Source organism: Lissotriton vulgaris, chromosome 6 (genome assembly GCF_964263255.1).
Source record: "Lissotriton vulgaris chromosome 6, aLisVul1.2, whole genome shotgun sequence".
NCBI lineage: Eukaryota > Metazoa > Chordata > Amphibia > Caudata > Salamandridae > Lissotriton > Lissotriton vulgaris.
Genome location: NC_141694.1, coordinates 386,005,257 through 386,149,435, shown reverse-complemented (window position 1 = coordinate 386,149,435; position 144,179 = coordinate 386,005,257).

The following is a 144,179-nucleotide window of genomic DNA, read 5'->3' as shown; positions in this document are numbered from 1 at the left end:
AGCCGAGTGGTCCAGTTTAGTGTGTATGGAATTGTAATAATAAGTGCTGAGCAATGGTGTGTGCAGATTTATTATGACTATTTGGGACAAACCACTTTTAAAAGTTGGCATTTCTGTGTGCTTTGTGTCTGCCTGCTTGATGTGAATTGCATGTCTGGCTTGTGAGTGACAGGGGCTGGGAGGTGTGTGTGGCTCCAGGAGGGGCAGGGTGAGTCAGCACTGGGCTGAATAGGACATCTACATTTGGAGAGATGGGAGGAGTGGCCCCCTGTCCCTAAATAGGAGTGTGCCTGCCCTGTACAATGCTGTCTCCGCCCTCTGTGGAGTGTCTGATCACCTAGCCTCCACCTGACAAAGGGGGAGAGGAGCCTAGAAAATATAGTGTTCCAACTCCCCCCAAACCAGTTGCATCTGGTTCCCCCAAAACCATATACTCCAGAACAAAGGAGAAATGAGTATAAGTATAGGTGCTGTGACCCCATGTTCGGTGGTGGGCTGGTGCTTTTCCTGAACTTGCTGGGGCATTCTGCTGCTGGGGCCCAGGAGGAATCGCCATGAGGGCTTGCCTCCCTGGGCCCAGTCTTGCCCACTTGATCTTTCAGGACTTTTTGCTGTTGGAGCTGTGCTCCTAAGCGCCTCGTGAGCGCTATATTCTAATTTCCAGGAGAGAGGATATTGTGGGCTTTGCAGTGCTTCGCTACATGAGGAGAGGGAAGGAATCCCCAGCATAGGGATTCCCCCAAATTGTGGAAGGAAATCACCACTCCGGCCCGGGGAAGAGGAGAGCTGAAGGAGGAAGCCAGGCAGCTGCCTGTTTGGGGGCAGGCCGAGCAACATGGAAGTGCCGGCCGGGAGAAGCGTGACGCGAGGCCTGGGTCAATGGAGATCCCGCTCATGTTGCAGGATCCCTATTCCTGCCACTAGGCCAGAGAGAGTCCAGAGGTCGGTGTCTTCTTGAGCGGGGCCCCCGTGAGTTGTGGGAGCCCGGCAGGCCACCAGAAGAGAAGAGCGGAGCCAGGAGAGAGGAGACTTCCCCCATGCTTGCAGAGAGTCCCTGAGTGGTGGGGGCTGCCCTTGGCCATCGGCACCAGGAGGACCAGCGTAGGAGAGAAGTAGATGCCCAGAGAGTCCCGGTGAGTGGGGGCTCCATGCGCGCCTTTGGGGTTCATTCTGAGGCACATTTTTAGTCCCTGAGCGGTCCGGCCATTGCAGGCCGCTCCAACGTTGGGGTCGATTTTGTTCAAAGAGCCCCAGGGCGGGGTCTGAGGCACAGTGCCAGTTCTAGGGTCTGGGCGGTCCAGCAAGAGAGCGGGCTTCCCCAACAATGGGCATATTTTTTTTAAGTGCCCCTGGGGGTCCAGAGGGCACCTTGCTGCCGGGGCCTCCTTTATGGAAATTATCACAGCTACTCCACCATAGCGGGCAGCTGCAACGTGGGCTTAATTGTTCTAGGGCCCCAGTGAGGGTCCAGAGGGCACTGAGGTGTCCGTGCCTGCCCTTTGGTTCCTCCCATCTGCCCGCCTGATAGAGGGCAGCTGCAACGTTTTGCGCAGATTTGTATAGAAGTCCCTAAGTGGGACAAGAGAGGGCACCATGATGCCAGGACTTCTTTGCTTCACAGCTGCACAACAGTTAGCGGCAGCTGCAGCGTTTAGGCCAACAGTTCTTTGGGGGCATTTTGAATGAGATAGGAGTGAGAAGCACTGCTCTGCCCCAGCGGAATTGCGCACTTGCGAGTCCTGCTGCATTGGCAGCCGCCCTGACATTATGGACGTAGGGCATTTGAGCCCTCTGAGGCCAGTTGGCCAGGGGGACAGTGTGAGGTTGATAGGGTGCCAGGCCCTACTGTGGTTTATGTGGTGCTAGGAAATATGATTTCTGCACTGTGATTTATGCCTCTAGTATTTATGTTTAGGAGGTTATTTCCTAATCTCAGATTTCTACTTAGGAGGTTAATGTATTTAGGCTTGTGAAGTTATTGTCTAATGCGTTAAGACTTATGAGGTTATTGCATAATGTGTTTATGCTCATGAGGTTGGTGCAGAATGTATTTAATGCCTTATGTGATGTTGCTTGCATAATATGATTAATGTTGCAGGAGATTATGCCGAGTACAGTATTTTGCCAGTAGTTACTGGTTGTGTTCTACTTTTTTTGTTGGTTCTACATCTACTACTTTCCCTTTGTGATGGTTCTGACAGTGGACCAATTGTCCCTGTTGTGTGTATATAATCCCCTCGTAAATATTACCTAGTGCCAGTTGGTACAGTGTAGATTGTGTGATTACAATTCTAATGTGTTTATGATTATACAAAGGCTATTTTTATATGAAACATTGTGTGGAGTTCCTTTTGTGGTGTGCCTGAGTGTGTATGTTGTGCAAATGCTTTACACATTGCCTCTAGGATAAGCCTGTCTGCTTGTGCCAACCTACCAAGGGGATGAGCATGGGGTATCTTCAGCATGGAACTCCCATGCCCTGACTAGAGTGGTGGTTTCTGCCTGGCTTTGGCGCAATCCTTAGCCAACCAGAAATCCCATTTCTAACAGGAGCTGATAGGATAGTAATGTTTGGTGTCTGAGGAATTGTAATGTATTCAATCTATATTGGTAAAGTTGGTTTTTTAAGTCATAATTCTGAAAATGGCACTTTTAGAAAGCTAGCATTTTCTTTTCCTAACCAAATGATGCCTGCATCCTGTTTCTGAGTCACATGTCTGCATCCTGTTCCTGAGTCACTTGTCTGTATCCTGTTCCTGAGTCACATGTCTAGGTGTAGTTGGCCCTTGTGTATTCCTCCCAGACAATATCACAATAGAGGATCTGGGTGTGGGCAGGACGGGCCATCCTGTCGTAATGAATGGGCGAGGCTGTCACCTACTACACTTGCACTTCGAAGGCACTGGGCCAGCTCACTCATAAAGGAATTCAGACAAGCCTATTGTGCCCCAGGTAGGCTGGAACGAAGGTAGGGAGGCAGCAAATTTCAGACACCTCTGTAGGGGAAAAACTTAAAACACTTCTTCCACTCCAAACTGGAGCGGGAGATCATTCCACCACTTCAGACCTAGGTGAGGTAGAGAAACAGCTCGGCCTCCTGAGTCTCCTGTGTCAAAAGTTTAACTTGACTGCAATGAGCTGGCTTGTCCGTAGAGGTGAAAGACTTCACACTGGCAGGAACAGTGTGCTGTTTCATTATATTTATGCCTCCTCATTTTTGGAAATGTGTCCTTTGAAAAGAGAACATACTATCAATCCTCTTCAAATGAAGAACAACATGCTTTTTCTTCAGTCTTAACAAATTGAATTCACCATTCTGCTACAAAAAATACGCATTTTCAGAACAAAATACTTCAGTTCACATTTTCCATTCTAATCTGCATCAATAAGTGCAGGTAATATATTATTATTCACTATGCAACAATCACTCGTACGTAATTCGAGGAAATGCTGGGAAGCACAGTAAACCTGCATTACTAATTGTGCCCAGTTTGCAAACTCTTTTAATGACACAATCTACAAACCCTTTTTGTACTCTTAGCTTGAACTTAGATGTTGAGAAATTGCAGAAACATCATTAAATTCTGCATCTTGATTAACTTAATGAGGATTTGTGGAAATTTACGATTGTAATTTGCACCTATGTTTTCGGAAAACCTGCCAGTCTGGTATAGGTTTCACTGGCATACATTTTGAACTAAGCTCAGTAAAACATTTGCCACTGATCCTGAAAAAGACATTAGTAATTGCATTACGAGGGTTCAAATGGGGAACAAAACATCTGTATAGTTTATAGGGCTGTTGGGGCAACTGATTTTTCCTCAAGAAAGATTTTTTTAAACAAATTATGTAAATCCCCTTTTCTACATGATTTACACATGCAGATCTTCCATCAGTGCAACATCTGCCTGAGCAGTATTTCCTTAATAATAGCATTTCTGGAAATGTTACTGCACATTATTATGTCCTAAAAGAACAGATTACGAAAGAAAAAAATCCCCAAGCATTAACATACATTAATAGAACTATTGCAAACAAAAGAAATCACATAATCAATGTTTGTACTGAAAATGAACACAACGCTGATGGAATAGATTGTGGGAATAGAGAGTGAGATCCAGGAAATGCTGAGGAATTAGACATGTCTTTTCACTGATGGACCGTTTTCACCTTCACTTGAACCTCAACATTATCAATAAATAGAAGATCAAAAGCAGCCAATTACAAGCAATTGAATGACGAATTTGTTTAATTTGGGCAAAGTGCCGCCCGATACTAACGCTGAAAGGCTAGATCCTTGAGCCAACCATCATAGAAAGGAAGACCCAGCCATTTGATTACTCTTCAGTCTCATTTTGATGCCCAAATAAATTTACATTCTATACAACAATTGTTCGGTGGGACTCTTTTGAAGGAGTAACTGTTGTTTGTAATTCAACAATAACCATTGCAATTTAAGTTGTACACCTTATTCAAAGAGAGAATCTATTTTAGTTATAATCAATACAACTAGGCCTCTTTTGTGAGAAGTTAATCACATGCATTCTCTTATTATACAATTTAATTTCAGGATTACAACACAATACACTCATCTGTGACAATAGTACAGACTTTGCAGTGTGTGACAAAGGTGAACAAGTGGCTTATATACATATATACTCACATCTCTGTAGATAATTCATGGTTCATCTAATAATAATTGTGGGTGCCCGTTAATATTATACAGGTATTTATTTTAAGACAAATGTCCTTATTAACAAAGGAATATGCTGTTGACCTTTCAAAACTGTTGTTACTTGTAGGGTCTCATTAGGACAAGTCATTTGACTATAGTTAACAACTACAAGATAGAATAGTAAGAGGCCTCAGGTAAAATTCAATCAACCTTTTCAATAATCCCAGCATGTGCCTTCAGTGCACACTCACCACAAGATATACTGAGTACACAGCTGAACCCACTCAAAATAAGACAATTCATATGCTAACAAACTTGCGGATAATTCATTCTTCATTAACGCTCATGCTCCCGTGCACACCCATTGTGTAGCACCAAAACTATAGGTATCCGAAAAAGAGACATTCTTTTGGTGGCAATTTATCAAACCGAGCATCACTCTGTGGTACGTGCAATAAGACCATGTGTGAACACACTACTGCAAATGTTTGCTAGAATTGTTGAGTACTTCGCTTAATTGTATTTGTTTTCTAATGGTAGCAAACTGCTTCATAATTGACTACGATAGTTTCAATAAATATTGTAAAGTCTCTTTGTGTCTTTCTTTTGTTTAATATAGACATGCATGAGTTAGAAAAGATAATCTGTTTCCACGGTTCCCTTGGGGACTAGAGTGTCGTTTTCTAGTTTGCCACATTTGCCTGTTATTCTGGGAAGGTTAAAAGTTCAGGTGAGGAAATGTTAGCTAGTTGGATTTGAGCCTGCAGGGACTGATATGGTAGAGAGACTCAGTCCCTACATTGTTACCTTCTGTTATCCCAAGACGCAGTTCCATTTCCACCTCACAGAGATTCTGCTTTAACCACGAAAATTAAGCCATCTCTTGCATTGCCAGGGCCATGTAAAGTTAAATGTGCATGTACTGCAGATCTGCAATTGTCAGCTATTGGTATAGACTGTGGCGCCGCCATTAATATAACAGCAGTGGAAACAAAGTGCAAACAGTGAAATGGTAACCTTTTTAAGGGTTCAGGCTTGAACAACCAATAGAAAAAATTAGGGGCTTCCTACAATAGAGGGAGGATTTATCCCCAACACCATGGGTGTCTCTAGAGTAGGTGTAAGGGTACTAAGGACACGCAGTAGCACTACTCAGGGGACCAGTTAAATAAGACCAGACTAATGTGGCCACATGCAGGTATGGTGGCCAAAATGTAATTAATACAGCAATGTTACTGGTGGCATGGCTTATATAGACAGGAAATGTTTATTTTGTTGTGATATTTGTCAACAAATTAAAAGTTCCACAGTGGATTGCCCACTGCAGGCACACTTGTTTATATCCCAAAAACCTTTTTGGTGCATTTATTTGAACCATTGCAGTCCTCTTAATTCAGATGGAGTGTATAAGTGTTTACTACTTCCAGTGGATCCTTGTTCAGGGTTTCTCTGCGTGTGGCCATACGTTTCGACTGAAGCTCGCGTTGCTAATAAATTTGCATGTCTTTAAAAGAACATATGCATGCACTACATTCCACTGGTATCTGGTATCTGGTTTCTGCTGTAAGACTTGCAGGGATTATATGGATTCCCTGGCTGTAGGGATCCATTATTCTTCTCCAAATAGACCTGAGGGCAATTATTTCGTGGAGAGGATGAACCATGACCTAAAGTAATCCTTAACATCTAGAGTATTCGGTCCAGGGTGTATGGGGTACAAAGAGACATTATTAATCTCTCTAAATGATCTTTGGGTGGCCAGACCCTTACAAAGTCCTTTTTGGCATCAAAATGTATGTTCCAGGCTCCGATCATAATGGTGGTGTAATGCAGAGATGTGATCTTGAAGTGTTGACTGTGCTTAACTGTACTGAAAAGCTGTATGACGTTAAAATTAATTGTACAAGTTTTTTATATTGCACTATGATGCTGAGAAAAATAAAAATCTTTTTTAAAATAAAAAGAAAAAATTATTGTTCCCGCTCTTGAGGGTCCAGACATTGTGGCGCAGCCACTTTCTTTGACGTAAATGATCTTTCTGCTGTTTTACAAGATTTACAAAACTTCCATGATGGACAAACCTACGAGCAGTTGACGACATCTGTCTCTACCGGAATGTGGCCGATTCCAAACATCAGGCCACGAGGAGTCTTTGGTAGTTCCCTAACTCCTTTAACTACCAAATTAAAAAAACAGATAGAAATAGAAGCGCTGTTATTGGAAATATATCAATCTTGAAGTATGGATATTGTTAAAGAATCAGATCAATTCTGTACATAAAACATCAAAAAGTACTACAGCAATAGAGTCATGTGTACATTTGGTATATTCTTGTTTTATTTCTCTTTCCAGCTTTACACCAATCAGCCCAGCCAATGCTTCATCAGGGTTGTGGCAATATCTGTGTATAATTCAGCTAATTCCATCCGTTTATTTTCACAGTGTTAAAACAATGCTTGTACAATTGTATTTATTCTATATGTAAGGCATCACCATTGTATAGAGATAGTCAGTTCAAGTAGATATACATGTTGGGTTCAAGTGAATATCGTGTCCGTTCGAAGCAAATTTCCTATAATATGAGGATGTAATTTTTGGATTTCTGTACATTTACTAAATTATTTTTGACAATCACTTTGCAACCTCTTGGCAGGGTGGGAATGATAATGAAAAATGTGTGAAGATACCTCCAAACTTATGGAAGGGTGTGGCATGCATTTTTCGACTCCCTTTTTTCCTCCCTAAATCTTGCCCCTACAACAATACAAAATCCACCAAAATGATATAACTTCACTTTATGATCGCTAAATGTCACTTATCCTGACTGGGTAAATAAAGGATGTGCAAATTAGAATCATAAATGCCCATATGCAAATTAAGCAGGTCAGATGGAAGTAAAAAAAATGCGGTAAATCACTACAAAGGACTTGGTGCTGGAATTTCCCGTTGTGAATATTATTCCATATAAATGTCATGACCGAAATATCGTTTTAAATATTATGATCCGATTTATGTTAATAACAGAAATCCGCACCCAATGGGGGGGGGGACACATTTTTTTCCAAAAAATATTAAAGCTATGATATTTATATCAGACGACACTTGTGCACGATATTCTGACAAGCAACTCAAAAATACAGTAATAAACCCATTGTATGGTGAAGAAAAAACTGAAAGTTCTATATTCATACTACCTCAGCTGGAAGCAACAATTGTTACGGATGTCTGAGTCAAAACATGTAAGGACATTTAATTACAGCGGCATACATTGGGCTGTTTGTTTAGTCTCCGCTGTTCATTTATGGACCTAACTGCTAAAATCGCCATTGAAAGATAACTATTCTCACAGATCTCTTTATCTATTTCCCACACTAACAACATCCTTTTTTTTTTACATTTCTTTCGAACATTTTTTTAATGGGGACAAACGCCTAGGGCAGGGAATTACAAGTGGAAACAAGGGAGACAGATATATGAATGCACAGTTTAATGAGCAACGGGGACACCGTACATAATCATAGACGAAGGCCATGGGGCAGTGGCCAATCACGTAGGCATTGCGTGACGTACATAGTTAAGCATTCATTCTTATATCAAAGCAGATCAGGCAGAAGAGAGGCATGAATGGAGGCGAGGCATACGGTATCCGGATAAAAGCAGGCTTGCTCCGTGTAGTGGGGTGATTGAGAATAAATCGTATTTCCTTGTTGTATCTTTCTTTGCTTTAGGAATCTTTAGATTTCTGCTATGGTAGATGTATTATAATGTGAAAGAAGGGTAGAATCCCGCATCTCTCCCTGCTACTACTGTTCCCATTATGGACGTCTCTCTGTTGCAACATATTTGATTACTTTGTTTTCTCTTGTGATTGTATTCAGTCACCATGTTGAATGTGTTCTACTTGGGCTATAAAAGGAATCTAAGTACCTGAGTCATGCATACATGAGGCTTTATTACAGACGAGAGCATATGCTCCCAAACTTGGTGTGGCACACTACCTTTCACATGAGTAATATGTACTTCCTCGCCTATGTACTTAGAAACAATGTGCATACCTTCATAAGGGAGAGTGTAGGAGGAATTCGTGGGGTAGGGGCTTAATGATTGGTGAGCAGGGTCTTGGTGATTCTTGAGGGGTCTTGGAGCCAAAGTTGAGGGATGGTGCATTACCATATTGCATGTGACTTCCTGGGTCTACTTAGTGGACACGTGCAAGGTGTGCATGAGCTACCAGTGACAATGTGCTTCCATTTATAAAGGGAACAGGGTCTCCCATGTGGGGGCAACTGTCAGTGGATTCCTAGGACCCTCAACGTCCCATCCCCTATGGACACCGAGATAGGCCCTCATAATGTGCATTACTACTTATCTGTGCCCTTTGCAGGACAAATGGCTCACAGGACCTTTTGAACAAATGACATAGATTTTGTAATACAGACATTGATGTCAATATCAGTTGAACACTAGAGAATATTTGGTAGATGTTTGATTTGCCAGATTAGTATGCAGAATGCTCTTTTGCTGTGAATGCCTACTTTGTCGACTGTTCATTTCAGGAGTAGTGCCTTCGCTCCATCTGAAAGACGAGAGCACTGCATGCAAGTTTTCACTCCAGCCATTTTGTAACTTTGCACATTTTTCTGGAAGTGGTATCGAATATTTTCTTTCCTTCTCATCACTTGATTATTACGTCTATTAACATTTTTATTCTCGTATTTTACTCCAGTTGTTCACTTTCTCCTCCCATTCATGTTTTCTTTCTTGACATACTCGGCAAGGGATGCTTTAACTGTGCCATGGCTTTACAGGCATTTGTGTAGTTCTCAGTTCTCTGAATGGTATGCCTACTTGGGTGTATGGGGGTGTGAGTAAGAATATAGCTGCTGCCTACATGTAAGCATTTTAAAATAGAACATTTTGCCACGCAGGAAATTATTTGATAACATGAAAGAAATGTTCTTCATGATTACCGCATTCGACAGAATGTGTGGGAGTGTTTTCTGGAAAGGAGCAGTCAAAAGCGAGGAAAATTAGAATGTAAATGCTGGTCTACCATTGTGCCAGAGTCTTTCGGCTTGCTTCAGTAGTGTGCTAAGAAGACTCCTATACAAAGAAAGGCAGACACTGACAAGGACTGCCAAGCCCATTATGTTGACCCATTTCCCAGTATGCTGCAAAAACTCATAAGTTGCAAACTGCAGTTTTTCTCATGTCACTTTCACGCCTTTTAAAATCCTATTACAGATTGTATCCCCCATGACCCCTGCAGAGAGGCGCTGCCATGCTCTTACTACGCATTCTGTGATGAATTGCCTTATTATTTTGCTCCTGAGCCAGCCTTTTTCTCGTCTGTTATGAAAGCTCCTTGCCTTGCTCATGAATGACACTTTCTCTGTAAAGGCATTTCTTTTACCTCGTCCTTTTTCCTCCCCTGAATTGCTCATGTGCGTTTTACTGCACTACAAATTTTAAAGCAAAAATCATTAATAGTTTTACTTTGTTCGTTTTAATCAGAGTCGCTGGGATTCAATACACAGCTCAGCTTGGACCTAGTGACGTAACAAAACGTGACCACCCCTGCAAACTACATGGAGGGGCCCCCTCTCTCCCCCTCTCCCCCCGACTAGGTCAGGAGCTCAAGTCCGTGCACAATGGCAAGGGGGGGGCCTTGAGCTCGGGCCCTTATGCTGAAGGGGCTTATGTTGCCACTGCTTCGACCGCTGGTCTAACTTTTGTTTTGTCCTTCTGGTTTGATGTGGTTTTGCTCTTATTTTCTCCGCTATTCCCTCCTAGCTGTTGATGAAAAGCTTCTTATTCTAGTTCCCGGCACAGCCAGTGGGACCAGTGGTGGGTAATGTCACTTACCACAGAGTCTGAGGTACTATTCTACTGTAATGACACTGAAAACCAATCTGGTGTCCACGCACACTTAATCACCTGGACCAGCAATCAGTAAACTTCTGAAAGTGGCAGTAGGTCTCCAACACTAATGCAGTTTGACTTTCTAACCACGCTCAAAAAACCCTACCTTCGATCAGAGCTACAACTTCTAAAAATGATAAGTCTTATTTTACATTTTAAAACGGTAGAATTGTTAAATTAGTTTACAATACCCACAAAATAAGGTTCTAGAACTATCTTTGGCCAACATCAAACTATAGCACTTACATTGTGCATCTCTAAAGGAACCCAGCTAACTTAAGTGCCAATAACCTAAATCCTCTGCTTCTCCAGAAATCTTGATGTTTCAGTTGTTTAATAAGGAACATGTTTCCTAATATGTATAGTGTAAGATAATGTATTAAGTGTACTTGGCACCATATTAAGGCTAGAATGCATTGCTTCACTTTGAGCCAGGGGGTACCCTTAACTGGGTGCACCCGGCGCATAGTGGGATAGTGTACCTTATTAGACTTAACATGCTTTTAACAGTCGAGACGTGAACAGGTGTGTGCATTATTGAAATACTGACCAACTGTTTCAAACCGTTGGTCAGTCTATCACTACAGGAGGCAACCCAGCATTTCAAAAAAGGTCAAACATTATCCTGCAAGAGGGCGTAGCTAGTGACTATACCCGCCTGCAATGGGATGCCTGGGGGCGTCACCAGGACCCCTGCTTCCTCTCCCAAAGGGCGCACTGGCTTTTCACCTCCTGGCGGCCACTTTGCACATGTGCCTGCATATGTATTACAGTGCTGGCGCAAAGGCAAAGTCTGTCCTTATTTGCATGGGACCACAACCCCATGTATATAAGGGAATGGCTCTCATGGTTACTCTGATGCAAAAAGCGAGCATGCAAGATCAGTATTATAGAAGGGGCTGCACAAGTATTTGCAAACTCTTTGATAACACCAAAGTGTACCGAGAGCACAAGAGGCTTATGTACACCCATGTTGCACACCATGGGTACTTTCTGTAATACAACCACTGGTGTGCTCCGATGTCCTACTGTTTCACTGACTCTGGGTGCAAGAGGGGAGAGTTAAGCGGGCATCTGTAGTAACTGTACATCAAGTGATTTTTGTTGATGCTTGCCAATGCTGCCAGTGTTCATGATACATCCACTGACACTTTCACCTAAACATTCATTGCAGATGCAGCTCACCTTGGAGTTTGCATTTTATTTTCTATCATTCATGACATGGTCAGTGACATCACTGATGACATCACTGATGACATCTCAAATGACATCACTGATGACATCACTGATGGTGTGCATACCCCTCGATTGTTTCGAATTTTTTTGCCCTTGGGGGTCCTTCTGGGACCCCCTGAGAAGGGCTAGAGGGTTGGGGGGGTCTCTACCCTGCCCCCTTTTCATGTTTTCCACTCTTGTTTTGGGCTCTCTTGTGCCTCAGTTCTCCTAAAAAACAAGATGGTGGCCAACACTTCCTGGTTTGGACAGTTTGGAATGTTGACAGTCGACTGCCAGCCAATCAGAAACTCGCTCGCGCACGTAAGGGTACGCGCACGTACGGTGAGCGCCTAAATTCTGGAAAATTACACGCAGATTCCTCATTCGGCGCCAAAGTTATTCCCAATAGAATGTTGAGCGCACATAGATATATAATTTGCTCAAATTCAATTTTCTCAACAACTACTGGAGGGATTTTCACCAAATAAAGAAAAGGCACTACTGCATACCTGTCCCTACTATTTTGCCAAGTTTGGTGTAATTCCGTTCAGCCGTTCGGGCTGTAGCCGTGTCTAAAGGTCTCATAGAAAATGCCATTTGAAAAATTTCAAATTCAATTTTCTCAAGAACTACTGGAGGGATTTTCACCAAACATAGCAAAGGCACATTTGCATACCAGGCCCTACCATTTTGCCAAGTTTGGTGTAATTCTTTTCAGCCGTTCGGGCTGTAGCCGTGTCTAAAGGTCCCTATGGAAATGAACATGGGGAAAACACGTTTTGGGACCCCCCTTTTTTCTCGTCCCCCGATTGACGAATCCCCCCGAAACTTTCAGGGAAGGAGCGTAGCGTAGATGAGCAAATTTAAGGAAAATTACATGCAGATTCCTCAATCGGCGCCAAAGTTATTTCCAATAGAATGTTGGGGATTTCCTATGGTAACTAGGTCCTAACTATAGATACCTACTGGCGACCGCCAGTAGGTAATTTGCTGACTGTAGTTTATTGTTAGTCTTACTTCTCATAGTTACCATTTAAGTCAGGCAGTTACAGGGGAATGGCAGAACTACAATGATACCCCAAGGCCCCTCTTTTTAACGGCCCGTGCTCCTACTGCAATAACTATTTATGTGTTTGAAGCAGCCGTGCTTCATTGGTAATACAATGGCTGCTACATATGGCCATACCACTAGATGGTGACAGATACTGGAGCTGCTGTCTTTTCTTTTTCCTTGGAAGATACATAGGGCCAGATGTAGGTCGCCAATTACCGGCCGCTAACGGCCGATTTCGGCCGTTACCGACCGGTATTTGGGATTTGGCATGTAGAGGGCATTTTATTTACAGAATCGGTATATTTACCGATTCGGTAAATTTACAGAATCGGTAAAATACCGAATCGGTAAATTTACCGATTCTGTAAATCAAGATGTAGGTGGCACTGTAATCAGTGCCACAGGCCCTTACCGAATCGTTATTTACCATGGAATACTATTCCATGGTAAATAACGAATTCCAGTGTACATGTACATCTGTGCATGTACACCTGTGCCATGTGGCACACAGACATGCCCTAAGGGCATGACTGTGTGTCAAATGGCACACAAGCCAGAAACAGGGGTGCAACAGGGTGTCAAAGCGACACCCTGTCACCCTTGCAAATTCGGTAATTTTACCGATTCTGTAATTACAGAATCAGTATTTGCCATTGATTCCTATGGGCTTCAAGGCTTACAGATTCGGTATTTTTACCGAATATTTTACCTACATAGCAATTACGGAATAGTGAATACCTAATCGCAGTAATTTGCTGTTACCTACATCTAGGCCTTTATACTTAAAAGCAAGGTAGCTAACACCTTCAACAGGCCTGCTCGAAGCTCGAAATATGGGCTTGATAAACATTCCGACTGAGGTGATTTTGAAAATGGACTAATCCAATATGTGAGAACAGTTGAACACAGAAGGAAAAGAAAATGATAAAAAGTAAAGAAAGAAGACGGACTCAACATGGATAATTTAAATAACGATATTGTTCTAATAGGGAGGGTGTGCTGCAGTTGAGCTCATAACGAGATGGAGCACATGAGGCTCACAAATTGTCAAGTCAACGGAGGAAAATACTATGGCAGTTCAGAAACAGTCGAACTCAGGCAGGCTGGCAAAGCTTTTCTCTCTGTGGAATGAATTTAAGCACGACTAACTCTTGGTACAAATTCCCCAATGCATCAGCCCCTTAAACTAGTTTTTCAAGTTAAAGTTCATTTTGTAGTTTCAATGTTGAACATTGGTGTGGTATGGACCGAAAATCATCTGACTATATCCCTGGGCAATTCTCTGATTTGTTCTGTGATTTACTTGACATAAGGTCACTGCAATTGCTCTACATCAAATGTATATAGTAATTCGCATTTTCCCTTTCCATGGTAGCTCAATAACACAGTCCTTTCCTCAGTGCCATAGCCCGCAAAGAAACTTTCTGTTAATTTTTATCTTTCTGAACATATTATTGCAGGATTGTGAAGCCAAGCTGACATTCAGCCACATGTCTTATTAGATTTAATGATGGTGTGTTTAAAGAATTTAGTATACATATGGTTCTCTCTATTTCCCTGTCACTCTGCCTGCTTTCAATTAATCAACTGTTATGACACCGACGGCCAGATTCATCAAGCTTAATTGCGCTCGCAAAGGGCCAGATTCTGAGAATCTGGCCCTTTGCGAGTGCAATTTTTGCATTTGGGATTCATCATCCCAAATGCAATATTCGCTATTAAAGAATTCGCACATTTGCGAGGAATTGCATTTAAGGAATCTCTATTTGAGATTCCTTAAATGCAATTCATGAATCAATTTAAAATTGCGAAATCGCAATTTTTGGCCGCTATTTACCGCGAGGTCAAACCTCGTGGTACATAGCGAGAACTTAGAAAAATGCATTTAAATGCATTTTTCTAAGTTGCATGTTAAACACACACATGTCCTTTGGACATGTGTGTGCGCAACACCAATGTAGATTATATTTCAGGGGTGCTGCAGGGTGTCCTTTGGACACCCCTGGCACCCTTGAAATCGCTTCCTTATTTGTGATTAGCTAATTGCTAATCGCAAATAAGGAATGACTCCCCATTCATTCCTATGGGCCTTTGAATCCCGTTTTGCGAGTCCTTAATAGCGAATCCTTAAAATTCGCTATTAAGGACTCGCAATTCCTTACCTTGATGAATCTGGCCGCTAGTTTCCACGTCTGTTTGGCGGGATACAAAAACTTAACCCACATTTTTGAACTCTCCCTTTCATATAAACTTACGCGACAGCACTGAAAATAAGTGGTCCCTCAGACCACTTTCAACGCCCTTGAAAGTAACTAATAAATTTACCCGTACTCATTTAGGGCGTACCCTCATATGCAGATATGTGTGTCCTCTGGGCATTGACCAAGCTTGCTTTAAGTTTAGGCTGCAGTGATGACAATGAACACACTATAAAGAAGGATTTGAAGATCGATCACTGTGACGCCCGGATGAACACCTATACCTTCATAGATGATATGTAATCAGCTTTAGAACAATAAGTCTCAACTCTTAAGTAACTTCCTCAAAAGTATTGTATGTGGTAATGTGTAAAATGTTCCTTAAAAACGAAATCAACTAAGATGTGCTTGCCAGTATTAACAGTCTCTAATCTCCGAGCAGTAAGAAATCTGGCCCACTCTCTTCCACTCCAACCTTGGAATTTTTTGTTTTCTGTCTTTTGAACCATACTACAAAATACACACCAACAAAGCACATTTATGACCCATAAAAACGTTATAATAAACTAAAAAGGTACATTTAGAATTGATGAGCTTGATCATTATATTACATTTCTTAGCATGATTTGCATTATGCTTAAATAATTTATGTTCTTATTAGTTATATATACTATCTTCCAACTATAGGAATTTACTACGGTTTTTAATGATATTATTGTTGTATGAATATAACTTATGCTTACATCCTTTGCCTTCCAGGTTAAGACATCCCGCTTTAACGAATGCTCCTTATTTCTATATAAATGTCTGAAGGTCTATTGCACAATTTTCTTTTCGCATAGTTATAATTTAGCATTGAGCAGCTTTACCTGCTATCTTTTTAGAAAGAGAACTTTCTTCCCAAAAATATTCCTTTGCTTTGAAAACAAATCACATAATTTTCACTATTCAAAAATGCATATGAATAAAACATAATTATTGTATTTTGTTAACATTTTCTTAACCTTTATTACATTCGTTAAAAATAATTACCTTCAATTTAATTAATTGTATACTTAACTTTCAATAATTTTAAACACATAATTAAAAAAAAAAGATTTGTTTAGTTGGGATTTTTTTAATTTTTTCTTCAAGAAAAGAACTGTATTTAAATTTAAAACATCCAAATAATGAAATGCTTCATTTAAAATTACATTATTGATGCTGTAGCTTTTATATACTGTTTTTCATTAAAATAAATATGTATAATTAATTACCATTCATATTTAACATTAACATTTTTAAAAAGTTTAAACAAATTGATTTATATTTATATTATTTGCTTTGGGGTTCTATTTTAAGTCTCTGTCTCCTTCTACGGGAGGGTGTTGTAGTACCAGTGACTAGCAATATGTGGTGCTGGACCTATTCTTTGGTTCTGTTCGTGTGTAGTAACTTTACACCTTCAAATTTAGCTCCAACTCCTGTTCAGGGAGTCGAGACATGCAAGTCTACAGTTTGTAGCAAAATTATACTTGGAAATGGTGACTAGCCAAAAGTAGTATATTTACTACAACATGTAACAGTTATTGTGCATGTGTAGATTTACTCACATGTAAATTTACCTTTGTGAATAGCCACCTTTTTGCCCCAGTATAGGCCTACACTGGAAAATTCATTCTTGAATAGGATAAGAGTCAAAATAAAGTTAACAGTTCTTGTATGACTTGAGCACCACTTCGATAAGAATAGAAACAATTAGAAATGCAGTTAAAGGATGTACAAGGACCTTCATACACCCTTTTTTCGAACTGATTTCGTTTTCTCTCAAATATGGTAGGGCCAAAGGGAAAAATATAATTAAGGGTACTCTCTTCAGAAGCAGAGGGAAAGGTGAAACATTAGCCTCCACATTGACACTGAAAGGTGATTGATGGAAGGAAAAATATTAAGCCAAGAAGTTGTGCTTAAATATAAAGTTTCATAGTTGCTGAACCCTCTTCAAAGCATGCTGATGAGATAGGTGATTGCATGTCTTGAAGTAATTCTTCTGAACTGTGGAGAGAATTGAAATGTTTTGCCTGGTAAACCCTTGCAGGTAGCGAAGATGGCTGTTTTAGAGACTGTGAACATTACTGTCAATGTTGTTGAAAGCTTATGTTGGGATATTTTAGGTTAGTTTCACCACAAATTACTGTAATGCTATAGCCTCACATTACTGATCTCTCTTTGCAGTTGAGATTCGTACTGCTGTTTCCCACAAAAACTCAGAACTACAGTAATTTAACAATTCTTCAAAATCGCTGAATTATGTTGAAAGGATCTCAAAAGCATAAGCAAATTTCACCTAATTCAGAGGGCAAACATGTTTCTCCAAATTTCTGAGGAATATACTCTACACAGAGCATGAAATTGTGTAGCTGGTCACTAAACAAAAGAGATAAGCCAGATGGAACTCAATCTACTTATGTATCATACCAGATTTCAGTGGTCAATCTGCCTTCGAATTATCTACTTCTGTGTTAGTCATAACACACAAAATGCCAGCCATAGCTCCAAGATCATCAAAGTCATAGAAGATTGCTAGATTGAGACTCAAACTTCAAAAAAATAAAGGAAGAGGCATCAGTGCCCAAGGTATGATGTCTGTAGTGCTTGAGATTCAGCCATAAACACATTTCACTTCAGCAAACTTTTTAAAACATAAATACTCAAAAAGTCATTCAACTTTCCTTAATGCCTGCCTTTTTGATCAAAAGAACAATTTAAATATGAACGCCTAACTTTGCCATCAACTCAACCAACTATTTAGCATTTTCAGAAAAACATTTTTTCACCTCCAAAGATTTATATTGAGAGTAACCTCACAACCCAGAACAAAGAAAATGAAGAAAGGTGAAGGAAGACATGTATAACCTTCATCCTGGACAAGTTGTACTAGGAGAAATGCAAAAACTCTGGCAAACAAGGATGTCTCAAAGGGCAGCATTGATCTTGGACTGTTTCATGCCAGTGCAAAGGTACATAACGCATGAATGACCATTTGCAATAGCCCAGTTCTCACATAGGGGCACTGCATTGTGTTGGTGTCCCAACATTAGATGGTGCATTGCACACATGCTAATGGAATTAAAGAATATTGTGAAAATGTACAGTGAAAAGTCTTTACAGCTATTTCTCACGGCCTGTTGAGCCAATAAACAGCTGTATCATAAAAATCATCTGGAATGCTTTGCTACCATCTGCTTTAATCAGTCAGTCAAATTCACTTTATTCGATTATTTAAAACCTTAAAAGCATGCTACAATAGTAATCACAATAAAATTTTCCCTTGAAAAATGACAGAAAACATGATTATCACAAAATTCAAAGTAATCAAACTCTGGATCATCAAGATACATAAGCATAATTATTTAAATTTAAACTATGCTAAATAATAGCGGTCCTTCTTTTTTTCCGTATTGCTGCAGTCAAAAAACTTGCTATATTAAAAATTTCCCACGCATTGTTCAACATTTGCAAATATATTAAAGCAGGTCTCACCTGTATAAAATCTTTATATTTTAAAATTGGAAAATAAACCGATTTCGGAGGTGCAAACAGTGCTCACAGAAGAAAACAAAGTGCATTGAATCCTGAGGAGAGAAGTTATCACACATACACACATTCAAATCCTAAGGCTTGTGCCATCCCAATGGTTTCGCAAGAAGTAGATGTAATTGATTCAATCTGAATCTCACCAAAAGGAAGCGATGATGGGGGTTAGTAACTATATTTGAATCTCGTTCAATTGTTTGTGTGGTGGATAGCAACTGATGCGCCCGCACAAGGGGCTTTGTTAATTCTACAACCTCTCTATCCATTTCTGATAATTGCAGGTACATACTTTTAGCCCAGCGCCTATCCACCTTTTGCAATTTCTCTGGCGAGCTAAATAACTCTGGCCTCCCCAAATTAAATGCAGTCCTTTTATCATAACTTAGCCAAGGAATACTATTTGATCGATCAAGGGCTAGACAATCGCGGATAATATTGCGGTTCATCCCAAGCTCCGGGTTAGTCCAAACACTCATCAATTTAAGTAGCGGAGCCATGCACATAGTGTCTGATATGAAACCTAAACCTGTTTCTTGGTGGATTATATAGGTGGGTGTGGATTGTGGCACAGATAAAAGACTCCTTAAAAATGCATTTTCCACTATTTGGATGTCATCCACTTCTCTGTATACCCATAGATCTGAACCATAGTTTTCTATAGCCACGCATTTTGCCCTATAAATATTTAACATGGCATACATAGGCTTTGATCCCAATCTACGTGAGAAATCTAGGACTGCAACAGTAGGCCTGACCATTGCATTTCTTTTGGCTTTCTTTGGGGGAACCCATGTACCTCTCTCGTCGGATAACACTCCTAAATATAAAAACGACACCACCTGAGTTATTATATGCCCATCACAATAGTGAGTTTTATATGTCTTGGGTTTAACTCCCATAACCATTGTGTGAGACTTTGAGAAATTAACATCCAAATTCAGAGACTTCATAAAACCGGCAAATGACTTTAAAAGATGCCGTAGGTCAACAGCTGTTTTGGCCAAAAGGGCAGCATCTTCTGCATATAGGAGAGCTGGAATTAACCACTCTCCCACCCGAGGAATATACAAACTAGCACCAATAAAACCGTATCTAAATTAATAATATATAAAGTAAATAATAAAGGGGCTAGGATGCAAGGGAGAGGTGTGACTAACACTGGAATCTGGGGATCACGGTTCGATCGCCAGCGGTAGATTAGCCCGCAGACGATCCTGGGACCTTGAGTCCAGTCCCATTCCTGCTCCCCCTCCGAGTGGCGGCAATAGCAGTGAAGGATAGAGACACAGGGCTGCTTTAATAATGTCCTCTGCAGCTTCCACCAACCTCATTTCTAATAGAATTTCCTTCTCTTAAAGAAACTTTAGCTGTCAATGGGACTGTTGGCTTTTCGTCTCGCTAACAATAATTTTCTAATGCACCAAACGCTCCAAGAGATATAGATGGTCACAATGGAACAGGCTGGTGAAAAGAATTCCCAGTAGAAAAGCTTGTTGACAGTACCTGTTCACAATCTTGACACCATACTGTCCTCAGTGACAGGATGTTTGGATATATGCTGCTGGTCACTGTAGAGCGCTTCCTAGACCAACCATGAGAATATGTTTGTGACCCTCCCTGTTCCCTTCCACACTATCTCCTGGGGTGCACTACAGGTGCAATCTCATGTGTAGCAGGTATTGTTAATAGGAACATATACATAGGCAAAAGGATTCCCTCATTTGTAGAGACATGTCCAAATGCACCCACATGGGCGTCCGCAGGAGGGGGGCAAGGAGGGGCGCTTACCCCCCCCGGAGCACCCATCCTTGCAGGACCGGCGCTAGGCATTGGCAGTGGGGGCAGCAGCCCAGGGCCCCGTAGACTTCTATCTACGACGGGCCCCCCACGAGTCCTTCTTGTTCAAAATGTGCCATTGTACAAGTTCCATGTGGGCAGCCCCCTCCCTTGTGGTATGCAGTGAAGGTGAAGCGTGAAAGACCCAAGGTGGCTCTCCTGGGCCCTTCTGCCATGGGCTGAGAGGGTAATTTGACTCCCTCATCACTTTCAGCTGCTGTATACTGGGAAGGGCTGGGTTTCTGGCTCTCCTTTACTGACACCTCTTTCTCTTAGCCTAATCGCTGCATCTGCAAGATGACAGCGGCTAGGTCCATGCTTGAGCTCTCCTGAGGTGTAAAGTGAACCCTGCCCCTGCATGAAGGAAAAGCAGAGCATCCTGCAGGGTTCACAACAAAAACAAGCATTTGCACTGCAACAGGTCTCACTTTTTTTAAGATTTAGAGTTATTAGCGTTGTATGAAATAACCTGGTCAAGTAAAACATGACTGTTTAATGCAAGTTACGCTAATTGCTGATTTACCATGTGCGTGAATTTTAGAATGCAAAGGACCTTCAAGAGTAGCAAGAAGGGAGCAAGTGATTGGAGATTAAAAAAAAAAAGAAAGCAGGATGGGCTGAGTGTTAGTGGAAGGAGGTGGGGGAGTTAGGAAAACAGGAGAGGGCATGTTGGATTAAGGAAACAATAGAGAGGAATGATCGAGCTAAGGCAAGGAAGAAATAAAATGGCATTTGACGGGAGTTGTAGAGGTATAAATTGGGCTGCAGGGCAGGGAGATCAGGGGATTGGTGGGGGCAGGAAAACAACTTCAGAGGGTGGAAGGATAATGTGAGAAAGAGGAGGCGCAAGAAATAGGAGAAAGGAGGGTACAGGAGAATGAAGAAAGACCAGAGGAATAGACGAAACAGGAGAGGTAAGGCAGGAAGAGGTGCATGTGAGTTGGAGTGGGGATATGGATGATTATGTTTAGGAGCAGCAACTTTCTTATTAGTAGGGGTGGGCGGAATTTGCGAAGTTGTCCTCCACAAACTATGTTGAAATTGCTCCAAATCTCTGCGAGCACGCAGAACTTTCGCGAAGACGCAGAGATTGCTTTTCCCGCCCGTTCGCGATTTATTTTTGCGTGCTAGAGGGGAAATATATCTCTAACTTGCCCATGCGGTCGCTAATACGCGCGGCCATCTTGTTTGCGATGCTTATTTCCTGTTCCGGGTCGAATGACGTGTTCGAGATCGCAAACTCTCGTGGGATAGTGCGATCGGCTACCAACAATCCAACATCTCGTGGTGCACGCGAACGGATAGGAAAACTCGTCGGAGAATGCAGGGATCCAGTAAGACGCTACAGCGCACGCGAGAACGTATTTTTAAAGCGCGAACAAGAAAATACTTCCGTTTTGCAGCGAATTGCGAAAGTTTTGACATTACCGCATTCTTCGCAGAACGAGGAAATGTCAAAATATTGCGAATTCCACGAGCGGAACAAAATTTACGCCCAGGCCTACTTATTAGTATACAGACCGGTTGTCACTCACCGTAAACCCATGCGCCTCGACTATGCAATAAAGCTGAGGAGATCGTCTGTGAAACATCTGAAAGCAACAATCTCTGTGCAGGGGTTTCACCCTCCACTTTCTCGCAGCAGGGAGGAGTTGAGAGCTGGGCCAAGGGGACTGGGAAATAAAGTATGATAGCCTGAGTCAGCTGAGAAAGGCCCTTCCTGTGAAGCAGGTTTAAATGAGCACTCTGCTTGGATTAGTGACACATTCATAATAGGGCCCTATATATCCTGTTTTATTTATGACTACAACAGTATCGTATACCTGCAAATTCCTTCGCTGGAGAGGAGCATTGGTACTGTTACTGGCATCACGCTGGGCTGATGGTATACCCAGTTTAGTAGGCACTTGCCAGAACGGAACTGACACCGATGACTTGCATGCATTGAAGACTCAGTGCACTTCTCACTCTTAGGGCTTGTAGTCCACAGGGCAATTTCTCTTATTGGCAATGTAACTCATTAGGACTACAATCCCCAGAGAAGCTTCTAAAGTTACTTTTACAGATGGTATGCACTGGAAGCAGTGTAGCATAGTTGTGTTAAAACTAACAAGTGGTGGTTATGCTGATAGCAAACGGCAATATTGGCTGCCCAAATTGTAGCCATCTCAGTGATATCCACTTCTTGCAAAGCTGCTTCAGCACTGTCAGAAAATAAATGGTCTGTTGACATTTCCTATGGCCTCACTCCCTTGACATTACATCTTATGTAAATTAGAGGGGTCTCGCATGTTCCTATTCTGCTCAGAGCCCGACAAATCCTAGGACCGGCCCTGCCTCCTTGCCCACCCTGCGGATGCCTAAGAAATGGGTAGATCGGCAGACCGGGGTTAAAAAATGATTGTCGACACGTGTTACTCTGGGGTCAGGTGGCTAATGTGGAGGTGCATGAGAGAATCATCGCACTTGCTCCTTTCTGTGTGTTTGGAGAGTGAACCGTATGTTCTAGTGGAGCTTAAAGCGCTGGTTTTCTTAGGCATGCACTGCCCTCTGCCATGGCAATGCCTCATTCTTACTAGTGCCTCGCAGTTTGCTACTAAATTATCGTGTGCGAGTTAAATGCCCCAATGGAAACAAAGCAGCGTTGTACTGCCCTATAAGAGTTCGTTCGTTCCAAGGGAGTAACCAGAAAATTAAAATACCCTCTACTGTGAGCCAAAGCTCTAATGGCACCAAGCAAGTGAAGCAAGTCATTACGGCCCTCAAGCAAGTCATTATGGCCCTCCCCAAAGGAACTTGCTTATTTCTTCCATCCAATCCAAGCAACAAGCACCAGGGATTTGTTCTCATTCCCAAAGATTGTATCTCGCACTAGCCTTTTTAAAAGCCATCACCTAGCTATGTCTTATAAAACTGTGCTGAACATCATGTGATGCGAGCGGGTCACGTGGTTATTTAAAGCCCCAGCGCCAGTTTTCAGGGGAGCGTGAAGTGTGTGGTATTTCTCGAAAAGGCGCCTTTCCTGGGACGCTTCCATGGGCTGAAAGAGTTCAGTATGACAATATATATCCTACCGGTTAGTGTCCAGAGCAAAGTCATGTGCCTTGGAGAGTTCCAGAAAGGGATATCTAGGCGCTAGTTTTCTCTGCTTCTAAGCGTGCGGGATTCTCCGGAGATGTTCCATTGCCAGAGAGAGATAATTAGCACAGTTTAAACCTCGAGTGCTATATGTTGCTGACAGGTTAATTTATGCAGCGGTCTGAAGCGGGCACCATTGAGTGACGTCAAGTGAGAGGTGTGATATAGGCATGTTTATTTCAGGGATGTAAGGACTCGAAGTAAAGGACACCCTTTAAAGGGGTTGGGGTCATCTTCCTGGGCCCCTGAGAAGGGCACTGCAGGCATCTCTCAGGCCCCTGCAGCCCTGGAGGTGCAGGGGGGCTTGCTCTACAGAGGGCCCCGTCCAGTCTAAGATCTATGAATAACAGACTAGGGAGACCAAAGGGGCCCATCATCGTATTCTGTGTGTGTGTGTGTGTAGGGGGAGGTGAGGGGGTGGGAGGGAATCATTTGGTGTTACACCACTGGGGAACTGCCATAATCGTGGTAGGAAGCTCCAAGAGTTGTTCCTCAGTAGTTTTAGGTCTGCCGATTGCAGAAGTTTGTATTGTTTACTTACTTTTTGGTAATGTTGTTCGATTTCAATCCATATCACCACGCGGCGTCTTCAATCCCTCGTTCACCCACTCTTTTAAACCGATCGCCATCTCCAAGAAGGGGTGAAAACACAACAAAGCCTCATTAACAAGTAAATGGTCTTTTAAAGACCTGTGAAGTACTCGAGTGCGGCTGTGTGTGTGCCAGGGAAGCTGTCTCAGCCGGGCTTCTAGCTGCCTCGTCATGGGGTGGGAGTAGGAATGTACACAGCAGGACGAAAGGGATGGCCAGTTCAGGTGACGCTTTTCTTTTGTATAGGAACTTCTGATGGTGTGATACCCCAGGGTTTGCTGTTGGTGCACTTGTATAGATGTGCATTCCATACACGTGCACAGACTGCAAACTCTGGGCTATGACTCCAGCAGGAATTACCTTACAAAGGAAAAACGTCACCTGCACTGCCATTCATTTCCCTCTGCTGTCTGTGCACTTGTATGGGATACACATCCACGGCGCTGCTCACCAGATGAATGGTGAACAGGGCCATGGATCCGTCTCTTTAAGCATCCAAGGGCACCTGCGAAGAAGCAGAGGAGGCCCTGGCAAGGAGAAACCAGGAGACATTTGATCCACATCTATCTACACTGTGAGACCTTCGTGAGAGGCTGGGTGACAAGCCGACAGTACTGCTGATCAACCTGACGCCACAGAATAGTATCAGAAGAGCAGACAGCAGTTTTTAAGTAAGTCCCAGTAACTTTAATGCATTCTACAGCATCACCAGCATTACCTACTGGCTGCATATCTAGGTTACTCTAAGTGAACAGTGTTCTAGACTTACATGCATGGAAACGTCAAGGAGGACAGTCCCCTACGAATAGGCAAATGTAGTGTAAGCTTGTAGAGGCAGATTTACAAGTCACTTGGGTCACTTTTGCGTTACTTTTCCCATGTTAAAAGTGACGAAAAAGTGGTGCAAGGGGCTTGTAAATCTGCCCTGTAGTGTTCAGCTTTTGGGGGTGCCAGTGGGGTAATTTTAGTGTTCAGGATGGGTATGGGTTTTGGGATGCTAGGGGAAATTTTATGGTTCAAGGTGGGTATGGGTTTTGGGTGCCAGGGGGTAATTTTAGGGTTCAGGGTGGTTATGGGGTTTGGGGTGCCAGGAGGTCATTTTAGGTTTCAGGGAATGTATGGGTTTTAAGGGGCCAGGGGGCAATTTTAGGGTTCAGGGCGGGTATGGGTTTTGGGTTGCCAGGGGGTAATTTTAGGTTTCAGGGCGGATATGAGTTTTGGGGGGGGGGGGGCAGAGGTAATTTTAGGGTTCAGGGTGAGTATAGGTTTTGGGGTGCTGGGGGGTAATTTTGGGGACCAGGGCAGGTATGGATTTTGGGGTGCCAAAAAAGAACGAGATGGCTGTGGCACAACAATCCTATGGTGTATGAGATCATATGCGGCCTGCTTCCTACCCCCCCCCCGCCCCCCCCCCCCCCATGGCTCCTCCTGCTCCCCAATGTTTCTTATGCCCCACCTAGCACACATCATGTCGGAGGATTGTGACAACGTTAACATTTTGCCCCCCTCTGGAAAAATTTCTGCGGACGCCCATGTGCACCCTTGCAAATGAAAGAACATTAATTTTAGTTCATGTCAAATGTGACATCATACATGCATTTAGTTTTACTATGAGATGGTGTGATTCCCTTGTGACAAAAATCTGCCTCCTGAGTTGGTATTTTGGACCCTGCTGCTCTGGACAGCCAAGGTTAAAGCCGAGGTACAGGTAATGTTAGTCCTGCACTAGAATGGGGAGTTCCCCTGGCCAACGATGTTATATTTAGGCTTTATGAAGCCGAATAATGGGACATAATTTTCTATTACCTCAATATAGTTCTTTAAAGCGTTAAATGATGTAGCTAGTTTCTTCTATCGTTTTATTAGTATATTTGCCTTAACATATGAATGTTGGACATATGCGTTTTCGAATTTTTAATTCCTTCAGGTACGTTTTCCCTCATACTCTCACATAACGCCACGTCAATACACTGATGACTGGAAATGGAATGACTGTGAGCATCGCAGTACTTTTTGATGAACCAGCAGCTTTTGAAGAAGCGTCTGACCAGACTGACATCAGATGGCCGCGAGGCGTCATGGCATGTAGCATGTGACCTGACCCACAAGAGTCTCCTACCAAGATCCGCCTGTATGCTTCTGAAAATGACAGCGATTGATTTGTATTAGAGCTTCAGTCACGGAAGGTAAACCTTTCGCTAAGTGAGACTTCGCCAGAAGTACCTGCGCATTAGCACTGGCCGCGTGACACTGTCCATACAGAAGGCACAGAGTAAAAGGAAAACATTGGAAGTGACAGTTACTAAGATTTACTGCTTCCTTTAACCTACAGAGAGCCTGTTAATTGACCTCCAAGGAGCACATATCAAAGGTCCTGGCAACTGCTTCAGGTCAAAAGAAACGCTGCATCGCTTCCTCAACCCTCCTCCTAAAAAATCTCTTCTCTGCGAATGGCAGCTAACTACAGAGAATTAAGCACCCGCGTTAGGAGAGATGAGTTTGCAATTCAGACTTCTAAAGCTATCTTTTGAATAGGGCGCTGGAAACACTGGGATCTACTATAAAGTTGCAAGAAGCGACAGAAAGGAGAAACCTGGGGCAATATTATCAAGACTGGGCGATAAAATTATCGCTGCTTTATCGACAGGAAACTGCCGCTAAAGTGGCGATAATGGGCTTGATAATATGCCCTTGTGAATTCCCATAGAAACCCAGGTTAGATGTCTAACCTGGGTTTCTATGGGAATTCACAAGGGCATATTATCAAGCCCATTATCGCCACTTTAGCAGCAGTTTCCTGCCGATAAAGCAGCGATAAATCTATCGCCCAGTCTTGATAATATGCCCCATAGATCTTTATTAAAGGAATAAACAAAAAAATTATATCAAATAAATACAAAGCACTTTGAGTACAATGACGACAAAGATTAGTTTGTCTGTTTGCCCAACTCAGAAACATTAACTGTTGTAGTCTGTCAGTGCTCATATCTAGAATTTCATGTTAGCGGCTAAATCGGCTGCGTTTTTCCAAAACACATAATATACAGAGGTTACACACTGCAAGCCCCCTCTCGCCAGATGCTCGCAGAAATAATCCTATTTCAACAAGTATTCACCCACATTATTACTGAACTGTTTGGTTCATGTGGTATGTTCCCAATGTAGTTGGTGAATACCTGTTTGAGGTGTCATACAAAAAAAACAATGAACTCTTTAACTGAAGTATTCCACCTTTCTTCTTTTTCTGCCTTGAATTGCAATTGGCCGACTGAAGAAATAATAAACAGGAATGGGTGAAATGTATATATTTCCTTGGTGGAAATTAAGCTAAGTGTCCAAAAAATTATGCATTAATATGTGAAACGCAGGTTCAAAACTGATACGAGGATGCTTTCTACGCTAAAAAGTAGTGCAATGATCAAGAACGCTGCTGGGCCCATCTGTTTCGCTAATATTAGATTATAGCCTGATGTAAGGTTTCAAGATAATCCTAGGGAAATCTGAATTTTTGAGTATGGGCATATTCCTTGAAACCAGAGATGAATTTCAGGACCCGTGATATAGAACGTGTCCCATGTGCGCCTGCTTTGTGAACCCCCAGGGCACGTTGGTATTACAGAAGGGGCCGCAGACACCTGTGTGGCCCTTTCTGTAATACAAATAGCACTGGCACACATATACCACCAACGCTATCACCAGAGGATATTATAGAAGCGGGCACAGAGGCAAAGAAGCTGTCAGGAGTTGCACAGGCGGTGCACCACCTGATAGGTGGCACACTGTCAGGGCACCCCTTGATGCCAGCCCTCTGGAAGGCGGAAATGGGGACTTTTGGTACCCTCCCCCCCCCCAGACATCCCCTTGCAGACCGGTGCAGTCACTCACTGCACCCGCCTGCAAGGGTATCTCTACAGACTGCACAATGAAACAAGGAGCAGCTGCTTCAAAGCCACTCCGTATTTCACTTGAATGCACTGTCCCCAGGGCAGTACGACTTTGCAGCTGCCCTGGGGGCAGCGCATTCAATGTAATAGGGTGTACTTTCCCTGTTTGCGCCCTGCATAACTGTTTTAAGGTGTGCCAAGGCACAAACTGTGAAAGTGCGCCTTATCTATAATATGGACCAAGGTATTTTGGGTTTTCGAAGCCAAGAATGAAATTAAAGACTAAAGACGTGTAATTCATTGCATCCATTGGTAAATTATAAAGTGCTAATTTGCTGCTGCTTTTTTCAGTCATCAGGGCCAGACTAGGAACCCAAAGCAGTCCTGATAAATGTTGTCAGGCCAACCCCCATACGGTGCATAGCAAGCCAGCGCAGAGAGCGAGTCTGACTACTAGAAGGGGTTTGGGTGGGGGGTCTCCCCCCAAGAAAATTTGGGAAACATGGTGCAGTCTACAACACATTTTTCATTATATTTTCAATTGTATTCTTATTTAAAGTATAGTAAATGATGACCTCACCCTTGCACCAGTATACAGCAGTCTTTATTGGGGTTCTTCAATGATTCCTTCACTATCACCCTCCAACTGTGCCTCCCACCTCTTAACAGCCCTCTCTCACACATATTTGATATGTTTTATTGAGCTTCTCATACCAGTGTAGGAGCATTTTACATCACACACAAATACAGAGACAATGAATTATACATGTGTAAATCAGGTATAGAAAATGTTACATAAAACAATGGGGACTACAAGGTGTAAGATTCACGTAATCCATACTGGTTGGCATTTTTTTCTTGGTCTGGGGAAGCACAAACCCAGGATTTAGAATGTAACACAGTGACTAGGGTTGACTTTACTAATAGGAATTTATTTTTACCCAAACAAACCCTCTTTAGCAAAATTGGGACAATGAAATTCCAGAAAAAACAATACCATTTTAACCTAGAGTACGATTGTAACTTATGAATTGCCCAGTGGCAAAAGGACTTTTGTGACAAAAGAGGTAACCCACTGAGCTATGCACATTAAATGATATTCTGTAATCTGCCTAATACATGCTCTTTGCAGCGGGCATATCAACCCTCTGCCCTTCCTTAGATGTGTCAAAATTGTCATTAGACAAAACTCCAATCTTTCTCCAGCTGGTACATTAATCTCCAGTATTAACTTGCCATATTTATTGCTGCATCAAAACTGCTGGATATACAAGGAACTCTGCAGTGCTTTTTAAACTGCTGCACTGCTTCAAAACCAGTCCACGGTAACAAAACTGCCACCCCCCCACCACCCTTTCGGCCTCCCGGGGAAATGCTTGATGCCCGGTATGGCAAGTCTGCCTTGTTAGTAATAAACTCGGATCTTGAGAGACAGTAGTCAATGTTTATATCATGGTTGCTACATTAAAATCGAACATACTACTCAGAATACTGTACCTATGTCAGGAGCTCCACATAATAATATCTGAGAGAGATCTCACAAGTCTTCAAAAGGTGATTGATATATTCGTATGTTAAACCTGAAGCCTACGTTTCTCCAGAGTGATAATGAGAGCCATAAGGGAGTCAAAAGGGCTAGCACTACTGGACTACAACACAAACTATTGGCAGCTCAATTCTGCAACTCTTGGAAAAATCATTGTATGCAACGGAGAAGCACTGTTCACTAGATCCCCCTGGGACACAGATTGGCTCCTCAAAAAAGATAGGCCTTCAGTTGGCTATGTGTCCAGTAAATTACAAAACACTCTAGAAGCATGGTGTAGGGTTGTCAAGTAAATGAGTATTACATCCTTTGAGCAATATTCACCCCATCCTACTAAATCCTGAGCTTTCACCAGGTAGAATGCTCAGAAATTCTTTTCATAAAGGGTAGATTGAAGACTTTGAAATATGCAAGAAAGAATTCCACATAGGAGAAAGAGAGTGATTGCAATGGATCTCCAGTTACGCCACTGGGCCCTCCACCCAGCCAACAAAGCAAACGTAACTAGAGAGCTAACACCCTGTGAAAAGATGTTCATCACATACGCCACAATGAAGGAGCTGATTTCAAATAAAAGGTAAGGCTCTTGCGACAACACAAACAGAACGCAAGTGGCAAAATGGCTCCACATTCTAGGCAAAGACTTTCAACGAACGAGATGGTGGAATCTGTAGGCAGATATCCCAACAACTTGCACTAGTGTACAAAATAGAGAATCATTGTATAAACACATACAGTAATGTATAAAGAGGATGATGAGAAATGTTGTTGCCGGTGCGGGTAAGACAGAGATAACCTACAGATATGGTGGCCAAGACGAGCAGTAAACATTTTCTTGAAAGTTAGGTTTCTCAATTCCTTATGGCCTGGCGATAACAATACTGGGGATAAAAAAACTGAATAACAGAAACTGACCAATTTAAAAAAGAAATTGATCAATAATCTAACCCTTGTTGTGAAACAATTCATAGCAACAAAATGGAAGTCCACAAATGTCCCAACAATCTTACAACAGAATAATAAACTATGAAGATTGATAGCAAAGGAGAGATTGACCTAGAACTTTCAAGATCAAAGGAAGAAGTTTGAGAAGATGTGGCGCTTGTACTGTGATTACTAAATGAACAGTCTCTAATATGAACATGCCCCAGAACAATGTACTGCCTGAGGTTGAAGGAGGCTTGAGAGGCCCGAGGAGGTAAAAGTTGAAAAAAAAGAAAAACTGTAATCCTATAGACTTTTAAGATAGACCCATGAGTCGAACAATCATTGGATATAGGCAGTGACCCTCCGGAGGGGAATTGGGAGGGAAGGGTCAGAGAGTAGTACCATGTTTATTCATGATGCTGAATCAAGTTTATTACATTTGTGGTCTCACTCGTATTTTTTTTTTACAACCAAATAAATTGCTTTGAATATAAAGAATAATGAAACATCACACGTAACATGAACAACAGCTGATGTGTTCAAGTTGTTTGCATTGTTTGCTCCCACAGTAGGATTGTTTACCTAAACTAAATCTCCAAAATGCAATGTAGTGTAATGGCATAATCTCATACATTTTGCATAACAATGCCAGCGTAATTTAAATGTTTTAGTGGCTTAATAATAAGCACCATGGTTGATCTAGACAGCCAAAATGTATGATATATTTTCACTCAGTTGGCCCAAACAGCACAAAAATGTGACAGTCCTCATTTTAGGTCAAATCCTAACAGAGAGTACAGCTGTCTGGTGTGCTGACAACATCTTGGGGATATTTGGAAAGCTTCATATGAAAGCATTGCACACATTTGTTGCTATTGGATTTGTAGTTTGTAACTCACATTTTCTTGCTTCTAGTTGTTGGCTTTATTTGCTTTAGGCTGTGCAGCTTGAGTTTGCTCCTTCCCTTGCACGAACACTATTTACTGTCTTTCCTCAGTACTGAATGTTTGTAAACCAATCTTTAAATCTTGTTCTTATCTTGCTTCATTTGCCGTGCATTCAAAGACAGAGGAAAAATGTCAGGCTCCATCTTCCGGGGAGGTTGGTGTGCGCTTCCCACCATGCATACTCCACTTTACCCACTCCAATCTACTCTGCACCACTCCACACTCTGCTTGTGCTGCGTTCCTGCTAAAGCAGGGTGCAGACTGCTGACTTGCTTGTTGCATCGCTTGTGAGGTTTAGTCCCCTGACGGTTAGCATAGTTCTACAATTTTGATTACTTATTTGCGGGCTTTCGAATCCTAATGTGTGCCTGGAAGTTCCTAAAAACCAGACGGATTTAGACCGTATTTTGAGGAGCAATGGGCCTCGATTGAGTTGGTGCCTTTCAGAATTGACATTTAGCCAACCTGCGACAGGGCATGTATTTTGGTGTATAACCCTATAAGACAGAGAAACACGACTAGTGAGCTGTTGATTTCCCCCCCATTTCAAGCATCTGATTTTCTCACCCTGAAGAAGGTGTTACCCATACTGTGTTGGTCACCGAAATGCGTGTCGGCGCTGGCTACAGCAGAAACATTAGGATATTATGCCTAGAATGATTAAACGTTTCTAGGATAGATAATGTTGGAAAGCAAGATATGTTGACAGCTATCTATTAGCCTTGTATTTCCTATTGAATATAATGTGATGCCGTTTTTTATTGTTTATATATGTAAAGAAATTGTTTTTTGAACTATAGAATATATGTACTGTGAGAAGTTGGCTCTCATATGCTGTCCACTATTCTAGTGGGCACCTTGCGCCAGTCCAAATGACCCTTATTGATGGTAGGTTTAAAGACAACCTATATAGAAAGCTATCATAGTGGTAGCTGTGGAGAGCAGCTTTCAGCCTAAGTCTAGAAGGAATGTAAAGCAGCTTGTTTTACCAGTCTTTAATCTTCTGAATGACCAAATGAAAGGAGAACCACACCAGGTATATCTAAAATGTATGTATTTAATCTAAACACATCCCTCTAGTCTCTTTATGAGGCTAGAAACAAAAGTACATACAGTAAACCTATTTAGCACACAGTAAATTAGCACAATATATGATTAGCCGTAAGGGCGACACAAACCATATACTAAGAAAGTGGATTAAGAACCACAACAGACATAGAGACAAGGCCTAGGACCTGTAGAACTGCTGGGGCAACCAGGAACCACCCGAGGTAGTGACACAGGAGACCCACGGGGGACGCGTGCAGTGTCTAAACACAGCTGCGAATCACCAATGGACTTCTATGGAGAAAGTTGTGATTAGAATTTTAAAGATTAGGGACACTTAGGAGTGGACTTGGAGAAAATCCCTACAAGGCGGTTCGAGAGTCAAGACCCACGGGAGCTCCGAAGTACTCATGTTACCTCACCCAGGGAAGCCGGGTGCATAGGTGTCTTTTCGTGTCGAAATTTGTCGTCATTTTCTATGGGCAGCTGTGGAAAAGTGCTGCAGGCGTCCAAGTGGAAAGTGTCCGGATGGATTCAAGGGTGGATCAGAGATTTGAAGAAGCTGAAAGCAGAGGGGACAGAGTCTGGGTCACTAGCCAGTTACCAGGAAGGTGATGAGCAGATGCCTACCGATGTCGGGTGATTTCAGGTGCAGAAGGTGAAACTTGACTCTTCAGCCACGAGGACCAGGAGGCGTCGATAACAACCAGGAGCTGGATTCAAACTGTCCCACATTGGATGTCGAGTGCTGCAGTATCGTTATCTGAATTAGACCCAACAAGCCTTGGCAACAGCAACCCACGCAGAATGCAAAGATTGGCTTCGGAGCAGACCAGCAAGGTTTGAGGGACTCACCCTTTGGAGCGGAGTCAGGGCATTTCTGCAGAAACCAAGGATGACCAAGAAACAAAAGAATTACCTTTGTGGGGACCCACCAGTTGATGGGCCAGGGATAGCGAAGGGGCCTCAAGCAGAAATGCTAGAAGCAGGCCCACAGAACACTCGTAGAGTGTTTACCCACTATCCTCGGTGCAGATGGTGCTCAGGGCTTGGACTACAATTAGCCCAGTGCACAATTCGGGAAAGCTTGGGAAGTTGATGCACTAGCAAATGTGAAGGGTGTCCAGGGGTTCCAGTTCCACGTCACTCGTGAGGGCTGTGGGTTTCAGCTTTGCTGTGATCTCGTGTTGGCTTCGGAAAAGTCTGAAAGTCTGAGTTCTGTGTCACAAATCCATTGGGATCCAGCAGGAGCCTTGGAAATGCAGACTGGCAAGATGCTTCTTTGGTGCCTGTTTGACCATGGGAGTCACTCCTTGACCCCAAGGGAGATTCTTCCATCTTCTAGTCGAAATAGAATGTTGAAGCTCCAGGAAATATGTTGCAGAGTTTCGTCCAGGTATAATCTAAAGACCTCAGGACTGGGTTCCTATACTTATACTAAGTTTAGGGGTTGTACTTACTCTAGGGTCCCACCTATGGGAGGACCCCGGGTGGCAGTGGTTACACCCCTTCCCCTTTGTCCAGTTTCATGCCAAAGCAGGGGCTGAGTGCCCCTGCAACCAGTTTGAACTGGGTTATGCACAAGGACTCCAAGTGTGCCCCCAGCACTGTCTGAAAAGCATTCACTGAATGCACCCACCCAGCCCCAATACAATAAAGCCTATCTCTGAGGAGGTGGTTACAGCTCACTTTGACACAAAACCTATTGTCCAGTCCTCCCCTGCCGGAGTTTCATCCAGCAGCAGGAGGTCAGACTCGTGTCTGTGGCTGCAGCATCCATTTTGTGATGCTGGGGCTCTTTTAAACTATTACCGATCAGGTAAGTGTGAACATGTTTGATCCCTATAGAATGGTGGAATTCTACCCCTGCCGCCAAGACTGGCCAGGGGGGGAAGGGGTAGGATTCCAAAGTGTTTGACACCAAACATGACATGTTTCCATGCAGCCATTCCAAAGTTAACATTTACTGCGAGGTTATAATGCACTTAAGAGTATATGGTCTGGCTGCATCACAGAACAGCCTCAGAGAATAGATTCCGAAAGCTGCAGATGGTTCAGCTCATGCTTGGGCACCCTCTCACACAAAAACAATCTACACTATGCCACTCTATTCCACTCTGCGCCATTCCACTTTAAGCACTCTATCCAGTGCCACGCCACTCCACTCTACCCCACTCCACTCTAGGCCACTCTACTCTATGCCCTCACTCTACTCCACTGCACTCTAAACCCAGGAGCGGCTCCGATATGGAGGAGGACTGTCGAACCAATGCTTTCTCGAAGTGCGAGAAGCAGAAACATAAAATAGTAATAACTTTGAGTTATTAACTTTTCATGATTGTGTTGCGGGTGGGCTGGTGGGCGGGCTGCTCTGCTATCTGAGCAGGGCAGAGGAGGAGTGGTGTGCCCCCAAACCAGTTATGTGAACTCTGCTCTTCTCCATGCAGGCTGCTGCAGTCTGCATGGAGAGCTTGCCCACCCTACAAGCCCCTGGCTGGGTGCCGTCATGACCAATCACAACACTGCTTGCAGCCTTGTGATTGGCTTAGGGGAGAGAGCCTGGCTTCCTGCTTCCTGTTCCTGTCGGAGGTAGGAGAGCAGGAGCCGAGAAGACGCGGGACCCAGCCTCAAGGTAAGTTTAAATTATGATTTATTTATTTATTTATTTTAATTAACTCTCCCCGTGCCACCTAATTTTTGACCCCCCCGAATCCCCACCGACGAGCCATGCCTCTTTACTCAAAACAAATACGCCATTGCACTCAAAGCAATCTACTCTGCACCACTGCACTGGATGCCACTATATCCTACTCTGCAACCCTCTATGCCACTGCACTCTATGCTACTCTACTCTACACCATTGCACTCTACCCGCTTACTGTACACCACTCTACGGCACTGCACTCAACACCATTGCAGTCTACACTATCGCACTCTATGACACTCTACCCTGCAACAATGCACTTTCTGCCACTGAACTCAATGCCACTCTACTCTGCTCTGCACAACTCTACTCTACACCACTCTACTGCACTCTATGCCAATGCACTCTACACCACCACACTCTACTGTGCACCACTGCACTCTATGACACTGCACTCTACCCCACTTAGTAAGTAAGTAAAAACTTTATTGTTCAGTTAATTAAAACCATAACAAATTTTCTTTACACTTGTGTCATAATGTTCAAAAAATTTAAATTAGTTAAAGAATACATGTTCAAAATTTACATCAAGATAAAATTCAAATACTCGTCAAAGGAGAAAAAAATGAGGTTTCAGAAAATCACACTACAGTATTAGAGGTATTAGTCAGTCATCAAGCGTTTTTCAAAGGCAAGCAAAAACTTTACAATCTTACAGTTGATTTGTGTATCCGTAGAGTCCAAGCAGCCTATAATGGCTGACCTGCAGGTACGTAATCCTTTAGTCAGAAAGTGATTCTTTAAAAGAAGAGTTCGCTCATGATTCAGCTTTGTACAATGACAAATAATATGGATTATATCCTCTTTTTTATAATCACAGAGCCGACAGGCGATGGATCCCGTGTATTTCCAGGCAGGTGCATCAGCCAGCGTTGGATATTTTCCGAATCTTAGAGCCATCAACCTTTTTTTAGTAAAAACGGAGTATGTAGAGTCCAAGTAGAGTGCCGGAGTAAGAAGTTTGTAGCTGTTAATTGCAACCCAAGAATGTGAACGATGGGAAAAAATCTCCTTGTCAATAAGTAGAGAATGTAGTTTGGCGGCTTTGTTTATTACCTGTTTAAATGAGTTAACTGGCAGGTTTTTATTCCATAGCTGGGCGGTGCGTGTTAATTCCAGTGCTTTAGTCAGGAATTTGTTTGCCTCTGATTTGGTTCCCGTTTCGACTTCTTGCCACAAAAATTTGTTTAAGTTGTTGTCAGTAGCATTCATTTTAATGCGGTACCAGGTTTTAATGCACGTGTATAGTCTTCCCACTGACTCTACCCCACTTGATTCTACACCTCTCTACTCTGCACCACTCTGCTCTATGTCAGTGCACTCTACGGCATTCTACTATGCACCACCACACATGTCATCACTGCACAACTGTACTCTGCACCCCTCTACTCTACACCAATGCAATATACTCTAATGTACACTACTCCAATGCACTCCATGTCACTTCGCTCTCCGTCACTGCACTCTATTACAATCTACTTTGCAAGACTGCACTCACTGCCGCTGAACTCTATGCCACTCTACTCTGTGCCACTGCACTCTACTCTGCACAAATGTACTCTCTGTCACTCCACTGAACTCCACACCAATGCACTCTGCACCACTATACTCTGCACCACTATACTGTTTGCCTGTCCACTCTACGGCAATCTAATCTACTGTGCACCACTGCGCTCAATGACACTGCATTCAACGTCACTTCACTCCATGCCTCTCTACTCTACTCTGCACCAATCTACCATATGCCAGTGCACTTTACGCCATTCTTCTATGTACCACTGCACACTTCATCACTGCACCACTGTACTCTGCATCACTGAACCCTACACCAATGCACTTTTCTCCATTGCACCCTAAGTCACTACATTCTATGCCATTGTACTCTATGACACTCTACTCTGCAAAACTGCACTCTTTACCACTGACCTCAGTGCTACTCTACTCTATGCCACTGCACTCTATGCCACTGCACTCTAACCTGCATGACTCAACTCTACTTAACTCAACACCAATGTACTCTATGCCATGCCACTCTACTCTGCACAACTCCATTCTGCGCCTCTTGAATCTATTTTACACCACTGCACTCCATAACACTGCACTCTACACCACTCTACTGTACGTCACTGCACTCTACACTTCTGTATTCTACACCTATGCACTCTAGCCTACAACACTCTACTCTGTACCACTTCTTTCGACTCTGAAACAATCCACTCTGCGTCACTGCACTCTATGCCACTACACTCTCCGCCACTCTACTCTGCATCATTCTGCTCATTGCACTCTACACCACTGTGACCTCCTCTGCACCACTCAACTCTTTGTCACTGCACTCTATGCTAATGGACTCTACACCATTTCACTCAAAGCCAATGCACTCTACCCAATCTACTCTGCACCACTGTACTTACGCCACTTCACATTAGTCCACTTTACGATACTCCACTCAACTCTACTTAACTCTACATCAATGCACTTCTATGCCATGCCACTCTACTCTGCACAACTCCATTCTGCGCTTCTCGAATCTATTTTACACCCCTGCACTCCATAACACTGCACTCTACACCACTCTACTATACGTCACTGCACTCTACACTTCTGTATTCTACACCTATACACTCTAGCCTACAACACTCCACTTTATACCACTTCTTTCTACTCTGAAACCACTACACTCTCCGCCACTCTACTCTGCACCATTCTGCTCATTGCACTCTACACCACTGTTACCTCCTCTGCACCACTCAACTCTTTGTCACTGCACTCTATGCTAATGGACTCTACACCACTTTACTCAAAGCCATTGCAATCTACCCAATCTACTCTGCACCACTGTACTTACGCCACTTCACATTAGTCCACTTTACGATACTCCATTCTACGACACTCCACTCTATGGTGCTCTACTCCATTAAACTCTACTCCACTCTTTGACATTCTGCTCTACTCTATGACACTCCACTATACAAAACGTTGTGCCACTCTATGGCACTATTCTACTCTACAATGCCCAATACAACTCCTGTTACACCACTCCATGCCGTTATACTCAACTCTATTCTATGACACACTACTCCACTTTACTCTACTCCACTGCTCTACTGTATGCCACTCCACTCCACTCCACCCTATGCTTATCCACTCTGACACTCTATGCCATTCTACTCTATGCATCTCAACAATACTCTACTCCAGCCACTCCACTCTTCAATATTTGACTCTGCTATATGTCCCTCTACTCTACAACTCTCTAAGAAACACCCTCTATGCCACTGCACAACACTCTATGCCACTTCACTCTACAACACTCTACTCCACTCTGACACTCTACACCGTTCTATGCCACTCAACTCTATTCCACTGATCGCCGTTTCACTCTATGACACTCTACTCCCTCCATGACACTACACAATACTCTACATAACTCCACTCTATGCCACTCCAATGTACTCTTCTTCACTCCACTCCACGCTACTCAACTCTATTCTATGCCACTCTACCACTATCTACGCCACTCAATAACACTCCATTTTACTCCACTTTACAACACTCCACTCCATTCTCCTTTACCCCACTATCTTTTAGCAATACTGAACAGCAGCAATGCTGGTGTACAACACGGCTAAAACATATTGGAAAAAGCCAATATCTTTTGAATAGGCGAGACCTATTGGCTTTGCCAATGCTTGGTAAAGCTCCTTATTTCTTCCAACCATATAGGATTTAAGGCAGGAGGGAACACCTCTATTTTAAAAACATGGAAAGCACTTATGAAACATGCTAGTCCAATAGCAGATCAAATGCTGAATGCTTTCCCACTATATACACCTGGCATAAATACCTGTCTTCATGACAATTGCACCATGCTCAGTTTTCCTGAATCTTCTGTACTCATCTAGATGAACAACATTCTCAAACATCTTCTCATTTATATTTCTGAAATCAGGCAAAGCAACACTATCTCATAGGCTTCTAATTTACTATGGTCTACAGTGACCAAATGGTAAAATAAACTCTCAATTTGACTTCTAATGAACTCTACAGTACTTGACGTTGACAAAGCAAGCAAAATTTTGGCAGCATATTAGCTAATGCCTCCCATGATTTTGAATCTTCACTATGTATGCCTCTCAGAATCGGCTTTTCATACTTCTATCAAGATAGTACTGATTATGGGGATGGTCACTATAATCTCAAGCTCCAACTGCAGTAACCCTTATCACCTGTGATTGCAAGGCAAACTGCGGAATACTCTTCAAATGCTCAAAGTTCCCAGTTTTGTCAAACATATGATATGAAATCATTATATTCCATCCAATTTCTTGTCCTTATTCACCTTTCCAGACCACTTCTCCCATGAGTACTTTGGAGCAACTTTCTAGTCTCACCGGCCCTTTACAGAATACTAATCAAAATAAAATGGCATGAAAATTGAGAGAAGGTTGATGATTAGTTGACGTGAATGGTGGTCTGCTTCAATTATTATTGGCACTATGCCTTACTATATTCAGTTAGTTCTCAATAATTTAGTATTAAATCTTTTTATTGTTAAGCAGCAAAGGAGAACATTGCATCTAGTACAGCAACTGGTGCCTATATATGCACAAGACGGTGGAGAGCAGTTCAATAGCATAAAAAACGTCCATGAGATGCTCCAACTGCGAGTGCTAACACAGCAAGCCGCCTGCAAAACATCCGGGCCGGCCGCGTCTTAAAGGCTAAAAAGCAGATGCATGCTGTGTTGATTATGAAACAGAAAAAAAAGAAGAAATGGGAAAAACAAACCCCTGTACCCCACCCTCCTCCCGTACCCACCTCCCTCCTTGTCCACAATGCAAAATCTCTCAATAATTTAAACCTGAGTTGACCCCTTGGTAGCTATAGCACAGAACAGGCAGGCTTAATTTAGGAGAAATATATAAAGCATTTATCAGTACCAAAACAGTTAAAAAGTGGAAAACACAAAACAATAAAATTCCCACTCCATTTTATAAAAATAGGCACAATAAGCAAATAGACAACAAAATGACAAAAATGAGTTGTAGTGAACCGGAGATGATTTTTCAAAGTTTTAGATAATTATAGTGCCGAAAAGGGCAGATCACCAACTGTGGGTATCTGGTGGTGCTAGACTCAGTCAAATTCAAAGGATCGAGCTGACTGCGATGGAGTGTTTGTTGGATACAAGGACCAGATTCAGCCCAGTGAAAACTGTACCCTCTGATGAACCCATGATCGGGTTGAGGTGCAATGTTGGCCGACTGAAGCACAGGACCTCACTCAAAGCGGACAAAGTGTGAAGATCAGGCCCAGGAGGGTGTCGCTGCCAGCAGGGTGCTGCTTAGCATTGGTCCCTTGAAATCCTCTACATTAAGACTTAGAAACTTTGTTAGAATTGAAGATCCTTTCAGTGGGGCAAACCAGCAAGTTGAATCTGACCAGTAGTTCGATATTGGTAGCTGTGTCTCGTAAGCAGTCTAACAATAGTCTCTGGTTCTTTTGGTAAAAATCCTTGAACATGTTTCTACGTTCTATCTTTTAGGGTCAGACAGGAGGAGTACACTCTGACACTTATCCAAGGGCCCCAGAACTTTAAGGACACCACTTAGAGGTCAGGACTCATGCCAGGGGAAGCCACCAGCAGGGTTTGTGGCAGGTCTAGTTGAACTGCTCACCTGGACTCTTTAGCAACATGGTCTTCTTGCAACTTTTGTGTCCCTGTAGCTTAACAGGAGGTCTGCCAAATGACCCTTAAAGTCAAGGTGTCTGCCCCACATACCAGTGCAAGCAGGTCCAGCCCTTGGTGTCTCTCTCCACAGGATCAACAGCAGTTGCAGCCCTTCTTCTGTCTTCCAAAGGTCCAGAGGTGCTCTGAAGAAGGTACCTGGGGTGCCACTTTTATGACTGTCACAGGTGGTGGAAACTCCCAGTCCAATAAGGAACATTTTTCAAGGGACACCTCTAGCCACTTTGACATCATTTCTTGGGGGTATGCACAAAATAATTCCACAGTGCTCAACTCTACCAAAATCCAACATAGCAGAATCTCTCCTTCGCTGGTCAGAGCCCTGGCCATAACCCTGGTATATATGTTTAAAGCCCATAAACTCTTAGAAACAATTACACTCCCTTGAAGATGTCATCAGTGATGTCATTTGAGATGTCATCAGTGATGTAATATGTGAGGTCATAAGCAGTGTATTGTGGAGGCATAAGTTATAGTTAACTGAGGTATTGTAACTGTTGAATTTCACTGGTCTTGTACGAGTGAATTCTGAGCCTAACTATAACATCCCAATAACCTTTGCTTTTCTCAGTGAATTTCTATGTATTTTTAACTAGTAGTCGTGTTTGCAGAGTGGTGGAGAAAAGGGGTTGGGGCTCCAACCAGCTCTCTGGAACCCTGCTATGTTGGACTTATTGAAGGTAATGGAAGGGCTTCTGGGCCCCCATGAACCCTCAGCATCCAAGAGAACTTTAGCCCCCAACCAGCAGTGCACCAGGAGGTGCATTTGCAGAGTGGAGTAGAAATAGGGCATGGCCTCTGAACACCTCTCCCAATTCCACTGTGTGGGACTTACTGCAGGTAACAGGAGGGCTTGTTGGCTCCGAAGGACCCTCTGGAGCCAAGAGCACTTCATCTCCCAACCAGTCGTTCACCTGGAGGTGCAGATACAGAGTGGTGGAGAAATAGGATGGAGCCTCTGACAACCTCTCAGCAATTCCACTGTGTGGGACTTACTGAAGGCAACAGGATGGGTAGTTGTCCCCCAAGGACCCTGAGAAGTCAAGTGAACTTCATTCCCCAACCAGTAGTGCTCCAAGAGGCACGTTTCCAGAGTGGTGGAGAAAGGGGCGTGGCCTCTGACAACCTCTCAGCAATCCCAAAGTGTGGGACTTACTGGAGGCAACAGGATGGGTAGTTGTCCCCCAAGGACCCTGAGAAGTCAAGTGAACTTCATTCCCCAACCAGTAGTGCTCCAAGAGGCACGTTTCCAGAGTGGTGGAGAAAGGGGCGTGGCCTCTGACAACCTCTCAGCAATCCCAAAGTGTGGGACTTACTGGAGGTGTCAGAAGAAGTAGTTAACCCCAAGCACCCTCAGAAGTAAAGTGAACTTCATTCCCCAACCAGTAGTGCACCAGGCGGCATATTTGTAGAATGGTAGAGAAAGGGGCATGGCCTCAAAAGACCTCCCAGTAATCCCACTGTCTGGGACTTACTGGGTTAACAGAAGGGGTTCCCAGCCCCCAAGGACACTCAGCATCCAAGGGGCCTTCATCCCCCAACCAGTAGTGCTCCAGAAGCCTCCGGTGAGCTGGTCTCATTTTTTGTATTTTTTTTTTTTTTATTATGGTGGGGGATGTGTGGCCCTCCTTCCCTATGCCTATTTCCGCCCATGGACCCCATCGCCCGAGGACAGATCTTTTTTAAATGGGGGAGGGAGGCCAAGCAGCCCCCCCTCCCTGGGCCAATATTGTTCGGTGTAAGTCCCATCCTCGGGGGCCGGCATTTAAAAAAAAAATATTTTAAACTTAAAGGGAGGAAGGGCCAAGTGTGCCCTCTCCCAGGCAAATTTATACCCCAGGGATCCAATTCTCCAGGTCCCAGCCTTTTTATTTAATTATTTACTTTTTTAAATAATGTGAGGGGTCGGCCGATTTTGGCATTGGGGACCTCATCTTCTGGAGCCCGGCCTCAATTGTAGGTGCCCTGGTCCCACCCTGGGCATCCACTGCCGCTTGTGGGGAACAAGGGGGAGCTTAAAGGCCCCTTCGTTCCCTGCTGGCTCCCAACCTCCTGCAAGAGCCAGCATTGCTTTCACACATAGGGAGCTGCTAACATGCATATCGTGTGGGTATAACAAATTGTGCTTTGTGTTGAGCAGTAGATCATATTGCCTACTAGCAGTCACCACATATAAAGAGGCTGGACTGGCTACTGGGCATTTCGGTGGACTGACAGGGTAGGGTCCGGTTTCACTGCTATTGGGCCCGGTTTTGTTGCTGGAAACCTGTTGATGATGTTCCTACTTGCAGGGCTTCCAAATTAACAATGAAAAAACAATGTCTTTAAAGCATGTGTATTAATCCAAACAATATCACAATTGACCCAAACAGCTCCACAGAACCTGTCTTCTATTTCCTTAGCCCCTTGTTTTTTCAAAGGACGTATACACTTCCAGAAGTAACTATAATAACATTCAAATATTTCACTCTTTCGACAGTTCATGAATGTGATAGAGTTTGGGAGCAGAATGTTTAAAGCATTTTAAACAAAGGTGAATTGCTAGCCATGACACAACATAGCATAAATGTTCTTAGAATTAATGTATCAGCAAGATGAACCCAAAACAGATCTGAAGTTTCATAGAGAGATGGATAGAGCAGAAATTGGAATTTAGTTCAGTGAGCGAAAAGGAGCCAGTGAATGCTTTGAGAATGGATTCTGTGGCCTGAATACTGAAGGCTACAAAAGATGTTGTTTGGTGATTTCTTTGCACATCCTGGAGGAGGAAATTATAATGTTGAAAACTGAGTTGGGTATATTGTTCAACCACAGAAAACCTATGTGGAATACAAAGTAGAAGAGGGCTTCTTTTCTAGGAATAATGTTATAAAGTGCAAATTGTAAAGACGCAGAGTCCGATTTATAAAGCTTTCTCTGTGAGAAGATGCGTTTTAGGTCTGTCTGAATTGGTATTTGCTGCTGAATTTTCCAGCCAGATTCACAAAATCATTTTCTATGAGCAAATGTGTTTCTTTGTTTTAGATGTGGCATGCTCACTTTAAAGATAAAGTTATTTAAATAAGTAGGAATTCCACAGGAATATCGTTGACCAAATATTGGCCTGCAAAAATAGCATGTTCACAATTTTGGCTAGAAAATATTGAGAGAGTAAGAGTTAATTGGTAATGATAGAAATTATTGGTTTACTATACTTAACTCCTCATATAGTTACCTTGACTATTTCGCTCATTATTGGTATACAGGCCAAAGCAAAAAGGCAATCCTCCGTGAAAGTGTGTGATGGGCATGGACATCATTATCCCTGGATCGCTCCAGTCTTTGTCCCATTCATGAAATGGAGATAACTATCTCCCAGACAGAAAAAAGAATAGAGGAATGCTGGGAGCCCTACCCCACCTCCGACCACTGGGTGTACTTAACAAGCACTTACCCATCATTCTTCCTGTTCTTTTTTTCGTTTGCCTACAGAATGGGACAAGGTGCTGGGTCCTGCTGGACTGCAGTGTATATCTTCGGTGAAGTCACCGGCTGTCTGCTGGGCTGTCCTGGATGGGGTTTTGTTAATGTGCCTCCCAGCCTCCTGGCTTGTAGTTGTTGCCGGTCGGCCCTTTGCAGCTGGTGCGCCGTTGCTCTTGGTCTACGACCTTTGGCTGGTCCCTTGAGACTCCAGGCACTGCCTTTTGAACCCCTTGCCTCAGAGGTGGCAAAATCAGTACCTGGAGCAGAGCTGCACCGCGTACTTATGGAGGTCAGTTTGGGCTCCACTCCTTGTTTTCTCCCAATTTGTTATTACATTAATGATGATTTAGTGAATTGAGACAAAAAACGATGCCTCCAAAGGCAGTGGGAAATCTCAATATGGGTGGCTCGATAATGCAATTATCAGGCTATCAAGCAGTAGTAGCTGTGTTTCAATTAAGTTAAAGCCTTTGATGGGAGGAGTTATAGTGACCCTGAATCTTTCAGCCTGAATCATAATGTATTGCCTTCTGAGGCATTGTCAAAGTTGGCTGTAGATACAGCCAGCCACGGCCGGCAGTGGGAGTACCTGCAGGGCGGTGACGTGGGGAGGGGGTGGGGCAGGGTGGGGGGAAGTAATGTATGGATTACGGAGTTTTACAGGTAAGTAAACATTTAAATAAATAAAACGAATTTCGTTGTGCGCACTGCATCATATTTGGGGATGCAGTGCACTCAATGAAATTCGTTTTATTTATTTAAATGTTTACTTACCTGGGAAGCTCCATAATCCATACATTACTAACGCCCATCCTGCCCCTGCCCCTCCCCCTCACCACGTCACCGCCCTGCAGGTATTCCCACTGCCGGCCGCGGCTGGATACAGCCACCTATCCCCATTATATGCGAAGCTCAAACCTTTTGAAGTGGTCCACAAGGCTATGGCAGAAAAACCCCAAAAAGTTTAAAAGACTTTCTGAGGCTGTGGTTCTAAGCTGCCTTGACTGTGCTTAGCTGTGGAGTTCAGAGTAGTACTGTACATCTGTACTATGTATTGCCATCACAATGTTGTGGTAGTTGATATTCTGGATACAATATTTTTTAGTACAATATTTTTTTTTCTTTAGCTTGGCATGGATGGTAGTATTACTTTGAGAGATTATTTAGAGTACATCCAGTTTTAACAGTAAACACATTTGTGTCGCAGGCCTTTCAGATTAATTTAAACAAATGCATTGCTCTTTTCCAGGTGGTCTATTGCCAGCAGCCCCTTGGATTCAAGAAAGGTGCATCTTCTCATCCTACGTCTTTTGAAATAGTCTCCTTATGTGAATATGTTTTCTAATTGAACTATGTCCTAATAATCATAATGACTATTTCACTAGGTCTGGTTATCATTTTATATGTACCAAGCAAGCCTAGAAGTGTGAGTGAGCTATGCACAGATTTGTGAAGGGGACTTTGAATGCCACTGAAGGCTGACCACTAATTGATCTGTGGATATTTCCCACTGACCCACATTCCATGCTTAACTCCACAGTACACCCTCTGTGGCTGGTGGGACCAAAACCCTCTCAGAGTGCCTGATGTGCTCAAAGGTAAAATAGCTGTGGGCAGCTTCGATTTCAGTCTGCCAAGGAACTTGTCTTCAAAAGTAACAAGTATTCTTTAGGAAAAATCCAGGCAGTACACTCAAGCCTTTTTATCTTTGAAGCGTGGGATATGCATGTCTTCCAGGAATGCTAGTAATAGGAGTGAGAGTGAACATACTGTCTATATGAAAAGAAGTATGAGACAATGGAAAATAGCCTCAGCTCAAGTATCCATTTTATTAGTCCACCGTATTTGAATCGGGAAAATAATATACCTTATGTCAAAACCACAAAAGTAAAATAGGTCCATCATTTCTGAAGACATAGTTGGGTGTTTACTGACAAATGTACATTTATGGTATATTGTAAGAGTTGATTCCTTCTCTCAAATCTTACATCCAATATAATAGGGAAATACACATGTTAATTTAAATGAGACATGGGGTAGACAGCAAAAGCTTTTCAGTGCAGCACTCACAATGACTAAAAGATACACTGGAAATGGTTTATTCTGCATCATAGGGTTCATGGCTGTTACATCAACAGTAGTAGAGACTAATTTGGACTGTTCCCTTTAACTTACATGAAGGGAGTTATGAATATTTTAAGACCAGGCTAGTGCTCTGAATGGTGCACAATAGAATTCACAATAGGGGGAATTGTGATAATCATAGCGTTTTTCAGCACACCTGTTTATAACAGTGTGAGCCTCCTTTTTCTAGTCGGGCCCTTCCACGCTAGTTGGAAGAAGTTATCAAGAATGTTTCCAGTGAGACTTAAAACATATGCTAAGTTAATATGTAGGAGATAATTGGTTATCAGGAAAACCCTCATCATAGGATATGACTGGTCCAATAATGGTGGTTAGAATTTCTTATTACACTAAGCGGTTTTCATAGTAATGCACATATACATATATATATATATATATATATATATATGTATTTAATTTTAGAACACTTGTGTCATTGCATGCTTCAAATCAATTGCTGCAAATGAGGGTCACATACTTTAGAATTAAGTTTTTAAAAAGCCAAAGCCACCGAGTGAATAGTTTGCAGTACCGCTATGAAATAATTTAATTAAAAGGGATCGGTCTACTTTATGTTACAGTTTGCAAACTTTTATATAAATACCACGTTTCACTCCTCTGAAATTTTATAAGAAGAAAACTATTTCAAGGTAACACACTCTCTAAACAAATAAATATTATCAACTTCTTGAAGAGTTTGAAATGTCTGATCTGTCTCCTGTTAGATTATCCGCCATGCTGGGCCTGACTAGTGGTTTTATCATAGGGGGTTTTATGTATTTTCATATTAGGGGGTTGCTTTCAGAGCAGGACGGTCTGCGAAGACCCAGCCATGAAAAGCTGAAGGCTCCATTCTACTCTCGAATTTGCAGGGTGAGGCTGCTCTGATCGCTTTTGCAGGGACCGATTTGGGGTCACGGCCTTCAATACCGGTATATATAATCTGTAATTATTCAAATCATCGGAATAGATGTATTGCATTATTTCCAGCTGCCCCCAAATGGCGCGTTAGTTAGAACACGTGAGGTAACCACACACAGTACAATTTTGATATTTCAGAAAATGTGTATTTTTCCTGTTCGTTTCCCATGATGCTGATTTAGTTAGCAATTCAACCACTTGAAAATATGAGTTTATGTTCCGATAGGCACGCCTGCGTAACCCGCCCCAGCCCATTTCCAGGGCCTGCGACAAAGTACTGGGCGGGGTTAACATGGGGCCCAAAAACAGAAATAGCGCGGCAACGCAAATGAGAAACAGGGAACAACTGGGCTTGCCAGAAGTTATTATTTAAATGCTTACAAAAGTGCTGAGGTTACAGATGCAAACGTATTTGAATCACCAACCATTTCTAGTTACGCGGCTTTTGATATTGTTCATCCTTAACGGCCTTTAAACGCTACATTGCCGGCTCACACTCCCGGCATGTGTTGCCCGCAAGGTAAAGACGCTGGGTTTTCGATCGATGCAAAATGAATCATGGAGAAATATTTACATTGCATTTGGTTAGCGTTCCAGTGCACGAGAGACTCTCAAACCCCATGGGCGTTTTATGTAACATTATGCAATAGAAATGGAAACTGCAACGTTCATATGGCACAGCCCACCTATACAAGGGACTGAACAATATGTCCAGTATGAACGGAATGTCTGTCCTAAAACATCTCTACTGGGTAAGGTTGATTTAGGGAAAAGGTTACGGTTTTCTGGATCGTACTTGATGAATGTATGATAAGGTGCCATTTTCTATACAGTTTAGCTTAGCACTATTCATATATATATATATATATATATATTCAAACTGTGTTTGTCCCCAGGGCCTCCCGGGTCCAAAACAAAAGAAGCCGCCACTGCAGTCAATGCGTTTTTCAGAAACTTATAGATTTATTTTTCGAACCTCTACAGCATGTAGTCACAGCGAAAACCAACGCGTTTCGTGAGCTCCCAACTCACTTGATCACGGTTGTTACAAACACTGTTTGCTGAGAATAATTTAAAAGGGAGTCCCTCCCCCCATCGGTCACATGATTTCGACCAAGTGTCACCTTGACCCTATGGCCTTCTGGGATTCGTAGTTTTTTTTGCAAAATATTATTTCATGTTATTTTCACAGAAACAACAGTTGGACACCCATTCCATGTTGATTAACATTTTTTCAAAATATAAATTCCTTGCATGATATTTACATTTAGGAAATTCTTGTGACCTGGAAAACTTAAAGATGAGAATTAACTTTTTCGTAAAAATGAAAGCCCTCGGGTGGGCTGACTCAGTCATATGATACCTTATACATTTCTTGCTTACTTCCAGTCTCTCAAACATTACTCATTTTGGTATTTCCAGTCTTAGGAATTAAATAATTTTCAACTTATAGTTAATCAAAATTAAACAACCAGTGCAGTGTTTATATTCAAGTCTTATTTCTTAGACTTATTTAAAGCCCTCTAGTGGGCTGACATTACATAGGGTGTTTGATTGTGGCCCAGAATCACTCAGAGTTTGGTTCTCATCTATCTTGTGCCGTGGTTTTGTGGAGGGAAAAAGTTAGTTATGGAGTTCGTTCAGAGAGGCGTTCTTGGATTTCAAATGTGTACATAAAGTTCTTCGGACTGGTTCAGACCATAAGGGGTCATTGTTCGAAAGTTCAAGATGTGGCGTGATTCCTTTTGGCGCAATAATTTTTCTCGATGTCCCCCCCGGTCAGTTGGGGCCAATGTTTCCAATCCTAGAAATTTCAAAAGTCGCCAATTACCATCATGGTTTGTCTCCATGTGTTTGGCCACTGCATTTCCTCTGTCTTTGTTAGTTGTGGCCCTGGTGTGTTCCAAGATACGCTTCTTAAGTTCACAAATAGTGCTTCCAATATAGCGTAGCTTGCATGGACATTCAATTAGATAGACTGTATACTGACTTTTGCAGGTGATTAGTTCCTTGATCTTCCAAACTTTTCCATTAGCCATTTCGATTTGTTTCATTGGTCTGGCTATCTCGCAAACCTTGCAGTTGTGGCATTTATTAAATCCAACTGTTTTCAGCCAAGATGTTTTTTTGCGGTTCATGAAATGGCTATGGATCAATTGGTCCTTCAAATTTTTTGTTCTCCGGTATGTGACCACAGGGTGATCACCCATTTTGTTACCAATTGTCGGATCCAGTTTCAATAATTTCCAGTTTTTTCTTAGAATCTGGATTACTTCTTTTGCTTCTTTACTATAATCCAGTATCAGTCTTATAGGTTCTTCCAACTCTTTTTCTTTGATCTGGGGTTTCAAACAATCAGCCCTCGATTTTTCATTAGCTCTTTCCCAACATTTTTTCGTCAGGTTTTTTCCATATTTTCTCTTGCGGAATCTCTCCATCGTTGTTACACTGTGCTTCTCCCACTCTGTTTCTTCACTACAGATTTGTTTCACACGGAGAAATTCCCCATATGGTATGCTTGATATTAGGGCAGGTTGATGAAAGCTTGTGGCTTCCAATGTTGAGTTTGTGGCCGTTTTCTTCCTATGTAAAGTCGTTTCCACTTTGTTTTTTTGGATATATACTTCTGTATCCAAAAATGTTATCGATTGCCTGCTTTTCGTGTGGGTGAATTTCAAACCTCTTGTACTGTTGTTTAAAAGTTCAAAATATTCTTCGAATTCACTCTCACTGCCCCCCCACACTATGAATAGGTCGTCAATGAATCTTTTCCATTGTACGATGTGTTGGGTATATTTGGCATTTCCTTGATTCCAGGCTATTTCTTCCTCCCACCACCCCATTGCTATGCAAGCATAGCTTGGACTGAATGAGAACCCCATTGCCGCGCCATTTCGCTGGCGATAGAGTTGTTCTCCAAAGAAGAAGATGTTGTTTGAGAGTAACATTTTGATCATTTCATACAACATATCATTATGTTCCTTATAATGTATGTTGCGTTTTTCTAGGAAGTATTTACAAGCCATCAATCCCAAATCATTGTCAATATTTGTGTACAGTCCAATAACATCCATGGATATTAGCCAATAGTTATCCTGCCAGACCAAATCAGATATTGAACACACAAAGTCTGTGGTGTCTTTCAAGTATGATTTTAGATTTTCCACATAAGGTCTTAGAAAGAAATCAATAAAATTTCCCATTGGTTCCATCAAAGAGCCGTTTGCTGACACTATCGGTCTTCCTGGTGGTCTAGTGGGATTTTTGTGGATTTTTGGCAGGAAGTACATGGTTGCCATGCGTGGAAAATCGACTGTTAGGTATTTCCTTTCATCATAGTCGAGTAGATTCCCATTTTCCCAAGTTGAGAGTTTTTGGTCTAACTCTCTCTTTAGTTGATCTGTTGGGTTTTTCCCAAGTTGTTCATAATACTCGGGGTTCGATAGTTGGTTCATCGCTTCCTCCATGTAGAGGTCCTTATCCCAAATCACCACGTTTCCCCCCTTATCTGCCATTTTTATTTCCACATTTTTGTCGTTGATGAGGGTTGTCAATGCTGCTCGTTCTTGTGGGGTTAGATTGTCTTTGAATTTTGTTTTAGGAATGTTGTATAATTCCTGTATGACCGCCTCTTGGAAGATATCGATTTTATTGCCTGGAGTGAGTTGTGGATAGAATTTGGACTTGGCTTTCATTTTGCTTGTCCCAGCTCCTAATTGTGGTATGGCTGTGTTGAGAGTTATTTCATTTTCTTCCTCTGTATTTAAGTTGAGAAGAGTAAGATACCCGTCTACATCTTTTACTGTTAGATCTGAGGATGGTTTCATGGGGTTTCTGTGGATTTGAGGTTTATTTTGTCTCTCTAGAAAATGTTTAGCCAGTTTGATCTTTCGAATATATAGATATAGGTCTATCCTTGTTTGTGCTAAATCCATTTTTCTTGTGGGACAAAAATTAATGTCCCTTTTAAGTAGAGTCGTTTCCGCTGGTGTCATTATCCTTTTGGATAAGTTGACCACTTGTAATTCTTCCATCATTTGCCCTTCTTCTGTCTCATGCCCCTTGTTTCTGGGCCACTTTGTTGATTTTGTACATTTTCGTCTCCAGCCCCTTCTGTTTTTTTTTGTTGTTGTTGCTGTTGGTTTTTTTGTCTGGGTTGCCAAGATCTTCCGCGGCCTCTTCCTCTTCCTCGTGTTTGTCTGGGCGCCCCTTGCTCCTGTTCCCATTGCCGCTGCTGGAGCACGAGGCGCATATCCCCTAAAAAACGCTTCTGTTCTTCGTCTAGGTTTGTATCTTCATCTGCCAATTCATTGGATGTAATAGAAGATAGGCTGGAGGATGAGATATTTTTCGCTTGTGATGGTTTTTTGTAGAGATCATATTTTCGGGCAAACGTGAAGATTCTACCTTCTGCGTAGTCGTTTGCGTCTCGTACAAATTTATTATGTTTTCTCAACCTCACAGTTTCCTCATGTTTCTCTATTTGTTGTTCCAAATCCTCTTTGAATTTAGTCATTTCTTGATTCAATTTCAAAGCCTCCAATTCTTTTTCCACTTCTTTCAGTTGTTCCTTTATTTTTTCCAGTGCTATTTCAATATGCCTAACCAGTATCTTTATTAAACCCAATGATGAGTTTAGGATGTAAGCTCCCCATTCCTGTAGCAGCTCATTAGTTACATCCTGCTGGCTCGGCATCAGCATTATTCTTAGGCCTCTTGGGACCCTTTCCGCTTCCAAATATTTGCGTAATGCAATCACTTCCCACGATTTATTAATTTCTTTTCTGGTTAGTTTTTCCCAGGCTCTGATTTTCCCTTTTGTGTCATCCTTTGGTGTGTCACTCTGTTTGGCTTGAGCTCTCTCCATGTTCCCCTTGTCGAACATGTTCGTTACAAGTTCCTTTCTTTTCGCCTCTCTTTTCTCCATTTCTTCAATGCTGTGAAATACTGCTTTGGTTCAGTTGTTCAATTTGTTATTTTCGTTCTGTTTCTGTAAATGACTGCCGGCTATTAAGAAACTGTTTGGGCTGATTCTGGTTCCCTAATGGGTACAGGCGTTTATTGGATGAATGCGCGTGTGTCACTGTGTGTCACGCGCTCTTTCCAAAAGTTTTTGCATCAGAAACAAGTGCCCCTCGTTCTATTTAGCCGTTTGCGTAATATATATATATATATATATATCCCCTACAGAGTGACAGCAGTATTTACACAGTCCTAAAACTGCATCATTTACTACAGCTTCGAAGCTTATGCTGAGCAACATTCTTTCGTGCATGTCTCTGGGTCACACAGCAATGAGATAAAGGAGATGGCGCTTGGCCCAGCATACTTTAGTTTGGATAAAAAACATAAAAATGCCGTCAGCCGAGGTGAAGCACACATAGTTCCTGTATGAGCCAGTATCACTCAGATGGACCCGATGATGTCGCTGTTTCAACCCTAGAATATGTATTATCTTTGTTTTTTCCACAGGATGCGCTCTGTTCAGGTGAGCGTGGCATCTGTCGTTTGTGCGTATGATTAGCAAGTACAAAAATACAAATATTGTCCTTAAAGATATTACAGCCTGAATAGCGACAACAATAATAATGTAAAAGTAAGCCAATATAAATACTATTTTATCTCATAATTTAATCACCTTGAATATATATAAACGCACACGTGGGAACACACACATACAGGCAGACACACACAGAGTTGTAGATATTTAGATATAGTAAAAATGCACAAATGTGGGGATAGGAAGAGTAAATACTTATACATATTTACCTTCATAGTATTGTGGTAGTCGATATTCAGACTACTTCGCCTGCACTCAAAGAGTTGTTCTCTGTTTCTTTAAAACGTTTTTATGTTAAAGAAAATGCAAGGTAGAGAATCTTAGCATTGCTTCTTGTGAAGAAGTGGTGTCACCTAAGCGTAAATATATGCAACACAGACATAGGTGCCAAGACCTTACAGAAATGTATCTCGTCACCTGATGTATTTGATAGTCTTCAGCCGTAGAGAAAGATAAATGGTGGGGAGGAGGCGGGAGGCGGAAGATGTATATGAAGTATAGGCAGGGCTTTAAGTGGAATGACAAAAATGTTGTGGGGGGGGGTCTCTCCAAGGGGCGTGGCCTATGCAATAAAGGTCATGGCTTAAAACACGTAAGCTAAAATTGTGGGCTTAGCATCGTGTCTCACTGGACTGGTATTTTGCTGCTTTTGTCATTGTTTCCAGATATATAATACAACAACTAACAATACACCTACAACAAGCCAGAACGATTGGCTTTGTCAATGTTAGTTGCCTAAGATAAATAATCAACAACTATGGCTTCGTTGTATAGAACACTGAAAATACTTCCGTTTTGAAATGATGAGACTTAAAGAGCCATACCGAGTCTTATTGAAGTTACCTCAAAGGCAGTGAAGGGTGGTACTGCTGCAGAGTTGAGTTTTTTGCACCCTAAGGGTGATGGCAAAAAATAATGAGCTCGATAGGGACCCGTCTCAGCACCTACCTATTACAACTGAGCACTTACAGGACCCGCCCGCTAAAAGCCCTGAGTATACGACCGGTAGGTGTATGCACTGACCAAAAGTTCACTTGTGCCACAGATACTGCTGGAAGCCAGTGAACAGGTGTTTGTAGAATTAGAGCAAAAACACATACTTGCAAATACTTGTAGATTTAAACACTAGAGACTTGGAGTGACTTTTGAAAGGAGTAATTGAACCAGGGGCAGCTCCTCCACGTGGGCGGACAGGCATCACCTCACTGCTCTCTCGCAGTGCAAGAAGCAGAAACATAAAATGGTACAGATACAATTTAATGTTTCTGCTTCTCGCACAAGACTTTCAAGTGTAGACTGGTGCTGGAAAAATCCACTTTACCTTTCTACGGACTTTTTTTATCGGACTGGAGAGTAACGTTTCTGAGCGACATAGATTGGTAATATACGGAGGAGACGCTTACTTCGCGTTACTGCAGGTTAAAACTTTATTGATCTCGCCTGGAGACACTATACAACTTGGCATACAGAGAAAGCCGATGCACTTAGGTAGTTTTTACAGCACCAGTCTACACTTGAAAGGCTATTTTATTGATCTGGACAATCGTTATCCAGACCTTGTGTGATTCGCCCTACTTGAATAAACGTGATTTTTAAGCCAAACTCTTCTTACCTCAAGAGACAGCCTTGAAAAAGTCATGAATGGCGACGAAACAAGTGTCGGCTGTGGCTGTACCAATGATGTAACAACAAAACAACTGCGGTGAAGATCACTTGCTGGACAAAGTGTTTATCTGTTGCTGTATTAATAATTTTTGCTGACTGTGAGAAGTCAGCCGTATACTTATTTGTGCTGTGCTCTGTCTATGTTCTATATTGTATTTATATATACGGAGGATTCTGTGTATATTGTGTAGCACTGTGGGTGGCACGGTGCAAAGACATAGAGCACGTGTTAAAAGTGACTGCCATTACCTAATCTATATGCGAACATAACGGAGGTACTGGCTACTGTAGTTATCCACTGCTATCATTTGTCTGCCTGCTCTGGAGATCTATTTGGGCTAAAGAGGAGACCAAATTTACTCAAACGATTATCCGGGATTGACTCCAATTTGATAATAGTTTATCCATTCCCTGGTTAAAATATATTGCAGATGTACACAGGGATTTATTTAGGATTAAGATCCTGGAAAATCCAACTTTTGTGACAGGTCTCTCTAAACAATAAATGAAGGGTATATTTCTGACTAATAAAAATGAGACCCGTACGAGAACAGTTGGGAAAGAACCTACATTTCTGTTGTACCAATCGATTTTTAGACACTGACTATTTTGCGCAAAACTGGCTACAGCACATAAACACTGGCTACCCCCTATGTTCCATACTAATAGTATTAGATCGAGGTTGGATGGTTTAGCACTTTGTTTTAAGTCAGATGATGAATTAAGTATCCACTCTGTGTCATCTTAGATAGGGACAGTGTGACCAGTCATTTAGAACATCAAGGTCAGAAGATTAATTACGAAGTTCTATAAGTGAATTCTACACCCTTTGTTACGTGCATAAAATTGATCAAAGCCAGCAATTGCTGGCTATTACCCCCGATTGAGTTTTGGCTGAGAGGGTTTGAACTAGCACTTTATTAGAGGACAGATGATGAATTCTAACTTCTTATGATCATGAAATGAACTTGTTGGTATTGTTTCCCCAATAATTACAGCTGGTATGATAACATTTCTAAGGTCATAAAGGGCGAAGGCTGATAAATTTAATAGTCACATGGGAGACTTCAATAAAAGATGCATCTGCAATACTGATTGGGGGTAATACAACTAGAGTGTATATAATCTGTACTACTGTGTCAAGTGAATTTAAAGAAGGAATTCACCTTTTGTAAACTAGTGAATATTTTATGAAAATGCTACTTGTGCACATATTGGTGTGCTAGCTGCCTGGTGAGATTGGTTTTTAATATTTTGTGTTTTAAGATTGCTAGGAGGTTTTTGTAATATGAATAATTGTATTGTGAGCAGATGTTTTACTATTTTAAACATATTTATATGGCATATTGCTGATAACGATAATATCAGGATTTGATTTGATTTGATTTGACCTAACCAGAGTTCTCCATCAACGAATGAATAACCATTCTGAGACAGAGTTTTGGGACAGACGCAACATGCAACAGGGACTTTCAAACGGTGTTAACCAACACTTTGCCTCCTATCTCCTATAGTAAAGTGGGGCGCTTTGCTTGCTTTTGACTTGTCTCCACTGGGGAAACCATAGCTGAAGTACAAGTGAACTGAAACAAGACAAGCTGCTTCAAACCAATGAGAACTCACTTGGTAACAGACCACTGTGCCGCTGTGACCCCTTCGCACCATACCAATGTTTGCAAACAAATTCAGTCTGTTCTGAACGAGGCAGTTAACACCTTGCCCAGACACTTTCAATTCTGAAGTTGTAATGCAAAATGCACTAATATCAGAACTTTAATTTCCAAAGTTTTTATCTTATTCCTACTATATCTGCTGGCATGGTCACTTCTAGGGCATGGAAACACTTATCTGCTGCTAGTATAATGATGCCGTATTACCTCTATGCTTGGGGTTGAAAGTGGCACTTTGCCTAGGGTGGCAAAAATCTGCACCAACTCTGACTGCTGGAAATCCAATGCCCATTCTAACAGTCAACTAGCACACAGTAGAAATGTCAGAATTTTTTCTTACATATCTTTTTATTATTTTTACTGTCAACAAGAAAACAGCAACTCAGGGCGTCATATGATATTAAAAACCCATCAGAGTGGTTTACAGAGAGTTTAAGAGCAATGTTCCTGCAGTATCACAGGCGCATCTTCAAAAAGCATTCAGCATCCACTGTAACCAATCAGGGTGTGACAAAGAGAAGCAACATTATGTGATCTTGCTACACATATTAAATGGTCCAGGTCAACAAACAATGGGGCATATTACCAAGGGCTAGTATCGCCGCTTTCTCTGCGAATTGTGCAGAGAAAGCGGCGATACTGCTAGAGCCCTATTAACAAGGGCACTTTAAAGCCTGGGCCGAGCCCACTTTGCATGTCGGCGATAAACATTGCTAAACATCGCTAATGACATGCAAAGTGGGCGTTTCCACGTCCAACCACATGAAAAATGTGGTTGGAGGTGGGAATACCCTATTACCAAGGAAGGCGATGGGAGGAAAAGACCTGCGATAAACTCATTTATCGCAGGTCTCCCAACGCCTGCTCTGACCAGGCGTTAGGCATTGATAACATGGGGGTGTGGATCATAAAGCTGAATCCACCCCCCCATATTATCAAGGCCCACAATAGTGCATGAAAACAACGTTTGTTTTCATGCGCTAATGTGCCATATCGCCGACTATCGCCGGATTTCTATTCGCCTGCCTGATGCGCATTGATAATTCCGTGCTAAAAAGGCGTAGAAATACGGCGATAGCCGGCGATACCGGAATGTGCGTTGTGCGTTTTTCAACGCACGCCTCGGTAATATGCCCCAATGTCCCTTGGAAATGAACAGCAGATACACCAAAACACTCTGCTAATGCAGGTTATTTAGCGTGTTTTCTGTATATTAAGTATTCATAATTTTTAGCCCATAGTAGGGCAGAAGTGATATTTAACCTTACATTTTGAATTTCATCTTACCTAAATCACGCATTCGCTTAAAATCATTACAACAAGTCATTTGTAGGATTAGCATGATGTTTAATATAAGGACAGATATATCACTGATAGAAACCACGTTTTTCCTAAGAGCATTTTAGTATGCATGTTTTACAATCATGGCTACGTACAGTTAAATCACTCACACTGTAAAATAATTAAAAAAATTAAAGCGAGTGGTGCGTTTACCGGACTACATCAAGAAACACAGTATTCAGCATTTTCCAAAATGCAACAATTATATTTTGTTCATACACCTTTAAAAATATCTGTCTGTCCTCTAAAACCTTTTGACAACTACATTTGAACCATAACCACTGCAAAATGAAGTAGAGAAACAAGCAAATGGTTCCATCGATATTGCTGTTGGTGTATGAACGTGTGTGCGCTGATTGAGTACATATTAAAATAACAAAGGGAAAATATTAGAACTTAGGCAGACACTAAAGCAACCCCACGCTGTGATACGTAGAAAAATGCAAGGAAGGCAATCGGCTGCTCATTGGTGTCTCCATAGCAACAAGACATATTGCAGGGTGTTATACATTGTCAGAGGGCTCGAAAATCTAAGCCTCAGCAGAAAACAGAAAAGCACCTGAGGGATTTTTTTTAACCAGGAAAACAAAATTAATTATTCATTTCCAGGATCTAGTTGAAGCATATTAGCTTTAGTCTAGATGTGCCCGATCCAGTGAGCATCTGGGATTAATTGCTACAAGTGCAAAACCTGCAAATGTCCTAACTGCCCGGTGGCACCCTGTAATAAACTGCAAAGCCTCAGGCAAACAGAGTTGCATTTCGTATCACCCAATGAATTACTGGAAACCCAGTAAATGATATACACCCTGCCTCTGCCAAAGTACTACCACTGTGTGCACCGATTACCCCACGAGTTTTAGACTTAATATTGTTTAACATTTCTTTTCCTTGCCGCTTTTCCCTACAGATAGCATGAAAAGACAGACCAACTCACGTGCACCAAAAAACCAGATTCACATGGCTGATTCACAAGAGTTTCTTACGTGCATAAGTAAGACTTAAGCATGGAAAAGGTAATAACATTTGTTTAGAGGTGATTCACAATTCCAGAAACGTCTCAGTACATTACAGCAAGTGTTGCAAAGTCATCCTTTTTTCCTGGGCACCCCCCAACTTTTTGCTGACTGGTACTGGCGGTCACTGACTCTGACTGACCAGGGCTCTGCCTAACCAAGCCCAGGACCAGTGGTATGCTCAAGACACACGGAGAAGACAGTGAAAACACCTACATACACTAAGGTACACTATGGCTTAGGGTACCTCTCTGATTTGCAGTACCTCCCCTATAAGGCCCTAACACATATAGGGCAGGGGGATTGAAACTACCTTTGAGTCCCTAGTATAGAAGAGGGATTGGCAGTTTAGAGGCCAGCAGCCTTTTCTGTACTTGCATGTGTGCACTGCTGGAGCCTAAGTTTAAAAGCAGCCCTGTGTTGCAGGACTGCTTTTAAAATGCAAATTGTGCCCAAACTCCACTTTTGTGTTTGGGGCACCTGCAAATGAATAAACTACTACCATGTTGGGGCATGGTAGATACCCCTAGGGTCTCCCCAGGGCCGGATTGGGAACCAAAAGCAACCCTGGCAAAGTGCTCGGGCCCACCCCAGGGGGGTTGGGGGTGCCGCTGAGCTCTTTGCCAGGGCCGGTGTTCGGCCGATTTTGTTGCAGGGCCGATTTTGTAGCTAGGCTGCAAAAAAGGCCCTGTAACAAAATCGGCCCCCAGGGGCCCAAAACCGGCCCCCACCCGTGCAGCGCACCGTGGCTCTACACACTACCCTTCGAGCAGCTATGACAATGGCCCAAATATTTCAGGATGTCCAGTGCGGCTCATCCCAAAAGGAAGGCTAATTCAAACTCCTGCTTTGTATGTCCTCCAGCCTTTTTGTGTTACCTATAAAGTTGCTTTGCTGCTGGTGCTGCTAAGTGCAAGCATACCCACAGCTTGTGCTGTATCGTGACACGCTGGTAGCGCTCTGCTATGCGCCGGGTGTGCCTGCTCAAGAGAAGCAGCCTGGTTACGATTGCCATGGAGGGGTGGTTGGAAGTTATTGCACTCAAAATCTAACATCCTGGGGGTCGTATCTGGAGCAATAAATAGCACATAGTCCGAGAAATATGCGCATGAGACTAAGGCAGTACTATGGAGTTGAGAAATGTTATTGTCACACTCCACCCCTAATTTCCTGCACACGCGAGGAGTGAATGAGGTATGATTGAATTGACTACACATCTCAGAAAGCTAGGGAGTGAGTCTCCTCCTCTCTTTCCGCTCTCCTGCCCTATTTATTCCCTCCTCTTTCTGAATCAGGTGCTTGTCACCTGAGATCATAGTTGTGAGAAGCTGGAGAAGTCCTCGTATTTGGAGGAGCCTGTTTTGACTTTCCGTTGTTTGACTTGGATTTGAAAGCGCATTGCCGCGCTGGATTACTGGACGCCGCTCTGACTCACTTAGCGCCGGGTCGAGACGCTCTGGAGAAGTGAAGCCGCTAAGGTGTTTGCCGGTAAGCGTGTTGCTGAGCTGACTCACGCGGAAGTCGGAGTAGTAATTAGTTTAGCGCATGCCGCGCTGGATTAGGGAAAGCTTGTTGAAGTATGGAGCGATGGGCCTGAGAGTTTCCTGGGTGTTGCTCTGAAAGCGCATAGTGCGCAGTGTGACCTTGAGACTTCCTATTTTTAGTTTATTTTTGATTTAGAAGCGCCCATACCTTAGAGCCCAACAGCGCGAAGAAGCTGTTTTGTTTCATTATCCTTTGGAGAGGTACGAGTGGGAGCGAAAACCAACGGGAGTATCGTGAGGCCACTTCAGATGTAAGATAAGGTTGTGATAAGCTCAGAAGGTCGTATGAGCTTTAAACCCGTGTATACTTGTACAAGAAGGTCATCTTGTTACAGATAGTTCATACTTGGGTGTGAGTCAATGTCCAAACATGAACAGTGAAAAATGATTGACAATCACTGCGTTCATATTTGTACGCTTATGAACTTTTCTTTTTATTCTTACATTTTGTGGTTTTCTTCTGGAAGATACTTGCGGCAGTTTAAATTGATTCTTGGGCTAGAGAGGAGTGTAATCCCAGCAGCTCCCACAAGTTCAGAATTGATGATTGAAACTGCTGCAACTTTATTGTTTCTTTATCCCTTTTTTCCCTTTCCACTGGTGTGGTACTTTCTGTTTGAGTCTTCTGAGTACTCACAGGTGGTTCCATATATAGTTCCATATAGGGGAAGAAGGAGAACAAGCATCATTCATCGTTTCCGCTGTATCCGGCTTTGGAGATTAGTCAACCTATGTTCTTTTCTTCACACAATTATGCGCGCCTCCAGACACTTACTCAGTTGGAGCAGACTTTGTCTCTGAATTTGGGGTCAGCATGCACTGGTAAACCACAATCCTGAACCAGCATGCCTGCAAAGTTATGACAACAAACTGAAACGGGAAGAACCACTGTGCTGGATCTTAAAAACAACATGCTATGGCCAGTCCGGCCCTGGGTCTCCCCTGATTGTTCAAGGGGTGGTGGGGCAGGTACTTTTGAGAAGAATCCTTATAAAAAAGTTTTTACATGCCCTGAGGTTAGTGAAGTTGCTCATTTTACTCCCCACATTGTTGTAAAGTGCTTCCCAAAATCGACTTTTGTGCTAGGAGCACTATGAAATGAGGTTCTGCAATATTTTGATATATTTAGAACCCCAAAAGTCTTTCCTAGGTGTTCTAGGCCCTGGTATTGGAGAAATTGCCTAGTTAATTTTTCAACTGCAGATCCACAGCCCATAGGTTAACATTGGAGAAGGTTATCAGTTAATAATTGGAGAAAGAAAAGCCCTAAAACTAGGATTAAAGGACTCTGAAGAATTGTAATGATAAATCCATCAATATGGTATTGTTGAATTTCTTCTAAAATGTACAGACAAGAACTTATAAGACTTTTTTTGCCTGGAAGCCAAAATTCAACCTTGTAGTGCTCTGCCCTGATTGGTCAGAGATAAGTGGGTGAGCCTGGCTGCTATGAGGAGGTGATAAATGAACCCGGGTTAGGAAGCCTCTTGGGGAGGAGTGGTTGCTGGGCTTAGGAATTCCAGAGCCATGGGGAGGGGTTGTAAATAATGCCCCTCAAGGGAAGGGGAGACAAGCTAAAAACATTAGTTTTGTTTACGACTCTCGTCTTTGAACCAAGGCAGATGCTATGCTTAAGAAAGGAATGTGCAGATGCAAGGGGAAGAGACTAATGCGATTAGTCATCCTAAGGGTGTGTTTAGCCAGCTCTTATCCCTCTGATGAAAATTGTGACATATTGAATTTTGGAAGAATAGTGGTTTCTGGGTTAGAATTGTGCCACACTTTGGAGGAAGTGGTCATGCTCTGGGGTGTTGCTCTGCACCTCATTGAACAGGAGTGCCCTCCTGCTTGACCCCAGAGAACAGTGAATAAGTATCTGAGAGGGTCAGCGTCTCTCAGATCTGCTTTTTGAAACCCGAGAGAAACAGAAGGGCCAACGCTAAAGAGTTTGAAGCGCCTTCACCAGGCCCTGCAATCTGAAGATTGAGCCTTTTGCACCATCTGAAACTACAGCCCTGTGGATCAAAGCAGCAGGCACGGCCTGTGATGGGTGTGCCACCGCGCGGTGACGTGGGCGGGGGAGGGGAAGGGTATGGGGTTGTAAAATGCGGGAAAGGGATGATTTCAGGTGAGTACCGAAAAAAAACCACATTTCGTTCCGTGCGCTGCATCGCCACTTCAATACACTCTTTTGGTGTTGCACTGCACTGGTTCCCATCACATATTATTATCTACATGGTCCTGGAGTGATTTTGGGTCGGAACCCAACTCCGACCGGAGGTTGGTAGAAACGTCTCAATGATCTGGAGACACACCATCCCCGAAGGATGACCAGATGATAGTATTGATCAGAACAAGACTTTGATGGGAATCCTACGTTTGTTTACTGGTTTCACCCACAATCACTTTTTTGGTTCTGTGTGTATTGTTTAAATGCTTAAATTAGTAGCAAGTTTGCCCTGGTATTCGATAGACTTGAATGGTATTGTTACCCTTCAATAGAGGCTCCTCTTTTTCCTCATCTTAAGACCCCTAGGTTTCCTTGTAGTGAATAGTATTATTGGGGATTGTAACCTAGGCTGGTCTATAAACTTTCCTTAGACCCTCCACACAGTATTAGTTGTTATGATCATGGAGTTCAGCCTGGAGCCTAATTTTCAGTGCCTCATGATGGTAGATATGAGGTTAGGTGTGCAACCCCTATATGATGATTCGACCCATAGCCAAATCATGGGCCCCAGATGTTAGCCTGGCAAGCAGTGGGAGGGTAGTCAATGCATTTTAGAAACATCTAATACGTGTAATGGATACATTCTTTACTTGACAGTAGGAAGTTTTTCTTAGAGAAGCAGCGCAGATAGGGCCTTGACCCACCTAGAGCAATAGTCTGATGGTTCTTTGTGATTGTTACATCTCTTCCATGTTTGGACGCAACCTCTTTATAGGGACAAAGCTACCAGATGGTAGGCAAATGGGATGTCAAACTAGGTACGTGACTGTGATCGGACCGGATTTTACACAATAGTCAGGCAAAATCATTTTCAAGAGATAGGGAAACTTAAAGGGCCAGTTAGGAGGGACAAGCTTGGTCACTTGCCTGAGGTTGGGGATTGCAGAGTGAATACGTCTGGTCGGGTACCGGCAGGTGCAGTATTTACCTCATATCATGAGAGGTGATGCTGCTGTCGTTCTTTATTTGTCCCTTTTGCATGGGCTTATCAGAGGCCAATACGTTGGCTTCACATACTCATATCTCATCAGTATCTCAAGCAACAAGCAGTAACCTGGCTGGACAGGGTGCTCAGTACTGATTCCAGGAGAAACATATCAAACAATTATGTGCGGAAACAAGGTTAACCGTGAGTGTTAGCCACGACTACTGCAATAGTGTGCTCAGTGGCTGTTTGCCATGTTCTGAGCGAACATGTTTCCACTATGCACTCCCTGTTTAGCAATTCAACAGTATGTGTTCAATTAGATCTCCCAGAGCCACCCAAGGGTATCCTCTGTCCTTCGATGCAGACATGGAAAGACTGCTATGCCCTTGAAGGGGACAAACCCTCTGGCTGCTTATTCTTAAAGGGGCACATCTACAAACAAACACAACTGGCTTGTTTTTCCCCTTAGTGTGTGATGGATAATTTCACCATAAACTTCTAATGCGCTTTGTACTAAAGGTAACAGAACAGTAGTGCGGGCTATATGGGCTGCACCAGTAAATAAGTCCTCAAAATTTGATATAGCATAAAGGTGCTCACACTTGACTTGGTCCGACTACTAAGTGGTCAAATTTCAGAGAAAACGAATTTCTCTTCTAATAGCAAAGATAGTATCAACAGACTTTTATCATTATTTTATATTAGATCATATATAGGCAGGGGGTCGCTTATGCAATTTTGACTGTGTAATATTTAAAGGATGCTATTTTGGTCTAAGAATTAGGGACAGAAAGCAGTAGTCTTGCTGATAGTTGTCTTATCTATCTTGTGTCTTTATTTAAGTTTTGTGCTTTAATTTTGAAGTTATTTAGCTTATTAGGGAGCAACCCCTGACCCTGCTTGCAGGACAGGTCGCTCTCCACCTGCCACACACCTTCACCCGTGTGCCGGTGCCTTTCCTCCTCGCTGCTACTGCTGAGCACAAGTTCGATCCTGCTGTGTCACCTGAAGCATGCTGACTGTCTGCTGCGCTCGCTTTTTTGTTGCTCTTTTCTTGGCGATTCCCTCCGCACTTTGCAAGTAGTGTCCTTTATTGTTTGTACCTGTTGTGCTTCTCTTCACTCGCGTCCCACTCATCACCCCCCACTCCCCCTCTTTTTTCTTCTGGACCCCCAGGCCGATTCCCGCCACTGCTCCCCTGTGACCCACCTCCCAGCTGCTCCTCCCTCCCTCCCCGCCTTAAATGGCGGCCGTGTCAGAGGCAAGCAGGTCTGCCCCCGTCCGTGCCTGGACCGCGCCCAGCGTCAGAACCCCTGGACCCCACGAACGCCACAACACCAGAATCCACTACGGCGCAAGCACCCGCCACATACTCAACGCCGGCCGAAACCCCACCTGCTTCCAGGCAGCCCCGAAACTGACCCACAGACTCTTCTCCTGCCGCACCTACAGATTCACCTGCGACAGAACCACCAAACCTCCAAGGACTGGACCCAACCACCTCCGCTGCATACTCCTCAACACCCGCTCCGCACGCAAACACGCCATCGAGCTCTGGGATCTGATCGACACCTCCGCCCCAGACGTGGCCTTCCTGACCGAGACCTGGTGGAACTAATCCATAGCCATCCCGGATGGCTAGAAGATCACCCGCAAGGATCGCACCAACGAAGTCGGAGGAGGAATAACAATCATCCTCAAGACACCCTCAACACCGCCGAACACCTGCACTTCTGGATCCACACCAACCCTAACACCACCCTTAGAGGAACACTCATCTACAGACCCCCCGGACCCCGGGCTCAGTTCAGCGACTCCATCGCCGACCTCACCAGCACCCACGCACTCGCCTCCATGGACTACATCCTCCTCGGGGACCTGAACTTCCGCCTCGAGAACAACAACGACGCCAACGCCGCCACCCTGATCAACAACCTCGCCAACCTTGGCCTCAGACAACTCGTCACCGCACCCACCCACCCACGCCTCTGGCCACACGCTGGACCCCGTCTTCTCCACATGCTCCCACGTCACCTTCGACCACACCACTGAACTCCACTGGACGGACCACTGCTGCATCCATTTCACCTTCAAGAAACCAACCACACACCACCGCACCCAACAGCTACCTCGCCGCTGCTGTAACAAAGTCACTGACGACCAGTTGATCACCACCCTCGCCCAGAACCTACCCACAGACCCCACCAATCCAGACGCCGCAGCCCTCAACCTCAGACAGTGGATCGACAACTGCACCAACACCCTCACCCGCTCAAGAAACCCTCCAACAGCCACGCCAGCAAGTGAGCCACCTGGTTCACCGACGAGCTCCAGACCTCCAAACGCGCATGCCGGAAACTGGAGAAGACATGGCTCCACGAAATGCACACCGTACAACCACGCAGCCCACAAGGACGCCACCCGCAGACATCACCACCTCATCACTAGTCAAAAACCACTTGGACAACAACGCACACGACAGCAAAGAGCTCTTCAGCATCCTAAAGGAACTCTCCAACCACAGCGCCAACACCAACGACATCCCGCCCTCACAAGAACTGTGCGACTCACTAGCCATCTTCTTCCACTGCAAGATCACGGACATCCACGACCGCTTCAACACCACGACAACCCGACTACGCTAGACGCCACCTCCCCTGTGAACACCACCAGAGCCAACTGCCTGACCTCCTGGTTCAACGTCAATGACGACGAGACACGCAAGGTCATGAACTCCATCCACTCAGGATCTCCGTCAGACCCAAGCCCACACCACGTAATCAACAAAGCGGACGCAGCCATCGCACCCCAACTACGGAAGGTATCAACATCCCCTTCAAACAGTGACATTCCCGGAAAGCTGGAAGCATGCCAAAATCAATGCCCTCCTCAAAAAGCCTAAAGCGGACCCCAAGGACCTAAAGAACTTCTGGCTAATCTCCCTGCTCTCGTACCCGGCAAAGGTCATAGAGAAAATCGTCAACATGCAATTGGCCCGCCACCTGGAAGACAACAACATCTTAGACCCGTCCCTGTCCGGATTCAGACGCAACCACAACACCGAGACAGCCCTCATCGCCGCCAAAGAAGAGATCAGGCGCCAACTAGACAACGGCGAAACATCAGCCCTCATCCTCCTGGACCGGTCAGCCGCCTTTGACACAGTATGCCACCGTCTAGAAGCCGGAATCCAAGAGAAGGCCCTTGACTGGACCACGTCCTTCCCCTCAGGCAGGACCCAGAGAGTCCGCCTCCCACCCTTCCGATCTGAAGCCACCAACATCATCTGCGGCGTCCTCCAGGGCTCATCCCTCAGCCCGATGCTGTTCAACGTCTACATGGCCCCCTCGCACAAGTGGCCGCCATCACAACCTCAACATCATCTCTTACGCCGATGACACCCAGCTTCTCCTCTCCCTCACCAAGGACCCACACACCGCCAAAACCAACCTCCATGAGGGAATGAAGACCGTCGCCGACTGGATGAGGAGCAGCCATCTGAAGCTGAACTCAGACAAGACGGAGGTCCTCATCCTCTGACCCACCTCCTCAGCCTGGGATGACTCCTGGTGGTTGACCACAATGGGAACAGCACCAACACCCACCGACCATGCAGGCAACCTAGGATTCATCCTTGACTACTCCCTCTCCATCTCTAAACAGGTCAACGCCGTCTCCTCCTCCTGCTACAACACTCTCCGCATGCTCCGCAGGACCTACAAGTGGATTCCAACCGAAACAAGAAGAACGGTGACACATGCCCTTGTCTGTTATTGGGAGACAAGGGAACCCGAAGGTAATACGCTAGGGACCTTGTGCGTTAACTTTTTACTAAAAACAGTGGACCCTAGTACTTGAGAGAACGGGGGAAGAATAGACATACACTAGATAGTTAGTATGTCCTTTGTCCAGCCGAACAGGAATTTACTTGAAAAATGCACACAATTAATAATGAATCTTAGAATAATGTCAAGAGGGCACGGCCCGTGACCCACAGTGAACAAGCCAAAACAACAGAATTCAGGCAAGAGCGAACAAGGCGGTCTGTATACTTGTAATCAGTGAACAGACTTGATTGCGTTTTAGGGTACCATTGTACAGAGCATTTACGGACATTTTAGGTACATATGGCACTGATGTGTCAACGACGTTTCGATGCCGAAACCTTAGATATATGGCATCATCTTCAGGATAAGTATATAAGTCATGTTTGTCTTGGAAATTATTAACAGTTGCCTGTCATACTACAGACAATCAACATAGTGGACAAAAGATGAGGGGGAAAAAAAGGAAGAGAATATTGTGATTATGTTGCTAGGCATGTGTTTCGAAAGACCAAACGTGACATGAATGCATTTTTGTGGTGATAGCTAGAAAATTAAAAAATGGCGACATACTTATATTGGCACTGTTAAATCAAGGTGTTGCCAGCATGCTTGTACCTGACTAGGATGGCGAAGTCGAGGTCTGTGCAGGATGTCTAGTATAGTAGTGGAGTCCACAGATTTTGAGTGCCAAGATAGTGTGGCTATCATCCGGCGCAGGTGGCGTAGTGAACATAGATTGGCATAAGAGGAGAGTCGCTACCACCAAAATAAACATTTAAGCTTAAAAAACGGCGCAGTGCGACAATATATTAGAAACAGAGCGCATTGTTGAATGGACTCATATTTGAGTGGCGCAGTGCAAGGAAGAAATTCAACTTGTTGATAAAGTGAAACAATAGAGACATACGACGCAGTGCGATGAATTACGATAAGGGGCAAGCTTGTCACTGGTTATAATGTCAAGGAGATGGACATAATTACATACTGCACGTTGTTTTGAAACATAGAAAGGCATAAGAGGAGGGTCGCTACCACCAGAGGGAACATTTTAGCGAAAGAACGGCGCAGTGTGGCAATACATTTGACCCAGATCGCATTATCGGCTGGAGTGATATATAAGTAGCACAATGCCCTCGTCAGCAGCAGACTGGACTATGGCAATGCCCTCTATGCAGGAATCCCAGCTAAATACCTACGACGACTACAACGCATCCAAAACGCCTCCGCCCGACTGATCGTCAACGTCCCCCGCCGCAGCCACATCACCCCCCTCCTGAGAAACCTACACTGACTCCCCGTCGACAAGAGTATCACCTTCAAGCTCCTCACCCACGCACACAAAGCACTCCACAACGCTTGACCAGCCTACTGGAACAGCAGACTCAGCTTCCACACCCCCACCGGCCAGCTCGCTCCGCTAGCCTCGCCGCTGTCCCCCGCATCCAACGTACGACCTCCGGTGGCAGATCCGTCTAGTACCTCGCCGCCAAGAGCTGGAACACCCGCCCTACAAACATACGGCAGACCCAAGAACTACTCGCCTTCAGAAGACTCCTCAAGACCTGGCTCTTGGAACATTGGCAGCACCCCTCCCCCCCCTCCCCTCAGTGCCTTGAGACCCTCACGGGTAAGTCGCGTGCTTTACAAGTACTCTGATTGATTGATTGATTTATTTATTTAATTGTTTTTACAGGCCTGATAAAGTCCATTTACGGACGAAATGTGTTGGCTGGGCTGATACATGTATTCATTCTTCTAATTGTGAGAAAAAAGAAGCAACATAACTGAATTCTAGAACTATCAAAACTCCCGTCTACATATGTTTCATTAATCCCATGATTTAAAAGATTATAGTGTACTTGACATTTGAATTGCTTTAGATATTAGAATGCTCCTTGATGCTATCTTCATCATAATGCGCTTTATCCTCATTTTTTTAAACCCCATGTTGAATGACATTATAGTTGAGCTACTGGCAACGACCAAGGTGGTCATCCTGCAGCTCAAATTATATCTCCAATAACAAGAACAACTGGGTGATAGGTCATAAAGTCTCAGTGGCATTGTGTTCTGCAAGAGCATATGGGCTTACCAATGCAAGAGGCAAGTGTGGGGGCATACTATAAATCAGGTATCAGGAGGACAGTAGGACTTGGCCCATTTTGCAGGGTCATCCCTGAACTTTTCGCCTTCCTCCTAGCCCTTTTTTTCTAACATGGTGTTGGTGGTTCTAGGACTCTGGGCACTTTAGCACTGCTGTCCTGTGTAAAGTTTGTGTGCTCTCTGTGGTAAACATGGTAAGATTGGTCTACACCTGTTTGGCATATTTAATTTGCCTGTCAGTCCCTTGTAAAGTGGTATCTCATTTACGCAGGGCTGGTAAATTAAATGCTACTGGTGGGCTTGCAGCACTGATTGTGCCACCCACAAAAGTAGCCTTTCAAACCTCTCTCAGGTTTGAAAGGCTACTTTGGTGGGTGGCGTGATTGCAGGGCCTGTGCGTGCAGTGTTACTGCTGCTGTGACATGACACCTCAAGTGTGTGCCATATCTGTGACCCACCTTTTACTGCATGTCAGTCACCCCTAAGGTAGGCTCTAGCTAGCCCTATGGGCAGGGCGCATTGTAGGTAAAAGGTAGGACATGTACCTTAAGCGTGTGACATGTCCTGGTATTGACAAACAGCCATTTTGGTTTATCACAGTTGTGAGGCTGCCCTCCCATAGGAATGATTGAAGATTCCCTGATAAGTGTTTCAGTGGTAATTCCTGATATGAGAAGAGCAGTGTGGTCAAGTTTGGTATGTTTGGAATAGTAATAATAAATGCTGTGCAATGGTGTGCACGGGTTTATTATCACTATTTTAGATATGCCACCTTCAGAAGTTGGCATTTCTGTGTGCTATGTGTCTGCCTGCCTGAAGTGTATTGTATGTCTCGCTCTGAAGTGACAGGGGCTGGTGAGGTGTGTGTGGCTCCAGAGAGGGCAGGGTGAGTCAGTGCTAGACTGAATGGTAGATTTGCATTAGGAGTAGTGGGAGTAGTAGTCCCCTCACACTGACTAGGTCTGTGCCTGCCTGGGTGAATGCTGGCTCTGCCCCCTTATGGTGGTCTGATGACCAAGCTCCCACCTGACAATGTGGAAAAGGAGCCCTGTAAACAGAGTGTTCTAAAACCTCCCAGAACCAGTTCAGGCTGGCTCCCCAAGCCTTGTGCCAAGGGCATAACAAAGGGAAATGGAATACATATATGCTAGGGCAGAGACCCAATGAAAATGTGCTTTCTTGTGACTTGGTAGTACTTGCTGCTGCTGGGCCCAAGAGGAACCGACAGGAGGGACCTGTGAGCTGACCTACCTGGGCCCGAAAGCAAAAGACACACAATTGATGGATGGAATGCAGAACAAATCAAAACATTCACCCCCAGTCAAGATATCTAAGTTAAATTCATCATTCTTTGGCTCACCAGGCCAGCCCAGTTTAGACATTACCATCAGTCTTGACTCTGTGCCTAATGGGAACAGTCCAGCCTGAACTGCCAAGCCAGGATTTTCCTGGACTGGAAACAAGCATCCTTGGACTGGTTTCGTGGTTTCACCCCTCTTCAACCAGAATAGCTTAATTCAGTGGCACAGTGAGCCCAGGACCCACATCTGGGCATACCCGGCGCACTTAGGACGAGAATGCAAAAGACACACAATTGATGGACGGTATGCAGCACAAATCAAAACATTCACCTTCATTCAAGAGATCTGGGTAAAATCCATCATTCTTTTGCTCACCATGCCACCCCAGTTTAGACCTGGCCATATGCAAATCAGTCTTGACTCTGTGCCTCATGGGAACAGTCCAGCCTGAACTGCCAAGCCAGGTCCTCCCTAGACCGGAAACAAGCATCCTAAGACCGGTTTCGAGGTTTTACCCCTCTTCAGCCAGGATAGCTTAATTCAGAAGCACAGTGAGCCCGGGATCCACGTCTGGGCATACCCAGCGCACTTAGGACGAGAAAGCAAAAGACACACAATTGATGGACAGAATGCAGCACATTCCCTCATGGGAACTGCCAGTTCGGGCTGGACTGTTCCCATGAGGCACAGGGTCAAGACTGATTTGCATATGGCCAGGTCTAACCTGGGGTGGCGTGGTGAGCAAAAGAATTATGGATTTAACCCAGATCTCTTGACTGGGGGTGAATGTTTTGATTTGTTCCGCTTTCTGTCCATCAACTGTTTATCTTTTGCTTTCTCACCCTAAGTGCGCCGGGTATGCCTATACGTGGGTCCTGGGCTCACTCTGCCACTTGAATCAAGCTATCCTGGCTGAAGAGGGGTGAAACCCCGAAATCGGTCCTAGGATGCTTTTTTCCGGTCCAGGGAGGACCTGGCTTGGTAGTTCAAGCTGGACTGTTCCCATGAGGCACTGGGTCAAGACTGATTTGCATATGGACAGGTCTAAATTGGGGTGGCATGGTGAGCAAAATAATTATGGATTTAACCCAGATTTCTGGACTGGGGGTGAATGTTTTGATTTTTTCCGCATTCCGTCCATCAATTGTGTATCTTTTGCTTTCTCGCCCTAAGTGCGCTAGGTATGCCCATTAGTGGGTCCTCGGCTCTTTGTGCCACTGGAATAAAGCTATCCTGGCTGAACAGGGGTGAACCCCCAAAACCAGTCCTAGGATACTTGTTTCCGGTCCAGGGAGGACCTGGGTTGGCAGTTCGGGCTGGACTGTTTCCATGAGGCACAGGGTCAAGACTGATTTGCATATGCCAGGCCCAAACTGGGGTGGCATGATGAGCAAATGAATGATGGATATAACCCAGATCTCCTGACTGGGGGTGAATGTTTTGATTTGTTCCACATTTGTTCCACATTCTGGCCCTCAATTTGCTACCTGGGCCCAGCCTTTTCCCATTGGGCCCAGTGCCTCGTGAGTGCTGCACCTTTATTTTTGTTGGTTCCTGCCAGGAGAGGAGGAGCACGTGGGCTCTGCAGTGCTGGCCTGTGTCATCTCCCAAGGGGATCCCGACATGGGGATTCCCCTTCCTTTCCAGAAGACAGCGGGAGCCTACCCCACATTCCTGCTCTTGGAATCAGGAGCCCATCCTGCATTTCTTCTTTTGGGAGCGGGAGCACACCCCGCATTTGTGTGAATTCTTATGAGGCCACGCACCACGAGCAGCTGCCCGGAAGTCAGGCGAATTGCCTGGTGGTAGACTGGGCACCGTGGCCAGAGAAAGCCCCGCGTTTCACCAAGAAGTGGGAGCCCACTCAAATTTTGGTCTTGCCAAAGAAAGCAGAGCTGGAGCCCACCCCACACTTTTGCATTGTTGAAGAGGCCACCACATTTTGAGCAGCACCCCAGAAGTCATGCAGCCATGCCTGGTGGTGGGAGTGGTGCGTGAAGGAGACGCCACAAGAAATCAGGTGAGGTGGGAGCCTGATCCTGGGCGAGGCTCTGCCCAGGAGGTGGAGAGCCCTGCATGTTGCTGCAGGAGCACAAGACCGGTGTCCCAATCAGGAGTGTCTCGCGGATTCAACCAGCAAAGGAGATCCCCGGTGTTTGGGTGCCCGGTCGAGGCACATTGGCGGTGCCTTCCCCCCGGGTGAAGTGCCTCTTTGCTAGTGGCGTGAGGACGAAGGCCCCAGTGAGTGGTGCGGGGATCGAGCCGTGTTGTGGTTGAGCATTGGTGGGTGCCTGGAGTGGTACCACGTGGCCCGGTTAGTCCCAACTGCAACTGCACTGAGGGGGCACTTTTGTTTTCCGAGTCCTGGGGGGGGAGCTCAGAGGGCACTGTGGCTCCAAGAGCAATGGCCCCAGCTGCACTGCGAGAGCGAGGGCAGCTACACATGGGGGCATTCTTTCTTTAGGGAAACAAAGGTGAGTGGCACCCCTCGTCCCCACCCCCCTATTAGGGCACAGGCTGGTGAAGGCCACATGTTTAGTTAGCACCCTGACTTCGGAGGACAAAGGGCATTTGAGCCCCACAGCTAGTGGACAGTGTTGGGAGGGCGCAAGGCCCTAAATGGGATGCCTACTGTGATGATGCATAATGTGGTTATGCCTACAGAAATTGCATAATGGGTTTATGCTATGATGTTTATGCATAATGTGTTTTATGCCTAATGTGATGCAGACATAATGCGGTTATGTTGCTAATACTAATATTAAGTACAGTATTTTCCCATTAGTCACTGGTTGTGGTTTATATGTGCTATTAGTGCTTTATAAATGACAGTGGCCTGATTGGCTCTGTCAGGTATATAATCCCCTGTGAATATTTCCTAATGCCAGTTGGTACAGTGTATATGTGTGATTATGATTCTAATGTGTTTATGATAATATAAAGACCATTTTTAGGTCTCGCCTGTCGATGCGCATGCGCATCGAGCAAGCGAGACTATGGGGGCTTATCCACTATTTGTCCAACTTGCAAGGAATCGTGGCGATTCCTTGCAGTGCCCGTGACTTTTAAGCTCAATGCGCATGCGCATTGAGCTTAAAAGCGCGTGCACATGCCCCCAGCCGCCTGCCTTGCCTACTCTCCCGCCCCCTCACTTCTTGATTGCACGGCCGCTAGGCCGTGCCTCCCCTACTCTCCTCCCCCCTCCTCCTCCTACTCTCCTCCCCTGTCTGCCTGCCATGTCGCACCTCTCCCCTCTCCGCCCCCTCCCCTGCCCGCCATGCTCTTGAGGGCAGAGGCTTCATATGTGCTGATTACCAGTGGCTGAGGTTGTCTCTGAGTCCCAGAGAGGTTCTCTCTGCTGCCCCCCTTCCCCTTGCTGACTATGGTTTCTTCTGCTACCCCCCTCCTCCCTCCATTTGCTGCTGACGCCCCCACCACCCCTCCCCGCAGAAACGGAGGTTCCCTGTTGTTGCGCCCCCGGGCTGAGGTTACTTCCGCTGTTCCATGTTCGCTTTCTGCTGGTTGTTTGAGGCACTCGGTGCTTTTCTCATCGTTACAGACCTCGCGTTGTCCTTTGGTTTTGTTGTACCCTGTGCTCTGCCAGGGGCTGCCAGTCTCATTCCTCCCATTGGTGGGGTTTGGATGACGTCCGATGCGACGACCAATAATGTATTTATTGATTATTGTAGACGTCCCCTGGCTTATACGTACCACAACCTATCAGCAGTGCACTTTGTGACCGGTTGACTCAGCACTTGTCTGTAATAAGCGCCACGCAGCGCCGCAAAGAGTCATTCATTCAGCACCAGAGGCTGAGACTTGTTTACGTTTTCATGTTCATGTGGTGACAGGAAAGAGCATCATTCCTCTGAGGCAGAGCGTGCCGGGTAGGAAACCCGAGGATTGTGCGTTGTTCCACACATGGGGGCAGGGGTGGGGTCTTTTGCCATTGACGATAGATTAATAAGAAAATGTGCTAGTCTCATTGGCCGGCGGAGTAAAAAAAAATCAGACTGTGACAGTATTTGATAATGGTAATATGCAATTGTAGCCTGCAGAACGCCAACCAGGTGTACATTATAGGTCAATTTTGCAAATGCCTTCCTGATTACGTGAAGTAGTGGTACATGATCACTCTTACATGCCTTCGTGTATTTGCCCCAAAAGGTCCGACGCTCTGTTGATAAAAAATACAAAGAGGACTGGCATTTCGTTTTGTACTAACTCCGTGTGAAGATTCCCTATTAAGGTGTTTTGGGTCAAGTCGCAAAAATGTGTACAAGTATGTGAACGCAGTATTGCAGGAGCTTTGGTCCCTTTCGGAAAACATTCTGTGAAAGTGAGTACTACTGGAATCAGACCGTTGTAGAGTTCCCTTCGTATGAGTGGCATTTTTAGTGTATTCCACGAAGTCGAAAATTTGCTCCAAATTTACTTGTAGCCCTATTGGAGCAAAAGGCACATTTCCCAAGGTAATTATTTGTGAGTGGGCCTTATTGTAACAAGGTAAACTTGTTTTGATTTCTTGCATGGCTGCCTTGCTCACAATCTACAGTCTTGTACAGAGGAGATGGATAATTATGTTTTATTTTCTTAATTTGCATTTCTTCACATCTGTTCTCCACCTTATGGCTACTGTGCATCCTTATGTGTCATTTTTGGCCTCCTATGTGCTACTGCCCCGGTGATTCATCTGAGCAAAGTCCTGTCTTTTGCCAGAATTCTGTTTTGTTTTTTTGCATTTGACAATCTGATAACTGTGTCGCCTGTTCTCTTCGGAGGCTGAAAGTTGTGTAAACCTGCTGCCTGCCAGGGTTGAAGGGAGTCTTGGGTTTTAAGAACTGAGATACAAGTGCGTGCCGTGCTTTAGCATAGAATATGTTGTTCCATTTATTTATTGCACATCTGTCGCTGGTCCAGCAGTCCAAGGTGACTTTCCAAGCGATTCTGAGGTTTCCATCCTATACTGGAGTTTGCTTCGGCTTGTGAAGATGTTACATGTAGTGAGTGGTTGTGGTTCTATATGTTAAGTGACTGGATCAACCCCACTCACCCTCACCCTCACTCACCCTCAACCCCTCACCCTCACTCACCCTCACCCTCACTCACCCTCACCCTCACTCACCCTCAACCCCTCACCCTCAATCCCTCACCCTCACTCACCCTCAACCCCTCACCCTCACTCACCCTCAACCCCTCACCCTCACCCTCACTCACCCTCACCCACCCTCACCCTCACTCACCCTCAACCCCTCACCCTCACTCACCCTCACTCACCCTCACTCACCCTTACTCACCCTCAACCCCTCACCCTCACTCACCCTCAACCCCTCACTCACCCTCACTCACCCTCACCCTCACTCACCCTCACTCAGCGCAACCACAGCATCTTCACTAAATATATTTAATAAACTTTAAGCTATTGGCAATATAAAATAAAATCCATTTTATTTACGTATTAATTATTAATTGTTTTTTAAAGCCATTGAGTTTTTTAATATCAATACATATAAGTCCCGTTAATACAAAACATATTGCTTTACAAATGCTAGAGGTGTCACATTTACAAAAATTATAACTATTGGCTTTGTAAAGAAGAAAGCTATTAATTTAGCCATTTAGAAAAAACAACACATAAATAAAAAACAAAAAAATAAATAACACCTATAGCTCAAACTTTACTACTGCGAGACCTATTGCATTTCCAATGCTTGTTATATAACCTTGTGTGGAGTTTCTTTTGTGGTGTGCCTAGTGTATTGTTGTGGCTAATGAGGAAGCAGGAAGGACTCTTCTATGGTCCATGCAGAGGATGAACGGTGCACCATGGAGCGTACATGTTCAGTGGCTGGTGGGGATAAGAAGGACCTGGGTTGGACTGCTGGGAGCTGGATGAACTTACCCAGCCTGGCCGTCCGGAAGCAGTGAGGACTCTTTAATGGCCCATTCAATGGCACATAGTGTCCGGGGTTTAGACCTTTCTGTCCTACCTGGATCTGATGATTGAAGGGGACTACGCCTGGGAGCAGGTGCCCCGGCAGGAACAGAGAGTTAGGCGGTACCCTGGTGGGTGCATTTTTCTGCGTATATTTGACATTCCTCTGTCATGTTGTTTGAGGCAGAGGAGAAGCTTGCATTCAATGGCTATAATGATATGTGTTCTCCTGTAGCTTTTGGGGGACTGTATATTGTTAGCTCTTTGTGCTTGCCCCTATGGGGATGTATATGATTTGAGAGTTTTTTTCGGACTTGATGGCATGTTAGGGGGGGAACTTGCCTGATACAATGTGTAAGGCTAGAGTCAAATGTCATTGCCTTATCTTCTCCCTGGAGTCTCATGTCCAATCACTACGTATCTGCAGTTTATTCTCTGCTTTTGAGTCTGTGAATAAAAGAGCTCCGTCTGATAAACCACACAATGGAGTATGACTCTCTATGTTACTGCGATGTCACTGTTTTCAAGTTAATGGGTTGTAGGTGACTTGCACCTTGTGTGCGCACTACGTTAATAAACACCAACACATTTGTAACTGTGTGGATAGTCAGAAACTTTCACAATGCATGTCTCACATTAATCTGAAGTTCTATTTGTACACTTAAATTATGCAGAAAATGTGGGAAGTCAGCCAGTATGTACCATTTCCCATAGTTTGTTTAGGCAGAAAAGAATTTTCTTGGGAAATTATTTTCCTTGAAAAAAAACCCAATGTGTTGCATTTCACACAATTTCACAAAACCGTTTGCGCGTGGAATCTTCACAATGTGGGGACTCCTCACACAGGGAAAGAGAAAATGCACCTTCTTGAACAGATTTTCAAAACTGTAAGCAGAACGGTGTTTTTTGGACGGTTAACTTACAGTTACACTCCGTAATGTATACACCTATTCTCCATATATACACCAAATTCTTTTTTTTTTGTGAACCAGGACCACACTATTCAAATCAAAGTCTGTGAATACTTTTTTATTCCAAAGGTCAGTTGCGGCCTAAACAATCCAAGTTTAAGTGCACAGATATCCTGCTATCAGGGCTTGATGCTGTGAAAAAGCAATACATTCCCTTGAGCTGAGCTCCTTATAACTGTGCTAGATGCATTGATTGTTGATGATTGAAACTAAGGAGCATAATATCAAGGGCAGTATCGCCGCTTTAGCTGCACTTTTTGCCGCTAAAGCAGCGATATTCTTATCGCCCTATTAACAAGGCGACGCTAACATGCATCAGCGTATGTTAGCAGCCGATTTCAAAACTCATCTCATGACAGTGATAGATATCGCTAATGAGATGAAAAGTAGGCGCTCCCTCCTAAGCTAACATGTGAAATGCTCGCAAAACCAACAACGCTGTATCAACAACGCTGCCCCTGAACAGCGAAGCGTTAACAAAACGCGAGTTAAGCCCCCATTATCGCATGATTCCAACTCCTGAGAAAAACCTGAATTAGCAGTATTGCTATGGGTTGTGTATTGTGTGGTTAGGTACACAGTCCCCTATTAACAAGCATTTCATTAGCGCTGTGAAATCATCACAGGATTTCACAAGCTGATGATAAGCGCAGTCTATCGCTGGATTGCACTTCGCCTGTTAGCAAAGCGTTGCTAATACGCCGCTAACAAGGCGATGTAATTCAGCAATAGAGAGCGATAATGAAAAAGGCGCTAAGCATGTTTTGCGATATTTATCTCAGTTTGTAGAGCATATGACCCTTAGTGCTGTCACCTCCAATGTTAACTTGGTAGTGAGGTCTAAAGGGTAATCAAGATAAATCTCAAAATGTCATATAAATAGATTCCATCGAATAAAGAAATTTCTAGGGGGTTACAGGAAGATGCAGTTATCCAACTTAATTCAAGAAATCAGAAAGTATGAACACAGACTGGTAAATTAACCTTATTGAATCATTGAATGACTGTATTGATGTAGTTAAAAATTCATCTCATATGAGTCGATTTGTACGTGCAGTCAGTTTCCCTCAAATGCTGACCTGACACCTTTGGTTTGTGTGTTGTGTTGAAGCAAGGCTGCTGTTAGTTGTGAGAATTTCTTCGTTAGTCTCATATTTTGCCTGCCACATACTTCGTGGGCTTTTTTGAGTTCTCTTCACCTATGCAAAACGTAGCTTTTCTCTTCTTATTGTTATTTGGTGCTGAACTGGGTGTGCCTTTTTCTCGTGAATACAGTGAAATCTTACAGGGCAAATCACCAGTGATTATAAACAAGTACATACCTAGTGTAGGTGTTTTTCATTCTCTTGGGTAACCAAGCATCACAAAACAAAGATACTTCCAATTACTCCCATTTGCTAAAGGTTGAAAAGGGGGGATTTGTGATGTTAAAGCATCATTTAAGTTCAAATTTTCACGCAGTGGGCCAAATAGTGTAGACCTTGTGTGACCTTTCTGAATTTTTCATAGTTTAAACAAAAAACTCAAAGGTTGTGAGAAACTCTTTGCACATCCTTAATTGCAATGTCAGTTCGTTTCCACTCCATTTCATTGAGAAAAGAGTCTCCTACTGCATATTACCAGTCTTTCTATACAAAGTTGCATATACCACACTTCTGACTGACAGATCTCCACAAGCCAAATCATGGAGCGCTGCACCAAGCACCCAAGTAGGAGCAATGCACAGCCGCCTCTACTCTAGGGCGTGTCAATTGTTTCAAGGCCATGTGTCCCCGGCTGGGAATCTGGACCTCTTACACACCCTGCAGGCATCATGCACAACAAAGACAAAGAAAACAAATCAGACCTTGCTGGGCCTAATATACACAATGAATCAAATTGCATCGACTTAATGGCTTTTCCAATTCCAAATCACTGAATGACGTAAACAAGTCAAAGTGATATACATTTTACGAGCCGATACAAACTGCATAACATATTCGCTATTTTCAATCAGACCTAACCTGTGTATTAACTCGCATGGCTATATTGGTGCAATGTGTTAACATACAAATGTTTTTTTCTTGATGTTGCCAGAGCTTCAGTTTATAAGGGAACATTTTATTTGTAAACATTTCTAGTGTGGTGAGGTGACAGCAAGGCTTATACAATAAATGAAACAAGGGCAAGGGACATGTTGTCCACTGTAGTCCTTTTTATTTCCAGATAGAATTCCGGTATTCTTGTTTTTTTAGCTTTTGCTAATCATGAAATCACATTTATGTGGCATTTACTGCCACCGCCATGCAGGTTAGAAATCAGCGCAAACACCAGGTATTTTTTCTGTTCAATACTGTACCATTTACCACCCTCAGCGAGATCAAGAGTGCTGTGAATGTATTCAAACCTGCGGCATGCAAGTGGAAAACATCTCTCCAAACGAAGTGGATCACACCGCGACGCCTTACTTATTTCTGTCACTTGGTTAATCCGTTTTATGAACAAGTTTGAGAATATAAAATAGACAAGTTCCTTAAGTTCGGAGAACACGACCTGAGGTGAACCTCACAAAGAACGCTGATTGAAATGTTTGTTGGTTAGCTATTTTTGTTGAATGAAGAAGTGATGTCATTCGAGGGTACTCGGCGCCCAAAAATGTGGTATTCTATAGATGACTTTTACTCGGTGAACAATGTGTGTTGGATTGTCACGAGTCACTGCAAGCTGGATGTTTCTTCAGTGTCTATTACAGTTCCGGGCCACTTTCCAGTGATTAATGTTCGCTGTAAGTCTTTGTTAGAGCAGATGTTAAGTGCCTCTAAGGGCAGTAGTCTCATCATTGTGTTGAGTGTAATTCTCAGAAGGCTGCACAGTCCTCTCACCCTCAAGTATAGGCTGTTTTACCCAATCATTGAAGAGTATGTGGAAAGTGTTCCAGCTCGGCTTCATTTGTTAATCAATAAAGGGCCCTTTAGTTTTCTCAACCATGTTTGTATCAGCTTTGGAAAGGTAAGCCTGAGAGGTCAGGGCCCTGTTTGGACAGGAGAAACAAAGCGACAGTTAGAGAATGGTACGGCGAACTCCAGAACAGATGAGCTGGAAAGTACCAGAGCGAGGGCCTTGAGATGTCGGATCAGGGAACAACAGGAACAGGGCAAGAAAGGTACAAATATGTCCCAATGGCACTAACTCTGGGGGAATATCTATGAGAACCTAGATCAGAACATTGCTCCCTGAACCCATTTTCAACGTCTATTATTTGAGATGTGATGGCTCCTCCTAAAAAACAACCATGTGTCTAGCTAAAACGTCAAAAACAAGCCTCCAACTGCCTTTCCACCCCATTCCCCAGACTGCTCCTCTCAAACGGCCCTAATAGGTCAGTGATCCCAAGATCTTTCTGTTTTATGTGTCTGCTTCTGCAGATGCTGCTCTATTGACTTGGTATATACAGAAAGTGATGGATGGAATGCCTTTGGGTGGACCCAGTCATATGCATATCAGCCATGATCCTGCCCCAATAGGGACAGTCCAGCCCAGCTGGATGGAATGCATGCAAGGCCAAGTCCCTTACCTAGAATCTTTTTTTCACTTCTTTAATTTGTATTATATTTTCTATTCTGGAAGAGCCCTGGGGGCCATAGGCACAGAGCCAGGGCTTCTTCTTTGGGATCCACTATGGTCATGAGGGTTGCAGAATCTCTTCTTTGTTTTTTGCAGCAAGCCGTCTTTGCTAATGCTTCTGGGTCTCTGCCAGAAGGTGGACAATGGTTTCATTATCTCCCTGCTCCCCCAGTCCCTTCTCTTTCCTTGACCTTCCATAATGTCAGTGGAATTATGTAACATTAGAATGTTCCTGCAAAAAAATTCCATTCTGACAGTTGTGGACTGGTTGCTTGGATACCGGCCCAATTAGCTATCCTCTGTCATCAGTTTAATAAATGCTAGGAAGCCAATTTATACACTACTGGATTTTACTATAGATATTGGCGATGAGGATCAAGATCATGTTGCCAACTATTTCCACATTACATTGAGGGCCCAGATAAAGCACACCTCTGTTACTACTACTTTTGTGACAAACTCACTGTATTGTCCTTTGTGGTGTTTCGTGTTGACTCGTCTGTGTATTTCCCTACATGGGATGACTTGTCAACTGTGCCCTGCTTTAGTGATTCGTGATGGCGGCACGTAGCTGAGGAGGTATATATAGTTTTGCCATACTTGAGAAGGATCATCACTGGGGTAAGTTGTGCTGCCCTACTCTGACAGTCCCAATTTTACTTGCAGCTTCTACATTTTGCCTGCCTTCCTCGCATCTTTGAGAGAATCGGCAGGAATTGTAATGTTGCATTGTTTAACACTGCCCATCAGAGGTACTGCAATGTTGAAGTCCTCCTCTAATATCTGCTGTGCACTTTCATTTCATATGTCACCATCAGGTCAAGCCTCACTTTGATGACCATTCCCATTTTGAAACTCAGTGTTTTTCTACAGGTAATTTTTATACCATGAATCAAGCACCATTTTGAAGAGGGACTGAACTACAGCAGGGAACTGCATACTAGGTTTTTAAAGTATTCACAAAAGATTTGCATTTTGTTACTTATACAAACCTGCTTTATTCCTTGAAATACTCACTATCCAGTGTTAAAAGCTGTACATTTGGCACCTAAAGTGTTATCATGCTTTGTTCTCTGCACAATCACAAGATGGTTATCCATTGACAGTTTTGCTTCCTTTTACAACCACACAGTAACAGAGTTTCTGCCCACTTCTATGTTTCCGACCCTTCTACTCAATTAGCTAATTCGTCTCTCCTTTTGCACATTCTCAACGCTGCCACCTGCTTTTTTTTTCTTTAGTAATAGTGCTTTATGTGCAGAATGTTTTATAATGTGAAATGTATTTACCTCCAAACGTTCCTGCAATGTAAGGTTGAACCACTGCCTCCATGGGAGAGATAGAAGGAGGATTTCCTCACATACTTATTGGTCATAGATACTGACAAAAACCTGTGAAGAGGAGAACGTGTATCCTGCTACATTCTTTAGGGCCTGAGCGGGCCTGATTTTCACAACCCTATATAAGGAAGAATCACCTGCAAGGGAAGATGACTACGATGAGTCTGAGGAAGCAGTGATTAGGTCAGAAATGTATGTCAAGCCTTCCAAATGTAATACTCTGGAAAGGTGTCACTTCTACGCCAGGAGACAAAGAAACAATGACACATTTGACATAATCATAGCTTCTCTGAGAGGTTTATACAGGACATGTAATTTAAAAGCAAGCATATATCAAATGCTCAGAGCTCAACTGATTGTCAGTATCAGCCCTAAAAGGATAGAGGAATGATTGTGGGTTATAGGTGACCCAAACGAAAAAATGGTCAGAACAATGAAAGGAATAAACTATCAGTCCCATGGGTCAATGAGGACAAATATATCAAAACAAATAATGAGATGTGCCGTGTAGAAAATAAACTTCCCAAATGTGGGCCAATGAAATGCAACAAGTTTTGATTAAAGACTCATTGGTATGCTGTGGTAGCTTGTTCCACATGGCCTCTGTTAAGAGATGCTCAGCGAAATGGCAAGATTGTACAATCTGTAGTTAAGTGGGATCTTTTGGTAATGTATGCACAGAACGATGAAGAATGAAGAAATTCAAGAACCATGGTTGCCCAAGTTAGTGATGAAACTTCAACTGAGATTGTACAGGATAATCTCACAACTAGAAACACGATCTTAGTCACCAGAGATGTGAATATAGCAGAGGGAGGAGAAAACATTGCACAGCCAATGTGTGAACTGCTGCTACTGGGAAAGGAACTACATGTCATGGCAGGCTCAGGATCACCATATACAATCATCACTCAATCAGATATAATCACTTGTTGACTAGCAAAGTTAAGTAACCACCTTCTTGACACAAATAACAAAGCAGTATCATTTGATGGCCACAGAATTGATTTCAAGAGTTATTTTGTTACTAATATGAGTTTCAAGACAGATCAGCCTCGATTCAGAAATACATGAGTAGAACAGGAGTATGCATATTAGGCTGGAGAGCCCGGCTACTGTTAAACATAATTTTGAATCCATGTGCCCCAGAGCCTGTAATAGTGGTACAGGACCCTAAATTAACCTCAAGATTTTTCCTAATGTTTTCAGTAATGGACTACGAAAACGACATGTTTTTGAACACAGGCAACACTTGAAGGAATGATCTACTCGAGTGAAACATAAACTCAAAAGAATGGATTTGCAGTTTTTACTAGTGTTCTTGGTCCGACTTTCAAGCACTCAATGCAGGCATTGTCATTGATAACTATGCCCTTTCTAGAATAAATGAAATAGTGATCCTGCTAGATTGTGCTACCATGTCTTCCATGCTTGACTTGAGTAATGCATACCATTGAATTGAGCCTGCAGAAGAGTCAAGAGCACTAACTCATTTGGGGTATTTCTGTATAAAAGCAAGCCACTTGGGCTGGCTTCAGCGACTGTAATCATCCTATGAGCTATTATTCATTTGGTCAAACACTTAGATAACAACTAAGATATGCCTCCAAGATGATATTCCCACTTTTCTGAAAGACAGTGGAACACATTTTGACATGTTACTGGAAGCTTTCTCAGCACAATCAAGTTATGAACGGGTCCTTAGCATGGAAAAATGTGCCTTGTTCAACATCAAGGTTGATCATCTGTGACACGCAGGGTCTGAACAACGGATTGTACTAAAACATTCTCTACTGGATCCCATCATGAACGTGCCACTGCTGGACAGAAAGCAAAAGTTATTGTCATGTGTGGGACTCTACAAATAATATAGCAAGTTTCTCAAAATGTTTGCCACCATTTTGGGGTCACTCAGTATGTTATTGTGCAAAAGAAAATATTATGTCTGGGGCAAGCACCAGCAAGATGCCTTTGACTATGTGAAAAAAGATATTGTATCTGCCTCAGCTTTGGAACCATTCTCTATGGGAAAATGCTTCTTGGTGACCCTAAATGTATGTGAATATGAGTTGGCAAACCTTCTGTCACATAGAGCAGGGAAGTAAAAGTGGGCTGTTGCATATGCTTTTAGAACATTTAATGAGATCGAAAAACTCTATGCTGAAAGTGATCATCATGTCTATGGATCACTAAAAATGTCCTGTACTTCTTCTCAGGACGCAAATCTGATTTACAGCTGACTCACAAGCCCCTACATCAGATATTGTCACCAGTTGGTGGACATACCTTCAAATAATAGCACAATTGTGTTAAAACCTTCAGAAATATTGCTTTGAGGTTGTGTATGTCCTAGGTACAACCAACCCACTTATTGCCTCTCTCGTTTTCCTTGCTCCAACATAAGTTGAGCTGAGGGTGAGGAAGATGAAACGGGCATTTTAGCAAGTACGGGTGATGTTTGTGTAATACATGGCAGTGAGTTGTCTAAACAGCAGGGATTTCTTGAAAGATGTTAACAAGTACTTCCAGCATGGTGGCCTCGATTGAGAGTATAACAGGACCTCCTACAGTCCTCTGCTCAGATCTCAGTCAAATTGACGTTTCTAAGAAATTTGATGTTTATAAATGCAAATATGTTTCCCAGAGATGATCCATCGCACTATTCTCAGATTATCCCATAGGAAGAATATGGGCATGCCCATTATTTAAAATCTTTTAGGGTATACATTTTGGTGAGCAGACAGAATGTGGATGCTGACATTCTGTTAGGATGTGTGAAGGTTGTTGTACTAGTGAAAGGAAATTTACAAATGTCAGTGCTCCTACACAACCTGTACAATGGCCCCAAGTGGTTTGGTAAAAGTTAGCTTTTGACATCACAGGACCCTACAAGAAACAGCCATCCCACATGCTATTTGTATCAATTGTAATTGATTACAATTACAAATGACCCGACGTCAAGTTTGCAGGTATACCTCCCTCAGGTGAAGTCCTGGAGTTTCTCATGTGTGTACTTAGTAAGGAGGAATATCCAGAATGGTTTGAAACGGAAAATGCTGTTGATGCAGCTGATAAGCATATATTACTTTCTATTTTGCACATTTTAAATTGACTTTATTGTAGGCCTGCGTTATTTCCTATTCTGTGCTGACTTGCACTTGAGAGAAAGTTTCATAAACTTACAATGTGAAGCGAAACTGTGTCTTACTAGAAGAGTTCTCACTTGCTTACAAGGACTATTCGCAACAAATTTGATACTTAGGGAACATTGGCTATGGGAAACTGTCCTCTTGAATGTCTTCATGTGCCTACTGCTAAAAGATCATTGTTTGGAAGTTTACGTATACCGGATAGTCTGACAAAGTATGTGTCTTGCACCGCCTCTTTCTATAATATGTGTCTACTTTATGTTTCACGACAATCATCCTACTTAAACTGACCAATGGACTGTGTGGTCTGACACAATGAGGTGACCAAGGAGGTGTCACCACAGGTACTAGAAGTATATAATGTACTTTAACCTGCAGGATTGCAGTTTACTGATATTGATACTGATGCTGCAGATTCTTATACTGAAAGAAGTCTGACTGATGCAGATGCAGAGGCAGATGTTGATGAGTTATCGGACTTGTCAGAACTTACTTTTCTTGATTAGACACTGCCTTTGAGAACCTTTGCGAATTCTATGTACTTTCCTTTCGGGCTGACACATACGCTGCGTGTGCCATTCGAGGACTCTTTCCCGATGTGACACTGCCCATGAGCTGTAATGTCTCATGCCCTTGCTGAACTTTCTAGAGCTTTTAATCACAGTATGGTAACCTTAAACTGATTGATTAATGTGCATTCTTTAGGTCATAAAACTTTATTATTGTACTACCCTTTGAATATCATTGATAAATGTAGATTTAACTAAATCATAGACTCTGAGAGTTTATTGTGCCTTCCAATTTATTGATTAATAACAGGAAAGGATTAGTATAGAGATATCTCTAAACATCAGGTACTAATGTGATTGTTTTGTATTGCCTTAACTAAACTTTTGGTTTGCTTGGTCTTGATCCTGCTGAATTCTTTCAGAAGGTTTGAAATAGCAGTAATAATTATTTACTTATATAGTTTGGTATTAAGATTGACATACATGCAAGTATCAGAAGGAACAATTGAATTGTTATTTGAAAGAGAGTGTCCATTTTGTGTTCTAGAGTCTTAGCACTGTAAGGTAGTTACTGTTGGCTTATACCGTGAGACACATTTTGTGAGCAATGTGAGCCATTTCAAATTGCTCAAAGGAATGGTACCTTCTGCCAATATGTGTCCCTTGTTGTCTATAAGCACATTTCCAAAGAGAGGGAGATGTAATGTATTAATAGATTTTGACAGGGCCAGGAACGATGTTGATTGAAACAAATTACATCCAAGAAATTCTATGACCTGATTCACAGGACCAGGACTACTGAAATATCAGCAGAAGACAGGGTTAGAATATATTATCCTCTCTATACCAAAAAGGTAGAGTCCAATTTTGGAGCACCATTAAAGGGTCTGAAACTCAAGGGCAGACAGTAAAAATTGGAATTGCCAGAGAGTACTTAAAATCATTGGTCGTTCTGGCATGAGTAACATTATGGTTACCCCAGGTATTGTGACAGATACTGGTTATGCATATTCCTTCATTATAGCGCTTGAGAAAGTAGCAGCTTTTGAATCTACACTAGTGCATCCTAAGGAAAGGGAATGAGACCTTCCTTCTCATGTTACACTTACCCCCACAAAGGCACCCACAGTATTTCACTAGGGGCACCACAGAAAAATCTTCGCTCTAGAAAAATCTTCTTCAGAATTTTACAGAAATTAAATGTGTTTGCAATATTGTTTCGACCCACGGCCTTGGGAAGAATGGGCACCATTCTCTTCTCTCCCATCCCTTCTTTGTCCTTGTCCTTCCATTATGCTATTATGGAACCTGAGAATGTCCCCTCGTGAATATTCTGTTTTGACACTTGTGGACTAGTACCTTGGTTGCTGGCCCTATTAGATGTTTCTGAGACGTCTCCTATTAGTTTAATAAAAATGTGTGAGCCACAGTACTCAATCAATCAGTCACTACTTATAGAGTGCGGCTATTCACCTCTGGGGGTATTCAGCTGCTGAAGTTTCACCGGTCTTCAGTTGAAGACCTCGGTCTTGAGTCCTTTTCTGATGTAGGAGATGTCTGCAAATGCAGGGGAATGTTATTCCAAGACTTGGCGGCAAGATAGGAAAGGGAATGACCTTTACTGTGACTTTGACAACAACTGGGAATGAGCGCGAGGGCAAGGGAGGCATAGCGCAGTTGTTTGGTGGGTTGGTGGAAGTTCAGGCGATGGTTGATGTATGCTGGACCCTGGTTTTGGAGGGCTTCAATAGGCATGACTCAGCATTTTGAACTGGCATCTCTTCTGAACGGGGAGTCTCTAAAGGTTCCTGAGTTGGCGGGTGATCCAACTCGATTTGGGGAGGTTGAGTATCAGTATGGCTGCTGCATTCTGTATGGTCTGGAGTCTCTTGAAGAGTTGGGTGGTGGTCCCAGCTTAGAGTGCATTTCTTTATTCCAGCCGACTGATGACGAGGATTTGTGTGACCATTTTCCTGGTGTTGATGGGGATCCATCTGAAGATCTTTTGAAGCATGCGGAGTGTGTGGAAGCAGGTGGAGGAGATTGCACTGATCTCGCGTTTCATGGTGAGTTTGTTGTTCAGGATGATGCCGATGATTTCTACATATTATTACAGCAGGCTTTAATGATCTTTGGCCTGCTCGATCTTCATGTTTCCGGATCAGCTAAGGGTCCTGAATGATGTGGCAAGGAGTTATTGGTTTAATGGTAGAGGTTGGACCCTCCGACTTTCTTCCCGCTTTGTGTTTCTTTTGGTGGGCAAGGCATTTTATGTCTTTAAAATTAGCAGACTTTTCAGTGTCTTTGGCTCTGGCAGGACTCACTTTGCTGGCATTATTTGATTTTAAAGAAGTCTTCTATATTTATCCCTTGTTATGATCAGTCTCAGTTACAGCTGATAGATAGACTAGCTTCTAGTTGGGTGGCATTTTCCAAATATATCTTAATGTTTATTGTAAAGGAAGCGCAGGAGAATTTGAAGCAGCTTCTATATAAAAACAGTTGATAATTCGTGTCTCCTTTCAGCATTACCAATGGTGATACCGTTTTCCTTCATAGGAGATAGACTGTGTTTCTGAAAGGTAGTTAGTGTTTTATACTGATTTGTTCGTCTCATTAAAGCTCTTGTATATCCTTCATTGGTAAGTACCTGGACAAGGTAGGGTTGAGGAAGTAATGCACTGATGACTTACTGTTAATCGCCATTCCTAAAATTACCCTTCCTCACCCTAGTGCTTAGGGCTAGTCCTCCCTTCCCATGTTTCTGTTTTCACTCCTTACTGCTTGGGGATTACAGGAAGATCTGCAGGTCTCTGCCCCCTTTCTGGAAGTGGGTGACAGTAGGAGCCTGATGGGAGAAGCAGGAAAAAAGTGGAAATGAGAACAGTTTCAAGTTACTTATAGGTCATTTGGTGCCTGGTAGGAGGTGGATATGCCTCAACTGGTAAGTATACTCAGACGAGAAAGGGTACCTGGAGTAACAAATATTACAAGTAAGTAATCAGTGTACTACATCTCAGATAAGAAACAGAAGAGTCACAAACACTACATTAAGAAAACTCCTACACCATTAACTAAGGTCAATTGAAAAAGAGCAAGAAAAATGGTTCCTCCTTGACAAAACAGCCACAGCTTGCATGGGTTAGGTGGTGGCCTGAAAAGTCCTGAATTCTCTCTGCAGCGCACCCCACATGCACAATTTATGACACCATTTTTAGTCACACAGTTTAGGCGGGACGGTTGCACCTAAATATCAAAGCATCGAAGCTATTCAGCTTACAAAACCACCTCACCCCCACTTCCTAGGGCCAGGGCAAGGTTGAATGGCCGCCCACCATCGGATACAAGTACTCATAAGTCTGCCCATAAGAATGAAAAGTTCTCAAGAAGCCAGGAAATTTGAAAAGGTTGAGCTATACAAAACAATGAAACATACTGTAAAAATGTTTTCATGATTGATACTTGTCTTCACAGGCTATTGTACATATCTGTGTTCAAAATTATTTGAGATCACTGTACGAACTTTAATCAGTGCCCTGCTTTTAGAGGGAAGGAATTAATCCCGCGTGGCACACTGTCAGAAGGTGAAGTCTGTGGGTTGGCATTTAAGCAGTTATACCAGCATTATCTCACATTACCTGGCCAATTGTAGCTTTCACGTGTATAAATGTGAATATCATTACTGTCCTAATCTCCAATTGTAATGGGACATATAATTGCATCTCCATAGACCTCTGTAAACTTTTGTCACTGAATGTAACAGAGCGATAGTGCTTTAATATGGTCCCCATACACTTACTCAGACCTAATTGTGGGAACAGTCCATGCAAGCACAGTCATTTTGAAAACGAATCGCCTACTGGTAATGTGAAAAAGTTGCTTGCTAAGGAATTCTTGAATTATACTGCTATATGTTTGTATTCCCGAATAGCCAGTCACTGCAAAGCCATCACATAATACACCTAAATGCCTTCAAACATTCGAGTCTTGTTAAACGAATGTAGCAAATAACGCTGATAAAAACCTTGGTAATCTCTCTGACAAGCGTACTTGGAGTGGTTAACACGGATTCATTTCCAAAAATAATGTTTTTAGAATAACTATATTCATTTTAGATTTTCACTCACATTTCGAAGTAAATGTAAATAAATAAGGCAGACAAAATCCAATTGAGCTGACAATTTTCGTACCAATGTGATTTCAAATGGTTGGGATACATAATTAACCCCGTAAATCAGATTTTATAATGAAAACACTATCTCAGCCTTAATTATACCAACAATACAAAGAGCTGTTCAAATGCGAGGATGTCGAAATAATAGGGCTAAATATATCTCACATAAATACAATGGCAAAATAAATTAGCATCTAATTTGACAAAATGCTGCATGCAATCCAAAACATGCAGCAAACTAAAAACTGCCACGTGCTTTGTGTCCTTCTGTATATCATCATAAGAAGTTATAATTGCTTCAATGTTGGCAAAGGTAAGTGAGCTGCTTATGCTGCAAATTAAGGACACCCAATTGAATTGGATGATTTCCAAACTGATTCTGGTCATGTAAGTTTTTGCCAAAACCGAAAATATGTAGAAACGAGAGAATGGTAGGAAATAAAAGATTTTGCACGTTAAAATGAGGTAAGATGCAATGCAAAGATTTTGCATGTCAAAGGAAGTAAGATGCAATTATGACTTAATTTATCAAGTTTTCCTTCAGTTTCCCTCCAATGCCAGGTACCATTTTTGTATATTTGTCCATATTTTCAAACATTCCGTTGAGGAATATTTCGATTCTAGATATACAAAACTACGGAGTTTTCAAGAATGTCTATCCACTGCTATGATGAAGACAAGATGTGCTGGTACTGATAAGAAATACCTCTTAGCAAGTCTTGGTCGCAGTGATGGGGCCCCAACTGACGGTGACCTGCAAGCCTTTGGCAATATTGAGTGACATGCATATGGAGCACACGAAAGAAATCCTAAATATAATACCAGGATAAAAATACATTCCTGCTCTTATGCTGCTGTCAGCATCCTCAGTGACCTGCGCGACTATTTCCCGAAAGTAAATCATTTTCCTCCAAAAATCTCATCACACAAGCTGTATGCTTTAATGTATGCGAATGCTGTGGTCATTTTGACCTCACACCTATTGGTCTACAACGTACTATGGATGTACTTTTAAGTACAGCTAAGAGAATTTTTTTTAAGTAAACATCCGTAAAACAAAAGTGGTCCTGCTTAGAGGGAGAGAACACCACGGCTATTTTGATTGGAAATTTGGCGAAAGATCCCTTGAAGTAGAAAGGACATACACTTACTTGGGGACTTTTTTTTCCACGAACATAAGAAACTACCACAAACCTTTTGCATATCGAGTTTAAGGCTACAGCTCACGCAAGTGCCTTAAAAAGATTGTAATCTTCCTCGGGAAGGAGACACTTCCAATCTCCCCTTGACATCTATCAAGCAAAGATACCCCATGCTCTCTCATTCACTTGAGTATATTCCCATAAAAAAGTGGTCAATGTTAAATTCATGTGAAGGAAGCTTTTCCGCAAGGTCACTACTTTGAGCCTAGAGCTCATTATATTGACCGTTTTTTCAAGATTTTTGGCAAATGTAATCAGATGGGGGTATGATCGGATGCGTTAAGAAGGAAACCTTCAAGGAAGGAACTAGCCTCTATACCTTTAATAAAAACCTTTTTACTGCTTTAGAGCATTTTCTATGCACCATTACCCATTGGCAGTCTTGGTCACCAGCACTTTTGAAGCTGTTCTTGAAGAGTATGACACCTAGACTAAGCTATGATCTCGATATTGCACATTGTTCCCAGTTAGTTAATTATAAGCCCTTCATTGAAAACCTTAAATCCAAAACTCACCAAAAATACTAGAGATTTTCATTAGATCAGAGCACTAGGTGGTGTATTATCATAATACGACTAGGCATTTTACCATTAAATGCCTATACTAAACATTGGAGGGGTACAAATGATAAGTAAGAAGCTTATGATTTATGTCAGGGGGAGTCACAGGTTTTGTGAATGCCCTATATGTATGTCATAGTAAAGTTGTGTTAGGAGCTAGGAATCGCTTTATAAAACCTATGTATTTCAAATATAATATATCCAGAATTAGCTATTTGATGGTCTCAGTAAGGTCACCTCCTGATAAATTTGTGTGTAATGTGCTGTATACCTGTTTTTTTAATGCATTTTTATATTTGTATTAATAGAAGGAATATTTTGTTAGTTATGGTTTAAAATTTAGCAGTTATTAATGTTTTTGAATTTCGAATTTGCTGTCAGCATTATTTTGCTTGATGAGGGTGTCTCTGTTCATAATTCTATTACTATAAATCAACATCATCCCTGTTTGGATATGTTAAGCAGTCAGCAGACCAAAAATAGGGTATCCTGATGTGGAAATATGTCTACCACTTAATGGAGACACACAATCTTACAGCGCGGGGATGCCTCCGGGTCACCAGGCGCTCTACAAATTGTTAAATAAAATCTAGGCAGAAGCACTATATGCAGTTCAGTGCTGTATTTTACCTGTATTTGTAGATGTTTTTCTTCTTTTTGTCTGATTATTCATTTATTCTATTTGTACTTGTATTTTCTCCTAGTAAGTCCAGATTTCTGTTTGCCTCAATATCTGATGATACTTGTACACCACCTTCCAAACACTAATCACAGTGCAACGATAGGAGCACAGACTGTAATTGTGATATCATAAGCAAAATAAAGAAATCAAAATAGTAATTTTTCCTTAGTCACTAAACAGCTTAAGATGAAATGGAAACCACAAGCTCTTTTTCATAAGGATTGCAAACAAGACAACTTTGGCACAGCATACTATAATAAGGTACTGTACAACATAGACTTTTTTGTCTAGTATGTTATCTCGCTTTTATATCTGCTTGATGGACATAAAAAGTATCAAGCTTTATGTAGTTGGCTGATCTGACGGGTGTCATTAATATTGATGAATATTACTTCACAAAATAGTGAAGGAGCTAGGCCGGGATAATACGTCTGTTCCTGACCAGGCTGACATTTGCTTGTCTCTCTTGTATGTTGGCAAATAAATGTTTGTTGCAGATATGCAAGTTGGCTAAGCAAGACAAGAAGTATCACTATTATGTATGTGGTGATTATACTGGATGACTCTACCGGTAGGCAATGGTTTCAGAGAGATGTTGTGCTTCTCCTCAAGAACATTACATTTTCAGGGCTCACTTGGTGACAGAGACTCTCTCATCACCTTTAAGATGGTTTGTCAAATGTGTGATATAAGTTGTTACTTAACCACTACCTGGGTCGAAAACGAATTCCCAGCTAACTTTCAGTAAACATAATATACACTTGCTATCCTTTTTTAAAATATATTGAACCAAATCTTTAAATCGACCTCTGATGCATCCTTCTTCCTGTTCTCTTTCACCCTTAAAACTATACCGCCCATCATCAACCAAGGAATCTACTTTCTGAAAGCCGTCGTGTGCTCTCACTACTATCCTGAGTAACAAATTATACAGTATTCAATCCCCAATTATGAGAGTACTCAATCCCCATCAAACAGCATTTTACTTGATTGAGTTTTTCTACTTTCATTCTCTTATCACCTATTTTCACAATCATACTTATCAGCTGACTATTGTGTTGGGGTTCTCTCATGAGTCCCCCAGTCATGACTCCATGGGATCTGTGATAAAAGCTCTTAAGCAGGTTAAGTTGGAAGAGCAGGTTTATTGATACAACCATCAACAGCAATCCACAGCAACTGACTCAGTATTAAGAATATAAACATTTTAACAATGATGTAAGGAAGACAGTGTTCCATTAAAGGGATAGTAACCATAACACATCCCCTAACCAAAATAAAAAAGAAAAGAAAAGAATGTAAGGAAAAAACAGCATTAAAAGAAACTATGTAAAAGTAAGTTAAAACAGAACATAATCAAACTTCCTAGGAGCTTGTCTTGTCCTAGGAACAATTCTTGAACTGCCAAGAACATTTTCTTGGCCAGGACCAGAAGAAGTGCAGGCATGACTGGAATTATCAACAGGCCCAGAAGCACTATTGCAAAGATTTTTCAACTCGGTGCACTTTGGCAATCTAGACATGTTCCAAGTGCACCCATTGTCTAAAGTCACAACATTTTTCCTAATAGCAGTAATGATGAAAGGACCACTGAAATTGGAAGTACCCTTGTGTCCATATTTTGGCTTCTTCACAAGAACACTGTCCCCAACATTCCATTTTCTAAACGTGACAGCCATCCTATCATCATAACGTTGTTTATACTTCCATTGATATTCAGCCAGCGCATCTCTCCTTCTCAACTCATTTTCAACACTATCATCACAAACCTTCTCCAGAAGCCAAGCTGGGTTGAGCTTGGAATTAGCCAATCTCCCCTCAATGCTTCAAAAGGAGACTTTTGCATGATGGCAATGGGAACTGTGTGATGTGCCCACCAGGTCTCCCTCAACACACTACTGAAGGAAACCTTGGATTGCAAAGCCCTCAGCGCACAACTCTTTACAACCCTATTCATTTGCTCAGTAAGACCGTTCGCTTGAGGCGAATAAAGAGCTGTCTTCTGGTGAACAATCCCAAGATCTTTGAGAAAACGGTCCATCTCATTGGAGGTAAATTGTACCCCATTGTCAGTAAGCACATACGTAGGCACGTCTTCTGACACAAATACATCCTTAAGAAACTCAATAATGGCTCTAGAATTCACCATGCCCATGCATTTAGAAATCACCCACTTTGAAGTGTAATCCACCAGCAATACCACAAACCTCTCATGTGAAGGCATGAGCTCAAAAGGACCCGCTATGTCCATCCCCACCTTTGTCCAAACCGTAGCAGGAACTTCTACTGGAGAAAGAGGAGAATGACTAGTGGTGTGTGATTTGTCATTAGCAGCACATAAATGGCAATCCTTTACAACAACTTCCACCATCCGATCCATACTAGGCCACCAGTATCTCTCTCTGATGCGAGCCTTGGTGAGATTCCTCCCCAGATGCCACTCATGAGCCAAATTGACAACTTTCTCATGCAAATCACTTGGAGGTACTAGTCTGTCCCCTCTTAACAAGTTACCTTGACAAAACGTCAAATCATTTCTAACCGTCCAATAAGGCTTTAATTCACTATCCAGTTGATCCTACCTAGGCCAACCACTTCTGATGATATCCCTCAAAGATTGAAAAACAACATCTTTCGCAACACAACTTGACCATTCATCCTTAGACAAAGAAGATTCCAGTACCCAATTTACACACTCTAAACTTCCTGAAAAACAATCCCCTTCAATCGGCAATCTGGATAAACAGTCAGCAGGCTTGTTGTTTTGACCAGAAATATACTGTACAATAAAATTAAATTCTTGTAGACCTTCACTCCATCTCTTTAATCTAGGTGTCATATGATCACTTTGATGTCAAGAAAATATCTGAACAAGAGGGCGATGGTCCGATCTCACAACAAACGGAATGCCCCATAAAAAGAATTAAAAATGATATATTGACCAAAATACAGCCAACGCTTCTCTCTCAATGCAGGAGTAATTCAATTCTGCATCCTTCAAAGCTCTTGAAGCAAAAGCCACCACAACTTCCTCCCCATTCACAATTTGAGAAAGTACCACGTCAAGACCTTTAAGGCTGGCATCGGTAGTGACAATGGTTTTTAATTTAGAATCAATATGACCCAAAGTGGGCATTTTGACAATCTCACTCTTTATCAAACAAAATGCTTCCTCACAATCACTAGACCAAGTGAACCGTACCCCCTTTTTTAAAAGAGATCTTATAGGCTCAACAATGCTTGAAAAACCTTTAACAAATTTGGAATAAAATTCCGCCATGCCCAAAAAGGACTTGGCCTGGTCTTTATCTTCTGGAGCTGGTGCTTTAACAATACTCTCAGCCAATTCTAACTTCGGTTGTATCCCTTTCCCAGAAATTACATGCCCAAGATAAGTAACTGATTCCAAACCAATTTTGCATTTCTCTTTCTTAACTATGAGTCCCCTGTCAGATAGTCTGCTTAACACCGATCTCAATATAACATCATGCTCCCTAGCATCCACTCCATAAATCAAAATATCGTCCTGGAAGAACATTACATTCTGTAGATCTCCAAGAACCATCTTCATCACCCTTTGACAGCAAGCAGCAGCCAAGGCTAACCCGAAGGGCATTCTCAAGAACTGATGAGCACCAAGGGGTGTAACAAAAGATGTTAAATGTCTGGACTCCTGATGTAAAACAATTTGGTGGTACGCAGAAGAGAGATCTAGAACACTAAACATGTTTGCTCCCTTCAGAATACTATTAGATTCAGAAATGTTCGACAAAGGTTGCCGATCAACCCAAATACATTCATTCAGTCCACGCAAATCCACACACATTCTTACCGCTTTTCCACCATCCTTGGGTGCCAAAACTATTGGACTTAACCATTCTGAAGACTCTATTTCTTCAATCACTCCTAATTTCAAAAGTTTCTCAATCTCCAATTTCAAAGGTTCAACCATCATATTAGGAACTTTTCGAACTTTATGCACACATGGTTTTGCTGAATTCTTAAGAATAATCTTGTGTTCAAATCCCTTTAAACATACCAGTGTATCTGAGAACACTTTAGGAGATTCAGAAGAAATGTTGTTAGATTCAGACACACTGCTAACTCCCTCAGGAAGAGTAGAGGAAATTAAGTCTTCCATAAATATGATTTGATCATGAGGATTTTTAGCACAAGGATTAAGGATTATACCAAAATCATGTTGATGTTTCCATCCAAGAAGATTATCTCCTCTCACAGCCACATAACCTTTGCCAGTGATTTCTTTACCTCTGAAAGAAATCTTAGCCACTGTATATCCCAAAATATCTATTTTCGAACAACCATAACTCAAAGGAGCAATGTCTGGAGGCAACAGTGGAACATTTTCTAGACCGACAACGTCATCCCACCCTCGTCGCCAGTGATAAAAGCTCTTAAGCAGGTTAAGTTGTAAGAGCAGGTTTATTGATACAACCATCAACAGCAATCCACAGCAACTGACTCAGTATTAAGAATATAAACATTCTAACAATGATGTAAGGAAGACAGTGTTCCATTAAAGGGATAGTAGCCATAACACACTGCTATATTTTTCTCCAAACATCACGAAGATACAGGATTTCCTGGGCACCCTCCGGTCATTTCCACCCTCAATTGTCTTTAGTTAACACCTTCAGCCATCATCTTTGACACTTTTATTCCTCCAGCCAGTTGCTCCTATGTTGCACACTGTAATATTCACCTGTGTTCCTTGTGATTATTTTTATATCATGTCTATTCAACTAATCACTACATTCGGACAATTACCTCCATGCCCTTCATCATTCTTCAGCTTAGTTTCCAGACCAAGGACCAGACAAACTTAACTTTGATTTCAAAAATTGCTGCAAGGGAAGTTGCTCTGCTGCGTTGCATCAAAGGGAGACATGCATCATATGTACAAAGACATAGCACAATTCTTCACTATTGTAGTGCTGGCTCACTTCTGGCTGCCGAGTGCCAATGCAAGAACAGAAGCTATGGTTCCTGTGGAATAATATAGCAATCTTTGATAAGAATTGTTTGCGCAATCGCAATTAAAATGGGTTAGGTTAATATCGAAAGGAGAAGAAAGCATATACACTGCTGTTTCTGGTTATAACAATTGTAATTTCTGGCACCATTTACTGACTTTAGTAAATATCGAGTTGGGTCAAGATACAACACATAGATATGACCATGCTCCACTCATTTAATGCCTCCCTGACACAAAGTATCACCAAGCAGAGAGATGCAGTGCCTTTCATTACTCTTTAGGCATAAGCTAATGCAAAACCATACAAATCTTTGTGTGGCTTAGTAAATCCCAACATGGATTGTCACTCAGAGCTTCACCACAAAAGTGGTGCAACCTGTTGAACTTAGCATCCTTGGCATGGTTTCCCCTAACTTATTGCCTCTACCTCCTGTATTTTTGATGCTGTACTAGATTTTGTTTGCTGGCTTAGATGCTTTGGGCACTTTGCCACTGCTGATCAGTGTCAAAGAGCAAGTGCTCCCTATGTAAATTGTTATATTAACTGATAATCCATGATTGGCATATATGATTTATTGGTAAGCCCCTAGTAAAGTGCACTGAGTGTGCCCAGGGCTTGTAAATCAAATGCTACTATTAGGCCTGCAGCACTGATGTGCTACCCACACAAATAGCCTTGGAAAGTTACATAGACCTGCCACTATTGTGTCTGCATGTCGTTTTTACTGCCATGTCGACCTGGCAAGTGCATCAGCTTGCCAGGGACAAACCTTCTCTTTTCTTACAGGTCAGACGTCCCTCACGTAGGCCCAATGTACACCCATTGGCAGGGTGCAGAGTATGTGAAAAGTAAGACAAGTACTTGTGTCTGTGCCATGTCATGATAGTGAAATACTGTGTATTTCAGTTTTCATTATTGAAAGGCTATCTGTCCTGTAGGCTAACATGGGAGTTACTTTTGTAAACTCTTACAAGTATAACTTCCAATTGGGAGAAGATAGAGAAATGGGGGCTCTCTGAACTCAGAATGTAATAAGACAGGGAGATGGTTTTTAAATTGTGTGTTTGAAAATGCCACATTTAGAAAGTAGGCATTTTCTTATTTAACCCCTCCGTGTGCCTTTGCTGGTTTGCGTATTGACTGTATTGTTTTGGAGTGACAGGGGCTGGTGCTGTGTATTCACTGTAGACAGCCACAAGGGGGGTTGAGATGTGTCCTGCTTTTCCCGGGTGACTCAGAGATCAGCTGAATAGCCCTTGGCTTCATTTAGAGTGGTGGGAGGGTTTCATTTACATCTGAATAGGCAGTATCTCCTCTGCACAATGCTGTCTCCACCTCCTGTAGTGATGCTGCACTGGAGGACATAATTGATTTGGACTGGGCTCAAGGACCCTTGCCACAAAGAGAACAAAGACAAAATGTTGTATAAGTAGTGGACCATAAACCCCTAGAGAATGAGATCACTTCTAGACTAAGAGGAACCTTTTGCCAAGGAGAAGGGCTGGAGAGCTGTAAGGAGGAGCACTGTACCTTTACATTGTGCTTTGCTGTGTTGGCCTGCAGTTGCTGCTTTTGCCAAGGAAAAGGACAGAGGAAGAGGACAAAGACTGCAACGTTGCTGAGAACATGCTTGAAGAAGAATCTCCAAGGGCGTGTGTGTGCTGGCCTCCTGTTCTGAAGTCTTATGGACTTCAACACCCGCTCCCCTGAACTACACTGCTCGGGTCCGACATGCCAAGAGGGGCCTATTCCAGTTTTAAACCTCTGGAGGTTGTTCCTGGTGTTGGGGGCTGGAAGGAAGCAAAAAAAAACAACTCTGATGCCGTCAGCGCTGTTCCCAGTGATGCCACAACCTGCACCGAGGCCACGGGCACTGCACAAAGCCTCGCCTCACCCATGGTGACCTTGGCACTGAAGCCTCACCTCCACAATTCTGTGCATTGTCCACAAACTTCGTTTTCCAAGGTACTGTTGTTTGGGAGACTAGGTGATTTTGTGCACGGCACTGTGTACCTCGCGGTCAGCGCCGTACTTTTGATTTATGCCTGTCATGACGTCGTAATAGCTCCAGGTGGAGATATTTGTTTCTACAGGTGCTATTTCTGCAAGTAACTGGTTTTAAGTGCTATTTTGATATATTTATGTTGGATGTTGTCATTTTGGTCTTGCTTGATTAAGATTCTTTATTTTTCTAAACTGGTGTGGTGTCCATTTGTCGTGTTTTCACTGTACTACTGTGTGTTTTGAGTATAAATACTTCACACATTGCCTTTGGAATAAGCCTGTTTGCTCGTGGCAAGCTACCAAGGGGCGAGCAGTGGTTATCTAAAGTGTGTAACCCCCTTATCCTGAATAGAAGCAATGGTCCCTAAATTCACAAAGGTGCAAACCTCTGTCAACACTAGACGCTAACACAACCCCAATGCAAAATCTTAGAAAATCTGGGTCCAAATCACAACAGCCCTTTATCAAATTCTTCTCCGTAGATGCAATTGACAGTCTAATATCTATTCAACCAGTCACTACTTACTGGCCTTTACATATTGCCTTTATTTTCTTGCTTAGAATCCTACAGCACCAGCCACTATTTTTGCTATTCCCAGCCCTGTTGATCCTCTTTTTCGTCCATAATGGACTAAGTACATTTGTAAGTGTTAGAAATGGGGGTCTCTAGTTGGCAGTGGTGGGTGCCTTTGTCCAAATAGGGACCATTTCTTTTAGTCAGTTTCCATCCTCAGGAGGTGGACTCCACCTACTTAGATTGCTGCTGCAGTTGGCACACTCAGGACAATCTTCACAGGGCATGCTCTGGTGGCAGGTCTATGTGGTGGTATCAGTCGTCAGCAGCAGCAGACCTCTAGGGATGGCTGAAGACCAGCACCTTAGTTTGCAAAGGTTTTAGCCTCCAGGCTATCTCTTCTTTGTGGTGTCTGATGGCAGGCATTGTCTCCTGGCCAGTTTGGCGCTACTGGTTTCATCAATCTGCTTCTTTGAGCAGTGGCAGGACCAGTTTCTCAACCCTTAGCAGGATGCCTGGCAACACAGAATGACACCCTCAGGTATAGTCATCTTTACAGCTCCTCAGCAACTGAGCAGATGGACTGGGTACCTTTCACAGCACAGGTCACTCCTGGATTCTCTCATGGGGTCCTCAGGCACCAAACACTGGGAATTTCATGAGGTCCTTGAGTAGTATGTGGGCATATTTGAAGAAAAGTTTATGTACAACAACGAAAATCCAATCGATGGTCTAGATATATTGACTTTTTTTTTTTTTTTTTTTTTTGATAGAGTCCATCCAGCACTCAGGTTTTTAATATTCTTTTCAATTTAATCCATTCGTTGTTGTGCAACATTACCCCAGTGTTTTAGTCTGAAAACACTTTATAAGTATATGAAAAATGGTGAGACACCGGGCAGTCCCGTTGTCTAGGTGGTAATGTACTGCACACTTTCACTTGAACCGCTTGGTTCTCTTCAGGTATACTCATAAACAATAATAATCCATTCAATGAAATGATCCTTATTTCAAACTTTCGTGTTTATTTCATCATTTTGGTTAATGTGAATCCTTTTGTTTCCAGGACATTTCATATTAACATCTCCCATTTACCCAATGCATTTCGGGTCTATGGTGACCCTTCCTCGGGGGTCTCTATTAGAAAAATCAAGAAAAATGCAATCAGCCTCATAACCATCTTAGTATATACATTTACATTCAGATGCATTTATACCCACTCTGTTATTTTATGCAAACAAACATCAAAAAATCATGGCATGTAATCACATAACGATCCCTGAATAGCCAAACTTGCAGTGTTCATCCTGTCCCCAAAATTATATGAGCAAAGATGTCCGTTTTTTAAATTAGCGCTAAAAACGTAACAAACAAGGAATTCTAACTGCACGTTCCATGCAAGCCTAACTTAACCTAGTCCAACAAAAATAATCTTTGAACAGAAAGAAAACTAGTTGAGCCCAACAAACGCTCTACTCCTCCATAACGCTTCACTTACTAGGAAATGCAAACGTCCCTCGTTTACGCGATGTCAACCAATCCGCTGCTCCCTAACTGAAGAAGTATACAGTTGGGCAGAAGTTTATAATCAAAGGAAGTGGCAACAACCGCAAACTAACGTTAGTTCATCACAAGAAAGCGTGGTATCTGATTCTGATACAGCACAAAACAGGAGACCCATATCAAAAGATAGACGTAAAGATCTACAAAATAAAGCTCCTTTTTTAGACATCAGCCCAGCAGCAAACAATGCTCCATCAACAAGCATAACAACAACAGAGCCCTCAAAACAAGGAGGGGAAAAGGAAAAAGAAAAAACACAAGTGAACGAAACAGTAGCAGAGAGAGAATTGAGATCAAAAAAACTGAAACCGACTTAGTCATCAACATATCAGATAAACAACTAACGGAGGCTCAAACTAAGGTATTGAACAAAGGTCTTACGTTTGTTCCAAGATATAAATCTAATGCCCAAGAAACGGAAATATCAATTTACAAATTCCTACGGAATTTGAGATTAAAGAACTTCTTCAACAATCTATCACCGAGTGAAAGACCAGATATGGAGTTGAAGGAATTTAGACCTAAAAGCACATTCTGTGCTCCCACCTCACATAAAACCATTGATGCATATGAACGGATTATAACATCTGAAATCCAACGGACATCTTTGCTCATATAATTTTGGGGACAGGATGAACACTGCAAGTTTGGCTATTCAGGGATCGTTATGTGATTACATGCCATGATTTTTTGATGTTTGTTTGCATAAAATAACAGAGTGGGTATAAATGCATCTGAATGTAAATGTATATACTAAGATGGTTATGAGGCTGATTGCATTTTTCTTGATTTTTCTAATAGAGGCCCCCAAGGAAGGGTCACCATAGACCCGAAATGCATTGGGTAAATGGGAGATGTTAATATGAAATGTCCTGGAAACAAAAGGATTCACATTAACCAAAATGATGAAATAAACACGAAAGTTTGAAATAAGGATCATTTCATTGAATGGATTATTATTGTTTATGAGTATACCTGAAGAGAACCAAGCGGTTCAAGTGAAAGTGTGCAGTACATTACCACCTAGACAACGGGACTGCCCGGTGTCTCACCATTTTTCATATACTTATAAAGTGTTTTCAGACTAAAACACTGGGGTAATGTTGCACAACAACGAATGGATTAAATTGAAAAGAATATTAAAAACCTGAGTGCTGGATGGACTCTATCAAAATGTATTCACAGTTATAGTCTACCCTCCATCTAAGCACCGCAAAGATGAATCTAGAAGACATAGCACAGATTACAACTAACAAGGCTGAAACCCTAGCATACACTGCAGAAGAAGCAGAAGGAATTTACAGTCTGATCAAGGAAACTAGAGCCTTCAGCCCACAACCAAGTACAGTGAATCAACTGTTAAAACAACTTGAATATGCAAGCAAACGTGAAATAAATCAAAGACTGCACGCGACAACTTTAATACACTACCACAGGAACCAACGAATCCCTAGGGGTTTAAGAATAGCGCTTAAACCTATGTTATGCAGGAATAACAAGGCTTTCCTAACAAAATGGTATCAAATCTTGAACAAATGCAGTTTGGATCTCATTTTGCTGATCGTGGAAGAGTTGTCAAAAGAACTAAGAACAATCGAAGAAGAACTGGCCAATGTAAAAACGGAGTTGAACCAATTTGAAGATTTATCAGCTACACTGGAAGAGGTTAACAAAAAGCTGGAAAGATATGCAAAAGAAATTGAGGAGAGAAAGATTAAAAAATACCGGAGAGACACAATAGATTATAAACTTGAAGAAGTATACAGTTGGGCAGAAGTTTATAATCAAAGGAAGTGGCAACAACCGCAAACTAACGTTAGTTCATCACAAGAAAGCGTGGTATCTGATTCTGATACAGCACAAAACAGGAGACCCATATCAAAAGATAGACGTAAAGATCTACAAAATAAAGCTCCTTTTTTAGACATCAGCCCGGCAGCAAACAATGCTCCATCAACAAGCATAACAACAACAGAGCCCTCAAAACAAGGAGGGGAAAAGGAAAAAGAAAAAACACAAGTGAAAGAAACAGTAGCAGAGAGAGAATTGAGATCAAAAAAACTGAAACCGACTTAGTCATCAACATATCAGATAAACAACTAACGGAGGCTAAAACTAAGGTATTGAACAAAGGTCTTACGTTTGTTCCAAGATATAAATCTAATGCCCAAGAAACGGAAATATCAATTTACAAATTCCTACGGAATTTGAGATTAAAGAACTTCTTCAACAATCTACCACCGAGTGAAAGACCAGATATGGAGTTGAAGGAATTTAGACCTAAAAGCACATTCTGTGCTCCCACCTCACATAAAACCATTGATGCATATGAACGGATTATAACATCTGAAATCCAAAAAATCAACTATTCCAGTGGCACTACCAGTAACTTCTCTAGAAAAGAATGGCAAGTCTTACAAACTTTGAGAGACGCTAACGACATCACTATAATAAAGGCGGATAAAGGGGGAGCTATAGTGGTAATGAACACTACCTACTACAAAGAGAGTGTACAGGCCCATCTTCAAGATGAAAATATTTACCATAGGTTGGAACAAGATCCGACTGAAACTTTTGGAATGACACTCAAAATAATTCTGGATAAAGCCTTAGAGATGAAGTGGATCACTTTGAAAGCATACCAATTTTTACACACTAAACATCCTAGGAGACCTCAATTTTACATGCTCCCGAAGATACATAAGGATCCCAAGAGACCTCCTTTTAGACCTATAGTTTCAGCTTGTGGATCATTATCAGAACCACTGGGTCAATACCTGGACTGGTTCCTACAGCCTTTAGTCCAAAAATGGAGCACACACATAAAGGACACCACCGCATTTCTCAACATGTTATCCACAATAAACATTCAAACCGATGAAGAAATATGGTTATGTTCTATTGACGTGACAGCGCTATACACTTCAATCCCGCACAGTGAGGGAATTGAAGCCATGGAATGGTGTTTACTGAACAATGAAGTGAGTGGAGGAGAAAAAACACTGATGCTGGAATTGTTACAGTTTGCTCTACTACACAGTTACTTTAACTGGGAAGGCAACTTCTATGAACAGTGCAGTGGGACCTCTATGGGTTTTGCGGGGGCGCCGTCCTACGCAAACACCTTTATGGCTAAATTCGAGCATGACCATATAATTCAAAACACAAATTGGACAACAGGATTAATGGTATTCAAAAGATACATTGACGACATCTTCCTCATATGGAAGGGCAAGAAGGAAGAACTAACCAACAACATTCAAAGATTGAATAGAGTTCATGATCGTATCAAATTCACTCATCAAATGGATCAGAAAGAATTGGCTTTTTTAGACGTAAAAATTCATCTTGAACAGAACAAGATAAGAACTAGTGTGCACACTAAAGAAACGGATAGAAACAGTGGTCTACACTATGAAAGCTTCCATCATTTTTCTTTGAAGAAACACCTTCCAACATCTCAATTTATTCGCCAAAAAAGGATTACCTCTGATCCTCAAGATTTACTCTCCACCATTGACAAACAGATCCAAAAGTACCAACAACGAGGCTATCCCAGACCTTTATTGGAAGAATCCAAAATCAAAGTCTTAAATATGAAGAGAGAGTCTTTACTTGTTACCAAAGAGAGAGGTGAAACAAAAAAGACAGTATGTGTTCTAAAACATTCTATACAATCAGTAAAAATAGCCAACATTATGAGAAAACATTGGGCACTGATAGCACGAGAACCGGATCTAGAACCACTTTTTGCCGATCGGATAACGTTCGCATATAACAGGTCCAAGAACTTGAAAGAACTGTTAAAAAAGAAAAGCAAACCAAATGAAACTAATCATAAAGGTATGCAGAGATGCGAAAATTGCATCCATTGTAACAATGCGATTGTAGGACAAATGTTTACACATCCAATGACTGGCAAGAAGGTGACCTTGTTACATTCAGGAACCTGTGACACCAAAAATGTTATCTATGGAATTAAGTGTCCATGTGGAAAATTGTATATAGGTCAAACTGAACGGAAAATAAAAGTAAGAATAACAGAGCATAAGAGTAACATCCGCCTGAAAAACTTGAAATCTACATTGGCTGCACATTGGTTGGAAGCAGGACATAATGTGGCACAATTACGTTTTACCATACTGGAAGTCATCAAACATCACCCTGAGAAAGATTCACATAAACTAAGATTGAGATCTGAATACTTTTGGATAAAGAAGATGGGCAGCTTACAACCGAATGGACTGAATGACAGGATAGAATTATCCTGATTTTTATAAATAGACTTTGGGAAGCCGATAATATTTCCTTGCATGGCGCTAACAGTGAGAATTCCCTTACCCAAAATGGCTGACACCCTTTTCTTTAGCAACTGTTTATTTTTGTATATATGCGCTATTGCATTTGAGTTCAACATGATACAGTGTTTCAGAGTAACAGATTTTGTGTAAACACAATTATGAATAACATGCAGCTTGTTTTATATTGACAATGTAGATGCTTTTAGTTACGTATTGAAATTTATTTATGCATCAGTCATTCTCTGGTATCACAGTTTCACTTTAATCAGGCATTCTTTTATACCAATTTACCGACATTTAAGTCCGTTTTGAGAATCAGACGAGGACTATACTTCAGTCCGTCGTCGCGATCACGTGATCGCATGCTGAGCCAATTAGAGCGCACGGAGCTTTAAATAGCTTCACATTGAAAGTTAGGGAGCAGCGGATTGGTTGACATCGCGTAAACGAGGGACGTTTGCATTTCCTAGTAAGTGAAGCGTTATGGAGGAGTAGAGAGTTTGTTGGGCTCAACTAGTTTTCTTTCTGTTCAAAGATTATTTTTGTTGGACTAGGTTAAGTTAGGCTTGCATGGAACGTGCAGTTAGAATTCCTTGTTTGTTACGTTTTTAGCGCTAATTTAAAAAACGGACATCTTTGCTCATATAATTTTGGGGACAGGATGAACACTGCAAGTTTGGCTATTCAGGGATCGTTATGTGATTACATGCCATGATTTTTTGATGTTTGTTTGCATAAAATAACAGAGTGGGTATAAATGCATCTGAATGTAAATGTATATACTAAGATGGTTATGAGGCTGATTGCATTTTTCTTGATTTTTCTAATAGAGACCCCCGAGGAAGGGTCACCATAGACCCGAAATGCATTGGGTAAATGGGAGATGTTAATATGAAATGTCCTGGAAACAAAAGGATTCACATTAACCAAAATGATGAAATAAACACGAAAGTTTGAAATAAGGATCATTTCATTGAATGGATTATTATTGTTTATGAGTATACCTGAAGAGAACCAAGCGGTTCAAGTGAAAGTGTGCAGTACATTACCACCTAGACAACGGGACTGCCCGGTGTCTCACCATTTTTCTAGATATATTGACAACATATTCTTCATCTGGAATGGAGAGGAGGACCAACTTAATGAATTTCTAGCCTGGATCAATCTGTGTGACTCCAATATGCATTTCTGTCCCAAAACCATTTGAAACAGAGTGGAATTCCTAGACATATTGATTCTAAACAGCAACAGCCTTCTACAAGTTTTCCCCTACACAAAACCCACTGCACGGAATACACTCCTCCATTTTAACAGCTTCCATGCACGGTGTCAGAAACAGGGCATCCCATTTAGCCAACTTCCCAGGCTACGCTGCAATTGTACTTCTTTACAAGATTTTACATCACACGCAGAAATACGATAACAAAAATTTGACACATGAGAGTACCCTAGACGTCTGATTAAGGAAACCTTCATACGGGCAAAATACTATAACAGAGACATTATGTTTCAGCCTAGCATTAAGAACAGATAAAACATCCTAGCAAGTGTGGTGTGACATTCCAATGTGCACCACAAAATTAGACAGATCAACTCATAACAGTATATTTAACCAAAGATTCTGAAACCTCTGATTGCCTTTAAAAGAAACTGCAATTTGAAACATTCCCTAGTAAGAGCATCTATTGAACAGAAAAACAATTATCTGTCAAAAGTCCTTTACCGGACAAAACCCCATTAAAGGCAACCATAAATGTGGCACATGCCATGCTTGTGAGAATGCTGTGGCGTTGAGTACCCTTACATGGAAAGGAAAATATATCAAACTATTAGACATGACTAATTGCAGAACAACTAATGTTATTTATTTCATTACATGCCCTTATTCCCTGGGGTATGTGGGTGAAACTAGCCGTAAACTAAGAGTAAGACTTAGTGAACACAAGTCAGCTATTCGAAGAAGAAGACAAGGTGCTCCCCTTGTGGAACATTGGATACTGATTAATCATAAAGAGGCATATTTGACATGGACAGTTTTAGAAAAAGTTAGGATCTTGAAGGGAAGAGACATGGCTCAAAGAGAAGTATTCTGGATCTATACTTTGGATACCTATACCAACAGGCTAAAAAAATCCCTTTCATGGGAAAATGCCATATGTTAAACTGTAACATGTAACCAAGTAGTAGGCAGATTTTTGAGGATCATATTTCCATTCTCCCTCTCATGCATTGCCTTGTGATCTCTTCCTGAGATATATTCACGTGGCTTTTTCCATCCCTTATGTTCATGGAATAATGTTGGTTGAGATGAGTACACCAGGAGTACACCATAAAAATAGCAATCTTTTAAACAACTTTTATTCATCTTTAAACTTCAAATCTGTAGTAGGTACTTCCGTAAGGGGAAAAACAGATTACATCAATATGGCGTTGATAATTGTTCATGGATCTCTTAGCACCTACAGACTTCCTTAGCCCTATCTCTCTATCTATGGCCTATGCATACCACAACATGCATATTTAATGTGCCAATGTCGAAACCTGTACACTTAGGGGCATATTACCAACAACTACCGATAATTTTTGTCTCTAACTTGTTTAGAGACAAAAATTATCGCCGCACATCGGCGATTTTTATCGCAGATAAACCTTGCTATTAGCAAGGTTTATCGCAAATGCGATAAAAAACGGCCGCAATGCATGAATATCGCTGAAAAGTCCGCGTTATTCATGCATTATCGAGCAAATGCTCTTAGCCATGTTATCCACCTCCCATTGGATAACATGGCTAAGAACTGCTCAGGGCAGGTGTTAGCTTTTGAAGATATTCGCGCTTAGCGCGAATATCTCCAAAAGTTGGTAATAGGAGATAGCGATGTTAGCGACTGTTTCCAGTCTCTAACATCTTGGCACGCCCACTTTGCATGTCATTAGTGATAAATATCACTGACATGCAAAGCGGGGCCCAAGATGGTCGCTATCTCCTATTAGCTGTCGCTAACTGGTGTTAGCGACAGCTTGGTAATAGGGAGATAATTTTATCTCCGCTTTCTTGGCTTTTAAAGCCAAAAAAGCGGAGATAAACCCCCTTGATAATATGCCCCTTAGTTTTTTGTTTTTCTGAATCCTGGATGGAGCAAAGATGCGTGAAAATCCACCCAGCAGGCCCTCTACAGCTATCATGCATGGCTTTTCTTCCTTAAAGTAAGTACTTTCAGAGAGATGGAACCTTTTTGAACTAACCCTTTTCTATTTTGAAGCTCTGCCCGCATATCACTAGCCAGAACTCTTTAGCGGTACGTGCTTTATTACTAAAATGCTAGATGACACTCTAGACTGGTTGTTTGCCCCCACATTAAATAGCGATGTATCAATTTTTAATCACTGGACGCTTTCATATATCTAGAATTGCTGTATTTTTGTATTTCTCTTTACCCCGCAATGACAGTCTCCGTCGCTCTCCGGTCTCTCGTTTCAAACAGATTGTCCTGAGCCTATTACTTCTCACTTAGAAGATCACACCCGTAGGACTCCCTTTAGCTCTGTTGAGCCTACCGACCATTTTGATCCTTGCCATCTGTACTTCGGGTGAGCCATTGCTCGCTATACCCTATGTGTTCAGGATACTTATAGTTTCTCTAAATAAATTTGTAGGGAGCATGTTACTTATTTTTTCCAACTTCCATATTTTGTGTTTTTCTATATGGAGATACCTAGTTCAAGGTACATTCTGGATTGTCCCCTTTGTCAATCGCCGCTAAGACGCAGAATCGCAGAATCAGATTTCTCTTTAGTTAGTCCTTTCCCCCTCTGGAGGTAAAAGTTAGATTTAATAATTTCCACTGCAGGTGTATCCCCTCAACCCCCCACACACACACACTTTTTTCTGTTGGGATATACTTGGGCTCTTTAGAAACCCAACTAACATATGGCTCCCTATCAACCTCTCTGTACCTAAGGTCTTGCCTGGTGCACCTCTGGATTCATAAACGGTTCTATGGCTTTATCCTTGCGGATCTTTAGGCATCTCCCTGATTTAGCTTACAATTATTCGTGTGGTGCATGGGTATTGGATAATATTCTGATTCTTTCAGAACAAGTAGTCTAATTGTATAATTTTTTCTAGAGCCTAATTAGGAGTTCCTGCTTGCCCAACTCTGGTTTTAATTGCCCTGTCCTTCTTTTGTGGCCCTGAGGAAGGCGCCACCGCTATCATGGTGATTCACGGAAATGGACGTCAGCTCATTTTTTCTAACTAAAAGGAACCTGTGGCACACTGTTTTCTGACTTAAAGGAATCAGTGACTTATATTGGATAACTTATAAATCATGAATTGTCTTTTCTAGGGTTAGGCTTCACTATTTAAAATCTGTGACTTTGGAAACCATGACCTTATACTTCCATAAAAATGATATTGCATTCATAAGTGCCCATGAAAATATGGAGGCACTGTGCCGTGTATTCTTATTTTTAACTGAATGTGTTGTATGAAAGAGTGTGGAGTATATGTTGTATGAGATGTTCCTGGGTAGGTGAGGACTGTCTTTTCTCCGAATGTATTGTTATTTGGAAAAATATTAAAAAAGGAAAAGAGTGCTCGACAATAACCATAACTGAAAATTAAAATGAGTGAGAAATAATATGCATGTGTTATGTGTGTATGGCTCTACAACACATCTAATGATATTTATGAATAACTGGAGTTACACCCACCAAAAATGTAAAGGGAGTAGTTTATTTTTATTTTCCTTCAATGCTCTCCTGACCCAGCCTTTGTACAAAGTAAGGCTATTATAGCAGGTAGCAATGGGACTGGCTCCTAGCAGGAGTACCCACAACAGGAGCACAATGATATGTATGATTTCTGCACATACCAGCCATCAGACTTCCTGAAATAGCAATCAAATACATTGTTCTAATTTTACATGACTGAAATTACAATCCCACTCTGTTAGACTTGTCAGCCTTAGGGTGGTCTTCTCTCCAAACTTACTGCCTTCAACCTGAAGGAAGGAAGCAATCCTGAAGGTTTGGGCTCATTGTGACCGCAAAAAGGCCTGTTCATGTCAAGATCTTGATGCCTTTCAACACATAGCTCAGGTAAACATGACGCTTCTGGGTAAAGAGACTGTCAACAAAGTAAGATCTGCACTTTTGGCTACAGCACCGCCAGCCTGAGGTGTCTGCAAACGCAAACCTCCAGCTACAATTGTCTGTGATGCCATAGAGGATTTTCATGCTACATCAAGGACTGTCTGCAGCACCAGGACTTCTTGTGTTGTGTTTTCACATTATTACTATTTGTGTGCTGCATAAATACTTTACACATTGCCTGTAAGTTAAGCCTGACTGCTTTTGCGCCAAGGTACCAGAGGTTTAAGTACAGGCTACTTTTGTGAAATTGTTTTGTTTCCCCCTGACAAGGATTGTGGCTGTTGCTTGAGTAGGGATTCAGTACCTTGAACCAACAGCCCAATTTCTCACAACGACCAGTGGGTAAACAAAGTAGCAGGTAAATTGTAAACCCAGAACACCTCTCTTTAGTCCCAAGGGGAACCACCGAAAGAGATTGTCACCTTTCATTTTCTCACTCATACATACCAATAATAAACAAAAGGAAGATAAAAGTAAATCTTACAATATTTATTGAAACTATCAAAATAAAATCCTCTCAATTTTGAGACATAGACTGACTGCCCGACCTTGTTAGTGGCCCTTTCTTTGCCACATATTTTGTATTTACTCACACACCTGAGCACTGCGTTGCCTGCACTATTGTGATTGTTTATACCTTTATCTGCATGTACATTGAAGGAGAATATAGAATAACCACAGAAACTGTTGTCAGCAAGTTCATATTGTTTGTATGAACCAAATTGAGAGCTCACCACTTAACTCTAGAAATAACACATTGATAGTGGGTTTGCCGAGACACATGCAGGAGGGTTGCACACCACATACAAGAGTATCACAGTGTACTCTGTTCCGGAAATGAGCAATAACATCCTAAGCACAGCAAGTTATGTTTACACTCTTCACTAAGCCTAGATACACCTGGGACAGAGTATCAGCAGTGCCTGGATTTCTTATTGCTCACAGATTCTCTCTACCTTTTATTGGAATTTTGACTCTGGCTCACAATCATAGCCGCTTTCCCTGGCCTATTCCAATTTATCCACACCAACTACAAAGCTACTCAAGCTCCTGTGCATGCACAGACACATAGCGCACATGTACACCACAGGGCCTTTGACATGGAGGGCACCGGTGCAGCGTGACCTGAGCTCCTGGTCCGCAACAATTCAGGATTTCTTTACTGCACATGTAGGAAAGTACCTCCGCACTGATGCACCAAAAATCAACATATTCTTGTCCTAGATAACCAGCGTAGGGCAGCATGGACCCAACGACTGCTGTCATTGTGCAGTAGAATGGAGGGGCGGCTGCTCAGGTGAACCCCAGCTGTGGTCAAAACAATACATAATGTAATCACTGCTATGGACAGGGCGAAAGTGCACCACGGAAGCATGGCTGTTAGATTGCTTAACGCAACAACCAACAACCAACCGACTAACGCCAGACACCAATTTGTCTTTTTCTTATGCGGCAGCCATCAAAGAAGTAGGGAATTCATAGTTCATCATGCTGTGTTGTACCAATCTTGATGCTGCTAGTTACATTAAGCACCCAATAATACTTAATAAGTCATGGTCTAGACAGTTGCTTTAACTTTAAAAGACAAAAACTACTTACATTTACACTCAACTATTGAAATTAAAATCTCAAGTGTACACAATGAAAATCATAGATCTCTAACGTCTCCTAAACTAGAGATCTGTATGGAAAGGTCTCTCAACAGATTGGGTTTGTCACAGACTTCACAATGTAAAACCCCTTCCTATTGCATTTGTCAGAAATCATAATGTAAATTCCTTCTGTACGAAATTTTATGATTCCCCACCACCTCCCAATTTTTGCTCTGTTGTGATGAACTTAATACGATGTGCACTTTACTCTGCCGAAAAAGAGTAAAGTGCTTGTGCTCTCCCTTTAAACATGATTACATTGTCTTACCCCTGATTAACATGTTTATCTTGCCTACAATTCCCTAATAACTGATGCAGAAAATGCACCTAGGGCCTGGATGTTTAATGCCATCTGTCGGCAGCAACGCTGATTGTGACGTCCACAGACTGGGGCTGTAAAACATGCCTTCAGGTCTACAATGTTTAGCCTGACTGCAGCACCCTAAAAACCTGCTGTCAAACCTGTCAAAATATCCTTGACAGGCAGGAAACTCTGCTTTTAAATATTAGTAAGTCACCCATAAGTACACTGTGTTGCTTACAAGGTAGTGTGGCTGATATTTTAAAGTGGAGCATGAGCAAAATTAAAGGTAGAATGTTCCTCGAGTAACTAGCCCTCAAAAGCAATTTTCACTGACAGGGCTATAGCTGGATCCTGGAAAATGTCAAAGTACAGATTATAAACATTAATCAGTAACTTTTGACAGGAAATGGCTAGAAAGTTATACTGAGCCCCAGTAAGGCTAATTGCATTTAGCCTGGAAAAGTTGGGCTGCCAGTGCTTCACTGACAATGAGATGTGAAAACTGCTCCCACAGAAAAAATGTCCAGGGTATGGAGTTCCATGGAGTGGGCCCACAGATTTCATTAACTTAAATGAGAAAAGGGTGAGACATGCCTTATCACAAGGAGAATTAAACTGAGGCCTGGAGAAAAACAAGCCTTTGTTCACCATGCCTTCACTAACCAGGCTGTCTCTAAACCGAGTGGGAGGGAAGATGCCTCCAAACCCAGTCTTGAGAACACACAGGGGGAGGGGACTGCCACAGCTCTGGGTGGACAAGGCAGGTATTATTGCCCCATCTTGCATTTTAGGAGTGAGGCGCATTATGGGTTTGTATGCAGTAAGGCAAGCAAGAACTGTCTGAAAAGTGGGTATGGTTACCCGGAGTACTTTCACAGCACTAGTTAGGGAGTGATGAGGTGTTGTACTTACTCAATAGCTAGTGCAACCCATAAATGTGGCACCTCAAGGGACAGTCCTCGTAGCACTCTCTTGTCCTATGGAAGACCAGAAGGAGACTGTATGACTGGATCTGCTCCCTCTTGTAGCAGTACAAAGAAGTGAACTACAAGGGTAAGTGGGTTGAGATGCTGTGTAACTACAGAGACACAAAAAGCTAAAGAATCACTTTTTCTTGAAATCCCAACTGAACCTGCACTAGACCGTGCTCACTGCCTGATCAAGTTCTAAGAACCTGTCCTGAAATTTGGAAACTTTAGTTGCCAAGTTCAGGAAAAAGGGACTTACTCCTGCAATGTTTTGGGACTTAGAAAAAACTTTGACTTCCAGCTGCTGGAGGACCAGGACAAACCACCTTACCCAATTCAGTGAAGGCACAACATTACCAGGCCGAAGAAACAGCTTCATCCCGTTTGGAGCTTCTCCGCAGCAGCAAACTTCTGCCAGTGGAACCTCAGAGCTACGGCATCCAAATTTGTGGAGCCTTCATTGGGTACAGAGAATAAGTCCCAATAAGAAAATCTTGCCTGACCAAAAGCATGAAATTATCTGGTCAATGGTTGGACCTTGGCAGGCGGGAAGTTCTGATTTTTCCCACTCAGAGCTTTTCCTTCAGTGGGACCTCATTAATTTCTATCCGACTTTGCATTGACTTCAATGGATAGAGCCTGCTGCCTTGCTTGGTGTAACTGAGCTAAGGATCCATTGCAGTCAGATTCAAAGTATGACTAATCCTCACCTACCACGTTCACCCTATGTGTGAAGGGTATGCCCAGACGTGGGTCCGTGCTCACTAAGCCACTGGAGTCAAGCTATCCTGGCTGAAGACGGCTGATAGCCAGAAACCGGTCCTAGGATGATTGATTCCGGTCCAGGAAAGACATGGCTTGGCAGTTGGGGCTGGACTGTTCCCATGAGGCACAGGGTCAAGACTGATTTGCATATGGCCATGTCTGAACTGGGGTGGCTTGGTGAGCAACATAACAATGGATTAAACCCAGATCTGTGACTGGGGGTGAATGTTTTGCCATTGTGCAACATTCCGTCCATCATCTTGTGTGTTTTGCTGTTCACCCTATGTGGGAAGGGTATGCCCAGACGTGGGTTCCGTGCTCAATAAGCCACTGGAGTCAAGCTATCCTCGCTGAAGACGGCTGATAGCCAGAAACTGGTCCTAGGATGCTTGATTCCGGTCTAGGGAAGACATGGCTTGGCAGTTCGGGCTGGACTGTTCCCATGAGGTACAGGGTCAAGAATGATTTGCATATGGCCATTTCTGAACTGGGGTGGCTTGGTGAGTAAAATAACAATGGATTAAACCCAGATCCGTGACTGGGGGTGAATGTTTTGCCATTGTGCAACATTCCGTCTATCATCTTGTGTGTAATGCTACACATGTCGCCATATCCCCCCTCCCAGAACGAGTATGTGTTCAGGAATCGCAAATCCTACCATTCCCTGAACATACAGGTGGTGTGTAATGCAAAGCACATTATCACCAACATTGTTGCAAAATACCTAGGCAGCACACACAACGCTTTCATCTTCCGCCACAGTGGAATACACAGTCGGCTCACAAGTGGGGAATTTGGTGTGGGATACCTACTAGGTAATTGCCTTTGTTCATAGGACAAACTAGTAAAGGACAGCATTGGCAGTACAGTGTTTAACCATATTCCTCCCACCCCACAGGTGACAGTGAGTACATACTGACTCCTTACCTGAATCCTGTCAATGCTGGGGAGTGGAGGTACAACAGTGCCCACATAGCAACCAGATGTACCATTGAGCAGACCTTCTGAATACTCAAAAGCAGATTCCGATGCCTACATAAGAGTGGAGGGGCACTACAATACAGCCCCCAGATCTGTTGCAAGAAAGTAGTAGTATGTGCCATGCTGCACAACATCACCACCAGGAAACGCACACCAGTGGAGCTCATTGAATCAGATTAATCAGATGAGGAGGGGCCAACGTCAGGACACATGCCAGGCCGTGGAATTGGTGCAGGTGCTGGGCGTCAGAGGCGAGATGAGATCACATGGAACTATTTCTAGGTAAGAAAAGATGACACAATGCTAAATATCAAATATGTGTTTAATTTCCTTTAGTACCGGATATAAATCGGCACACAGCCTGTATAGCACACAATGTATTGTTCAATGCCCAGCACATTTTAGGATCACAGTGCGAATGAACAATCTGGACCAACTGTCCGTGTACACTGGGTTGATGCACCCATCTCCTTGTCTAAGTCTGAGCACCTCAACTGCAGCGCTGTCAGCCTATAACCCCTGGCTGTGGGTGCACAGTGCCCTCCTCACCTGTCCCAGAAGCCCTTCTGTGAAAAACACTATGGCGTCTATCGAGGGGGGGGTGTAATGCTGCTCCAGCCAGATTGGGCGTCCTTGTCTGTTGGAGTGAGGACTCCTGGGCCAGTAGTACGAGCTACCCGCAGCTCAATCACAGCTCATGTCACCTGTACCAGGACCCTTGCCACGTCCTGGCTGCAGTGTGCCACCTCATGCTGCATACTGATGCTGCGCCTTAACAGTACATTGGTCTTTGAAGAAAGGCGGTTGACTGCCCTGGTGTAGAGGTCTAGGGGCTGCATATCCTTGGACTAGCGGCACTATCTGCCCTCAGTTCAGCACAGAGTGCCTCCAGGGCACCCGTCATGCCCATGAAGCCAGCACTGATTTGCCTCTGTATTGATCTTATGTTTCTTGCCTGCAAGTGCTGGACTTCTAACATGTGGCCCTCCAGCCCTCTGAAGACTGTGTCCTCTCCTGGGACTGCTGCACTGGTGAATGCACGTGCACTGTGCCTTGATGGTATTGCGGTATTGGATCTGCACGTGCTCGAGCACGGTGTTGTGGCTCTGACTGTCGCTGGACTGGTTGGACATCGCCATTGGCGTCCTGGGCTTCATCCTCCACCCAGGGCAATGGTGGCACTGCATTCCGCCTGCTGCGTTTTAGAAGGATAACTGGGCTGCCCTCCTCCTCCATATCTTTCTCCTCCTCCTCTTGCCCTGTTGCCTCTGGGCTGGGGGATTCATCCTCACCTTCACTGACTGTTCCCTGTCTTTCTGCTGGTGCTGTGGATGTAAATGCACACATTAATTTTCTGTCTTGACCTGCATCTGTCATGCATTAAATGTCACTGTTTGGAGTTACATGGGTCCTGTCTGTCTGTATTTTGCCTTTCATGATGCGTACATACTGGTTGGGACTGGCTGGGTGTCAATGCTCCACTGTATGGTGCATGTGACTACATCCCCCATAATGCATTGCTGTGTGTGCTTGTGTACCTGCATTGGACTTTTAGTTTTGTTGTGCCCCAGGGTCTCTCCTGGGTGTGTGGGAGAAGCAGGGGGGGTATCAGGGATGTTATGGCCTGCTTCTTACCTTGTCTTTGTTCCGGGGGTCGGAGCCATCCAGGTCTGCCACGCATATATCGGAAGCAGGGTCCCCTCAACCATTTCCTCGAGTGGTGTTGAAACGGTGAAAGTAGAGGTCCCACCACCGGTCTTCTTAGCCTGCTCCAACATGGCAGCAACCTTCTCCTTTGAGCGCTGGCGCCTGTCATACCAGCGCTTTCTGAGGTCTTCCACGCTTCGGTGGGTGACGCCAATTGCACTGACTTTATGCTGGATGTCTGCCCAAATCCTTCTCTTGCGTGTCTCAGGCACACGCAGGTACTTCTTGCCAAAGAGGTGCTCATGGCTAACAACCATTTCCTGAAACAGGACCTCCAGCTCACTTTCTGAGAACTTTTGTTTTCTTTTTCTGGGTGTCTCCCCCTGCTGCTGATTGTCTTTGCTGGCCATGTCTCCAGTCTCTGCCATTGTTTATAGCACTGCAGTGTTCCCTTAACCCCACTCCTAATCTTTCACTGTGCTTCTGAAACTTAGATGCAGCATGGGTAGTCACACTTCCTGGTTGTGATGTCATCAAGCTGCACCTGAGTTTCCGATTCTTAGATTTGCGAATTTCACAATTTTATCATTTTTTTGATGAAGGAATCGCTATTTGGCAGTTCGCAATGGAAATAGCGATTTTTACAGAATCGCTATTTTTTCGCGAGCTCTTATTTACATACCGTTTTGTGATTCTCAATATGTGATTCGTGAAAAATTACAAATTGTGAATCCAAAAAAGGGGGTTTGATACATATGGCCCTAAATCCTATTGTATCAGTCATGGGGTTACACCAAGGAAATCCTTTTTCTCTTCTACTTGACAGAGAGTCTGCATTAACAAAGTATCTGTCAGTTAGAAGCAACTGAGCTAAATCAGAAATGGCTAAAATAACTGCTGCCCAATGAAATTCTCATAGATTAAATCAGCAATGGCACAGAGCCAAAGTGCTTGGTCCACCTTAATGCTGTTCTCAAGCTGGGCACCAAGTACAGATCTTTGGCACATGACCCTCACAGCAGTGAGCCATATCAGTCCTAATTTTAATCTGGGAGGCTGTGTTAATTTCGAAGTCAGAATATCACAGAGCACACAATAGCGCTCAATAAATCCATGGCCAGCCAGTGCATATATTTTTAAACAGTGATTTTTTTTCAAACAGAATTAAACACTAAATTATAATTGTACACAATTAAAACCAGATCATTCCAGCCCACCATAAACTAGAAATATGTGTAAAATTGCATTTCAATATTAAACAATGCAAACCTCTACTTATGTTTTTTATTGTTTAGGTTGCAGTGTTAATACCCCTTTCTATTGTTTGCACTGTTTTGCCTTCCTATTGCAGATGTCAGAGAGTCCATAATGTAAAGCTCTCTCTTATGGCATTTATCTTGGAGTTATATCATGCAAAGGCCCTTCCTACCATCTTGTTTGATTTAGCAATTCTCCATCAGGTGAAATAAATGGACCTATTAAATAGGTGGACAAATGCAACTAATCCCCCCCAAATGCATGCAAATAACATTAACAAAGGGGCCGACCCAAAGCCCTTCTCTTTATATGTGCTCATTTTTTATTTGTTTGTAATTGCATGAGCTCCGACACCCAACGAAAACTGACTCTAATCAAACTTAACAAGGATATAAACTTCAACCAAATATAAATTAGAAAAATGAAGGAAGTCCCCAACTTTTATGATGGCACACATTGCATCATGTTTGTTCATAATAAAATGGTACTGATGCGATAGGAATTGGGGTGCTCTATCCTCACCCACCTCACGTGTTCCTGTTCAGTGATAGATTCCCTTATGTAATAAAGAAGAGCATTTAAAAACATCTGTCATTAATGTTTGTTACAATGACCACCGGGATCGCGCCCTGTAGGCAACCAGCATTGTCTATGGCAAGCTGAGCTTGAAAAAGCTGCCATAGAATTCAAGTTCTTTATCTATTTCTTTTAAAAGATGTTTTGTTGTTTCTCCGCTGTTAAATTGTACAGTGGTGGATAGGAGTAATCACACATCACAACGAAAGGAAGGAAGAGCAGCAGTGCTCTAATACTGTCTGTAAATCACTGTTATTGTATCTTTTCAGTTGTGTGCAAAGAAAAATGTCAGTTTTAAAAGAGCTATCCTATAACCTGAGACCATTTGATATTGCACATTTTGATAACACTAGTCGGCTGAATTGTAATTACCTCATAGCAACCAGATCAGATTTAATGTTCTTTTATGATTTTACACAAGTTAGGACAGATGAAAGAAAATAATATGGGTTCTCCAAAATCCTGTAAAAAAATCCTTATCCAATCTCTCAGGCCGTCATTATAAGTGGCCACTTAATTACGACAGAATCAGGAGCAGCAATTATTGGCTCCATCGATATTAAGAGATTTGCTGAACGACCACGGATCTGTGTTATTTCAGCAAGAGATGTATGCTACTCTCAGCATCTGAAATCAGTGCAAGAACACCCAGCACAAAGTGGGGAAATACCAGTCCATTTCCCAAGATACTTCTAATGCGGGCCTAAAAGTTGAAAACAGATGGACATAACTATGAAGAGTAGTAAAAAGGTGATAAATAGCTATTTAAAATGTATGTGATACACAAAATAAAAAGTTCAAAACAGAACACTACACTTTCTTTCTTTATATAGCTGGCAGGTAAATTAAAATGTGCACACATTGGGATTCAAATTTGTATTAAAGTTTATTTTCATTAGGAAGACTGTAAATAACCAATTAAAGAGGAATTCCAAAAGGGCATTTGGCAAACAATTGCTCACAATGCATATGTTTGAGTTTGGCTTTTTCATATAGAAATGTTAAGGAGAATTTGTGGAGCCCTAATTACAAATACGTCTGATTGTTGATTTTTTATTTAAGTAATACTTCTTTGCATGTTGATAATGTGGTAAATATAAAAGTGCTGGGGCTCAAAGTTTTTCTCAGGAGAATGGTTTTTACCACTGCTGATACCTGGATTGCTAAATTCCAAGGCCCCTAGTCTTGATTTTTCCTCATGCCTCTTTCTTTCACCAACCTAAAAACCCTGTCTCCATATCTCAGTCTTGTGGTTAGTTTTTAATATCTGCTTTATTGCTTTGTCACTGCTGTTCAATCTTTCTTTTCTGCCTTATTTCCTCCATTTTAATCTTGCCCTGTTTAAAAGCCTATTGATGAAAAACAAATCCTGGTCATTGGGATGTATGCCAATGCATACCACCTAAAATCAATGGCACAAGTTTAAAACTGAAAGATGGAAGACCCGAACCTCAAATCAAGGATACCAAGGTGAGCAATATTACTTCTTCTCTCTTAAGGTTATGGGAAGATTGAATCTCTTTATTCAGAATTGGAGAAAATTAACACAGGAATCTTGGGTGTTGGAAACTGTTGGAGGTTTCAAAATAGACTTTTGGAAATATCAAGTTCAACTGACAAACCCCAGAGAGTTGGTTTTAGATGTAGAAAAAATAACCCTCTTAGACCTTGAGGTAACGCAAATGATGGACAAAGTAGCGTTAATCCAAGTCTCAGAATAGAAAAAATTAGGGGGATTAGTAAATACAATCGTTTTGGTAAAAAAGAAAGACAAGGGCTGGTGACCAGTAATAAACTTCAAGAAATTAAACAAATTCCTAAACTACAGACATTTCAAGATGGATGATATCCATTTCTTGAGAGACGTTTTGGAAGCCAAAGACTGGCTGGTAAAACTGGACCTCTAGGATGCCTATTTCACAATACCCATGGACGAGGACATCCAGAAGTATCTTTGCTTTGCTTGGAAGGGCATACTTTATCAATTTCTCTGCCTACCCTTCGAACTGTCCTCAGCCCCATGGTGTTTTACCTAACTGCCTTGTCCGGTACTCAGCTACCTAAAGGAAAGAGGAGTTCATCTGATTATTTACCTGGACGACACACTCATTATGTCACAGGAAAAATTGGAGCTTCAAAAAAATCTGTACTGGGCAATAGAACTCGTAAAGAGATTAGGCTTTATAATAAATATGGAAAAGTAGGGAGTATAAGTACTCAGTGCACAAAGTCACTCTGATCTTTTAGCTGGGAAAACACAAGAAACGTACTATTTTGAAGATTTCTGCGGAATCTTATGAATTATTATCTAAAAAAAGGAAAGGAGATCGCACAGTAAATGTAAACCGAACATAGTTTCATACTAATGAAAGAAACTCTTTTTTTAAGAGAAAAAACATTTCTTAAATATTTTATTCAAAATCCTTGAAACACATCCTTCAGGAAAGTACTCAACTTTGTACCACTCCTCTCCTCAAGTGTATGGGGGGTGGGATAATGTTAGCCTCCATTGTCTTTGATGAAATCAATATTCTCTCTGCATATAAACTGGAGAATCACCATTTCATTACAAGACCAGAGGCTACCATTATGCATGCTTGATGCCATCTCAAGCTACATTAGTAACAAGCACCACTGGTCTTAAATAGAATTGCTCAAAGGTGATTGTATTTTACCATTCAGCTGTTTTAAAAAATTCACGCAGGAATCCACATGCCCAAATACCTTGCTAGCCATGGCTTTCCTTGATGAGTGGGCTCTGAACCTTGAGCGATCTATACCAGCTTTACTCATAATCATGCATATTTCTGGCCAGTGTGACTATAGAAACAGATTAAAAAGGTTTCACATAGGATAGAAGAAGTTGGTCAACACCATGCATCCTGAATTCCAAGACGTTACTTTCATATTCCTTCCTATATCTTACAAAACATAAGTTTTCACAATCCTGAGCAATGGGGTAGAAGACAGAATCTGACATTGTTTTTGTTCTTTTCTAAACAACAAAGTGTACACCATTAGCTGGATAGAATCTGTTAGACAACTCTAGGGATTTGATGTCAAATACTTTTTTAAAGGAAATTAGGGATAGCAATGTAGCCAGTTTCATATATATTTGTTTAAGAGAAAGGTAAGTATTGGTTGGCTAACAATGAAACTGTTTGAAAATCAGATTGACATCCCACATGGATTCAGAACATGCTTTTGGGAGTCTTTTTAGTTTCACTCCCTTCATTTCTCTTCTTATTAAACGATTACTACCCATTGCTAAATTCCTAACTAGGGCGAGGCCAGAAGAAATTGCAGATCTATAACAATTTATTGTTGTATAAGAATGACCAAAGTCCAAAAAACTAGCTATGTAATTGGCTATCTGCTGTACAGGCCCTTTAATGGGATCCAGAACCATTTCCAGGAATAAGCTACACCATTTTTTCCAAACACCTCTACATATTTGCCTTGCTCCTGGGGCCCAGGATTCATCCACTAGGTTTTTAGATTCTCTTACCTGGTCTGCATATCTATTTGATCTTCTGAAATCCTCCAAACAAGAAGGTTAATTTTCTTCTCCAAGACCAAATGGTGTTCATCTCCATCTGGACCTTGTAGAAGACCCAAGGATACTGGGACCACGCATTGGATATCTACTGCGAGTTCCATCACCCCGGAGAACCAGACTCGGGACCTCCAGAAGGTAGTCACTAAAATAATACTGCTGGACTCTAGTCTCACTTTCCAAAATACTCTCGGAATCCTGGAGAAGGGGGAAATGCAAATCTTCTGTTCTTGCCCCAGCACTGAAGAAAAGCATCAACATCCACTGCCTTTGGATCTGGTCTCCAACTGAAATACACTAGTACTTGGAAGGTTAATCTGCTTGCAAAAAAATCTATCTAAATTGACTCCCAAAGTTCTTGTTTTAGGGAAAAGCCTCTGATTGTAACATCCAATCGCTGGAATCTCATAGGAACCTGGAGTTCCAGTCCCCCTTACATTGTGTAACCCTGGAATAACTTCCGCTCTTAGCACAATCTTGTGTTCCTAGCAAAAATACCACATTTTTTATGCAAGATTTTTGATCTCGCACCACTCAATCAAATTATATATGACACTACTGAATTTTCAGTACATTTTTGATACTCATTAGCGCATTCAGTCCAGCCAACATTTCTAGACAATTTACGTGAAGTGACTGCTCCTTTAGGCACCATCTGCCCTCTGTTTCCAAATTGCCTATCTGGGCTCCCCAGCCTTGTTTGCTCGCATCTGACTATAAGACAAAATCTGGGACGTTCCCAAAGATGGAATTGCCATTCCATGCATGGAGAATTTCTAGCCACTAAACCACGTCCTACCAAGCATCCTTTGATAGGGTTAATGAATCCCTGAACCATAAGCCTTTCCTCAGCCATAACGCTTGCAATGTCTGTAGGCCTCTGTAGTAGAGGGGGATCGGGCAGATGACCTAAATGGAAGATGATGAAAGTCCCAAACCTCTCACCCGACCTCTCAGTAGTACTGAATCTTTGGACAGGACAGATCTAACCTCCTTCTTTATCTTTGTGACCCTTTTTGTGTGGGAGAACTAGTTGAGATACAATTAAATATACTTCCAAACCCAGAAAGTCAATATTTTGTGTGGGGACCATGACAGACTTCTCTGCATTTATTATAAAGCCTAAGCTCTCTAAGAGTTCTTTTGCCCAGGACAGATTTTTTTGAAGCTCCAATATGTCCTGCGACATAATGGGTATGTCATCCAGGTACATAATCAGACTAACTTCTCTTTCCCTGAGGTAGCTAAATACTGAGCAAAGCACTTTGGTAAAAACCCCTGGGGCTGAAAAAAGTCTGAAGGGTAGGCAGAGAAATTGATAAAGTATGCTCTTCCAAGCGCAGATACTTCTGACTTTTCTCATCCATGGGTATTGTGAAATAGGCATCCTTGAGGTCCAGTTTACCAGCCAAACCTTGGCCTGAAAAATTTCCCTCAAGAGATGGATACCTCCATCTTGAAATGTATGTAGTTTAGGATTTTGTTTAATGCCTTCAAATTTATGACTGGTCACCATCCCTTGTATTTCTTTTTTACCAAAATAGATTGTACTTACAAATCCCCCTAACCTTTTCTGTTCTGAGACTTGGGTTAACACTTCTTTGTTTATCATTTTGGATACTTCCAGGTCTATGAGGGTCATTTTTTCTGCCTCTAAAACCAACTCTCTGGGTTTTGTCAGCTGAATTGGATAATCCCAAAAGTCTATTTTGAAGCCTCCTACAGTTTCCTACACCCAAGGGTCTGTGTATGTTTCTCCATTTCTGAATAAGGAGTGTTAATCTTCCCCCTACCATTATGAGAGAAGAAGTAATGTTGCTCACCTTGGTAGCCTTAATTTGAGGCTCTGGGTCTTTCACCACGGTTTCTCGAGCTTCTACCTGTTGGTGGATAGAAGTTTGAGTTGTGACAGTAGCCCCTGCCATAGTTAGAGAAACCTCTTTGTTCTTGTAGGATAACTGGGACTTAAATGACCCACTGCTGACAGCCATTCCCCTACTGAGAGCCACTCCAAAAAGGGGGCATGAGCGAAAGACTCTACGCATGTTAGTTTGTCCCTTGCTAAAAGCAGCGAAGGTGTAAACGCATTTTCCTAGTGATTTTACAAAATTATTTCTGAAAAGGAGACCCTTGGTGCCATGTCTAAGATGCATGTAAGCAGGTCCAGTATGTCAAGGAGTTTATCCTGACATTGTTTAAGGCATTTTTCAATACCCTTTCTAGGTCCTTCCCAAACTTAAATAAAAAGGTTATCCGTTCCAGGTCCAAGTTAGGTGTATTACACATCTTAACCCCAGTGGAGGATCTAGGGCAATTGTATCTAAGTAGGTGGCGAGTTTCTCTTTCTAGAGGTTTTCTTACCCTGTGAGTCAAGTATTTGTTAAAATGGTCCATTGGCCACCACTCCGTGCTACGCTGGTGCCTAATTGTAGTGGGGGTATACATCTAACCCCCAAAGGGGTCTTTAATCTCCTGAGAATTAGAGGGTTGATCTACATCCTCGTCTTGGTTCTTCAAGGTATCATATTTGTCCTGTGGGTCGAATATGAACTCATCCATTTCCATCACATCACAGTTTATATTCTCTGCTGAGGAGTTGAAAATCTCTTGAGAATTTTTTGTGCCAAGAAAGTCACTACTTCCCATCAAGCCACTATGGTAAATTTCTTATGTGCCCCGTTCAGGTTACCAGTTTCTTTTTAGATGCTAAGAGCATCACTCTCTATTGTTGTGCGGGGCTACAAGTGCTGTAGCCATGGTTGAATGCCTTTACAATATGTTTCCTCTTTTGTGAAACCTTCCCTCCTCTCTGGGGTTTAGAGGTCATAGGGGACTCTTCATTTGAGAGGGAAAAATAATTCTTCTCTACAAGGGATACCCTCTTCCTCTCAGTGCGACATCCACCCCCTCCCTTATAGAGGACCTCATTTCCACTTCTAGGAATATTTTAATGATTTACCCCATGAGCTCAGGATCTGTCTGGGGTTGGGGTTGGTGGTTTAAATACTTGTAGTATTTGTTATAAAAAATAAATTATATTTATTATTAGTTATCATAATATTTCCTGGTTAGGCAGCCTACTCGTGGTTTGTTGCTTGAACCTTGGTTTTATTATATTTTTTGATGATTTTAACCAAGGCGATTGGAGTAGGTTTTAGTTAACTGGCCTCTTTATCTTCCTGCCAGTAGGCGGAGTTGAATACTGTTATGAGTTTGGAAGGGAGGCCTTAAAAGAGTCTACAGTAGTTTCTCCGGAGCAGCGCAGCCATAGCAGCTCGAACAAGGAGCTATGGCTAAATTTACGTACTCCGGCATAAAAAATTGGCAGCAACATAAAGGAAGGACGGTCTCCGTCCTTCCCTTGTTGTCGCTCACTTGTGATGATGTGATCAAGCAGCGCGACAAAAGACGCTATGTCGTTTAAATTAAATGTTCTTGTCAGGAACGGGCTCATTGCTACGGAACCTGTTTAAGTACTCTGTTCTCCTTTTAATGTTTAATTTTATATATTTTTGTGGAACAGAGCGGAGGATGTGACGTCGCTTTCAAGAAAGGCGATTGCGTCCTCACTATTCATTTAATTACGGTAGACTCAGCGGTATCAGCAGCATGTTTAGGCCAACGCCAGCATCTTTTTCTTACCCTGAGAATTTTTTAGGTGTTCAATAGGTCATTTTGTTAATTAATAACTATGTTTGCACTGACCTGGCCCTATCATAAAGTGGATGGGTGAACAATTTTTATATTAATACCTAGTTATGAAAAACGTTTTCAAAGTGCAATGGCAATATGACAATATATTTATGAGCCATTAATAAACAATAGTATACAAACCACCCTTAACATTTAAATGTAACATGGTAACATCACAACATTAGGTTTAGTTTTGGTAAAGTTATTAAAATAGAAAGGAGCATATACTTATCTTGTTGAGGAGCTGCTAATAAAATAGGAGGAGGATTTTGTGCACTGGATACCTATACTCCCTAACAAACATTCTAATGTTTCATGATGTATTAATATTCTTTAAAGGGCTGCATGTTGGGGCAGCCTTAAATAGCGTATTGCATAATGGTAGCCTACTTTGTATTTAATGAAATCAAGATTCTCTCTGCATATAAATTGGAGATTCACCATTCCCTTCAAGAGTTCCTTCTCAAACCTCTCTCTCAATTTAAGGCTAGGCCATCTGCCCAAAACAGAAGATCGTGACGATGGTTTTTTGCTGGGCTTAACCAAAGAACAACAGGTGGGGAATGGCCAGGTCCTGTGGTCAACTCCCACTCTGTAAGGCTGGTAGTCATGCACAGTGGGTTATTTACATACAAGGGCTGTGGTAATGGTCTGTTGAAAAACCAGGCTCTTTGGTACTCCTGACACTACGTGACCCTAGCAGGGCTAATATGTCAACATAGTAGCTGAGTCCAAACTGAACCTAAGTGCATGGAATGGGAGGACACACTCTACAGTCGTTCTTGAGGACCTACAATTTTGTGAGTTAATGAAAACAAGAGGGGCATGGGCTGTTGTCTCAGAAATGTAACCTTTCAAACCAACTGTGCAAATCTAAAGGCTGCATGCAGCAGCACGTTTTTGAGGAACTGGATCTAGCTGCAGGTTGTGGACAATGGTTACACCTGGAGCACAAGCCCTGCTCACCCACACCCACATGCATCAACCTATTTAGGAAGTGCAAACGGTGCGAATCGGTAAATTCGGCCGTTTGCACTTCCTAAATAAGTTTTTGGGATTCATCATGTATTTTTGTGAAATTTGCTATTTTTAGCGATTTCCAAAAATGCAATTGCTTTTAAGGAATCGCAAATTTGCGATTCCTTAAAAGCAATGCATGATTGTTTTTCTAATTGCGAATTAGCAATTAGGAGGTGCAAATTACCATGAGGTTGAACCTCGTGGTAATTTGCGAAAAGTTTTGAAAATGCTCAAAAATGCATTTTTTAAACTTTCATGTCTCAGACACACATGTCCTTAGGACATGTGTGTGTGAAACATGCACTTCAAATTACATTTCTGGGGTGCAGGGGGGGGTCCTTGGGACCCCCCTCTGCACCCTTGGAATGCATTAACAAATTGCGATTTTCAAAAAGAAAATCGCAATGTGGTAAAGCCTTCCCATTGATCCTTATGGGCCTTTTGGCCCATAGGAATCAATGGGAATTGCGAATTCGCACTTTGGAATTCGCATAATATTTGTGATTTGGTAAAAATTGCGATTTTTACCGAATCGCAAATATTTTGCGAAAATATACATGCATCCCATTTTGCAAATTCCAAATTGCGATTCCCTATTTTTCGCAATTTGGAATTCGCAAAAGGCCGGGATGATGCATGTGGCCGCCAATCTTCAATCTTTACTTTTTCTCTCTTTGGTGCACACAATAAATATCACATCATATTGCATATTATCCAAAGACAATAAGCAGCTTCCTAAAAAATTTCACAGCAAGAAAAAGTATGAGATCTGAAAAGTATGAAAGTGTTCTGCAATCCTAGGCTGTACCATTCTTATTAATCAAAAGGTGCCACCACTTGGCTTTGCTAACGATTGTGGTTTAGGAAAGAAATCATACACAATGCCATGATGTCTCATTGTGCTTTACTTCCTTGAATTCTGTAAGGCAGCCGGGTCTTATTAAGGAGGAGTTTTTCTGTTACATTATTGGGTAAAGTTTGATCAATAGTTACATTAATTGAAGAAAGGACAAGTAAAGAAAATCTTTGCCAGAGAGTGCCTTGTGAAAAAACAGAAGATTCTGTTTTTTAATTGCTACAGTAACTTATTTTGCACAGAGCAGCATGTTATATGAAGCACCCTTATCAACACATTTATTTGATTTAGACAAAGAATTGCCTTTTTTCAGTCCAGTGCTTCAATTCTGCTTCCATTAAACTTTTTAGACATTATTACTCTGCCAAACTTTATGAACATTTTGAATATCTAAAATCAAGCAGAGTAAATGGCTGAATAAGGTCACTAGCACCTTAGTAAATAATTTTGGTTATATAATATATCTGGTTTGTATTCCAAAATGTTGGTTGGGACACAAATTAAGCCTTTCTTTAAAGAGGAAATAGAACGGACCCTGGAGCATATAAATGATTCTTGTTACGGGACACTGGCACCATAATCTTGGCTTGTGAATTATTAGCCTGCATGGAACCCTGGATTACTGAGAATCAGTTAATTTCTTATGAGCAATGAGATTTTCATCCATGTATAGGAACTTTATATCCAATGTTAATACTTTAGTATTTTACACAACTGGAAGTGCATTATTGGCGTGACCAACAATTTGCTCATTTATTGGACTTCAATAGAGTGTTTGATGAGGGAGATAGTCCTATTTCACTGAAACATTTGATGTTGTAGGGCTTATCATTAGAGTTGCTTAGCCAAATTCAAAAGTTACCGGTATTAACCTAGACCAAATTTCAGTTGGGGTCCCACTGTGGTGCCTTTGAAATAGGCACTGCAATTGGAGTGTCAATGGCAGTTCTTACAGGGCATGGACTGTCAAGTTCATGCCCTGCAGGAACTGTGGGGCATGCATACAGGCTGGCTCAACATGTGCCCCCTGCATGCACACAATAGTGCAGAGACAACAGTGCTCTGTAGGGCCCCATTTGTTTCCTCACTGCCAGACTTTTCATGGCGGGCTCACTGCCATCAAAACTGTGGCGGTGAGGAAACTAGTAATATGAATGGCGGTGTCGTAGCAGCACCACCAGCATATTACCAGCCTTACACCGCTGCATGATCTCGGATCTCTGGAGGCAACAACGGTTATGTTGTGGTCCAACCACCATAGTCAGAATATGGCGGGTGGACTGCCAGTCTGATGGTCCTCAGACCATTACTTTACTACTACTAAATTGAGAAAAATCCTAATTTTAAGACTTTCGGTATTCACAGAAGGCATTTAGGAGTCCTAAAGTTAGTAGTCCTAACTTTACTACTACTAAATTGAGAAAAATCCTAATTTTAAGACTTTCGGTATTCACAGAAGGCATTTAGGAGTCCTAAAGTTAGTAGTCCTAACTTTACTACTATTAATTTGAGAAAAATCCTAATTTTAAGACTTTCGGTATTCACAGAAGACATTTAGGAGTCCTAAAGTTAGGAGTCCTAACTTCTGTGAATACCGAAATGAGTAAGTTCACTCTGTGAATACCAAAAGTAGTAAGTGCATTCTGTGAATGCCAAAAGTAGTAAGTTCATTCTGTGAATATCAAAAGTAGTAAGTGCAATCTGTGAATACCAAAACAGTAGTAAGTTTAGGATTGAGTCTTAAGTTCATTCTGTGAATCGGGCCCTGAGTGTCTAGAAAAGAAACATTTAAAGTAAACAAGTAATACATAAAACTAGAGGTATACAAATCGTTGGTTGTTGTGTTTGTAAGGGTATCATATAAAATGCCAGTGTGCATCATTTTCCTTTATTTGATTGATTTGTGATATATAGCAACTGGATTTAACCAATAATGTGAATGTGGTAAATAAAAAGGGAGGCAAAGTTAAAAGTGGGCCATGATGCCTCCCCAAGAATGGTAACAAACAGCACATTATAATTTGTGCATCTTCAGGCATGATGTATGCTATAGCATTTCTCCATGTGTATTTGTTTTGAAAAAAATATGTATTTAACGAAAGAAGAGGGTGTAGGTGGTTAAATGTGTGCAGTAAGTTTGATGAGCCAGTAAGACTATTGGCAGTTCTTTCACTGTGTAAAGTAATTGTAGAAAAATTCTGAGAGACAAGAAACAGTGTTTTTCTAATGCCACATTTGCTGTAGTAGTATGTTAGGAACATCAAATCGACTTTGAGGTGTTGTGATAATTGTGTGGATGTGTACTTTTAGTACAGCGCTCTAAATAGTGTGCATGATTTATGTTTAACAGGGCAGGTGGTGCGAGTTGTAGGGTGTATTGCATGCATTGCAATCATAACTGGCGAATTTGAGTGGTTCAGCAAATTTGAGCCTGAACCATAAATTACATTTTAACTATTTTTCAGTGAATTTGATTATGTTTTTTAAGATTTTCTTAATTTTCAATACCTGCAGTACATGGCCTTTGACTCTGTGCCCAAGACGCCATGGCCACCGAATTCCCATTGCAAATAACTTACCATGTACCCATTCTGCGTGGTGCACAGCGTTGGGTAAGGCTGTGCACCTTTGGCTGTGTGCAGTAGGGTTTTGTTGCAGGGCTTGCACCAAACAAGGCAAGCATTTGAGGGTCTGCCTTACCTTGAACTGGACTTAATTTATTAGCTGCCAAACGTCATACAAGTTAATAGAACAGTGCCAAAGTTATTAATGAATGAAACTCTAATTGCCCTTCCGTTCATATCTTTGTGTGTATGCTCAAATCTTAACATAACCAACAAGGAGCTAAACCTTTATCAAATGTTGTGCAGATTCATCAAATAGTATCAAATTCATTAATAGATGAACACTTCTTTCTCACTCCCTTTAAAATCCCTCTGCCTTGATGAACCTACATGAAATTGAGAAAACCAAGATTAGGGCTAAGCCTGCTAACTCTCTGCCAAATTTCGTGCACACCCATCAGACAATGCCAAAGTCATTAGTAAATCAAAACGGTTTTGACCCCCACTTTCCTCCACTGGATCTGCACAAAACTTAAAATATTTACATTGGGTGTAACTTGCTAACTGCCATCCACATTTGATACAGATTCATCAATCAATGCTAAAGTCATAAGCAATTAAAAGCTATATTTCCTCCCCCTTTGACTTAACCCCCCCCCCTTATTGCACTGGCACAAAAATTGACATACAAATAAAAAACAAACCTTCCAAACTTCTGAAAAATGGTGTACCGATTTGTCATGCAACACCAATACTATTTGCAAATGAGCATTTATATGTTCATCCCTTTTTTACTGACCCTAATTGGTGGAACGTCATAAATGTAAAAATACTAAAAGACAGTTGAATGTCTAAAGTCCCTGCCAAATATCCTGCAGATCCATCAAATGGTGCCGCTATTATTATGAAAAATATTTTTACCCTCCCCCCTTTACATTTGTCTCCCACATTGGATGTTCTCAAAACGTAATATACCTGTACTGGTTATCACTTGCTAACTTCTTACCACACTTCAAACAGAATGTCCAAACAGAGACAAAGGTATGTTATACAGATTTATAAAGCTCACTTTTACCTAGGAGGATATCCTGGTGCAGAGTAGATGGGAGTCTAGCCACACCTATGGCAAATGAAAATGTTATTCACCCTCTTTAACTATGCACAAACCTTTATAAATGGCAATAAAACTTTATATAAAAAACAACAAACTGGTAAGTAGAGGGTCCCAGGGAATATTTAATGACCATACAGTTAAAGCCCCCTGAACAAAAGCACAGCTAAACAATAAAATAACTGTGGGTCAACAGAGGTGTGTCTTATATGGAGTGTGTCTGGGTGACTGAGTGTGTGTTGAGCAAATTGTTAGAACAGCACACAACAAAGTATCGCACTAGATGGGAAGATATCCATCAGTTGATCGTCCTTTACCGCCATGTCATCATTTGAAACCTTTCCCAAAACGTGGAAGCTGAGTTGTTGCCACTTCAACAAGGAAAGGGTGGTGCGCGGTAAGGGGGATGTGTTTTGATAACTGAGGAGCAGTGCAAGAAGGAGTAAGTGAAAATCAAACAAGGAGAGAGAAAAAGGTGCTCTATGTTAAAATTGGATAATGAACGCTGAGGAACTTTATTCTGGTACCGTTCACTTCCAAGGTTAAAAAACAAATCAGTGTAAAACAACCAGTGAGTAACCCTAATCGTCACTGGCTTATCGTGGTGGTCGACATGTTTCTGCGGTTTATAGATCACTAAGTATCACCCGCTTCATCAGGACCTATAGTATTTGCTACTGCTCAACGTGCGATAAAAAAGGTATTTGATACAGATTTCACCTGTCGACATGTTTCTGCGGTTTACAGATCACTAAGTATCACCCGCTTCATCAGGACCTATAGTATTTGCTAATGCTCAATGTGCGATAAAAAAGGTATTTGATACAGATATCACCTGATCACTGGTTGTTTTGCACTGATTTGTTTTTTAACCTTGGAAGTGAACGGTACCAGAATAAAGTTCCTCAGCGTTCATTATCCAATTTTAACATAGAGCACCTTTTTCTCTCTCCTTGTTTGATTTTCACTTACTCCTTCTTGCACTGCTCCTCAGTTATCAAAAAACATCCTGCTTACCGTGCACCACCCTTTCCTTGTTGAAGTGGCAACAACTCAGCTTCCACGTTTTGGGAAAGGTTTCAAATGATGACAGGGCGGTAAAGGACGATCAACTGATGGATATCTTCCCATCTAGTGCGATACTTTGTTGTGTGCTGTTCTAACAATTTGTTCAACGCACACTCAGTCACCCAGACACACTCTATATAAGACACACCTCTGTTGACCCACAGGTATTTTGTTGTTTAATAAAACTTTATATACCAAAAGAAAACATATCCTTCCTAGCTTCTCACCAAATTTTGTACTGCATTTTCACACAGCGCCAAACTTACTAGCAAATTAACAATACCCCCCCTTTTTGTAACATCCCTCTTTTATAGATATGCACAAATTTCAAAATACCAATAGTAATCTGATTGCACTGTCTGCCATATTTCAAACATATTCGTCGAACGATGGCAGTTATGGTTACCAACGCATACCGCACAGACCATAACAAGTGCTAAATGCATGTTGCTTACTTGATAAAACATTTTTGTTTTTGTGCGGTTGGCAAATTGGTGGATTTTGCCTAACAGTCAACAGGACTAATGGCATGTTTTCCTTTCCAGTAACCATAACTGGCAAATTTCAGTGGTTTGTCATGTTTGAGCCGTAACCCACTTTTAAGCTTGGTTTTTTCAGTAACTATCATTATTTTTTTTATGCACTTATTTTTCAATGCCTGCTGCACATGGCCTTCGGATGGGCAGAGCAAGGGTTTGGTGCAGCGCCTGTACGCGGAACACCCTGCCAGCAGCCAATTCCTGCTGCGCGTGGTGTTCAGCCATAGCAGAGGCTGGGTGCATTGCCTGGTTTGGGGGTCAAACCCTGTATTCACCCCACTATAGCCCTCCACCTGGAGCCAATTTCCACAATGCGCACACAGCATGTGGCTGTGCACAGCAGGGATGGGCGCTGGGCCTGGTCTTCTGACAGACCCTGTGCCCCACTCTTCTCAGCCACAGACCAAAGCTGCCTAAACTGTCATTCAATAGATTTAGGCCCAGATCTCTGTACTGGGGTGAATGTATGACATTGTTCTGCATTCTGTCCATCAACTGTTGTTTTGCATTTGTCACCCTGAGTGGGACTGGTATGCTCAGACGTGAGTCCCGTGCTCTCCTCACCACTGGAGTCAAGCTATCCTGGCTGATGACGGCTGATAGCCAGAAACCGGTCCTAGGATGCTTGATTCCGGTCTAGGGAAGGCATGGCTTGGCAGTTCGGGCTGGACTGTTCCCATTAGGTACAGTGTCAAGGCTGATTTGCATATGGCCATGTCTGACCTGGGGTGGTGTGGAGTGCAAAAAAACGATGGATTTAGGCCCAGATCTCTGAAATGGGGTGAATGTATGACATTGTTCTGCATTCTGTCCATCAACTGTTGTTTTGCATTTGTCACCCCTAGTGGGACGGGTATGCTCAGACGTGAGTCCCGTGCTCTCTACACCACTGGAGTCAAGCTATCCTGGCTGATGACAGCTGATAGCCAGAAACTGGACCTAGGATGCTTGGTTCTGGGCCAGGGAAGACATGGCTTGGCAGTTCGGGCTGGACTGTTCCCATGAGGCACAGGGTCAAGGCGGATTTGCATATGGCCATGTCTGACCTGGGGTGGTGTGGAGTGCAAAAATACGATGGATTTAGGCCCAGATCTCTGTACTGGGGTGAATGTATGACATTGTTCTGCATTCTGTCCATCAACTGTTGTTTTTGCATTTGTCACCCCGAGTGGGACGGGTATGCTCAGACGTGAGTCTTGTGCTCTCCACACCTCTGGAGTCAAGCTATGCTGGCTGATGACGGCTGATAGCCAGAAACCGGTCCTAGGATGCTTGATTCCGGTCCAGGGAAGACATGGCTTGGCAGTTCCGGCTGGACTGTTCCCATGAGGCACAGGGTCAAGGCTGATTTGCATATGGCCATGTCTGACCTGGGGTTGTGTGGAGTGCATAAAACGATGGATTTAGGCCCAGATCTCTGTACTGGGGTGAATGTATGACATTGTTCTGCAATTGTAAAAAAAATTCCTAGGCAGTTCAGTCGATAAACATGACATCACCATTTTTTCATTGGAAACAGAGCAACTGATAATCAAGAACTCAGTGTAAAGAGAACAAGTTTGTTAAAATGTACAAACTTTCATTTTATTCATAAATGTGTTAAAAGGTGGAGAAGATGCATGTTGATAATAGGTTTGTATATTACATCTGTTATACAATGAGTATTATACATTCATGTTTGATAATTGTGGTTTAAAAAACAGTATAATGACAACAATCAAAAATACATAATTATAATACTAGAAACATTGTTCTGCATTCTGTTCATCAACTGTTGTTTTTGTATTGAAACTGTCATGCTCGGCATTTTATTCACATGGAGCTTAATGTGTGAATTGTAGCTGTAGGCAGTGAACTGGGGCACTAATTTGTAAGGACCGGGCTGTTTTTATCAATAGACTTTGACCTAGAGCAAGAACGAGTGAGGAAAAAACTGAAAAGATGAATATAAATATAGCAAAACAGCTGCAAAGAAGGAAACAATGGGGAAATAAGTATCTGCACGAGTGAGAAAGGGAGTGTAGAATTGTGGAAGAAAAAGCTGTGAGTTGGTACCAAGACTAGGGATCCTTGCCAGCAGCACTGAGGGTGAGCCCCTATGAAAAACTTCAGGCCCTTATGTTGTTTGTTTTTAAATGAGGCACTGTGTTTGGTGATGTGGATCATGCCCTAGAATTAGTTAGTTGCTATGGTAAAATGTCCCTACATTTGCTCTTCTAAAAAAAACTTTAAAAAACAGCGTGATGGGTCAAAAAACAAGAGATTCCAACAATCATCAGTAAAACTTGCAATTCTGTGTAGGCTAAAATTGTGTTTCCGAAGCTTAATAGGGCTTGGTTAAACTATCCATGAAAATATACGAAAGAAAAATATATTAAATAATATAATAACAGACTTGGTGCATTAGCTCAGTACACCAATCTGAGAGTGATTGCAGAATGTGCTAGCAGTTACTGCGCATGCCTTTCAGCATCCTTGCTTTATGTAAGTTTAAACTGCATGTCAGCAGCACCATACCGCATGAAACATGTGGCTTTTCATGAACCATCTATTTGGCGCAACTAAACTTTAATTGCACACTTACACGCATGTTTCAGGGGTTCGTCATGGTCCAGAAACACACAACTTTGTTCCATCACTTGTTGCTAAATAAATGTAACGAAAGGATGCGTGGCAAACAAGCAGCTAAAAAGGCCATGCGGAAGAAAGACACCCATTTGACACGACGATCAATTCTCATCCACCGCCTCGATATTAAGCAAAGCGGTGCTGGGTGCTTTAAGGTGGCAAACGGCATAGCACTAAAGCTAAATTATCGCTCTCAGGGGGACCAGTCAGCACTACCCCTTAATCTCGCGCACGGAAGTGAGAGCGCATTTGTTAAATGGCTGTGCACGCGCGAGCCCAGGATCTATGTAAATGACAGGCCATTAACGGCATGTGAAGAGGTAAGCACGTGAAACCATTAGATACCGTTGTTATTTATAGCCCGCGCGCACGCATCCACCTGCGACTAGGCGCAGAAGAATGCGCCGCGAGGACCAAGGGATGGAGAGAGGGCAAGACCGGGAGGGAGGGGACGAAAATTCTACAGTCTACGAACGTAGCCGCGGCAATGCTCACTCCTTACAAAGTTGCTGTGATTTTTGATTCCCATGTGAGCCGGTCCTGCCAGACTGTCGAGCACAGACCTCGCAACATGCACGGGCAGCACCTCTAGAATGCCAATCAAACCACGCCGCCTGTGTCACTGACAGACAATTCGAACGTGAAGTGTGCAGTGCCAATGCCATCCCCGGCCCACGGATGCTGCTGCTGCTGCTGCCGCTGAGCGAGCTGTGTGCAGCCTCCATGCTGTACCCGTGTCGCGCTTTACAGGTGGAGCGTTCTGCTCGCTTGCCGGGGAGGACGTGCACTGCACATCATTTCACCCCGCCGCGCGAAGCATCCGCACCGCTATTGCTGCTGCTATGTCCCTTCTGTCAGCAGAGCCCGAGAGGCATCGTGCGTTCGGCCACGCCATGCAGCACACACGGAGTCAGTGCATACGTGTATTCCCAGTGCCCTGAAACACGAGGGGCTCCTGCAAACACCCCTTCCACAGTGATGCGATCCTAATCAGACAATTAAACACGCAAAGCCAGAAAAGATGCGCCGAAAATTCAGCTAGATAAACACTCCCCCCGTTTAAGAGCCATCGCCGACTACTTAAAGCACAACAGAAAATATGACAGTGGCACTGCACCCCCCAGTTTCATCTTTGAACGGCGCGGATTTCCACCTCACGCTGCCAACACGCTCCCTTCGCCACGGCTAATATCTCCCATCATAGGAAGATCATGCAAAAACCACAACCTTATGCCGGAGACGTTTTCCAGCAGCACAGTGCGCGCTGCTAATAGAGACAGATCCGTCCCCAGCGCGGTCGGCAAGGAAATGAACAGACATGCTGCAAAGTGCAAAGGCATTAGAATACCTCAGCGGAAACAAACTGATGCTAATCCATACATAATATTCGAGATGAAAATGTGCCAATTAACGGGATACGGACGCTTCACAAGTAAAGAGAGAGCAATCTCTGACTTACCTTGCAAAGATCTGATAGACTACTGGCAACATCCAACCATTTGGGGAGCACGAACCGTTTCAAAATGCAGAAAAATGGCATTTAGGAGAAAAAAATCGAATGCATGATGAAAAATGAAGGCCAAAGATGACAAAGTAGGTATCCAAGGAGCTGCCTTTTCTCAGATTTCATTAGGCTGCTACACAGTTCTGCAAAACAAGTACACTGCAGCAGTGTGGCGAGCATAGGTTTGCAATGCATGTCCCATATAGCCCAACAGCTAGGAAGACGTGGAACTGGATTCCAGGAGGATGCGACTCTTGCTTCAGGAAAGCGAGAAAACGAGCTGCTATCTCCATGGAAGAGAGTTTGAAATGAAGACGTATGCCAGAACTACAGCTCAGTATTATTCCCCAGACCATCAATTACAAAAAGCAGGTGCCCCTGTCTCCTGTTTTCCAGATAAGAGGCTGTAATCTCATTTCATAAATGATCCCTGTTTAGACAGGAGCCACCTATTCTGATTATATCATTCCCTCCAGTAGCCATACATGGGCAACTTCCTCTGCCGCGTCACTGGCCCTGACAGCACAAATCTTTATAATATTGAGTGGGCAGGGAGGTGGATGGGACCCCATCAATCCGCAGCAGCTTCTGCTGATGTGATATCATGATTCCTGCATAATTATCTAAAGAGCTGCACAAGGAGGAGACAGTCACAGGCTGGCCGGCACAGTTTATTAAATCCCCTCTTACTGAACACTAGTCAAAGCAAATTGAAACAGAGCAGCAGAGCGGTGCTGGCAGAGGAAACGACAGGAAGCTACGACCACCTACACATGGCAAAGTGGCCCAGCCCACACTGTGAAGCACTGCTTCTCCTGCCGGCAGGAGTCTGCAGCTGGCAGGACCTATGCAACAAATGAAGCAGATGCCTGCTTCGGTAAATGAATAATGTAAATCGACATTTTAGAGAAGCAGTATTTTTCAGACTTCTTGGATAAAGCCACATTTTTACGCACACTAGTTGCTATCGGTATGCAGCTCAATTTGATTAAATAGAAAATGCATTTCTTGAACAGATATAATCCTGTCAGGACATACAGAAAAGTAAATGCCCGTACTATTGGAAGACAAATGCATAGCAGTGCTACATGCACATAACTAGTGAGGCGCACAGAGAGAGAGACTGGTAGATTCATTGTCATTCAGCAGGAGCCATCCATGTACGATTGAAGCAAGCGGGATATATGTACACAAGCAAACACGTTTGCACTCAGCCACACATATGTGCACTAACAGTTAACATATAGAGTTGTGGCACAGTTGAACTTCAAATCGCCCTATAATACTCGCAGTCAAGTATACAACTCAAAAATGCACGCTCGGGACTGATTTTTTGTAAAGTCTCTTTTATGTGAAGATTTATTGGGGCTCTTAAATATTCTTACTCGTTCTCAAGTTTAAAGGAATATGCAGGAGAACGCACACAACGAATTTTTTTACGGATAGTTTGCCTTTTGACTAAGTTTCCAGTGCAATGCTTGATTAGCGCTAGAATAAATACAGCAATGCCCAGCTTCTCCTGTGCCAACTAGAAATAGGGATTTGTATATCTAGCTGGTAGTTTACTGAAGCAACCTCCACTCTTTTTCTTACTGTACAACCAGAAGGCACACTTGCACTTCTTTGTGTTTGACGTTTTTAGTACTTCATGATAGTGTGTGGGGACTTGAAACCTTGCCATGTGGCAGTTCCATGTCCTTTAGTAGAACGATGAAATTGACAGTTCAGCTGGCTTAAAGGAAGCCCGAGCCTTTACAAAATTGGGTCTGGCTTCAGCATACCACCATATTAAGCTGGAACCAGAGTCTCTGCAGTTAACAGCTTTTGTCTCCCCTTTTGGTACTTATCAAAACTGCTGCATGCCATTTGAGCTCGCTTCTGCAGTCTCAGTTTTCCAGCAAGTGATGGCCAATATGTTTAAGGGTATCAAGAGGTTGTCTGTATTTCAGGACGATGTGTTAATATTTGCACCAGATATACAAACGCACAATATTATTCTGGAGGAGTTGCTGGAAAAGTTTCAGTTGAAGGGTGTAGTGTTAAGAAGGAACACGTGTATTTCTCACTGATAAAGTCGAGTACAGCGGTCATTTGGCTACCAGCCATGGTCTCACACAAAAACCCAGTCTGGTTGACAGCATAGTTCAAACCAAAGCTCCTATGGACAAGACTAGTCTAAAATCGTTTCTAGGTGTGTGTGAATTTTATTCATGGTTTATAGAGAACTTTGCTACCAGATTGAGGCCTCTGTCGTGTATGCTTATGAGAGGGGTTACCTTTGAGTGGGATGCTGAATGCCAAGATGTGTTTGATTGGGTGAAAACACAACTGGTTTCACCTAAAGTCCTAAAACATTATGATCCTGAATTGCAGTGTGTATTGACTGTTCATTCCAGCAATGTTGGGGTAGGAGCGGTCCTTGTTCAAGAAGATGGTGGGGAGACGAAAACTATTGGGTATGCTTCAACAGTATTAACATAGATAGAAAACAGTATTCTGTCGTAGAAAAGGAGCTATTAGCCTGCTGGTGGGTGGTTATGAAGTTCAGGAATTATATCTGGGACAGTAAGTTCAACTGATCATAAACCTTACATTTTTATTTTGAGTGGAAGGAATGTCAGAGGATTTATGCCACATACTGCACAGTTGTCATCCAAGTTGTTGCAAATTGATTTTTAACCAGAGTATATTTTGGGTTATAAGAATGACTGTGCGGACTATCTGTCACATTCTTCAGAATATGTTGAAAAGGACATTGATGGTGGTGAGGAAGACCAAGAAGATTACATCGCAGTTGTATGCATTTTCTGAACAAGAATGGCGCATTGCTTTTACTAATGATCCTTCTATGCTGTCAGTCATTGAATATGTAGTCAGGTTGGCCTAGAGAGAGAAACCTCAACTTTAAAATGTTTGTTTTTTTAAAATATTTTTTATTTTTTTCTTTTGAACGTGACACATAAAGAAGTTCCATCAATTCTTTGCGACCCCCCCTCCCCACCACCCCTTACAACCATAAGTACAAAACGAAATAGGCGCAAAAAAGGTTCTGGAGGATAAAAGGAAAGAAAAAGAAAGAATGAAAGAGAAAGAGAAAATGTAGGCATAAAAAAAAGCCAATTGTGGCAACACCACAAGCAGGTAATAATAAAAAATGATAGACGAACATAGTAAGAGGAAAAGAGAAAAACAAAGTGTAATGCGGATGCATGGCTCTAATAGGAATCTAGTGAGGAGCATAGGGTCACCGTATCTAGCCAGGCAGCCCCTGTTGTTCCACCCAGGATGCAAACTTTTCCCAAGCCTCCAGGCCTTTCTTCCGACTCCTATGCCCTTTCTTGGCGTAAATTGCTTTTTCTAAGTGGAAGGTGGCAACCAGCCTGGCCAACCAGTGAGCAAAAGATGGGGGTTCAGGATCTAGCCAACCAGAAGAGACACAGATCCTCCATACTGCCATTGCGATAAAGACCAGTCCGTCTGCTTTAATCCTCGGTGAATCGGATTGGGTTCCCAAAAGAATAATTATGGGATTTAAAGAGATTGGTTGATTGATAATTTTACTGAGTAACTCCTGAATTCCAAACAGCACAGGAGAGAGTTTAGGGCAAGTTGGAAAGATGTGTATTGAGTCGGCCCCAACTTCAGAACATCGTGGGCACAGCGTAACCTTCCCAACTGCCCATTTGATGATTTTGCTAGGTGTCATATATAGAAAGCAAATGGTTTTGAAATGTTGTGCTTGTAGCCTAGCAGAAAATAGAATCTGTTGTGATAGGGCTATGGAGTTATAAAAAGTGCTTTGGGAGGAATTGAGCTTGGTATGCCACTTATTGGAGATAGATTCTAGGTCGTCTGGAGTCTGTCTATTGAGTATATTGTATATGATTTCAATGCGAGGGATTGTAGTATTACGCAATGTATGTATGAGATCGACCTCTGAGAACCCAGCTGTTCCCCCAACCTTCCTAGAGAGATAGTCATGAATGGCTTGGTATCTAAAAGTATCTTGATTTCTACGGTTACGTTTTAGTTGTAGGGTTGTGAAAAATTTAATTCCTTCTCTAGTAATCAAATCCCCAAGTTTCACAACTCCAGCCCTGTGCCAGTCGGAAAAATAAGAGGTACCAAAGATACCTGGCAAATGGTTGTTATTGAGAGTGGGAGAATAGTAATTAAATCTGCCTGGTCCGAAGATTCTCCGAATGTTACGAAAGACTTTGTAAGAATTCATTAGAGTCTTAAACCTTACGCGTTTGTAATATCCAAATGATATCTCCCGAAGCAGACATCCCCAATGTTGTTCGCCCAGCAAGAGTTGGAAAGGTGAGGGTAGCCCAGGTACTATAGAGACAGTAGGTTCTCTTAGTAATTCTGAGCTATATTGTAGTACTGAGGCCCAGTAGTACAAAACAATGTTGGGGAATACCCAGCCTCCTCTTTCCTTTGGGAGTGTTAGTTGTTTCAGAGCTTGCCTGGGCTGGAAGTAAGCCCAGATAAACTGGGTGAAAATTTGCTGGAATTTAAGAAGGTTTACTTTACTAAATTCCAGGGGTATACTGCGGAAAAAGTAGAGCAATTTGGGGAAGTATGTAATTTTTACCACATTGCACCTGACGACTGATGTTAGATGTAGGTTGTCAATTTGTTTTATTACCTTCTTGGTCTGGGCAGCGAGGGGTAACAGGTTGTCTGTTACTATTTTGTCTAGGCTGGGTGAAACAGATACCCCCAGATATTTAGATTTGGGCACCACCCTGACATCAGTCCAGGTAATTTTGCTATTTATTAGAATTTGTGTTTTGTTTTTATTCAAGGCATATCCTGATAGCCTCCCGAATTTCTGGGCCTCCCCTTCTAATGCTAGTGTGGTATTAGCAGAGTCAGGGGAAGTAATTGCAAGATCGTCGGCATAAGCCAGAATTTTACATTCGTTATGCTGATAGCTGATAGGGGAGATGTTGTCGTTCTTCTCTATCTGCTTGATGAATGGGTCCAGATAAAGAGCAAACAGTAGAGGTGAGCAGGGGCAGCCCTGCCTGGTACCTCAAGAGATGTTAAAGGGGTCAGTAAGTTGTCCGTTTATGGTTACGCAAGCCGTTGGTTTAACGTAAAGTGCCTTTGTTGCCTGGAGAAATTTACTACCAAATCCCATTTTGCTCATGACCTTCCACAGGAATAACTAGGAGACCCGATCAAAGGCCTTCTCAGCGTCGAGTAAAGTGAGTGACATTGGGTCTCCGGCAGCCTGTGCAGCATCAAACAGGGTGATCACCCTCCTAACGTGTTCGGTGGTTCCTTTCTTGAGAATAAATCCATGTTGCCACCCAGAGACTAGAGATTCGACTACAGGAGATATTCTGGAGGCTGACACTTTGGAGAAGATTTTAGAATCACAGTTAATGAGGGTGATGGGCCTGTAGGAGCTCATGTCCAGAGGGGATTTGTCTTTTTTTGGGAAGATAGATATTCTGGCATTTGCCCAAGAAGTAGGGGGGGAAGCCCCGCCGAAGATGGATGTAATTACCTCAGTGAAGGCAACTTTTATTTGCGGGACGAAGATTATATAGAATTCCATGAGGATACCGTCAAGGCCGGAGGCCTTCCCGTCCGGGAGACTAGTGAGGGCTTCCAGAATTTCCTCCCAAGTTGGAGTAAGATCTAGTGACTCCCGGTCCTCTGGATCAAGTTGTTTTAATTCGGTCTCGCTAAGGTATTTAGAGATTTTGCTTTCCAGGGTGTCATCAGCAGGGCAGTTTTCCTCAGTGTATAGCTTGGCATAGTAGCCCTGGAACCCCTTCCTTATTAAATTGGGGTCTGTGGTTTCCATGCCGGAAGGGAGTTTGATTGCATGTATTTCATTACTAGTTGTCTGTTGTCTAGTCCTGACGGCAAGATGGTGCCCAATGCTATCACTACACTCATAATTTATTTCCCTTGAGGCTGCCCACTTAGCTGCGATTTTTTCCATAAAGACAGCTCCTATCTCGGATTTGTCCAAAACTACTTCGTTTTGTACAGACTGGCTATCTTGTCCTGTGTGAATCATTTGAGTTAATTTAGTTACGACTCTTCTTAGTTTATTTTGTAAGTTGCAGATAAGAATTTCTCTGTTTTGTTCTTCTGAATTG